At 35.9% G+C, this 144179-nt stretch overlaps 5 protein-coding genes across 15 annotated transcripts; 3 read left to right on the top strand and 2 right to left on the bottom strand.

Annotated features, from left to right (window-relative positions):
- Nucleotides 1-15447: 15447 nt before the first annotated feature.
- Nucleotides 15448-59354, bottom strand: LOC109106337 (KN motif and ankyrin repeat domain-containing protein 4-like). Of its 6 annotated transcripts, none has more exons than XM_042726002.1 (11): nucleotides 59091-59354; nucleotides 36508-36586; nucleotides 29704-29771; nucleotides 27051-29459; nucleotides 24599-24692; nucleotides 22188-22421; nucleotides 19689-19773; nucleotides 19378-19597; nucleotides 18754-18896; nucleotides 18431-18631; nucleotides 15448-16787 (listed from the first exon to the last, which is right to left on the bottom strand). In XM_042726002.1, exons 2-11 carry the CDS (start codon nucleotides 36552-36554, stop codon nucleotides 16674-16676), a joined length of 3615 nt encoding a protein of 1204 aa, XP_042581936.1. In that variant the 5' UTR covers nucleotides 36555-36586; nucleotides 59091-59354; the 3' UTR covers nucleotides 15448-16673. The 6 variants fall into 6 exon arrangements, with proteins under 6 accessions (XP_042581936.1, XP_042581935.1, XP_042581938.1 ...); XM_042726001.1 differs by lacking the exon at nucleotides 59091-59354 and adding an exon at nucleotides 37352-37980; XM_042726004.1 differs by lacking the exon at nucleotides 36508-36586 and having other exon boundaries at nucleotides 59091-59353.
- Nucleotides 59355-61792: 2438 nt separating this feature from the next.
- LOC109105643 (ubiquitin carboxyl-terminal hydrolase 1-like) lies at nucleotides 61793-70934 on the top strand. Its single transcript, XM_042725992.1, has 9 exons — nucleotides 61793-61946; nucleotides 62164-62348; nucleotides 62432-62558; nucleotides 62753-62851; nucleotides 63065-63231; nucleotides 63352-64007; nucleotides 64604-64771; nucleotides 64886-65087; nucleotides 69908-70934. The coding sequence occupies exons 2-9, from the start codon at nucleotides 62176-62178 to the stop codon at nucleotides 70665-70667; spliced, it is 2352 nt and encodes a 783-aa protein (XP_042581926.1). The 5' UTR covers nucleotides 61793-61946; nucleotides 62164-62175; the 3' UTR covers nucleotides 70668-70934.
- Nucleotides 70935-71433: 499 nt separating this feature from the next.
- LOC109092740 (dedicator of cytokinesis protein 7-like) lies at nucleotides 71434-118301 on the bottom strand. 6 transcript variants are annotated; one of them, XM_042725994.1, is made up of 51 exons: nucleotides 118147-118301; nucleotides 114996-115098; nucleotides 114654-114829; nucleotides 114280-114348; nucleotides 112978-113107; nucleotides 112626-112838; nucleotides 112450-112535; nucleotides 112299-112365; nucleotides 111736-111885; nucleotides 111219-111297; nucleotides 110954-111118; nucleotides 110605-110747; nucleotides 110343-110436; nucleotides 110088-110250; nucleotides 100540-100657; nucleotides 100342-100412; nucleotides 99963-100101; nucleotides 99063-99164; nucleotides 98597-98683; nucleotides 98278-98509; nucleotides 97399-97563; nucleotides 97102-97271; nucleotides 95707-95799; nucleotides 94850-94939; nucleotides 94330-94425; nucleotides 94084-94224; nucleotides 93230-93343; nucleotides 92980-93147; nucleotides 92710-92861; nucleotides 92144-92313; nucleotides 91869-92023; nucleotides 91424-91606; nucleotides 91038-91194; nucleotides 90801-90897; nucleotides 88734-88751; nucleotides 86324-86420; nucleotides 86098-86232; nucleotides 85806-85958; nucleotides 84879-85037; nucleotides 84702-84802; nucleotides 83791-83983; nucleotides 83561-83704; nucleotides 81942-82073; nucleotides 81104-81118; nucleotides 76440-76565; nucleotides 76246-76335; nucleotides 75911-76147; nucleotides 75305-75448; nucleotides 73193-73299; nucleotides 72705-72872; nucleotides 71434-72049 (listed from the first exon to the last, which is right to left on the bottom strand). In XM_042725994.1, exons 1-51 carry the CDS (start codon nucleotides 118182-118184, stop codon nucleotides 72007-72009), a joined length of 6438 nt encoding a protein of 2145 aa, XP_042581928.1. In that variant the 5' UTR covers nucleotides 118185-118301; the 3' UTR covers nucleotides 71434-72006. The 6 variants fall into 6 exon arrangements, with proteins under 6 accessions (XP_042581928.1, XP_042581931.1, XP_042581929.1 ...); XM_042725997.1 differs by having other exon boundaries at nucleotides 92722-92861; XM_042725995.1 differs by lacking the exon at nucleotides 88734-88751 and having other exon boundaries at nucleotides 91038-91173; nucleotides 92722-92861.
- Nucleotides 103828-106822, top strand: LOC109073118 (angiopoietin-related protein 3-like). The gene is made up of 7 exons (XM_019089290.2): nucleotides 103828-104469; nucleotides 104719-104829; nucleotides 105245-105359; nucleotides 105444-105557; nucleotides 105747-105842; nucleotides 106043-106315; nucleotides 106400-106822. Exons 1-7 carry the CDS (start codon nucleotides 103909-103911, stop codon nucleotides 106573-106575), a joined length of 1446 nt encoding a protein of 481 aa, XP_018944835.2. The 5' UTR covers nucleotides 103828-103908; the 3' UTR covers nucleotides 106576-106822.
- A 1497-nt stretch (nucleotides 118302-119798) lies between the features above and the next one.
- On the top strand, nucleotides 119799-127865 carry LOC109085276 (cysteine protease ATG4C-like). The gene is made up of 11 exons (XM_042725991.1): nucleotides 119799-119951; nucleotides 120298-120421; nucleotides 120557-120640; nucleotides 120823-121056; nucleotides 122675-123002; nucleotides 123093-123163; nucleotides 124215-124381; nucleotides 124515-124593; nucleotides 125224-125300; nucleotides 125802-125921; nucleotides 126258-127865. The coding sequence occupies exons 2-11, from the start codon at nucleotides 120310-120312 to the stop codon at nucleotides 126417-126419; spliced, it is 1434 nt and encodes a 477-aa protein (XP_042581925.1). The 5' UTR covers nucleotides 119799-119951; nucleotides 120298-120309; the 3' UTR covers nucleotides 126420-127865.
- Nucleotides 127866-144179: the final 16314 nt, after the last annotated feature.

Below are 144179 nucleotides of genomic sequence, written 5' to 3'. Positions count from 1 at the left end.
TTTGACCCATACAATGTATTTTTGGCTATTGCTACAAATATACCCATGCTACTTAAGACTGGCTTTGTGGTCCAGGGTCACATATTTACTTTAAAGGGACATCTTTTTAGCACAAACATTGAAACTATCAAAAATATATTTTTTGTGCTCAACAGAAGGAATTTTTAGGTTTGGAATAATATAAGGGTGAGTAAATAATGGCAGATTTGTCATTTTTAGGTAAACTATTCCTTTAAATGCAATATGAAATAACATACTATAGTTAAGATTTGGCTAGATGATGAAGATGGCTTCCTTTTGGAACAGACTTTGCATCGATAACGCACATAAGATGTCTTAAAGTGCTGCCTACCTAGCCAGCTCACTATACAGAGCACCTGATCATGTGTGTGAGCAGCTGAGAGAGAGAAAGAGAGGGGGATAGGAACATTACACAGATATTACCTACTCCTTAGCCTCTTGTCCCTTCGTCCCCTGACAGTCAGATCAACCTGATGTTTGACAGCCCACCAGAGATCACACTGCTCTAATAACAGCGTAATTAATCCTGATGCTCCAACACACACATCCCTGCCTACTATGTGACAGTCCACTTGAGATTACACAGCTTGAATAACAGAGTAATTAATTTTGACCCAAAACACACACACACTGAAGCATGCATGCATACATCCATGCAAAACACTTGCTTGCTGTTTGGCAGCCCACTTTAGATCCCACGGCTTCAATATCATAGTAATTAATCCATCGACCGGAGTCAGAGACACAGTGGGGTGATCAACTGGAATCAAAGATTGTCTTAACCTTTGACCCCCGCGCTTCAGACACCATCGACAGGGAGGTGGGTGTGCCTGCAGTCCGACCTTCCTCCTTCATTTCCCGCTCTCTTCATCTCTCTCCTGCTCTTGCTGCCTGTGACACTCTGATCAATTCCCCATCAAATCTTAATGCAGCGGTTTAACTCAAGTGTGGCATCTTAATTAGGGCGATAACTGCGCACTGTCAGGGTCATTGACTGCGCCTGCCGCCGACCAATGACTCTCATCGACAGGCTGCTAGCCCACAGAACGAGAGTGAGGGAGAGACAGGGCCAGGAATGATGAGACAAGGAGACACAAGAGACAAAGAAGTATAAAGCAGAGAGAGGGATGCAGGATCCAAGAGACAGGCTAAAGGACAGAAGAAAATTGTAGATATCTACAAGTTGGCAGTGCAACCAGAAAAAAAGATGGCTTTGTAGAGATAGAGATACAAGAACAAGATAGAATGATAAGCCAAGTTGTTCATTGCTGGATATTTTGAGCAAACATTATGCATTTACTGATCGTGTAAATCATATATGACTTTCTTTCTTCTAAGGAACACAAAAAAAGCTAATTTTGAAAAATGTACTGATTGCAATTATGATGAAAACAAAGGCCTTCAAACTTCTAAAAAGTGTGCAAAAGCACTACACTCGATGTACTAAACATCATAAAAGTTGTCATTGAATTTACTAAACATGTTTAAGGTAAGTGGTTGCAATCAATTTGTTTTAGCTACATTTAAATAAACAAATTTAGTTGACTAACTTTCAACTAAATTTGTTTATTAAAATGTAGCTGAAATAAATTGTTTGCAACAACTTACCTTAAAAAAATTTAGTATCATTTTTGTCAGTGTATGTTTTCATTATTTCCAAAGCCATATGAGAGCTTTGCATGAAGAACAGACTGAAATGTACACTACCATTCAAACAATCAGGGTCAGTAAGATTTTTTATATTTTTGAAAGTGTCTTATGCTCACCAATGATGTATTTATTTAATCAAAAATACAGAATAACATGATAAAAACAGTAAAATTGAGTTAAAATATTGTCACAATTTAAAATAAAGTTTTTCTAATTGAATATATTTTAAAATGTAAATTATTTTTCCTCCAATCTTTAATTTTTCAGCAGTTTTCAATATCACACTGTGATTTAATAGAAATCATTCAATATTTTGATTTGGTGGTCAATAAACACTTATTATGTTGAAAATATATATTCAAAATATTGAATTAGCAAAACATAATATATTTTCTTTATTAAATAATATATAGATATTTTGGGGAAAAGTGCTTATGTCATAATAGGAAAAAAAAAAACCATCATACCACTTCACAATGTACCTCAATAAAGTAACATAGCTGTTCTGGAACATAGTTTGATTATATGTGACAGTAATAATCATGAAACATCATGTTGTTTATGGTGCATATTAACTTTAACGGCCCATGAGCTCATCTTGTGGTTCGTGACATCAAATCCATAAAAATCATCTTTTTCCTTATGAAAACGAATAGACATCTGAATCGATATAATGAGATATGTCCACTGAAACATACAGGATGACAAAGCACATAAGTAAGCAAATAAGACAAGAATAAGGAACAAGTCTTAAGAAACCTCAGAGCATGTGATAAAGAGGACAAAGTGAAGCATTTGGTTTTGAGTCTATCTTGCTGTCCTCCCCAATGGATCAGGAGAAGAATTCTCTTTTTCACATCAAGCAGCAATTTGCTCACTGCTGGTTTATGTTAGCAAGCTGGCAGACAGAGAGAGAGAGAGTGAAGGATGGACAGAGAGCGAGAGTTCTCTTCTTTTTATGTGACAAATAAAGAAATCAATAAATCATTGCTGGCTTTGACAGGTGGTGGCAAGGCGGGCCATTTATCATTGAGTATTTATGAAGTTGTCGCCAGTACCCCCGCCCTCCTCCTCCCTCTGAAATATTTAAACATGTGCGAGTGTGGAGAGCCCTGGTCTACTGGGCTGCAGCGAGAGGAGCGATAGAGAGAGAGAGAGAGAGAGAGAGAGAGGGAGAGAGAGAGAGGTGTGTTGAACAGCCTGCAGCTTTTTCCTCCAGGGCTTCCTAACGCACATTACACACTTCACACACATGGGCCGCTGCTGTCTGAATGCCCCCTTGAGTAGTGCTGAGGTCTTTAAAGGGTGTGGAACGTACCGCTGTGATCCCTCGCTCTCTATTTGACCCCAGGGAGGAAGAGAAAAACCACATAGTCAAGAGTGTCAAGCTGAATTCCTGGAGGGATGTGTGTGAGTCTGGTCATTCCTCACTGAAGCCTCTCTCTGAGGCAGAGGGCTTCTGAAATTACTTTCTAAAAGAATTAAATCAATTAAAGTAGGGGGATTTCTTTTGGGGTGTGTGATATTTCAGGAAGGCCACATATACACATAGAATTTAGTTATTCACTGCGGTGACAACCACATTATACAACCTAATTAACCACCTGAAACTGAATTTACATTACATCCAAGGAGACCCAAATGAAAAAGTAGTTCTTACGATGTACCATGATGCCACTCTTTAGACACTGACAGCCTGGCTGAAGTATAACACTATAAAATCACAGAAACTTATGTCTTAACTTTGCAGAAATGTAATATGCATCTAGTGTGGAGAAAACTCACGTGTACTTCCAAAACAAATGCATTAAACTGTTGCCATCCATGATTTTTTGTTCACAACCACAAAATGTGAAAATATTGAAAATTTTATCAATATACCAACTATCACAATTTCCAGAATGACTTTTCAGTTTTCCATAACATATTGGATAGTTTAAAAGTTCGGCGTCGGTAAGATTTACATTTATTTGACCAAAAGGTTAACACTGTAATAATGTACAATATTCTTACAATTTAACTGTTTTCTATTTTAATATATTTTTCAAATCTAATTTATCCCATGATGAAAATGCTGAATTTCCAGAAGCCATTAATCCAGTCTTTAGTGTAACATGTCAGTGTAACATTATTATTATTATATTTTTCTTTTTATTTATGTATTTTTTCTTTCTTTTAAATAAATAAACTAACTCAAACTTTTGAATATATGTATAGTGATTCTAATTAGCTTTTGCTCTGTTTGCTTCCTATTAAACTAACTGTAATATATAGTTGAAGAGAATTTATTTACAACATAACATAACATACACTGTAAAAAATGACCGTGAAATTTACAGAAAAAACTATGTAAAATCCATACAGAAAAGTATTGTAAACCCCAAAAACATATTTTTTTTTTTGTTTAATTCACAGTGGAATTTTTGTAAACTATTAAACATAATATTTTGTTATATTTACAATAACAATATGTGATTGTAATCAAAATTATTTGTTAAAATTACAAATTATTGGTATCCAAAAACAGAGAAATACTGTAATACTCATAACAAAACAATTTTTGTTAATTTGACATGCAAATATTGTAAAAACTAAAGTTTTAGTCTGTTGTTTTTAAAAATACAAATAAAGTATGTGTATGTCACTTTACAAGTTTATGCTGTAGACTAATTTTAGCATGATTGATGAAACGATGCAAATTGAGGTAATACATTTTTTTTTCCACAAAAAAAAAAAATAAAAATAATTGTGAACCTGAGAGGTTGCCCATCTATATATATAAAAATATGGCTACAATTATAATAATATTGTTTTTATAATTTAGGCTATTTGTTTGTAGCATATTGTACACTGTAAAAATAAGTGTCATTTTAACTGTACAATTTTGTAAAAAACGCTACAAAAAAAAAGTGTTAATAGGTTAACAGTAAGTTCCTGTACTATATACAGGGAAAAACTGTAAAAGATCTAACCAGACATTTCATGTAATTTTACAGTAAAATGCTGTTAATTTACAGTTTTTAGAAATAAAAAAAAGAACAAATCAAGTATAATTTACAGTCAAAAACTGTAAACTGATATCCCAGAATTCCCTATGTGACGCCTCCACATTTGAAAGTATTTTGTTTAAAATAATCACGTTTTTTTTAATAGTTTTTTGTTAATCAGTTGTACATTTGGGGGCTTTGATGTTACATCTTCTGCTGTTTAATGAAAGTTTATTGAATTGTTTTAAGTATCGTGTGTCACCATGATGGTGTTTTGTGTTTGCATGAATGACTTTGTGCACCTTCTAATATAAACTTCTGCTTGTGGCGAAGCTACTTGTGATGAACTTCCATTCTTCATGTGGCTTTCTCTTTTACCACCTGCATTATTATGGTGGTTGTCAGTATGTTAAAGGTACAAAACAGATTTTAATAGCAGTGTGCGTTGTTTTTGAATTTACTGGTTTACATTCAAATTTTCTTGTTTGTAAATAACAGTTTTATACTGTAAAATTTACAGTTTTTTGGCCGTAATTTGTGTTTACAGTGTTTCTGTATTTTTTTACAAAAGTATTCTGGCCAACCACCAGCTGCCAAAATTATTTTGTAAAAACTACAGACTTTTTTTTACAGTGTACTGTAAAATTTACAGTTTTTGGCCGTAATTGTGTTTACAGTGTTTCTGTATTTTTTACAAAAGTATTCTGGCAACCACAGCTGCCAAAATTATTTTGTAAAAACTACAGACTTTTTTTTTACAGTGTACTGTAAAATTTACAGTTTTTGGCCGTAATTGTGTTTACAGTTTTTCTGTATTTTTTACAAAAGTATCCTGGCAACCACAGCTGCCAAAATTATTTTGTAAAAACTACAGACTTTTTTTTACAGTGTAACATAAAATAACATAACATTGGTTCATTACATAACATCAGTCTATTATCAGTATATATATATATATATACAGTATTACTATTAATATTTGTGTTAAATAGATTCCCTAGAGGTTAAGATTAATTAAGATTAGTTTAATTGGAAGTAAAAAATAAAAAAAAACAATCTTATGAAGTTTATGAATCTTACGATAAAAATAATCTCTACTGTGGCTGATAATACTAACACAGTGGTGCAGATATTGACCAACCAAGGAAATATGAAAACAGTCCACAACATAATATTCTTGAGGGAATGAAACAGGGGTTAAATGACCCACTATTAAGGATGAGGCTATCTATCAGGGTCGCTCGAAAACTGTGTAAATCAATGAGTACTCAAAAGGCAAACACTGAAAAGTGAGCTCAAATTATGAATTATGAATTATTGTCATGTGATGGTGCAGTATGGTTAGTTTGTCCAGTTAAACGCATTGAAATGATCTATATTTGGAACACTGGTAGTTTGGTGAGTTGAGTTGATCTTTCATTTAGATTCAGAAAATCGTGTATTAATTAGTTATAGTTAACAAATAAGAGGGTTATCGTGGGAAAATCCCTAACCATTCAGCTTAGCTGTAGCTAATTCTTAGTATGCTTGGTTTATTCTAATTGACTTAGATTGTTTATTCCAGCTTAGTGTTTTATTTTATTTTATTTTATTTTATTTTTTTTGCTGTTATTTTGCACTTAATTTGTTATTATGATAATGCCTTTGTCATGATGTCTTTTTAAATGGCTTCAATAGAAATTAATATACTGCTTGTTCTTCTAATTATCGTAATTTTGTAAGATTATTAAATGCATTTCAAATAGACTTTACATTCACCATCAAGATTTGTTCATATACAACAGTCAACATGTCAAACTTTCAGCATGCAGCTGCAGTGTTCCAGTAGTATGTCATATGAGGACTTGAGGGCATTTAGAAGCTTCAGATGTTGTGTAAAAGTGAAATAAATAAATAAATAAATAAATAAAAAGCAAAAGAGAAACAGAGTAAAAGAAGACAAAAACAGTGCAGCAATGAGATACAAATCACCCTGCTTTCTATAATATGTGAGCATATGGGAAACGTTAGCCGAGGGTCTCCAAAAAAGAGAAAGCCCTTAAAAGAGCAGAAGCAAAGAGTTCATGGGTGGTGCTGCAGGGCCCCTGGAATGAGCAAGGTGAAAGTGTGCTGAGCAGGATGGGTGGTGATAAAAGATCACATAGGAACAAAAAATAAATAAAAACAGAAGATGGTGTGAAAAACAAAGACATAAGAGAAACAGGAAAACAAATAGTTAAGAGGATGAAAAAGGAAGAGTGAGCGCTGGAGGCAATGCCGAGATTTAAACCCATTCTGTCTGAGGTTCCATCGGATAACGAGCTGACTAAGCAGAGCGCAAGAGAGAGAGAAGGAGAGAGAGCACTTGCTGTTGCAGATAGAAGAGTAAATGTATATTTGCTTGCATTAACATTCAGAGCATTTTATTTATTTATTTATTTATTTTAAATGTTCTCTTATTATCTCCACACTTTCTTCTTTCACCGAAGGGATCTACTGCATCCCTAATTTATCTTTCCTTTGTCTGGTGTTTTTCTGATTCCTCAAGTTGCTCATATCAGTTTCCCTGTCTTGTGTTCCCTTCTCTCAGTGCTGTTGGCCCCATGACCCCTTTTATTTCCGGGCCCTTATCTCTCTACTTCCATCCTGCCCCAGCTGCCAGCCCCTTGACTCTTTAAGTCCCACTCTCACTTTGTCTGTACTTACATAAATCATTTGGAAAACTGTAAAATAACATAGAAATTGAATAGGAAGATATCAATCAGTTCTACTGGGTTGACACTAGGGTCAGAAATGAATCAAGACTTGGGGCAAATACCACAGAGAGTGACTATATAGTCACGTTTTGTGTTATAAATGCACACTGTTTAAAAACACCCTCATAAAAAAGGAAAAAGCTTTTGAAAAGAAACTCATATTACCATCAATAAAAAAGCAACATTCATTTCTAACAATGATAGACGTGCTGCACAACAACACAACACTCAACATGTATTTATGTCTATATGTAGCTATGTCATGTATATTATGCTATGTATGTTTGTGTGTGTGCGTGTTTCATTTAAAACATGATCTGATGCCACAAAAACAGCTCACATGACAGAACGAGATTTTGTTATCAATTATCATGGCATAAACGGTTCAGTATTATGTGCTAATGAAGGACCAACAGTTAATGAAAGGAAAAGAAAAAAAAGCAGAATTGTTGCATATAGGCTTTTCTAACCTGTCAGTTCACCGTCAGGTAGGCTATTTTTTCTTTTTTCTTCTGAGAGACGCCACGCTATTTACGAGTAGGAGCCAGCAGCTGTCCCATCTGCATTATCACGAGCCACAGTGACGGTTGTCAGCGCTTACCGTACCGCGTGCGTCCTTGGCGCGAGGCCAGAGAGCATAGGCGGAGGGTGAACCAACTCCAGGGTAAGGCTAAAAGCAGCCAAATCTATTAAATACAAACATCATGTCTTTTTAGGCAAGAACCAGACATGGCTTTCATGTAGGATAATAAAATATGTTTAAGGGGACTGTATTTATATTTAACGTAATTACAATTTAATTAAAACATTAGAAATTGATAATTAGGCTATATAACGTTTCCTTTCCACGGTTACTCAAACGTCGAACAAATTACATAGCCTACAGAAAGTGACATTAATAGGTACTAACTTTGATCTATCTCGAGTTTAAGCACTCTTAAAAAACAAAACTGTCTGTCCTTATAATCACTCAAGCTGTCTACACTGCGAAATGAATCTCTTATTTACATTGTAAGTTACGTATATCTGCGTTTTGTTGTTTATGACGAGAGAATTTGCAAGAGTCCGGTTTTCCCTCAGCGAACGCGCACGCGCTTAACAAAGCTGATGAGTTTCAGCGTGGACTCATCTGAATGCATCTGATTGGCCATTGCATTCCTAAATACAACAGAATAGTGTGGGATTGGTTATATTGCCTAAAACTGTAAAAACGCCTAAACTGAAATACGGTGCAACATTAGAAGATCTTAACCTAATGCCGCAATCGACACTTTCTATTCATTTTTACTTTGCTAGCAAAAGACGCAATAGATTTAATTGTCTTGTCCAATTTAGTGGCATTTTTGCCATAAGACCCCGTGGCCCCAGCCTTACACACGCCTTGGGACAGGAGAAGTTAGATTTCTTGTCCTTGTTTTTTCCAATTTTTTGGGATATTTTCTATTTGTTGTTGTGTGTTGTTTTTGATGTCTTATTGTTTTGTGGAGTGATGTGCAACCCGAAAACGTTCAACAGTGTGGGTCCGCGTCCGCGTTTTTCAGTGTAAATGCGATTGGGTTAGTTTTGAGTAGCGATTGGACGGGTTTTGTTGTGCGAACCCTGGCAAAGCCTTGGGACAGGAGAAGACTCAACTCCTGAGACATACTGTATGTGAGAAGTTCTTTGAATGAACACACTGGAGTATTTCAAATTCACTTCTACTGCGTTTAATAGACTGCTTATTGTTTATTAAGTCTGACTATTTGATATGTAGCCTATAAAAGTCGCCTCTAAAAATTGCCATTGTGATCATAACTTCTAATAGTTGCTATTGTGTAGCCTACTATAAAACATAAAATGAACATACAATCTCGTTCAAACAATGTTTATAAGATGCTTTCATTATCTTTCTTTTCATTTTTTTTAGTCGTCTTAATTGTCTTGTCTTGTCTTGATGATAGTGGTTTTAATAACTTTCAACATTGACATTACAACTTTTGAACATTAGGCCTATACCTCTTAACCTTTTCATTTTTCACCATGATGGATTCCATGTCCTTATTTTTTGAAGGCTTGTAAAATAAAAGAGGGAATAATAAGATATAGGCTGCTTCAAAATTTCTGTTTAAAGAAAGAAAGAAAGGTGTTACCAAAAGATTTTTTTTTTCGCACTCTGTGCATTTGTGTATATTCTTGGCTGGTTATTACGTACGTGTTTTTGACTGTTCTGTTGGTTTTGTTTGGGAACAGCGCCCTCATCAGGCCAAGAGCTGGTAATGGAGACAGTCGCTGAAGCCTACATTTTAACAGCAGGACTTTTTGAAATAAAACACAAATGTGTATTGGTGTTTATGCAATATGCTTCAAATGATCTGTTAGATATTTAAAAAAAAAATATTTATTTTTTATTTTTGGTCATCCTGTTGCTGAAACCTTTCTGCTTCCTAGTCATCCTAACCTCTGAGCCCTGAAACATACACCACACACACACACACACACACACACACACACACACACACACACACACACACACACACCCACAACATATCTGTCGTCTCTGTTCGTCCTCAGATAGCCAGATGACCCAGTGTCTAAATATTCCCATCATGAATAAATGAGAGAGATGCACACACACAATTTAAATGCATCCTCACTATCAGGGGGAGGGAGACACTTGGTGTCTTGATTCCTTGACAGCCACATTCATGCACATTTTATGGGACTGCTGTGTGAAAACCTGGGATATCCTCTGTGAACTGATATAGTGAGCGTAGCTTTTTGTCTTTTCCCACCCCAAGACGGAATAAGTGAGGTTTGCTTGCTTCCTCTCATTTGCCAACACTAACCACAATGGTCCAGATACATCTCAGTCTGTTATTGGTGTCATATGCTGTTGATTATTTATTGATTCAAGCACATATATGGAAATTTTATCAATCTTCATCCTTTATAACTTTTTTGGAATCACTAAATTTATTGTGCATATGCCCATGATATCATGCCATGTTTTATGTATTTTATGTGAACCTATTTATGTATGTGTTTATAGTTGTGCTCATGAGACAGTTGTGTGTGCATGTGTGTGTGTGTGCACGTGCATGCGTGTGTGTGGACTGATGTTTTTTTTTTTTTTTTGTTGTTGGTGGGTTTTTTTTTTTTTTTTTTTTTTTGTATGTTTATTTGTTATTTATTTATTCTTCGGTCTGGACAGCATGACCTCTAAATTATGAAGTAGGCCCCATTCTTTCGCTCAGTGAAAAATAACATCTGTCCTGCAAATGGAGAGCTTAGTGTGTCTGTATAATTTATGGTAAAAGCCTCTAGAGTATGACATAAAATATATATTGAGAAGTCCTCAAACAAATAAAAATAAAGCAAGAGATTGGGGCATGAAAGAAATGAAAGAGCTAGAGAGGTTTGAGAAAGTTTTAAGTAAACTCCATGTTTCTTAGTACAAATGTGTTAATGAGAGTTTGTTCAATAAGACAAGATATATTATCCACATTTTTAGCAATTAAGCTTTTCCAAATATATGAAGCTATTGGTCAAGCTATTTCCAAAGTTGTGAAACCAGAACATAAAATACAATTTTGCATTATCTTTTAAAACCCGAAGGATCTATTTAGCTTAAAGGTGCTGAATGTAGGATTGACACAGAGTGGTTGAACTAGGTATTGCAATCCAAATTCAAAATATTGGAGAGGGTTTTTTCACCCGGCCCCTCCTCAGACTGGACACACATACAGGTTGCCAGATTGAGGACAAAAACAGGAACGAGCATACTTGATGATGAATTAAATGAGATACGCTGTTTTTTCCGCCAACTGGCAACCCGGGGTGCCGAAATACAACTGGGTAAACTGGCAGTAGGGTTTTTACAAACCAAAATAAAGATCGACATTCCAGCCCTTAACGCACATTTTTGAAGGAGAATAACTGACTGTAGCATTGTTTTTCAGATAAACAAGTATGTTAACTTAGAATGTTTCTTAAATATCCGCAAATATATTGTGGTATTTTTATGCTTTAGTAGAGTCAAAATCTTACATACAACACCTTTAAGTCTATTCCATCTACTGTATCTTTTATAGGTATACAGGTGCTGGTCATATAATTAGAATATCATCAAAAAGTTTATTTATTTCACTAATTCCATTCAAAAAGTGAAACTTGTATATTATATTCATTCATTACACACAGACTGATATATTTCAAATTTTTGTTTCTTTTAATTTTGATGATTATAACTGACAACTAAGGAAAATCCCAAATCAGTATCAGTATATACCCAAACAATAACATTTCATTATTTACTCGCCTTCACATTGTTTCACTTTTTCTGCTTCCTTGAAACACAATGAGAAATACTGAAGAATGAACTGGCATCTCTTTTCCATATTATGATTGATATGAGAGTTGGACTCTGCCATGGATCTTTTTCACAGACTGTGAAGTATTTTCCAGTTACTAACATTGGAAACCTATCATTATATATATATACTTACTGTTTATATATATTATATATATATATATATAATATATAATACTATGCTCACCAGATACCCAACTATGACAAACTGTGCTTTTGAGAACCTCATAAATGTGAAAAGTGTCTGTGATCTGTGTCTGTAATTTTTGTACCGCATACTCCGGCCATTTATCAACTGTTAAATCATGCATGACACAGCTTACGTTGATAGTCAAAACATTCTTAGACATGCAGTGTCCTTACACTTGTTGGTCATCAGTGTTTTCAAGAGGAAAAAAAGATGCTTGAATAATGCACTCATTTTTATGCAAAATTAATTACGTATATACATAATAAGATTCAAGAATACAGATTGTATGCATTTTCAAAGCATTTAAGAATACATAATAATAGCAATTATAATAATAATAATGATGATAATAATAATATTTGAAATTACAGGAACAAAGCAATAATAAAGACCATCAAAGGAAGTCTGAATTCTCTATTATTGATGGCCGGGTAACCTAAATTGCTAATGCAGTTGAACTTGGTGATGGATGAAGGTCCACAAAGATTTCTTGAGACACAACCCTTGAGTCTAGCATGTTCAAGGGAAGGAAAGAGTGTCTGAACTAGGAGTCCTGGATTACCTGTTGGAAATATTTGAAAGTTATTAATAAAGTTAATCTTTATATATGAATGTTTCCAAAAGGCAATTTTAATGAAATAATACACAATAATAATAAATTGAAAATTGAAATATAATAATGCACAAAATACAGATAATAATAATAAATTTATTTGCAGCTTTCAAACACAAAAATTGATACACATTAAAAAAGGGAAAGCATAAAAACAGAAACAAGATACAAAAAGTGTAAAATTAAATTAATTTCATGGTTATAAATAATGTGGAAGCAAAAATGGCCCGAGAACTGATCCTAGTGGAACATGATAGAGTATTTATTGTTTTCCTAATGTACGGTCAACTAGGCTTTGCAGAAAGATAACTTGCAAAGCAATTAAAACATTTACTAGAGGTCAGTAAGCTTAAATGATAAGTTGTTCACATAATTCACATATAATCTAACCATAAAACACAAAGCAGTTAAATAGGAAAATAGTAGTTTAAGACAATACACCTGTATCAATGCAGAGGTCCTGGACTCCCACACAGGACACTTTAGTATTACACTGTGTATCTGTGCTGCTGTTGCATGAGACACATTTTAATCCATTTGGGTCATTGTTGGGGTCTATAAAGTAAGTGTGTATGTATTAGTTATATATTTAATAAAATAAATATATATATGGCACATGATAAAAGTACATAATCATAAATCATAATGTGAATAAAGTCATTTTAAAAAATTACTCACCAGGCAGACTGGCATTGTTACAGTGATCAGTGGAGCAGCAGGAAACACTGACAGCTGCATTGACAAAACCTAAACCAATTGATGCAATGGCTGGTGAACTACTCGCCTTCTGCTCCAAACAATATGCTCTGGGCAAAGAGGTCCTTATGATACATGAAGTATTGACATCTGTTTCACACGCAAACACAAAGAAATGGCCTCACTAAACATAATGGATAGTTTAAGGTGTTTGAAATGATACAAAAAGATATAATATTACGTTGAAATAAACTGAAATGGGGGTAGCAATATAAAACTAACCTGAAGTGTTTCTATCAATCCTTAAAACAGCACAGACTTCACCAGTAGTAGCCATGAAAAATGGATTCCCACAGGCTGGACTCTTAAAACTATCACACTGCAGCATTTCAACTGTTCATTTCCAAAGATTTTAAAATCGTATTAATAAAATAGCATTTTAAAAAAAAAACAATTAAATGCTGTAGGGCATACATATATGAACATGTATTTGATTACATTATTAATTATCTTAAATATCTTATTTTGCATTACCTGAGTGAATGAATGAAGAGGTGAGGCAGAGTCCCAATATAATCCACATCATGAGAAAAAGGCAAAGTTTCACCAAGAAAAAGTATGGTAGCAGCCACAATGAGATTAACTGCATATACAGTATTGAAGCATACTGTAGGGTGAAAGGGCTGAAAGCATATCAAACAAAAAGTGGCGTAGTGTGTTTTAACTTATTTACATACCTCATAGTTTCTCTGTGCTGCATTATATTTCAAATATAATGTGGCATTGATCTTTTTTATATAAATGACTAATTTACATATGTACAAAGACCTTCTGTTGATACTTTTGACTTCCTGTAAACTGAGAATAACTCTCCAAAAATGTGTCAATAGATAAGCAAATTCATTAAAGGTTTCCGTGTCTCTCATAAAATCCCCCTGGAAATGTATGCTTCTAAAAATACACTACCATTCAAATGTTTGGGTCTGTAAGTTTTTAAATGTGAAATAAGCTCCATTTCTTTGATCAAAAATACAATACTACTGTGAAATATTACAATAATAATAATAATAATAATAATAATAATAATAACTGTTTTATATTTTAACATAAAGCAAAATTTTCAGTATCACTTAGTCTTTATGGTCACATGATCCTTCAGAAATCCTTCCAATATGCTTATTACGAAATATAAGATAGATAGATAGATAGATAGATAGATAGATAGATAGATAGATAGATAGATAGATAGATAGATAGTATAAATTAGATCGCTATTTACTCACAGATAAATTGGCTAATCTGTAAACACAGCAATCTAATTTATACTATATACACACTGTATTTCTGCAAATATGTTGGGGATTTATGCCAACTATAGATATTCTAACACTTTCTAGGACTTGCATGTGACATCTTACCCTTGATAAACTAAATTAGGAAAAAAAAAATTTAAACCACACAGAAAAGACAAATACAAAATGCATGTTTTTATTAAGTTAATATTTTATCCATGCATATACTTGTATATACTCAAAAATATAGAATTGGAAATAAATAGTCATTACATTTCAGGGTATTAATTCACAGCACCTCCCACAAGTATACATATATAGATTTATACTTTGTCCAGCTGAGTTATTGATTTGTCGTTAAACATATCTCTTCATCACATCTTTTGAAGTCTTTGTTTTAAGCAGGCACAATGTACAGATAATGCAACTACAGTCCAGTCCATTATTATGTGCTGCTTTATTCTGTCTGCAGGGGAACTTGAAAACACAACTTGTAGGATGAGAAGTTAATATTGCAGCAGGTTAGAGTATATGGTAAACTTTGACAGTGAATAAATTACAAAGGACAACTGATTGCTATAACAATTTGTCACTGACGTTATGAAATATTCCACACACCCTTTTGTCTTGGGTCAAGAGAACAATAGGACAGAAACAGATTTTAAACCATTCAGATAAATGGTATTTTAAGAATAATAATTAAAAGAATAGTTTAGCAAAAAATGAAAATTTGTTGAAAATGTACTTATCCTCAGGCCATCCAAGATGTAGAATAATTTGTTTCTTAATCAGAACAGATTTTGATAAATGTAGCATTACATAATTACCAAAGGATCTTCTGCAGTGAATGGGTGCCGTTAGAATGAGAGTCCAAACAGCTGATAAAAAACATCACAATAATTCATGAGTGATCTGCATGACTTCAGTCCATCAATTAACGTCTTGTGAAGTGAAAACCTGCATGAAACAAATCCATCAAGGCATTTAAACTTTAAAACATTGCTTTTGGCCAAAATACAAGTCCATAATCCACAATAATGCTTCCTCAAGTGGAAAAAGTTCATTGTATGTTGTCCTATGACATCAAAATCCACCAACATATTAGTTTAGAACTGTTTTGCACTGTTGTTGCTTGTAAACAATGTGCATATTTCTCTCCTGATTCAGATGAAACTTTTTCACTAATTTGAAGCTAAAAAATGAATGATGGATTTGTTTATTACAAACACGCATCTTTGCACAACAGTTAATTGATGGTCTGGAGTCATGTGGATTACTTGTGCATTTTTGTGATGCTTTTATCAGCTGTTTGGACTCTCATTCTGACGGCAACCATTCATTGCAGGTGAGGTGGGCAAGTGATGCAATGCTGAATTTCTGCAAATCAGTTACAATGAAGAAACAAACTAATCTACATCTTGGATGGCCTGAAGGTGAGCAGATTTTTAGCAAATTTTCATTTTTGGTTAAACTATCCCTTTAAAATAATTAAAACAAGTTTCTACTGCAAATCAGCATTCAAGTTTCTTTTTTCTGTTTTCTTTTTCAGTGCTTGGCTTGTTGTTTGGGATTAAAGATTGGAGACGTACTGGCAACACAATTGTGTGACTGTAAAACTCCATTCCCTGCTCCACCTGCAAAGGCAAGGAATGGTTTGGTTCTGGGCCTGACCCAAAAACCCTCATATAGGAAGACACATCAGGTTATAAGACAGGCCTTGGATACATCCCGGGGGAAATATTACAGAAAAGTGCAATAAAAAATAAATATAGTGAGTATCTGATCACTTCTTTTATAACATTCGTAGATTACTCTTGGCCACCTCACAAAAATATAGTCACATTACCTGAAAATAGAAGGCCAAAACATGTAACAATGCACCATGCCTGCTAAATAGCTACAGTAGCTGTGCTTCAGGGCAAATGGAGACCTTCTGGGAAGCTTAGGGAAGCCTAACCTCCATGGCGTCTTTGATTGGTGTACGGAAGTACATTTTTCATTGGCCATTTCTCAAACAGAGAATCTGTGAATTACTGGTAAGTGCTGTCTCTCTATTGGTGACTGCTGGCCTGGTCAGCGAGTCAGGTCGAGGCAGTAGAATCTGGCAGAACCAGTTGGACATGAAGACAAGGCCTTTGAACTCAGAGCAGAGCTGTAGGATCTGTGTCCGTGGCTGGATCAGCGCGAGCTTTCAGAAGTTCAACAATGTCTGAATGGGAAGCTTTCATGGCTACCGACAGAGCTGTGTGTCCATCCTATTAGTGACAGAGGGAAAGAAATTAAATGTAAATGTTGCTGAAAGGCATGTTTGTGGTTTATGATGGTGACAGCATGTCTCGCAACCTGCCCACGCTGGGATCTCCCTAATTTGTGTAGATCCTATTGCGATTGGTTGAATTGGACACACAGAGTTTGGTGTGAACATCAAAAAAGTAAGTATCCTTTTTCTTCTCTTATTATGCACACTTATAGTTCTTTGTAACCCTATAAGAACAGACCTGGGATTAATATTTGGGTCACAGTCCAGCTGAGAACCACTGCATGAAATGCACTCAGTTTGTTTAAATGATTAAAGATGCATTATTATGGCTTCACCAGCCTGTGGGACGGATTAAACCATCAGATTCTGAGAAACTGGCATAACTGGCAAAATCACTCATTCTTTTTTCAAAAGGAAACAATATTGGGAATTAAGTATTACTACATTAAATGTAAGTATTAAATAGTCAATATTCAGATATTTTTGCAAATTAAGCAAAACGCATATGAATATCAGTAATTAAATATACACTGTTGTTCAAACGTTTGGGGTCAGTAAGATTATTCGTTTTTATGATTTTTAAACTTTTATTCAGCAAGGGCACACTAAATTGCCAAGAAACAAGGGTCAAAATAAAAGATTTCTATTTCAAATTAATGCCTTTCTTTGAACTTTTTATTTAATCCTGAAAAAAAATGTATCATGGTTTCCACAAAAATATTAAGCAGCACATCTGTTTTTAACATTGATAATAATAAGTAATATTTCTTGAGCACCGAATCAGCAAAATAAAATGATTTCTGAAGGATTGTGTGACACTAAAGACTGGAGTAACGGCTGTTAAAAAGCCAGTTCTGCCATCATAGGAAAAAATCAATTACATTTTAAAATATTAAAATAGAAAACAGTTATTTTAAATAGTAATATTTTTAAATCAAATAAATGGATAAATGTAGAATTTTGAGTATAAGAGACTTTCAAAACACATAAAAATAATAATAATAATGATAATAAAAACATTACTGAACCCAAACTTTTGACAGGTAGTGTATATTTTTATTAGAAAATATATTTTAACATACATGTAGTTATGTTAAAATATTTTTGCTAATAATAATAATAAAAAAACTAACAAATATTTCTAAATAATAATAAAAGCTAGACCAATGAATAGTAAATAACTAAGTAAATAACTATTTTAAAAATCTGAAGTAACTACTTTTTACCACTGGGTGGCAGTGTTGCATTTCCTTGAAATAAAGTAAGCACTCAACTCAGGGCTTGCCAGCTTCATGTGGCTCTTTTGTGAAAGCACTTAGGCTCATAGTCTCACGTTTTCACCAGAATTGCTCTTTAACATATTTCCAAATGTGTAGAGAATTGTAGAGACGTGTCACACACTATCAAAATCACCTACACTTTAAAACATTTCTACCTACATCAATTAAAAAAAAAAAAAAAGTTACCATGACTTACTGATCACATAATTTTTACAATGTATTTTTCTAAAATGCATATGAAAAAGCAGAGCAGTAGGCCCGTCCAATTTCTAGAGTGGGAGTAAAAATGCAAAATTCCTATTTTCAAGAATAGTATGGGAATGAAGTGGGGGTTTTTTTTATGTCGTGTATCTCTCACCTTATCTGTGAGTGATATGTCACACTCTGGTCTGTCCAGCAGTATTTTGGCTATCTCAGTATGGCCGTGCTCACAGGCACACATCAGAGCAGTGGATCCATCCTGGTCCTGTATGTTCACATTAGCACCACAGTCCAGAAGAACCTGGACCATCATCGTCCGGCCATGACTAACGGCAAGCATCAGTGCTGTCTGCCCTGACTAGTGTGGAGTAATAAAAAAAATCTTAGTTGTCTGGCATAACAAATGTAGGTAGGCCTACACGAGTAACAAAATTGTGTGTTTTTGCAGTACAGGATATTGTGCTGTCTTGCTGTGTGTACCTGGCTGGCTCGAGCATTGATTGTGCCCATTCTCAATAGCTGCTGAGCCACCTCCATGTCCTCAGGGCTCTCTGCCGCAGTAAGAGCTGCCAACATTATAGCAGTGTAGCCGGCCTTGTTCTGGTGATCCACCTCACACAGTCCTAACGAATATAAAATTAAAGAGACCTTTGGTATATCAGAGAGTTTGAAGTGAAAGCAAGTGAGAAACAGAAGATGAGAATTAAACATCATCTGTTTCCATTCTATAACATAAATATACTGATACACACACAAAATACAAGAGTGGAAACTGCTAATATAAATGTAAAAATAATATAAAATTGCTTTAAATGTAAAAACTTTAATAAGACAACAGACTGATATATCCAAACCAATTAATCAGCAATTTTTTGGACATTTTGGGATTATATTATCATGCCTGTTTAGCAGATGAACAGTAATGACATCTATCTTATATTTCATAATAGTAAGATTTCATTGTATTATTTAATTAAATTAAACAAATGCTGCCATGCAGCTGTCTAGATGGCATCTTGCTATCGAAAAACCCATATTGCCTGACTCCTACTTTAAATACTAATTAAAATGCTGATATTTCTTAGGTTCATCTTGGTCTCTCACCTGTGTCTAGTAACAGCTTGACCACAGAGAAGTTGGAATGGGATACACTGTAGTGCAGTGCCATGTTTCCATTACCATCAGCCAGGTTTACTATATAGCGCAGCAGAGTTGGAGTGTGGTAGCCCACCTCCCTCAGGTACAGCGTGACCGTCTCTGTCTGAGAGTCCTTCTGACTGGACACGCGAAACCACTCCTGATATAACACCATCAGAACCTGCCTCTGAGATTCAACAGTCAAGAGTTAGCTCACTGAAGTACTTTAAAATGACATCTATATTAAGGTGCATTTATTTTCAACATTAACTGCTTACCATGTCTTTATTTGGGGAAGCAACCTCAGCCATTCGATCTTTCAGGAAATGACAAGCAGCCATGAAGTTCTTATCAACTAACTCACTGCAATGACACAGAATTAGCTGTAATTTAAATCACAGGGACACATCAAACTCATAAATAAAAAGACAGGACATAGTGTCTTTTCTGCAGCCTAAAAAAACTGTTTACAAAAAGAGACAATGAAAAGCTAACCAAAAAAAAAAAGAGATATTAAAAATCATGCATCAGTCTTTCAACTTCAGATGAATTATGTAAAATCACTGTCAATACAGATTGGCTGCAGACCTGAGCCTCAAAAGAATATCTGTATTTGATACATATGAAATAGAATGCAGTTTGGTCTTTTGAATCTTGGTAACATTACTTGAGAATGACTCAATTTGGCATCTCAAGCAAATTGTAACCAATATTTAAATGGCACAAACATCTTCATTTGAATGACACAAACATCTTCATGTACTTCTGGCACATGCAAATTCTGGAAAAGTTCTGTTGCTTGAGTATGAATCGTGTTTTTCATTTTACATTATTCAGTATGTGTGTTTTTAGACCCTTGCATGTGTACTGGTGGGCCTAAGATTTTAAACTAATTTTGAAACATATTCCTTTGATGTCAACGCTGAATTTTCAGCAGCCTTTACATTAGTGTTCAGTGTCACATGATCATTCAGAAATCATTCTGATATGCTGTTTGCTGCTCAAGAAACATTTCTCAAGATAAAGTTGTACATTATTTTTGTGTGAATTGTGATACATATTTTAGATATTATTTTCTGAATAAAAAGTTAAAAAGAACAGCATGTACTTGAATTAGAAATCCTTTGTAACAAAAGAAAGAAAGAAAAAAAGAAAGAAAGAAAGAAAGAAAGAAAGAACTAGTTGCAGAAGAAGAAGAATATGGTTTATTAATATTAACTTAGAACTAAATCATGATATAAATGTATCTTTGTGTCTGCTGTATGAGAGTGCATGCAGATGAATTTTCAACATCATCAGCCATTTGTTTGTCTTCCAACTTTAATAAAACATCAGAAAAATTGAAAAACTTATAATTACACCATTCCCCTACCCCAAAATTATGAATATTATAATAAAAAAGTTTTTTACATAATCATAGAAGAAGACCCCAGTATCTGGTTTTCCCATACGGCCATGTAGCTTTACATTTCACATTTTTGCAATTAGCAGACACTTTTATCCAAAGCGACTTACAGTGCATTCAGGCTATACATTATATTTACCAGTAGCTTGAAAGGGATACTCCACTCCAAAATGAAAATTTTGTCATTAACCACTTACCCGCATGTCGTTCCAAACCCATAAATGCTACGATCGTCTTTGGAACACAATTTAAGATATTTTGGATGAAAACCGGGAGGCCTGTGACTGTCCCATAGACTGCCAAGTAAATATCAGTTTCAAGGTCAATAAAAAGTATGAAAGTCATCGTCAGAATACTCCATCTGCCATCAGAAGTGCAATCTGGGTTATATGAAGCAACAGGAGCAGTTTTTGTAAGTGAAGAAAACAAAAATAACGACTTTATTCAATAATTCCTTTGTCAAGGGTCTCCTCTGTGTATGCCCTTCTGTGTCATCCGCGCCAAAAGGATGCGCTGTTTTATTTCAAATCAAAGCTAAATACATGTAGAAACAGCGCATCCTTGTGGCGCATATGACATAGAAGAGCATACACAGCATATGGTGATATGGAGAGACACAGAGGAGACCGTTGACAAAGGAATTATTGAAAAAGGTTGTTATTTTTGTTTTCTTCACTTACAAAAGTGTTCCCGTCGCTTCATATAACCCAGATTGCACGTCTGATGGCAGATGGAGTATTCTGACGATGACTTTCATACCTTTTATGGACCTGGACACTGTTATTTACTTGGCAGTCTATGGGACAGTCTCAAGCCTCCAGGTTTTCATCCAAAATATCTTAAATTGTGTTCAGAAGATGAAGGAAGCTTTTACGGGTTTGGAACAACATGGGGGTAAGTGATTAATGACAAAATTTTCATTTTGGGGTGGAGTGTCCCTTTAAAAGTTTCAGCCTTTTATTGTGAAGCAGTCCTTTGAGTGGACCAGTGACTGGGCATATTAAACTTGTCACTCAGCACTTGTACTTTCCTGCCAGATGATGGACAGAACAAAAGGCAGGATTGTGTCTGATTCATAACAGAGGCTCCTGCTTTGGGAAACAAGCATGAAGGGTCACTGCACACTTTAATGTGTTAAGCGAACTCATATTATGAACTAATGAGCTTTTCACACCAGGTTGAAAAGGTAAAGGGGACTAGCACAAAATAAAAGTCCTGGGGATCTTCCTTACTCTTTGAAGGTTTGTCCATGATAGAGATGCTATTGAATCTAGAACATAATATAACTCATCAACTTAAGTAATTGTCAATTTTTCATTTATGATATAGGTAATTAGAAAAACATCTTTTTTGAGTAGGATCTCCATCTCACCTGCCAGGCTGCTCCTCCTGGGGACTCATGGCAGACTGAGCAGCATCAGGCTCCTTAGAGCCCTCTGCCACCTCCGCTTGAACCCCATCACCTTGCTCCCCAGCAGCAGCAGCCTCCTCCTGGGCCGTTCCACTCTCCTCTCCCTGCTCCAACTCAGGCTCAGAACTATCCACCTCCTCAACCTCGTCCTGATCCTCCTCCCCACTGGAGTCCTCACTGGAGGTGGTCTCATAGCTGGGCACAGAGATAACTTGAGTCAAGGGGGTTCTTTTAATAGCATCCCATTTTGCATTAGAAAAACTTTTCTATGATCAGGATTTTATGTCAAACCTGTTTAGTTCTGACAAATTTTATTTTATATTATTTTATTTTATTTTATTTTATTTTATATTATTTTATACCAGAACATTTTAAAACTATTTGGTTTACTTTAATAAGATAAAAGGGTCTTTTAAACTATATTCTGTGTAGTCCTTACTGCTAATGGCAAACAAATGTAATTTGTTGGTTGTGAATGGACATGTAAAATTCTTGTGTTTATACAAGTTGTTCAAATGAGAGGGTCCTCTGTGGGGTCTGAGGGGTTCTTATGTGTTGAGTCTGTCTGAATAATGCCGCTCTTCATGGATGTTTTCAGAGGAATGGCATTCCCACAATTCCTCAGGGACATGGGTGAATGAAGGCCTATAGATGTAGGTCAGGTGATTATACATTTATTTGGGTGGTGAGTATGAGGGCCTCTTTTGAGTACTTCAGATCAGAGACATGGAGGTCATGTGTTGGTTGAGTGTCATGCCCTTCTGCTATCATCTTATTAATCAAAATTTCCAAATGTGATTAGTCTAATAGCTTTTCATATGGCTTATAAATAAGAGAATTGGACAGAAAATGAACATGCTGGGCAGCCAAAGGTGGCGATTCAGTGTTTGATACTGCTATTTGTGCTTGGCTGACAGCGCTAAATAACAGAATGAAATTATATTATGGTGGTTTGGGTCAAAACTGTGTGTAAATTCTGAAATCACCAGCTGTCACTGAACAACAGCAGTGCAGGGCCTCTCTCAGGATAATCACAGTCTATCAGACATAGACGCAAACCAAATCTGCCAACACTCCCACACAGTCTGAGTCTTTTCAAATAATATTTCAAAACAGCAGTATAAATAAAAGGTCATACATGAATGTCACTTGATATTATTCACAACATAGATATTCCAGCATGTTTTGACATACTGATAAGATAAGGTCCTAACTTGTGTTTTGTTAACCAGTCATGCGTATTAATTAAATCTGAACTTTTCTGCTCAAGGAACCAGCACAATGCAGTACAACAAAACTCCAGAAATCTCTGATATGAGTAACTTAAACACCAGCAATTCATTGTACAGCACTACTGCAAGCAAAAAATATATTTACAAAATATTTTTTATGAAAATGTATTTTCTACCAATACATTTTGGCCATTTAAAATAAATAAATAAATAAATGCTTTTTTTTTTTTAAATGCAAAGCATTTAAATGTATTTTGCCTTCCATATATTTCAACCCAAGAAAATATATTCACATATGTAACATTTGAAGATTTTTTTTGTGTGTGTCCATAACACATATGAATACAAGTTTGAAAAGAAATAAGTAATGAATAAAGCAAACGTAGGCTCTCTGTAAGATTGGAAATTTATTTTCTTGCAGCTGAAAAAATATTTTGGTATAATGGAAGTTAAAAGTAAATATAAAAAAAATAATAATAAAAAAATAAACAAATAGATAATACGCGCAATGAAATTAGAGAACTCCAAATTTATGTGCTAAAGAAATAGATCAGTTTAGCTTATTTTAGTGATTCCTTTCTGATCAGGCAGGCCAGCTGTTTGCCCAACTCTATCAGGACATTTATCTTATTGTTGAAGGCTGGTCAAATACAGCTGAGACAGAACCATCTCTGCTGGCAAGCTAAACAAATCATTGACCGGCGCACACAGCAACAGGCAGACAGACAGCGACACAGCAAGAGAGAGAGAGGGACAGAGAGAGGACTTTGTTCTTCGTGTCATCTCACTAGGCCTCACTCATCATGCAACAGCTCTCGCAGAAAACAATACTGACACCTCATGGCCCATTTCTTACAGAGCACTGTGATGAAGGATGAAACAGATTAAGGGATGCAAAGAGCCATGCCGGACATCTGATGTCATGGATGTTGATGAAATAAGCTCATCATTCAAAGCTTCAAATGAAAACACTAGCAATTGTGATTCTGGGGGAATTAGTAAATGTAAGGCATGACCTTCATTTATGTCCCCCATTAGACTTTTAGGAGGTTTACACAGATGGAAGGTGATTTTATGAAAAGCAGTACCATCCATATAAACTAATTTTCTGCATGCAGATAAATAAGCCAAAAAACTTACCCTCCATTTACACCAACAAACTTCAAGTTCTTCTTCGCTCCCCTGTTGCCCTGTTTGTCAGGACTATCGTTCTTCTTCATGATGGATTTGAGGCCTGATATGGGGGAGATGGTCAGATATGTGAAAATATAAGCCAAGTTTTCACATGTTCATCATCCCTAGCACAAACTTAAAGGGATACTCCACCCCAAAATGAAAATTTTAAATTTTCCAGAAAAGTATGAAAAGCATCGTCAGAATATTCCATCTGCCATCAGTGGTTCAACCATAACGCCATTTTGGCGAATCGGAGCTGTCAGCCGTGACACTACATGTGCTGTTTTCTTTCTAATCAAGGCGTAAGTATACGTAGAAAACTTATCCTTGTGTCGCGGCAGCCACAGAAAAGCATACGCTGCCTGCGTACAGCTCAGATTCGTCAAAATGGTGCTACACTGATGTGGAATGACACAGAGGATACAAATTGTTGAATAAAGTCTTTATTTTTGTTTATTCGCGTACAAAAAGAATTCTCGTCGCTTCATAACTTTATTGTTGAACCACTGATGGCAGATGGAATATTCTGACAATGCTTTTCATACTTTCCTGGACCTTGACACTGTTATTTATTTTGCAGTCTATGGGACAGTCACAAGCCTCCCTGTTTTCAACCAAAATATCTTAAATTGTGTTCCGAAGACGAACAAAGCTTTTATGGGTTTGGAACGACATGGGGGTAAGTGATTAATGACAAAATTTTCATTTTGGGGTGGAGTATCCCTTTAACTCTATGCATAACGCAATCCATTTGTCCAAATTGAAAATAAAGAAGTCTAAGAGATATTACTTTTGAATGTTTTGAAATGCCTTTACCAGAAGTAATGTAAACAACAAATAGCTGAACCATGCACTTGCTGTGCTCCACAGAGTGGGTAAGTCAGATGTACTCATTCATAATGTAGCACACCAAACTGTCAAAACAACTGTTAGAGTCACGGAGTTACTTATATTTTAAAAGAAATAAAAAGAGACCACCATTCTCACCTATACTACAAGAAATTCTCATCAGTCTTGTGATCGTAAAAGAGATGGAATAGTACAAAGCATTTCCAGAGATTTGTTCCCTAGTGTTTGTCTGAGATTGTTGAAGAGAACAGAGGTGTGTAACAACCAAAGGAGCCAATGGATGTAATTACAACGAAACACAAGACATCAAAGAGTTGAAAAGCTTCTGGGAACTACAAAAAAAGCTCAAAAAGTCCCATGAGACGGTGTGCATTCCCCAGGACACAACAAGATAAGTCTGGATCAAAATTAGCCTCAATTTAGTAAAACAGGTTGCTTTTAAGTGACCATAGTACAATATTCAGTGTAACTGCTAAAGAACATAATTAGAACAAAAGAGTATAATTAACTGTGGCTGCACAAATAACAATGGATGCCACTATTTATGAGACCGCATCATTTTGCAAGAACTGTAATATGAGCCAGATGCTTTTAAACTGTCAACACACATCTCCTAAATTATCTTGGCATACAGTAAGCAACTTCAATATGAATGTGCAATGCCACTGTGTCCCTGCATTGCAACAGACGGGTTTCTGTGCCACACATGCATACATAATCAGGCAAAAATATGCATATTTGAACTTATTATTTCAAGTTGACTTTAACATGTATTTTAGCTCTTTAGATTGTCATCTCTAGCTCCCAAAACCTTCACTTCACACTCAACAAGGCCTATTTCACATATATGGTAAGCAGAGTTTATTCAGATGTATGGGTCAACTTCTTATGTAGAAAAGATTAAACTGGAATGTTTGCTAGTTATCAATGGACAACATGATGTCAATAGTATTTGTAAGTACTTGAATGTAAAGTGTATTAACTGGGTAACACTTTAGTATAGGGACCGATTCTCACTACTAACTAGTTGCTTATTAGCATGTCTATTATTAACATATTGCCTGTTTATTAGTACTTATAAAGCACATATTCTGCATGACCATATTCTACATCCCTAATCCTACCCAATAGCTGAATTTAACAAAAACTTACCTTACTAACTATTAATTAATAAACAGCAAATTAGGAGTTTATGAGGAAAAAGTCATAGTTAATGATCTGTTAATAGCAAGAATTGGACCTTAAAATAAAGTGTGACCATGATGGTATAGTATTTGCTTTTTGTATGATTGGACAGACACTGAAACATACAATATCAATCTATTGACAGTATCTAGAATGTAAATCTTTTAACTTTAGAACCATGGTTATGAATCCTTGAGGTTTGCAGAATAAATTCATATGGTTCATAGATACTGATTTTTGTTTTTTCTTAGTGTTGTAACATGGTTGACACTTGACACCTAAATAGCATTGCTTACAAACTGCACATGCAAGCTTTGTGAAACAGGCCTACAAGAAGTATCTAATACAGCACATGACTATATGGAATGAGACCTTATCTTACCTGATTGTCGTGCAGCCCCTCCTTTCTGAACAGGCGAGTAAAAGGCAGACAGGGCACTGAGGGACCCTCTCAGGTGGCTTTGAATTGAGCTTATTTTGGAAGAATGAGCTTTCTGAGAGCTCTCTCCTTTCGCATCTTGGCCCCCACTTCCCAGGCTGGCCCACTGCTCATTAAGAAGGCCCTGTATACGATTAACAACCTGACCAATTGCAGCAGGAGAAGCTGTGGCTTCAGATGCCCTTTGAGACTGAAGCTGGGGTTCCTGTCCTTGTGTTTCTCTTGGTTCCTGCTGTGTTTGCAAACCCAAAGTTCTTCCTTCTGGTGTTTTGTCTGTTACTGTGCTTTCAACAACCGGACTCTCCTTAGATTCAGTCTCTTGGACTGTGGGCTTAGGGACTTCATTTTCAATGCCCATAGTCTCAACCATGGCACTTTCTACCATGACATATTCTTCAGTGTCACTCTCTGCAACAATGATTTCACTGACTTTGGTATCTATAATCTGACTTGAAACACTATCTTTGATATCACCCTCTTGTTCTTTGTCAGATTCTGTCTTCTCCAGCATTTCAGAGACCTGTTTACCACTGTTAACTTCCAGATTATCCTGGCCTTCAGTCTCAATTGCCTGGTCAAACATGACAATCTCCACCCCTACAATTTTCTCTGCTGTAGTGACTTGTGCTAATACTTCAATGTCTCGAGCTTCTACTATATTCGTCTGAGTGCTCGAGCATTTAAAGTCTGTTTCTTTGGGACCCTCAGCTGGTTGAGGTTCTGTTGCGATTCCTTTATCCGCTACACATTTGCTGTCTGTAGTGACTGATGCATCACATGTGACAACTGGTTCAGATAGCGGCTCTGTCTCGATAGGACCTTGAACTTTCTGCTCCTTCACTTGATCGGTCAGTTCCTGTATTCTCTGATCCTTTCGATGATTCTCATCCATCTGCTCTCTCAGTAAGGCATTTGTCTTTTCCAGTTCACAACTGGCCTTGCTTAGACTCTCTTCCAAAGTTTTCACTTTTGCTTCCAGCTCCAGGTTAGTGAGAAGTTTCTGTTCAGCAGGTTGGGCTATTGTAATTTCTGCAGTTGTAATAACACTCTGTCCCTCAACAGTCGCAGTGTCTTCTTGAGTGGATGTACATTCAGATGCAGCAACGGATTCCTCTGATTCTGAAATCCCTCGTGACTGCGTTGACTGTTTATCTTCTAACAACATCTCTGATGCTCTATCCTGCTTTTCTGCTTGCTCTGAAAGACTCTTTGATGATTCTTCTTGAAGTATAGACTCCTGCAAAAGACCCTCTGCTTCATCTGGATCAGTTGGAGTTTCTGCTTTGTCTATGAGTATTACTGGGACAGACACTGGAGCTGGCACTTGTTCCTTCTCTGACTCTGTATCAGTTACTTTTTCAGACTCCTGCTCTACTATAACCTGCACCACAATATTTTGTTTCTGTTGTTCTGTGGTTTTGTTGGACTGTACTGCTTGAACAATTTCAGGATCAGCTGCAGTATCCGTGTAAATGGAAGGAGCATCTTTCTTTTTACTTACAGCTGGAGGAACAGCACTGTCTTGCTCACCAATTTGAGGAACCTCACTCTTTTGCTCTGATTTGTGTTCTTGAATTCTTTGAAGCAGTTCTTCCCTCTCAGTTCTAAGAGAGCATATTTGAGCCCTCAACTCAGGGATGGTCCTGACTTGCTCTTCTAACTCCCGCACCCTTTTCAGTGCAGCTGTGATCTGTTGATGCAAGCTGGCCCTGTCCTGGGGAACACTGCCTCTCCTGTCACCTCCATCCGCTGGTCGAAAAAGCCTCTCAGCTGAGCCATTCTGCGATTGGGAACTCTGCTCTTCAGTTGAATCTGAACCTTTCCTACGTGGAACATTTATAGGCATGCTGGAGGCTCTTAAAAGATGAGGCCTAACATTAAGGCCCACAGGCTGTTCGTTCTCAGATGAGGGCTGTACTCTAGTCTCTTCTGCAGCCTTTGGTGAGGGGAGGTAAGCACTCCCAGGCATCTTTGACTGACTGGCAGGGGAGCTTCCACTGGTGCTACTGCTACCACTAGTGGCATCACTGGCTCGGAACTCAAAAAGCTGCTGGACTTCAGTAACACGTGACTTGGGTTTGGACCCTAAAGTGGAAGTATTGGCCCATGTGTCTTTGGCTAGAGGTCGAGCGCCATGCCCAGGAAGGCTAAAGTTGCGTGGCAGTGTGCTGTACTTTGGGCCCCTGTTCTTGCGTTGGATGTGCACCCTCTTGATTGTGTTCCCTTTCTCTATGTCATCCACATACTTCAGGAAGTCCAGATCCAGGTGAAACCCATAGGGGGTCTCTACAGAATATGGCAGCTGTTTACGCTGTACTCCACTATCTGTGGCCTTGGAAGGAAAGCCATTTGCTGAAATACAAGGTACATATTACACATTTTGCATTCTCTCATTGTAATTCCAATTCAAGCAGTCATTGTATTATTGAACATATGGAGCATAATTAGTCAAGACAACAAAACAGTTGATGATGTTATCACTGGAATTTGGAAGCAAACATTTTTTTGCTGTCAACCCTTGTAAGAAGACAAGTAGAAGGAATATATTTACACATTTATAAACTGGTAATGACAACAAACAATCTGCCGCTCTTACCACTTTTCTTGTCCATTATTTCTGTTTTTGCAGTATCATGGGTGGAATCTGTTGTAAACACTGGAAACCTGTAGAAAGATCAAATGTACAGATCTAACATTATTTTTTATTAATCAACTAATGTATCAGTGACAAACATAATTATTTGTCAGCTCCTGCACAAATTATAATATTTACTTTCTGTGCAACATGACTTTAGATTATTTGTTTGTGCCATTTTACACCACACCACTATTAAAACCACAGTAATTCATTCTGTTAAATTTACTCCAGATGGCTCACAGTTTATGTGGGGTTGATTTAGGCAATGGAAAACAATTTTACCATTTTAGATTTAGGATTCTTCAGGGGCTTACGTAAGGCCACTGATCAAAATACATCATGTTAATAAAAACTGAATACACCCTCAGGCTTCAGGTCTGCAGATCTACTTGCCGAATGTTCCCACTGTACAATCTTGAAGTCATCTTAACTTATATAAATGTGGCAAGAAAACATACTGAAGGCAATAGACAATCTCGCTTGACTATAAGAAAGCTAACTGCTGCCTTTGATTTAGCGTGGGAGCAAATACATTTTAGCAGTCACTAAAGATCACTTAATTTTTTGTTATTCTGAAACAACACCATACTGTAGGTTGACCTTTGAGCTTTTTAACAATGATATCATATATTGTGTATAATTACTGTGCCATTTGTAAATGAATAGTATTCAATAGAACCCTTTAGATGTAATTATATAGTAAAAAAAAATATATATATTCATGAAATGTGAACCTTCTGGTGAAGATGGTCCTTTTCAAACCTTTTGCTTTAATCGAACTGTAGTCAAACCCTTCAGGGCATGTTTGCAGATCTTAACTATGTACTGAACTTAAGGGAGAAAGATTACTCAAAGATGTGTCATCTGGCTCTCATTTCAATGTTGTAATCTGAGCCAAAGGCATGGAATTTGGACAGTTTGAAAAAGGATATTCTTCATGGTTGCTATTCGATGATGTTTCATGAAATCTGGATCATTGGCTGGCTGCTAGATATCCAGATCTGGACAAACTGGCAGGGAAAAAACTTTGACTACTTGGAGCTAAATTTATAACAACATTTTCACTATGCACCATCAAGAACAGAGTCTTCTGATGAAGTTGTTTGTACCTGTTGGAGATATGTATTTTAGGAAGTACAAGCAAGGATAGAAATATGTCTCGGTTGCTTTTTAGAAATGGGCTTTGAGCCATGGTTTGGTTGAAAAGTCAAGCGGTAAACATTCTGAAGCCAAGTGGTATAACAGAGTGCCAACACAGCATTTGGTGATCAGACCATCAATCAGCTAGCTCCCATGATTTCTGTTCACAGCACATTTACTTTAGAAAATAATGTTTTAAAATTGATGCTACCGTGAAAGAGAAACAGAGTGGTGTAACATAGGAGTTATAGCTCTAGGGATACAATCAGAAGGTTGCTGGTTTGGTCACCAAAAAAACCAAACCATGAGCAATCACTGTTGTGGCCTTGAGCAAGACATTTAAACCCAGGCTGATCCAGGGGGCTGACCTTTTAGTAAGTGTACTGTAAAGTCTGTTTGGATATGAATGCCATCTAAATCAATGGATCTCAACTGGTTTTACTTCAGAACAAAGGTTTTGTATTGGACATCAAGAGAACAATTAGAGAAAAGTCGTAGAAAAGTAAAAAAAAAAAAATACAGAAATGTTGTAAACTAAGTTCTTGGCATAGGATTCTTCATGGTTTTTGAGGATGATGGTGTGCCATATGACATGCCCATGCTGGCATCTGCCTAATCTGACAAATAAATTTGGATACAGAAATTGAAATACTGAGTTTGACTTGACATCTATTAAAAAAATCATTCTCAGATGTCATAATGCTGTGTTAAAGTGTTGTTTTTAGAATTGTAATTAATGAAATATTGATCATCTTAATTAGACTCCTTAGTGTACAACCAGCCTGCATTTATCCTCAGGTTTCAAGGTAAAACCCCATAATAGTGTAAGTCTAAGCTTGACTGACAGCTGAATCCCCAGAATCCGACACACTGCAGCAAGCATGGAAAATGTACAGCTTCTTAAATCCTCCTGGAGAAGAAAGGAACAAGGCAGGGATGGCAGGGGATAAGGGGCATCCCCAACCTAAGAAATGTTTAATGTGATTCAAATACACTGGCTGTAGTTGTGTCTTAATTAGCCAGAGCTGGAATGCAGCTTGTAATTGCTGAGTAAAGTGAGGCCTAGCCACTTGTCAATTATCCACATGGAACCGAAGAACACAACACTGCCTATTTAATTAGATACTGAAAAAGAGAGAGAGAGTGAAGTTAAGAAGCAAGTGGGAGAGAGAGAGAGAAAAGAAGATGGCAAATCATGGCCACTGGAGAGAAATTATTTTAATAAGAAGACTTTCATGCAATCCTCTATTGGCCTCATTTGCAGGAATATGTTTTAACTTATCAGTGGTGATTTAGTTAGGCTATTTTAGTGAGTACATCTCAAGACTTCATGTTTCTAGTTTGTTTCAAGATCGCCTTTCTTTTGAAAGATAGTTTGTTATGAACCAAATGTTTAGAATCAACTGTTTCCATTGCACCCTGAAAAATCATTAAATTTGATTGCAATTCTGCATGCATTATAAATTTAATCGGTTGACCTTTGTATCCTGCTTTAGCTCACGGATAACCCAACGGACTATGTACTGGTGAGCTATAAAGGAAAGTCACTGTTTATTTAGCTATTCACAGCAGATTTAATTCAATATAACTAATCAAATTGCAGTGAAGGAGCGGAAGTGAGGGAAAGAAATCAATCTCATTTGCTGTCTTTGTAACAGTTTAGGGGCAAAATGCACACAAACGTGCACACACACACAAACCACCTCAACCCTAAAAGCTCAGCATCTAGTGCTAATTAGGAGTGCTGAAGCCTTGAAAAGAAATCGAACCAAACAGAGCCAAAGGCAGCAGAAACTGCTTGAACAGCCAACAAAATTACATCTTTGGGCATTCTCAAGGCATGCCAGCTGGACAAGCAGGGAACGATTGTTAATATTCCACATACCTGTTATTCATGATCCTCAACATAACCCTGAGATTTCAGGTCTGAGAACGCACAGATTCAATATTTTCACACTAAAACTGATGAAAACTTAAGGAATTTAAGACATAAGCAACACTTTTTTCTTAACAGGCATTTTGACCAAGATGGTTTTTTGATCGTTACAGGCACAGCTGCATTGTGAGATGCTGGCAATCTTCACAAAACATGTGCGCAAATATACACATGAGCATCTGAAAGCAGATAGCAGAGCCCCACATATAATATGCTGGAGGAAAAAATATATAGTGGCCACTAATTAAAAATTAAATCCCACGGCTTTTTAATTTGTTTTATTAACAATTTATTACAACTTATCGACAATTTAACTAAAATGAGAATGCATTAATAAAATATGCCAATGAATAAATAAGTTGTGGGAACTAATACTTAATTTGTGGCCACAATATCTCTTTTTTCTGCTTGCCGTGCAGGGCTTCACAGCATAGCATGCAGGAATCAAATTATTAAGTCTGTATAGTATTTTTGACATATCTATTACTTTAATATAATTGCATTTTCTACAGTTAGTTCCAGTACTCAAATTTGATTGGTTGAATAGTGCCAACAAAACTAAGACTTTTCGAGGTTTTTGTTTGCACATTCCACACAGACTGTCAAGCTACAGGTTATGCCAGTAGGTGGCAACAAGTCACTTGCTGTAAATAAATGCCTACTTCCATACAATACCGAAAGTAAAAAACAGTACACCAAACGAATAGTAAGTCTATTCGAAAAATGAAAGTTTGATAAATGTACCTGGATGGCCTACTACTTTATGCTTTATGTTGATGTTCATGTCTTTCTTTCTTCAGTCGCACAGAAATTAAATTTTTTGAGGAAAACATTCAAGGATTTTTTGGACTTTAATGAAGGCCCCACAGATTTAAGGACCAAACTGCAGCTTCAATGCAGATTCAAAGTGCTGTACACAATCCCAGTTGAGGAATATAGCAAAAAATAGCTAAATGATATAAAAAAAAAAAAAAAAAAACATCCTAATAATTTCTAGACTTTTTAACTACAAACTCTCTTGCAATAGCACTGCGATGTGCATGCGTGATTTCACACATTTTGTAATCACGTTGGAAAGGACACATGCGGTTATTTCTTCGTCTGTGTACAGTACTTCAGTTCAAAAAGGTAGGGTAGGGCGAAAAACTCCTCTCATTTTCTTCAACTTCAAAATCATCTGACGTTGTTTTACCTTGTGTGTGTGTGTGTGTGTGTGTGTGTGTGTGTGTGTAATATATATATATATATACATATATATAATGTGCTCTGATTTCCTCTCTAATGGTCACAATCATCTCCCACACTTTTCTTTCCCAGAAGCTCAACTCTGCTGCAAGCTTTTCTGCTCCCATCTAATGACAATAAACAGATAGTGAGTGGGCTGTCTGACAGGAAGCAAAAGCTTGCTGCACTTCCCCTCCATCATTGAAGGTTTAGATCTACACAAATGGCTCTGCAAAGCTTCATGCATTTGGAGGAGGCAGAGAACACACAACATCTGTCCTACTGAGATGAGAGGAGGCCCGGAGAGAACAGTGCTGGAATGAAGGTTAGACCACCAGTGAGAAAATGTGTCTGTATTACTGTCTTATTCAATATAAACTTACCAATGATGAGCGGCATAGACACTCTCATACATATGGAAACGGATGCTAATATTTAAATTATGGATGTCAATCAATTCAAAATGTATTTGAATGAATTACCTGATATGCTATTAAAACTAATTGAATTCATCACAACTGTTGAAAAATCTACTGTGTGTACGAGTCAGGAGGTATGATCAAATGATTTTAATTTTCAGTGTACTATTTTTATACTGTACAGCTGATATGAAATTACATATGCATTCCAGTACCATTTTCTATATTATATTATATTATATTATATTATATTATATTATATTATATTATATTATATTATATTATATTATATTATATTTACCGATTCTCACTATTAACTAGTTGCTTATTAACATGCATATTACTTGCATAATGGCTGTTTATTAGTACTTATAAAGCACATATTAATGTTTTATTCTGCAGGACCAAATTTTAGATGCCTCAATCCTACCCATACCAACTTAACAACTACCTTATTAACTATTAATAAGCAGCAAATTATGAGTTTATTGAGGCAAGCCATAATTAATATTTAGTTAATAGTGAGTCCCCAAACTAGTGTGTGACTATATTATATTATATTATATTATATTATATTATATTATATTATATTATATTATATTATATTATATTATATTATATTATATTTTGTTGACTATTATTATAAAAATAAGACATGATGTAATCATTTATATTATATATTTATATTATTTATATTTATTTACAATATATTATTACTTGTACCAATTAACATGTTAACCTGACTATTTTAATAACGAATGCATATTGACAAAGATGCACACATTTAAATTATTAATTCCAGTTTCAAAAGATAGAAATAATGGCCTTAGTTTATCTTTTGACCATAATAGTATTTGGTTGGGTGAATGAGTGAAAGCAAATAACAGGAAGAGAATGTGCGAGAGGAGGGAAAGACAGCTTTCATTATGGATTTGAAGAAAATGTCTATAAATTATTCAGTCATACCCTGTTTGTAATGCTACAAGCAGACGAGTCCGAGATTCTCATTACTACAGGATTACAGAGAGAGAGAAATACACGAAGCTGAGAGGAAGAAACAGAGACAGAAAATGTCTAACAATTCAGAAATGCAATGCATTTTAAAGGTGTTTTCTCAGAGGTGCACACAGAGAACGCTGGAGTGAAGGGGGAAGGGATGGACGGATACAGGGAGATGACAGAGAGCGGCTGGTGGTGACAGAGAGGAGGGGTGTTATTGAGCTCCAGCAAGTGACAGCCAGCTCTGTCTGTATGGATCATTCACATCCCACGGGATCCACAACAGCAGACACATACATACAGCCAGATTCCAACAGAGATAAAACCGATGCCCCATACTGATAATCATTTACAAATGCCAAACATGTTCTTAGCTGTAAGAGTCCAACACATGGTGAGAGCCAGGCTAATCCACATTTTATACAAATATTAATCACCCAGTGGCTCACCTGTTTTTGCAGTCGCTTTCAAAATGCACACATACACACACACACACACATCAAAACAAATGCACAATACTCTCATTAGATCCTGCCTTCCTTCCATCTTCCAGGAGGCAACAGAAAAACAGCCCTACTTCAGTGCATCAGGAAGCTTTCCTCACTATGTACTCAAAGAATTACATTAAGCAAGGTCTTATGCACACATTCACACACACAAACAAATAATGGAGAGGAGATGAGCTGGCTATATTCCTGAGAGGAAAAAGGAGCTCGGCAGTTATTCCTGCACTGCAGTAATAGCAGCAACAGAGCCATTTAAAAACCCAGCGACACAGTCCATGTACACATGTATGGCACAGATTCATACATGCACGAGAAAAGACATAGAGCGCTATGACGGGCTGAGATTCTCACCTGCACTAACGTGCTACATGCCTCCTAGAGCGTATGAGAGTGTATGCATCATCGTGAGAGATGGGAAACGATAGAGGGACAGAAAAAAGGAAAAAAAGAGAGATAGGGAGAGGGAGAGGGAGAGGGAGAAACAGAGACAGCCCCAGAGTGACAAAGAGAGAGAGGGGAGGAAAGGAATTCCTCTTACCTAGCATGTGCCATGAATGCTGTTCCCCTCCCGTCTACCAAAAACATGCAACCCTCCCTTCCTTTCTTTGAATTTCAACCTGATAAAGCAAAAGGGGGGAAAGGGGGAAGATGGATTTCATTGCATTGTGAAAAAGGGATAGAGAAAAACATGACAAAAAAAAAATTATCTGAAAAGATTAATTAAGAAGTATCTTATGTTCACAAATGCTGCATTTATTTGATAAAAAATAATTTTGAAATAAATGTTTTCTATTCTAATATACAGTATTTTAAAGTGTAAATTATTCCTGAATTTTCAGCAGCCACTATTCCAATCTTTAGTGTCATGTGTTCATTATAGAAATCATTCTATTATGCTGAATTAGTTCTCAAGTAACATTTGTTATTATTAACAATGTTGAAAACATCTGTGCTGCTTTATATTTTTGTGGAAACCAAGATATATATTTTTACATTTATAAAAAAAAAAAAAAAAAAAAGGATTACTGACCCCAAACTTTATTAATGACAGAATTTTCATTTTTGGGTGAACTAACCCTTTAATGTATGCTTAAGTATTTAATTTGCCAACAGGATATTAATAATAACCTTAATTTAAGATATATCATCTGCGTATTAAAATGGTGACTTAAACATATCTTGTTAAAGATTTTCAAATATTTACTGGAAAACAAGACAAAGGAAAGCAAGATGTACTAATAAAGAAAATGAGTTTTACAGTACATAGATACTGGAAAGCCAATTTATTTGGCTACTGTGAGATATTGGTCCTAAAGGAAAAGAAAAATGCATCAGAAAAAGCAGCAAAGATGTGTAAGAAAGTGAGAAAACAGTCCTCATACTCTTTTGAATGCTCAGTCCACTGCTGCAGTAACTCCCCGTGCCCTCCTTTTGACTCAGACCATCTGATAATTGAACTGACGACGACTGGAGCCTCCGATGAAATGACCCGTGTTGAGGAGGTCTCTTACTTTCTCACCCTCTTACTCTTGTGTAATTTTTTCCCCTTACGCTCTCTCTCCCCTTCAAAAACCCTTTCTCCCTCAATAACTTCCTAATAACACTCTGGTCTGAAAAAAGTTTTTTTTTTTTTATTGCTGAACTTAATGTTCCTTCCTCTCTCCCTGTGGCCCCAGGAATATATCAGAATTGTGGGGGGGATCCCACCACGAGCAGTGTAATCATTAGTACTGGGTGGAGGTTAACCATTAACAATGCTACACCAGATCTCCACCACAACTTATCTTCTCACAACACTTGTGCCTCAGCCAGTGCAGCTGCTCAACTGTTGAGGTACATGCTACATTAGCATTCAGGGCTCAACAAAAATCATTGTGGGTTTAAAGAAATACTTCACTTTAACATGAAAATTCTAGCATCATTTACTCGATTTTTATTTATTTATTTATTTACTTTCAAAGAATAGGCTAGCCACTCTTTTCAATTAGTAATTAAATTTAATGAAAATGTAATGAAACCTGAGACTCCTATATATCTATCTATATATATAAGCCATATGATAGTTTTGGGTGGGAGCAGACTGAAATTCAAGTTGTTATTCACTGCAAAATTATGACATCTGACCTAGTTCTCTTTAGTATGAGAGTTCTAGAGATAAGTAGCAATGTCAAGTACTTGAATGAAACATTTATTTGAGTCAGATGTTTTGGTTCTCAAAAATGGTAGTTGAATCATTTACAAATATGACTGATTTGGTTCTCGGCTTCATCTTGCAGACACAATGATCCAGTTGCAACAGTTAAGAGCTCACAGGAAGGAAAGATTTTCAACAATTAAAGAAATAATTCACCACCAAAATGAAAATGTTGTCATGATTTACTCACCCTCATCATTTTTGTCCAGACACTTAAAGTTTAGCTATTAAAAAAGTACATAAATAAAGCTTGAAAATTATTATTATCTACACTTCAATCTATGGACAAATATCATAAGAGAATATTAAAAATAACAAAACTTTTATTGGTCTGGAATAAAACAAAGGCGAGTAAAGGATGACAGAATTTTTTTTTATTTTTGCATGAATAATCCAGCCCGATCTCACGGCAATTCGTACATATTTTACGAGGTGGCTAATTGGTACGAATTCGTACGGCCACACTCGTACAAATTCATAAGTTTTTTGCCAAATCGTACGTATTTTACGAGTTGCACATTCGTATGAATTTGTACGAATGACCTACAACCTAACCCCGCCCCTAAACTTAACCGTCACTGGGGTCTAGAAGCCAAATCGTATGAAATCGTACGAGTGAGGTCGTACGAATTGGTACGAATTAGCCACCTCGTAAAATATGTACGAATTGGCGTGAGATAGCGTTGGAATAAAACAAAGGCTAGTATTTTGTTTTGGAATTTTTTTTTTTTTTTGTATTATGAACCACTATATATATATATATAAAGCATTTTAACTATTTCTAAGGGAACAATTCCTGTAAGCACCAGAAGGCCACTTCTAATGCTGTCGAAGAAAAAGAAGCATATGAACTTATTTTAAAATAACAATCAACAGTTAATTAACCAAAAATATTGTTATTACTGAATTGTACTTTTTGATATTTGGAGATTTTAACATGCCATTTATTTATTTATTTATTTGGACTATTGCTTTGCTGCCTCATGATGATGCCATTTCCATTATGTGAAAAATGAAACAGAAAAAAAGAGAGAAATTATTACACTAACAGGACATACAAAATGAATAATATGTACAAGTCCATCTTAATGTTTTATATTGCACAATTAAGTCACTAGCACGCCGAATACCATGATTTTACCATTGCAAATGTCAAAAAACAACAACAACAACAAACACAAAAACATGGTACTTATTTGTATGTGCCTGAGATGATCCCACAGATAAGCCAGCTTGTATTCTTGTCACAGATTCTGCTATGAAGTATTCCTTTTGGCTTTTTCATTTGGAGCAAACAAATTGAAGTGGCCCCTTAAGGAGGAAGCTATTCATCCCTGCAACATGCTTGAGAGGTCTGTCTAATCACAGATTATAACCATATTTCACCTGGGTCCAGAGTGAGTCATCGGCCAGTGTCAGAGCCAAGATTAAATGTAGACTTGAAGAGAGGAGGAGGTGAAGTGTGCTCAGTGTATCTAGTGTACATTGTCAGTGAAATGCACCCTCTAGCCATAAAGTGCTCTTCCTACTTCAGTTGACAGTGGTCTTGCAGACACTAATAAAAGCGAGCATTCAAACGTGCATACAAAACACTCACCCACGTATTCTCACTCTCTCTGATGGATCTCTGAGACAGACAAACTCACGTTCATGCTTCCACACACACACAAAAATTGATTTTTAGATCTACTGAGATGCCATCTCTGGCTTTTATTCTGTATTGTGAGTTTCAGCTGCTTTTAAGCAGTTTAATAAAAGTCTGAATCTTTGCTCCTGCTGTTTGTTTGACTGTCTCTTGGCTGTATTAGAGGAAAACGTGTTTAAACACACTCCGATCCCCTACATTTTACACGCTAGCTGGCTCTCGGTCAAATGCACACAAACATGCACACACTCATTAGCGCGGTTGTTGGCTGTGGGTCTAAAGGAAAGGAGAGCGAGAGTGAGCATATAAGCAATCTATATCAGTACTGTTCATAAAATAGGTCACATAAATACACCACGCCAAAACACAGCCATCTTTATCAGCCATAAAATCCGACAACTTTACACAGCACAAGGCTGTGTACACACACTTGAGAAACTTATGGCCCTATCTATTATTTCAAGGTCCGGTAAACCTGCAGGATATCATATCGGCCCTAACATATGTCAGACTCACATATTTGCACATTTTTTACATCATATTTTTCTATGTATAACAGTCTCAGACAGCATGCTCATGGACTGCCCAGAGGCTGTTTATTCACTGAATTATGGCTGTGAAATACTCTGGACTTACTTCCTTTAGTCAGGCAGAAATTATGATCACAATCACTGGATTTTTTTTTTTTTTTTAGTGTTTAATTATTTTATTTTTATTTTTATTTTTAATGATGCTCTGCTATTTTAGTATAATTTGTTTTGAAACAATTGTCAGTAAGAAATTGAAAGAAATGGCAAGCAACACGTTAAATTAAACATGAAATTTTGAAGTAGAAAGAGTAAAATAGTATTCTGATAATCTTTTGAAAAATCATTATTTAGAGTGTATTTCAATCGTATGGTCTGGACTAAAGAAGACATTTTGAAGAATGTTTCAATAACAAATGTTAAATGGGGTCCAAAACAACATCGACCCCTACTGACTTTAATTGTATGTACTGAAAAACATTGAGAAAATTTTATTATATCTTCTTTTGTGTTGTTCAGAACAAAGAAGGCTTTGGATTAACATGAGGGTCAGTAAATGATGACAAAACTGTCAATTTTTGGTGAACTAAGCCATTAACACTGCATAGTAGCTGTTATCTCACTATATTTAGTTCCTTTAAATATTGTATGAAAAAAAAATAATGATCTATCAATATCCAGTATAAAGTGGTGAAATCAGAGACATACTTTAAGAGCCAAAATGGAGGCAAAACCTTCACCTCTTGTGCAAATAATACTAATAAAATGCAACAGTAAGCAACAAACGGATAGCGATCTAAGCCAAGACAAACCATTTTCTCTAGGAGAAACGCCAGCCTCCTGCAAAGAAAACTGATCCAGGCTGCACATGGTCCCTGTAAAAACATAAGTTCAATAAACACTATGTAAACTGTTCTAACAATTACAGCAGTCCTGAAGCTTTTCAGTACCATATACAGTATATAAAAATACTTCTGGTCTGATAAGATTTCATCGAACTAGAATGCTTGTTCTTATTTTCCCAGTATTTATTATCATTAATAACCAGACTTTTCAGGCAGATATTTTCAAATTACAGAGTAAATTTAGAGGTACACTTTGTTGCAGTTTAGCCATGACTATAAGTCCAGTGCATTTTTTGCAACTCTTATTAGTGGCTGAAAACATTATGAAATTGGTCTTTTTTCTTTATAATTGAACATTCAAGGAGTGGGGGATTTTCTGGCTCAGCCCCAGTACTAAAATGTAAGATGTACTTTAAGACTGAGGGTGGGCCGGACGGTGAGTGGCATGTCATTTCCATTGGGTGGGGTGCCAACCTCACGATTATTTTAGCTGATAATTTCCATTTAGACTACATTTTATGAGGAAATTGTAATCTACCATAGTGTAGTGGTTTTATCAACACATAATTAAAATGGTTTAGATAAATTAAGTAACTTTCTGTAGAAACTAAAAATGTGTTAACTACAGTGACAACACACTGAGCCGTGAAAGCCCTCCGCTGGCTTTAACCACAATCCTGTATCAAATTCTGTTCTCTCCTTAAGGCTTCACTGCACATTGGCATCTGTGTCATGTGGCTCTCTCAAGGCATGAGAGGAACTGATGTTAATGCTCACACAATGTGAAGTGAGCTATGTGAGCATCGTTGTAGATTAGATTACAAATTATATGGCATTACTCATCATCTGCTGTAAACCTCAAAACACCCCTTGGGTAGAGTGAGGGTGACCAAACTCTTTAACAGAGCAAATGCTTCCAGATCAAAAATAGTATCAAATGTGTTTCTATTTACTGAGGCTCTGGGATATGGCAGGATTGGAAGTAATTCAATTACCTTTTATGAAACAACAAATATGCCACAGTGTTTCAATGTTTTTTAAAATATTTCATATATCAAAGTCATAAAGGGGGCAAACTGCTTACAAGCCATTAGGAAATGGTGGAACTCAGCTAACAAGGAACGTTCATTCAAATTTCTGAACAAATGTTCATATCTTCCAGTAACATTTATAGAATATTTCAAAGTTCAAAGGTATCTCCTCTTTAACTCTTTCCCGGCCAGAGCTTTTTTAATTTTTTTTAGTTGCCATCTTTTTCAGCATTTTCATAAAACTTTCATGGCCCCCAGAATATTTTGTTTTATAAATATCTGACTATGCAGTATGTCAAAAGAAAAACATTTTTAACACAAAGCTGAGAAATACATATTTTTTTCAAAGACAATATCCAGATCAGATTCAGAATGGTGATCAAATCATAGATGGATTCGATCGCTTCCAAAGCTTGCACAGTCCTATAGCACTTCCTGAGTCGACAAATCATTTGGTAACAGTAAATATTTGATGATTGTGTTATTTTACATATGCATCTGCTTACATATGTGATTTCTTGTTTCTAATTCTTCACCGTGTTTTGATCCAGAAATTCAGTACTCTTTCAGAAGTTTGTAATATAGGGCATCCTACAGTATAACAGTGAAAACACAGAAAGCCAGAAGATTCCATCAATGAAGGGGAAACTTTGTCTCATAAATGATGGAAAATTTTGTCAATGGCAGGGAAAGAGTTAAAGAAAAGTATCAAAATGTTAGCACAAAATTAATTTACAAAAATCATTTACAAAAATTATTTAAACATCATTTAGGACAGTTTTTCATTTTAGTTGGATGTCTGTCTAAAGTGTTTTACTTACTTGTCTCAGATGGTTCAGAGAACATTCAAAAGTGATGTTTCCATAATGTTTGCAAAATGATCAAATGATAAAATCAAACATTCACACATATTTTGCATGATAAAATGTGAAACACATGATAAATAAAAACAATACTTGTTCTAAAATCAGTTCAAAATATCAAACATGTTTGATATCCTCCAATTGGATTAAATCACAGTCTGAAGCTAAAAAATTGGAGTCTGTGACTATCATACACTACACGATTTTCTATGAAATCTGTCAGCTCAAATCTGCAGACTGGGTCTGATGTTGGGCAACTATTGACTTATTCAAACTGTAAATCAAAGGAAAAGTCATGTATTGTATTTCAGCCTTAAAAAACATATTTTGGTTTGCTGGGATGCCCCTTAAACGAGAGCTATAACAATATCAAGATGGTCAAGGGAGGAAAAAAGGAACCCTATAGCACATGACTAACACAGACTAAAACAAAACAGAAAATAAAAGGCAGGCAGATATGAACTAGAAAAACCATGAACAACTCACACAGAGTAAGCGAGCTATTGAGAGAGGAGAGAAACAGACATTGCTTCTGGTGAAATGGATTAAGATGGAGAGAGAATGTCAGCTAAAAGATGTTTAATTTTTAGGTAATATCTCAGATGAAGAGGGGAGCAAGCAAAAAGGTAAAAGTATGCTTGTGGGAATGGCTGGAGCTGAGGGAGGTGTGGAGGGCAGAGTGTGTGATAAAGTAAGCTTTGAACGGGTTTCCTGGGGAAGAGTGCCGTGTGAGAAAGACTGATAAGAACCTCAAACTGTTTGTGTTCAAACTGCCATATCTGGACCAGACCAGAATACAGACTAATGGATCCGTCTGAGAAAGAGAGAGAGACCACAACAATAAAACTGTGTGGTCCTGTTAAAAGAATCTCTCATACATTTAGTCATAAGTAATTGGCACGGAAAAGAGGCAGGGCAGTTACATAGAAATGTGGGTTGGTTATGATTTATGAAAAAAACTATTCCACTGCTCTGCATGATACTTCACTAAAGGCAAAAGAAGTCAAATGAATTGTTTTACACATGTTGGTTGTTTATGATTTTTGATTTAATGTTTCTCAGTGAAATTTTACAGACAAAATCCAGTCAATCTGCACAGCTGGAGAGGTTCACATGAAGGTGAAAAAGTTCATTGCATAGTTTTTGCTCATGGTTAAGACCAAATGAATTTGTAATGTTGACCAACAGAAAAGTTGCTTGGTTTGAAAGTGACTTCTGTGTGACCTTTGCTTCATGTATACAAATTGACAATAGACTTTTTTCGGGGGCAGTTGAAGGTAAACTTCAAGGCACATAGTTGGATGGGTTAATTGCAGAGGTCATACATGTCCTTCACGTCACCTCAGAATCACAAATATTTTATTAATATTTTTTTTTTTTTGCCTAATGTGACCATATCTTAAGACGCAGGTTTTTGCACAAATGTTGTGCAATTGTTTATACAATTCACCACTGTGTTTGACTGAAGAAGAGAGAAGGCAAAAGAGAAAGATAGAAAGAAAACAGGCTCTTTCATAACCTCCTAAATGGACAGGCTCTGTTTTGTGTGTACAAGGCACATTCTGGAACACTACAGATTTGCTGCTGGGGGCTGTTTGTGCTCTGCTGCTGAGGATGTGGCCAAATTGCTCCCATATATCAATAATCATGAGTTTCCCAGCCAGGCATGTGTGGGGGGCTCTCAGCACAAAGCCTCAGAATATGTTTAGTGGATTAACCCTATTTTTACTCACTTCTTTCTGTTTCTCAATAGTTTTTTACATGTATGGTTTATTTTTCTTTTGCTGAAGATTATTACCGTACATTTGAATTAAAACCTAAATAAAACATAGCCGGTGTAACAGAAATATCAAATTCCAATTAAAATGTTTCAGGAAAAAAGCAGTAAAATTGCAGTATTTGCAGTTATTCGTGGCATAGTTTTTTATTGTTTATTTATTTATTTATTTGTGATAAATGAGTAAATGTGCATGGCTTTAGTTAATAAAGACTGAGCACAAATGGGTTCCACTTTCTTTAGTGTGAATGTGATTTACAATACAGATATCCATTTCAAAACAATATCTGCCAAATCATTCTTTTAATAATACCCTGGAGCAAAAAAAAAAAAAAGTGTAAAGGAGTCTAGCAAAACAAAACCGTCCCAGACAGATATTGACTTATCTGTCCTTTGGGAATTCCTTTTGTTTATGCTATGCTTTTTCATTGGGAAAAAAGCACTGAATGAATTAATCTGGAAAAGGTAACAAAATATTGTGTTAAGAGCATAGCTATTTAATGGATCCCACATGGGTAAACAAAAATGTGCTTTTATTGCATTTATTTATTCAGACAAGAAAGATATACAGGCTGATGGGTTGCAGATTGCTCAGCATAAACAGAAACCATCTAGTCCTCTAATCATGTCTTAGAAAGACAGAAAAACAAATAGACAGAATGATGAGAGATCAAGAGCAATCCTGACAATGTATTCGAAAAACAAATTTAAAAACATATGACCAGATAAAAGTTTCTTGTCTTACAGAATGGATGGGCAGCAGCAGTCTATGCAGAACATACTTTACATTCATGCTATGTCTGTCCTCCATTGATTTTCATTTTTGTCATGAAGGTGAGAACAGGGACAATTTAAAGTATGGAAACTTGTTTTCATTCTAAATTTATATCTCACAATTCTGTCTTCTTTTTTTTCATAATTGCGACATATTAAGTCAGAATTACGAGATTTAAACTCATAATTGTGAGACAAAAAAAAAAGTATTGCAGGACATTAACTTGCTATTCTGAGAAAAAAGAGCTGTGAGATTTCTGACTCGTAATTAAGAAAAGTCAGAATTGTGAGGTAAAAAAAGTAAAGATAAAAAGTAGCAATTACCTTTTTTTATTTTTTATTCCATGGTAGAGACCAAAAAATGCGAGATGTAAACTCACGGTTCTGAGATATTTTGAAAAATGTTGTTAACCAACTTTCATGACACAATTCTTTCTTTCTTTCTTTCTTTCTTTCTTTCTTTCTTTCTTTCTTTCTTTTCTTTTTTTTCCCGCTTCTTCCCTTTCTTTTCTTTTATTTTCTTTTTTCTTTTCTTTCTTTTTCTTTCTTTAGTAGAATACTAAAGTAGAATACATGGAGCTATGCATATCTTGAACCCTGATATTTTAAGGAATAGAATACACTCCTGCATATTTTTTTTTTTAAATTTTGTGAGTTTTACTTAAATTGTATGGAAGCAAGTAGAAAGCACACTCTGTTTGGCCACCTGCTGTATATATATATATATATATATATATATATATATATATATATATATATATATATATATATATATATATATATATATATATATATATATATATATATATATATATATATATAATAACTTAATTCTTCATGTTCATGTATTTATTTATAAACATAGAATAAGCTGGATAATGAATAGTCAGTGGTCATTATTGTTAAGTAAACATTATAATGCAATACTGACTGTATACAGTGTTATTCCTCATATCAAAATATGGCAGGCAGATTTGTATTAGTCTACGAGATACCATGGAGAGATGCCGCACACAGGGGTGAGGGTGGGATAATGAACGTGTGTGAGAAATGGCACTGTCACTCTGCTGAGATAAAGATGCTCTCAGGTAATGTGACCTGATGTCAACAGATGAAGAGAGGTGTATGTGTGTGAGGGCAAACTCATATGTTGTTTGGCCCATTTTTCCATCCCTCTGCTTGATTTACTTCTTGACATTATACTGCTGTTTTCCAGCCCATTCCACAATAACTTACTGTCACTCTTTCCCAAGATATGTTTCCCTGTGCTTTATCTGCTCCTCTCAAACCCTTACAGTCTGTCCATTACATTCACAGTGGGAATACTAACTGAAATAACATAGCTAAAGGGACAGTTCGCTGAAGGATGAAAATTCTGCCATCTTTTACTCACATGCATACTGTAGATAAGGGATAGTTCACCCCTAAAAAGGATATTATAAGAAATGCCTTAGTGCTGATTTTGTTTTAGTTAGTTATAATTTCAAGTAAATAGGCTGTATGAATCCCAAACCTTGAAATATGGCATATTTACATACATAAATCTAAAGTTAGGGTCAGAAAGATTTTTTTTTATACTTTTTATTCAGCAAGTGTGCATTAAATTCATTGAATTGATATATTTCAAATAAATGATGTTCTTTTGAACTTTCTATCCATCAAAGAATCCTAAAGAAAAGAATTTTATTTCATTAAAAAAAATATATATATTAAGCACAATAATAAGAAATGTTTCGTGAGCACAAAAACAGCATAGAATAATTTCTAAAGGATTGCATGACACTGAAGACTGGAGTAATGGCTGCTAAAAATTCAGCTTTGCTATGAGAGAAATTAATTAAATTTTTATAATATTTAAAAAAGAAAGCAGTTATTTTACATTGTAATAATATTTCATAATATAACTGCTTTTACTGTATTTTTGATCAAATAAATGCAGGGTGGAAAGCAAGAAGAGACATTTTCAAAAACATTAAAAAAAATCTTACCAACCCTAAAATGAAACCGTAAAGGGTATACACAAATTTGTTAATACATACAAATGGAAATCAATGGTTAAATATTAGTAACACATGCACATTCTTTTAAACTCTGATAGCTAGCGACAGTCTGCTGCTCATGTGATGTGGTGAAAGAAATGTGAGTAGAGAATGGCCCCTGAACTGCTGTCATTGCATCATCCTACCTTTCACCAATAGAAACATGAACGTATACATACACACTCACAGAGAGACAGACAGAGAGAGAGAGAGAGACAAACAAGCAGCTGCAAACAAGCAAGAATGCTCATATAGAAATGCGATGACAGACATGCAAAGCCCAGGTCCGCTAGTTCTCATTGTACCAACATGTACTGTATCTCTAAGCCCTGGGCACTAAGAAAAAGGCCACAAAAGTACAACACAAATATACAAACATACAGACTTTTGCAAAAATGCTGACAGATAGGGTTGCACACGCTCATAAAAAAATAAATATTTATGACAGAAATGTCATATTGTATTTTTGAAATGCTTCATTCAGCACTTTGATGGCAGTTTTGAAAAATACAGCTGTCCAAAAGTATGCCTACAGGAGGCAAAACAATGATTCGGTTAAAAGCTTTCCATATATGCTCTGCTCTGTAAAGGCTGTTTCATCGATTGAGAACTTTTTATATGACTAACTACTTGCTACTTTTCAGACTTGCAAATTTGCTGTCAACAGAATCAATCTCAAAACGCTGCATGCTCTCTTGTGAGCTTCTCGCAATTATGAGAGAGAAAGAGTGAAAGAGAAAGTGAATTGATTTTCCCCTCTTTGCAAGTGGGAGTCATTTATCTAGTTTTGGTAGCTCTTGGTTGTCAGCGGGCATTTGCACTGCTAGTGGTGCAGTACATAAAGGATTAAAGTGTCTGATAAAAGCTTACACATGAATTCTACGAATAGATATTTAAACTACAGTATGTACCAGATATATAGTCTACAGGGTGTTATAACACAACTAATTAAATTCCTAACAAAACATGTATTAGATGTGAATGTTTTAATGCTTAAAATGGAAGCTTGTGTTGCTCAGATTAGATACAGTAGTGGGGGTGGTTATAAAGCAAACACAGCTTTTTACCTTCTAGCACTGTGGGAAATAAGAACCTGGTTACATTTCAGTGGGCAGTACACAATACCTCTCGGGGGACCTAAAATGTTTTAATGGCAAGAGCTCCAGCCTGATGTTTTCTTCTTTTGCATGGAGATTTTCTAATAAACCAAAAAAGTTTTTCTTGCCTACAGAGGTTGGTTCAAGTTTTCAAATTAATTAATGCATAAAGCGCCTCCAACATTTTTTTAGCGAAAAATTGCTCACAAGTTCTTGGGAAAGTGTACATGGCTATATTAATATGCTTCTAGACACATTTTAATGTTACTTCTTTAAAAATGAGGCTTGGAATTTCTACAAATTTCTACAAAGCTGGAACCGTAACGTTCCTTCTTTGACCCACAGCTCACAGGCTTTGGCTTCGTCCTCTTCCAGCAGACAAGCAGCATTGTGTTGTTCTTTGATCTGCCTACTCTTTTTTCCCCCCATCTTGGCTATCCTCATTTTTCCAAAGGCTGGAAGCTTCCAGAAGGGAATCTCTCAGATCAGAGGCATGAGAATGTTTAAGAAGTAACAGCTTAGAAAAACAGATCAAGTTTTTAAAGGAATCTTCTCCCACACCTGGCACCATTTCACTTACAACTTGAACTTGAAGTGCTCTCTGTTATCAGTAAATGGCATGTGCGGTATATCTGGAAATGTGATAACATACTTGCTGGAAAAGAGTCTGGATAATTCCCGCATTGGACATGTCTGAGGAAAATACTTGATCCGTCCTCTCATAACTCCTGAGGATAGAAAAAAAGAAAGCAGGAGGAAGAAGGAAAAAAAGAAAAGGCCATATGAAATGCAAAACTTCTCCAGCTTAAGAGGAAATAACACAGTACAGAGTTCCCAAGGTCACATTCATGTAGTGCATGTAGGTCTCGAAGGAACTGTGGGCAAGGCTCCTATTCCATTTCCGCTGATGGTGAAACATCTGATCATTACATCTCCAAAGGGGACAAAATAAGAACCACTGAAGACAATCTAAGCCAACACTGAACTGTGGTATATAAGACTATAAGGATACAGCTGCACAGCAGATTTATGTAAAAAATGCATATGCAATCAACATACAAGCACTCTGCGAAATCTAAAAATAATAAAATCATTTCCAAATGTCCCAGAAAATATATTTGAAAACACAGAAAAACAAACAAAACAATGACTGAGATCTAGTTAGGGTCTTCCAACAGTGATTATATACTAAAAAAAAGTGACAAAACATAAAATCATGAAATATTTTAACACTTAAGGAGAACTGTGGTTCAGATTATTCTTGCAATATAAAATCTTTAGGGGAACTTTTTTTTTTCTTTTTTTTCAAATGAAGATGTGCTATTCTTTCTCAGCCACAGAGGAAAGCCTAGATGTTCACATGCTGTGAACTATACATTTTTCATGTACTGGCATTGTCAGCAATTTTCTAGTTGACACTGTTTTAACCAGCGGGTTCTAGCCATGGGAAGCTGCTTGTTTCTAATTTCACAATTACACTGTGCTTAAAATAGAAACTATCATCATGTTCCTAAACTGTAGGCGTAACACTGCCCTTTTTCTGAACTTAAGAAGAAATTTAAGAGTCATAAGGAGGTCAGAGGTCTGAAGTGTATATATTTTATGGTAGGCCTACTGAATTTACCTTAGCTTGTGGACAGTGAATGATCAGAACACTGAGGATAAGAGCATTCTAAAACATCTAAACATTAATAAATTAACAAGATGGCTTACTGATTTAGCAATAATATTTAATAATTATTGATCAGTTTTTCCGGCTAATGCACAAACAAAGAGGAGATGGGCATTTGGCTCTCTTTTTTTCAATGAATGGCTGCCCTTTTATTATTTTTACAATTTCTTCCTTTAATTTCTTATTCTCATACTCTCTATAAACATAACTATCAACAAATGAATTCTATAATTAGCATAGAACACAAAAGTGGTTGGGAAATTATTCTGTCTATCTGTTCTCACACACAGGCATAAATGCATCCGCTGTTTGTGGTCTGGGGTTCAATTAGCGGTCATCTGCAATAGGAAGCATCTGGTACACTGAGGATCTTCCATATTGAAAAGTCTGATACCTTTTTAAAAGGCCAAAGCAGAGCTAGAGCCAATGCAGCACGTTGCTTCTATATCTTTTCTTCATCACTCTGTCTTTAACTCGCTCTCAAATCCAGTGATGCCATCTTATTCTTATCAGAGCTGCTCTCTGAAGCAATTTCAGTTCCCTACTTGTGTCGCTATCTGTTTTCCTACTGTTCTTTCCTTCTGTGTCAAATCCATTCTGAATCTCAAACCATCTCAAGCTGCTGTTCTAGATAGCACAGGTTGAATGAAGGCTTTATTTCAGACAGGAAAGATTTGTTATCTAAATTCACGCAAACGGGTGGTTGGAACAGCAAGAGAAAAGCAGTCAAAAGCAGGTGGCCACATACTTTCTCTGTGGTGGTTACCAAAGCTCTAAATGAAAAGAAAAAAAAAAAATAAACAGATTTGTTGCCCTAAATTATAGCTTGAATTCCTTTTCTACAAGGTTTTTCTGTTAGATCATGAGACAGGGCACGTATTGTATTTAGGATGTGGCTGAAGCATAAAAACATCTTCTTCCTTTAGGACCAAAAGTATTTTGCAATGTAGACTTCCCACTTGCTTTCTAGAGTTCTGACCAGAAATAACAAGAAAAAAATGTGGTGCTTTTCCTGCTGGATCCTGCTGGAGGACACTGGACGCTGTTATTACTTCAACTAATGGCACTCGGAAACATTTATCATGGTTCAAACTTAAATTTTAGACTTGATATGGCCGGTTATTTTGTATACTTTTGCTCTACTGACAAAAAGTGATCCAAAAAAGCCATCTGTTGCACATTGTCAAACAACACACAGACTGACAGCACTTACTGTATTGTTAAATTAAAATTGAAAACATACAACTGTTCCTTATAACCCAAACATAAAACACAAAAGCACAGTATTCTAAATCTTAAAAGAATCTTATAGAGGAATTTTCATATACAGAATGGATTTTTGAACAATGTTAATGCTGTTTTAGATAGCTAAATTACGGAGCCCCGCACATGGCATGCAGGACAAAATAGTAGGCTAAATCGTGCGCACGATTTACTAATTCGTTCCCTCAGTGTACTAAAACGTGCACATGATTACTATTGCATTCCCTTGATTTACTATTTTGTTCACTTGATTTATAAATTGTGTGCACGATTTACTAATTCTTTCCCTCGATGTGCTAAATCATGCACACGATTTAGCAAATCGAGGGAACGCAACGCAATAGTAATCATGTGCACGTTTTAGTACATTGAGGTAAAAAATTAGTAAATCGCGTGCACGATTTATTTATTTTTTCTTGCATGTCATGTGCGGGGCTCCGTACAAAATCAAGCTGGAAATGAAACAATGCTTTTGGAAGATAATGATTCAAGGGATAGTTCACCCAAACATGAACATTCTGTCATTAATTACTCATTCATTAATATTTATGTAATATTAATGTAGAGTGATATTTTTCTTTTTTTGGGTGAACTATCCCTTTAATAGATGTGAGAACAATAACATGATCAGTGGTGGAAGTGTTGGTTGCATCTGCACAGCTGTAAATGTGTATGACCGTCCCTTAGGATTAGTGTCTAATCAGTTTCAGTGCAGCTTTCCTCTGCATTAATCTAGCAGGATGAGACCACTCTCAGTCAAGCGTTCTGCTTTGCAGAGCAATTAACGTCTCTTCATCACAGCACTATCAATGCTAAATATCATGCAGTAGAAACACTGAGGTTTTTCAAACATTGCTCAGTGGGTGATGTCAGTCATTAAACGGCTATAGTGATATGAGGTACTGTATATAATGTCAACAGAAATATAGAAAGGCGATGCTACACAGTAAGAAAAGATTTTATAGAAAAATAAAACTGTTCTTATTTTGTCTCCTCCACTGCACATCTGTCGCCAAGGAAATATCTTGCTTCTGCTCTCAGTGCTGGGTTAAAAAAGCATACTAGAACAGCCACCATGGTCTTTGAGTCATAGAGAAGGTTTTCTCAAATTAAAATAAATGCTTTTGCTGCCTTTAATTGCTTTTATTGCATGAAATATGTAGGCCTACTTCAGGTATGAAATATTTCAAGCCAGCTTTGGAAGTTACCCAAGGGTGCAATAATAATTAAAAATGGTGAAAGGCTGGGGATGTGTCTGCTATGGTAAATTAGAGAGAATAAGAACAGGATATGGAGGGCATGCTTTAAGACATTTTGACCAACTTCAAAGATGATCGTGCCAAGTTTTCTCAGCAATATTTAAATCTTGCCAATAGCTTATATGCTGGGAATCAGATATCATCAAACAAGCTATTAGCTGTATACCATGGATTATACAATGCATGTTAAAGGCAGATAAATTGATTTTATGGTTACTAAGCCTAAGATTACATTTCAGTGCAGCCAGGAGCAAACTCTAATTATGTTAAATAGTAAATCCATCTAGTTTTCAATTAATCATTCAAATTATAATTTTTTTTATTGATACTTCACATGAACATTTTAGGGCTTATCCTAATTTGACTTAATTCTAACAACTAAATCACTGTAAAATAAATAAATATACAATTAAATGTACCGCAAAATACAAAAAATAAATAAATAAAATACTGTGACAATGTTTCCAGTATTATGATATTGGTGCCATTTATGACCACATATATTTTTATATGAAAGCATATAATATAATGAAATCTATTTGAACTAAAATGTGTCACACAGAGAATGCTGAGAATGTTTTTTTTTTTTTTGTGAGAATTTTTTCATGTTTTTCATGGTAAATTGTTTCGTTTTTACTTCCAAAAAAACATAAATATAACAGTATTTTGCAGTAAATTTGCATATAATGCAATGCTGAAACATTAACTGTTTTTACTGTATGGTAAGGTGACTTAGAGTGTTAATTAACCAATTAACTGGTTTGTACAATAAGATTTTTACAGACTTTTTTCTGTAAATATTACAAAAATTCCTTACAGTGTAAATCTAGACCAAAAATGGTGTAAAAGTTTGAAAAAGTCTGAAAAAAACTACTGAAAAAGTAAACTAATCTGCGCCTCCAAAGAACAAAACTTTTAATATCTTGTAAATATTTGATGAAAAGCCAAAAACATAACAGATTTTTGTTCTTTAAGATTTAAATACAGACTTGTGAATATTATATGAAAAGTCTAAGCTGTCAACAGCAGTTTTTTGTGCAAATATCATAAATTCAAGCAGCAGGTGTAGACATCAAAGACGAACTAAATAAGAAACAGCTGTAACACACAACATAGCAACACAGCAACAGATGCTCATCGTTCATATTAATGTTCAACATCTCATGACTGACAAATCTACTAGTTGGCAAGTGGCAAATCGTTTTTAGTGATTTAAGCTTTAAACATCTGACAAAACGAAAGCTTATAGCATCAGAAACAAAGCTTTCATTTTGTAGCCAGCATACCAGCATTTTACCAGGTTACGCTATATATTCTCATAACAAAGACATATACAGAGAAGCTTGATGCCAGACAGGGCATTAATAAAAAAGGATTACTTAAAAACATATTTATATATGACCTACATCTCTGACACTACTACACCCCCAGCTGTCTGGATACATTATTGGAGTCCACAGAGAAATAGTACAGAGCTGTTTCAACACACAACATCAGAATGTGCATACTATCTCAGTGTCTGTAACAAGGTTCTTCAATGTATTCTTTCTCTGTTTCTCTGCACTTCTGCTGACTGCTGCCTCAGCTCTCTCCTGGAGGCTGCTGATGTCACTGCACATCTAAGAGTGCAAGAAAGACAATAGACAAACCCCCGTCCTCTGAAGATTTCACAGTACGTGACAGATCATATCTATAATGACCTCTGTATCCAGCCCAAGCTGTGCAGAGGTGAACGTGAATGAAGGTGAGTGTAAAAAAAAATTATTTTAAAAAGATGATTTGATTTCTCACCTCATGCAGCACTAATTGCATCTTTCTAGTCCAGAGAGTAAATCTTCATGACTACCTACATAAATGTCACTGTTGTCATGGAATAATAATGAAATATGTAGGAAGACTTTGTTTTGAAGGTTGCGCAAGTGTCTTTTTATCACTTAAAACAGGAAAGAATTCAGACAAAAACAGGCAGAAGCAGACACAAACAGAAATTATTGCCTAAAGAGGTCAGAAGGTTTTAACTCCTCCATTCAGCATTTGTGTGGACCTCTTTTCCAAGCTTCTTTATGGGTGAAATACATCTGCAGCTTCTCTAAGCCTGAAGAAAAGAGGATTGGGGGAAAATACAACATGCATTTGCTTTTCTGTGACTTAGTATGCAAAAAGGATGAGATGTCTAAATATTCTGTATTCATTAGCAGTATGTATCATACAGAAGGAAAACAATACCCAGATGACAATGCATCTGCTGAGATTCTGAAGTGTGCAACCAGCAGGCAATCTGCTATCCCATGAGGCAACAGAAGCTGCAGTGCTGTCAAATTTGAAAAATTGAAATAAATAAATGGTGGTATGGGAATTTGGATGAAACTTGAATACCCATGTGGCTTTCACTGGTCCAGGAGACAGTGTGAAGACATTATGTGCCTGGATGGATCCCATCAAATTGAACGGAACATTTGTTCAAAAGATCAACCACAAGAACACGCTTAAAAAACAGCATTTGTCTTTGAACATTTGCATGCACATACACAAGCCAGCACACAAACGCATGCCAGTGGAACTGATTTGCTGATACTACGCTGATATAGAGCAAACTTATTTACATTCCTAACTCACTATGCAACCCACTTGCGCTGCTTTCAATGATAAACAGTTGGAAAAAATAGGATGAAATATCATAGCTTAACATACTGTCCATTTCAACATAATGGCCATCTCAGTCTAGTTTACACTACTGCACTAAAAGGTTGGTGTCTGTATGACTTTTAGTGAAAGATGTCTGAGGCTGCATTTATTTGTAAAAAATTAAAAAAAAAATATGAATTTTGTAAAAAGTGTTATTTTGTAATTTGGAATGTAAATGTAAAATGTAATTACTGTGATGGCAAAGCTGGATTTTCTGCAGTCATTACTCCAGTCGTCAATGTCACATGATCCTTCAGAAGTCCTTCAAATATGCTGATATGGTTCTCAAGTAACATTTCTTGTTATTATCTCAGTTGAAAACATTTTGTATAAAAGTGATACTTTTTTTCAGGATTTTTGGATAAATAGAAAGTTCAAAAGAATAGTTTGAAATGTGTTTGGAATAGACATAGTCTTAACAAAGTGAATAATAAATGAATTAATAATGAGTTGAAAATGAAATTAAGTATACATTTATTCAGAAAGAATCTTACTGACAAGCACTTCAATATTTGAAAATCTTGTTCTCTTCCATGCAATGAATGTATGGTGAACAAGGGCTGTCAAAATCAAAACAAAGTGTTATAGAAATAGTCTAAAAAGTCCTCCAAAGTCATATGATATTTTTAATAGAAGACTGAAAATCATAATTCTTTGAAAATCTTGACATGAAATTCTTGCTTTACAGCTGTGGTCACCATTCACTTTTGTTGTAAATTTAAAAAAAGGTTCTTTATTTGCATTTGCTTCCATAAAGAACCTATAACATTCATGGAACATTTTCATTAGACAAAGCGTCCCGGTAGACTATTGAAATATTCTTCACACTAAAGAAAAAACGTTCTTTGGGGAACCCGAAATGTTCTTTTATATCAGAGAAAAGAGAAAGTCATGTGGCCACCTCAGTCTACTCAGTCACATCCAGTGGACCCTCAGGGATTTCCTCACATGAAGGCACAATAACATTCAAAATCCAGTCAACCTTTGTGGTTCTGATACAAATCTAAGTTGTTATTTATGAGAACATGAGATCCATGAAAAGCCAATATACAACTACAATTCTTTTATCAGATGATTTTCCTTTGAGTACCTATCAAAGAAATCCTTCAAGTGTCCACTTGATCGCATACTATGTTTTTTCTTTGATGCACATATGAGGGATACATCTGAAGGGCAGGAGCAGCTCGCAAATTATATCAGCCATTGTTTCCATCTCCGTTCTGTTAGAAATGTCCTTCAGCAGAAAACAATGGACAAGGAATCGCCCCCACAGAGCCTCACATGTGAACCCCCAAGAGACCACGCTATGCCAAATTCCATAACCTCCACAACATGCCCACAACTTCAGACATCCAAAAACCTAAGAAACGTACAATACAACCATTTTAGTCTAACAGCAATAGTCAAGAGACTTAAAACATATCTGGTAGATTTAAAGAACCCCTATACATCTCTCTAGGCATTGTTTCCACTAAGGGCCTGTTTCAGAGCTCTACCAGGTCATGGAATTACAGTCACTGGTGCAAGAAGCCCACATGACTGATCACAAGAGCAAAAACATGGCCATTTATTTCTGTAGTAAATGTCTCCTGGGTTTACTAGATGTTACTTTAACAGCCCACGGATGAGCATAATCAAATAAATAAATAAACATAAATATAATATATAAATAATATAAAACTCTATAACTAAATGCAACCAATGAATACATAATTTGGCCTTCATCACAATAAAAGTTATGACAAAAACCTGTCGCAAAATCACATAGTAAGGCTCACCAGAGTGATGGTAAACTTGCGCACTCTTTAGGGAGTCAGAGCTCCTGGGTGGCCCTTAGGTCCCATGTTTAATGTACCTCTGCATTCCTGAGAACATCAAACAGCCTGTAGGCTCCTAGGGAGGCATTACATGTGCAAAGGCAGTGAGCCAATTACACAAAGACTTGCAAGGGGGTTGATAATTTCATCTAGTGGAATTTTTAGGTCAGGTCAACTATGAAAATGTAAAGTCAATTTTGTAAGGCAGCATGCAATCGGTGGAGGTTCTCAACAGCTAAATAAATAAGTTTTTTTGTGACATGCACTGGTAATTTATGTTATCTTTTATATTTCCCAATAATACTGAAAATATATTAAACATATTGCTTTTATTTATTTACATTTTATTTTACTTTAAATAATCTTAATTGTATTTTATTTTTTAAATATTATTATTTAATTGTGTCTCTTTTAGGATATTCTTTTCTCTTTTAGGATAATATTTCTATAAATACATTTATTTAATGTTGTTGTATGAATAATAACAAGCAAACACACTTTGTTAAAGCATACAAGTAATCAGACAACTCATTCTCATATAAATGACACCAGCTCAGAAGCACCTGCAGGTCCTTGAATTGTTTGATTTACTTACTTTTTTTCTAATATGAAATAAATATAACAATTTGTTCTGTGTAGTATATTGCATGCTTGTTTCAATGAAAAGATTTTAGATACCCAAACCATTTGTTTTGAAGGCGACAAGCCTTAATTAGGGGGATTTGACACCCCCCTCCCCCAAAATATGCTTTATAATCTGCACAGTGTGAGAAGGAATTGAGTGTCTGTAATGAGATCATATTTTTTGCCAGGTGAATATAATAATATTTGGACTCTCCAATGCATATCTGTTTTGTTTAGAAAATGCATTGCTTAATAAAGCAGGCTAACCTTGTTATGTGCAAATATATGCACAGTGACCAACCCATAGCATCTGCATCCAAAATCTTCTATCTCTGTTGCGTTTGAAACTAGCAAGAAAGCGCGCTCTGCACGCGAATCAAACAGGAACCTTTCTTCATGGCAGCTAGGATCTCGCCTTGGGCATCGCGGGATATCAGAGAGATCTCAACCAGCTGAGCTCAACGTCTCTAGGTCGCTGCAAATGAGCTAGTCACCATCGCGAAATAACCGAGCAGCACTGCAGACGAGCGCGCAGCGCACTGCTGCACTGCACTACGGCACGGTTAAACACATCGCTCCCTGCTCGCGTGTCTCGCATCTCTGCCAGACTGACACACTGCTCGGCATAACGACAACCCAGCGGGGAGGTAAACTGAAACAGCACAGCCAAGCACATGATTTGTGCTATGAGACACGGGCTGCCCACCTAGACAGCATTTAGCGGTCTATGATGGCCAGAAATGCTGTCTGGGTGGCAAACATTGCTACTATAAAAAACAATCAAGGTCTGCAATGAAGGATGGAGTTAAAATCTATAATACTGAATTACTACTAGAAGAACAGCACATTAGAAGAACTGCCTCAAATGCTCAACAAGAAATGAAAAGGTCGGTTTTGAGGGATGGTGGGTGGGATCTATAGAGGTGTGCTGCATTTTCCAAAGGTAAACAAGAGAAAAGTTGAATAATGGAGCTGACAGACATGGAATGTATTATCTCACATCACTTACCTCAGTCTCTGGGGGGGCCCTATTTTTTCCTAAGCACTGCAGAGGTGATGAAGCAGACCTTCAAGGAAATCCAGCACAGTGAGGAAGCCGCAACCAGCTGCAACGGCAGTAGAGGCACTCCTCACTCCCCTACACACACACAAACACACACACACTCTCAGCCTCAGAGGCTGCAATACTGTTGTTATTGAGGTTTGTGGAAGGGGATGGCAGAAGGCGCTCATAACAAGCACTATACTGTGAGCCTGAACACACCCCCTCCTGCAGAGCTCATCCAATGGCAGTCAGAGGTTCAGACACACACACACACACACACACACACACACACACACACACACACACACACACGAAAAAATAAATGATAATAAAATAACTATGAAACACACACACACACACAAGCTTACATATTTTCCATTAAAATGCTTTAAAAGGATTAAAGTAGTACAGCTGACATAATGATCAAACTGGTGTTTAACCACTTTGCCTATATGTATGCTGCTTGAGCTCTGCCCCAAGAGCTGACAGATGATGTGTGTGTGATCCAGCTGGTGTGTATTGTGTGTCACTGACACTGAGGTAGGTTTAGTATGGTAAAGTAATTAAACAAAAAAAAAAAAAAAACAGCACAGCTCAGCTGGGGCTGAAAAGAGTGCAGGACATGCCTCTCATTCTTTGAGCACGCTGGTCTATTTCTCCACATTTCCAGACCTAAAAGCTTCTTCCCAGGGTTGTTTTTCCTCCGACAGTGACTGCGTTCTTGAAGGATTCATGGTTAACACTGTAGGGGAATGAAAAGAGGTGCATTACCTCAGGTTTCTACCTACATTCAGATATAACTATAGTAATACAAGAGTTTATATTTGGCTTATGGGGAGACCAGTCTTGTCATAATCTAGTGAATATTTAGTGCACAATGCATACATGTTTTGAGATAGTTTCTGTTTGTAAATTTAAATAGATTAAACACAAATAAATGGTAAAGACATAAAAGGTAACATACAAAAAGGTCAAACCATTGTTTTGGCCGAACAAATAATATAAATAGTATAATGTTTTTTTAATTATTATTATTAAAATACTACTATATAGCATTGTAATAATTATAGTCATAATTATAAATGAATCCATGCCATTTAATTTTATGCACAAAAATACAAGATGTTAAACACATGTGACTACTTGGCTCAACTGCATATATTCTTGTCCTAAAAACACAGTTCAACCACAATTGACATGAATGCATTGTGTGGTTACTGATATAAAGCCAACTAGCCTCAGTCTCCTCTATATAAAAGGTGCATTCACACACACAAAAGAAAATAATTTTCTAAGTAAGCGGATACAAATGATCAGCAGATGCATATGATTTGAGTGATTTGAGATCAGCCTCCTCGAGCACATCTGCAGATTAGATGCCTCTGTATAATATGTACATGGGCAGGTGAAATAATATTCCACTGCAGTGACAGCTGTGTCCAGCTGTGTAATCTGCTACACTCCCTACAGCAATATTCTACACAGCCTTTGTTATGCATACAGTAGTACGACCTCTTACATTAAACTTAAATGTAAATGTTACACTCTCCAAATTATTTCATATAAATTTTAAAATGCAATCTTAATATTGAAAAAAAAAAAGTTGATTGGAAAAAAAAAATCTGAGTATTATTTGTAAATATGTAGGCTATATTACACGGAACTGGGCCTATCTTGAATATGAGAGAAAGAAATAAATGAATATAGATAAGGGGTGTCCAAACTTGGTCTGGAGGGCCACTGTCCTGCAGAGTTTAACTTCTACTTGCCTCAGTACACCTCCCTGGAAGTTTCTAGTTTGATTAGCTGATTCAGGTATGTTTAAATGGGGTTGGAGCTGAACTCTGCAGAACAGTGGCCCTCCAGGAGCAGGACTAAACACCCTCGATGTTGATGGTTGGTGATTGAATGTCCCATTGCTCATGCACTGTTCTCGATGTCCATCTACTGGCGAAAGGTAAGAAATACTTTTTTGTACATTTAATAATAATAATAATAATAATAATAATAATAAAAACACCTATATAAAAAAAGTATTTTTTTATATTTATTATTTTCGTATTATTTTAGAATAAAAAAGCAAGCTGGAATTGTTATTTTTTATGTTTTGGCTAAGAGTTATATTGCAGTCTCTTGCACTAGTGTTTGTAAATGTGACAATCACAAATAACTGCGTCCTAAACAACATAAAATTACTCGTTCTCGTCCTGCGTCATTTTAAGCCATCAATATTTTGAGATAAATTTAAAGACAGTTTTAAAGACATGCCGTTATGACGTTTCGAAAAAGAAAACGCACTTTAAAATATTTTAACAAAAGAATCTATTTATTTATAAGAAATTGACCATCTACGCTTCCACTTGTAGCGTCGTCCAGACAGTTTACTGTAAAGCTCCTTATTTAACACTGATCCAGATTCAGCCTTCTATTCTATTCACAAACCCAAACCGTCAGGCGGTTACAATCGACAATCACATTACTGATCTCAGATCGGTTTAAAATGGCAGTCGTAGTCGTCCAAACTTATGCCTGCAAAAATATATTTACTTTTATTCCTGGTTTAAAAAACAACAACAAATTTTCGTAAACAAAAATACGTATTTAATCATACAATTCGCGGCAGTGCTCCTTCTTTAATTTCACACAGTTTATTCGACCGACTCCTTTTGTTCAGGCATTAGCGGAGGGGTCTCAGTCGTGGAAAAAGCGCCAAGTTCTACAGGAGACGCGGTTGTCAAGTTTGTGTATATTCAAAACGAAACCGCGTACTTGGGATTGTATTTTGCAAAAATGTTACGCGTGCATAATAAGATTCCTTAGGTAAGACCATTAAACGTAGTTCTATTTTTTTTTTTACGTAACTCTAAAGTAACGTTACTGTTGCTGAAAATGAACGTGCATGTTGTGTGGGCTGGGCAGCTAAAGTTTAGCCACACTGCTAAGGCTTTCCCGCGGTTCGTGGCTGATCGTGAATGTTTTGATTGAGTTTGTTTCGTTTTTTTGACATTTGCTTTGGTTTCTCTTTCGTCTTCTGTAGTGAATAGTTAAAATGCCTGGACTGCTTAATGAAGGTGGAGTGGTGGCTGCAGTAGTTGGCAGTCCTGTTAAGAAGAGCAAACTCTCTCTAAAGTTCTTCCAGAAGAAGGACACCAAACGAGCCCTGGACTTCTCAGAGGCCCCGGCAGAAGACAACGACACTGCAGAACCAGAAGAGACTACTAAGTATGGGATGATGTTATTAGGCTATTTATTACAGATTGTGTTAGAAAATATCATATTAACTTTCCTAATTGTTCTCTCTTAAGTCATGACCAGGTTGTGCCAATGCCTTGCCCTTCATCTCCTCTCACTTGTGAGAAGCATGAGAGCCTGGTCCCCTTCGTTGGGCTTAATAATTTGGGGAACACTTGCTATCTGAACAGCATCCTTCAGGTATACTGTTCAGCTTACCCAATAATCATGTATTATTCATGACACTCAGGCAGGACACCACAGGTGAATAGGTTGAAATTGTAGCTACTATATAAAATCATAATGAATTAATCACTGTATGTATGTATGTAGATTACATTACAGTAGTTTGGATCCCACTTATCAAAACGTTTTACCCTTCTTACAAATTTTAGGTCTTATATTACTGTCCTGGTTTTAAAGAGGCCATCAAATCGTTGTGTCTGTTGGCTAAGCTGAAAGACAAACAGCAAGAAGATGGTGCCAAAAATGAGGTTGGTAAATTTAATATTTTAAAAAGTGTTTTCCTTTGCCTTGATTATGCTCATCATAAGTATATCTCAGTACTAATAGCTTCAATGTAGGGAAAAAGTCATTCTGGAATTTAGCTTCTAATTGAATACATGTAGAGAATAGTTAGTCACGTCAAAATTGTTGCCTTTACTATAATTGATTGTATTAAACATGGCATGTTTTTATGTTATCAGGGGGACACTGGTGAGGACACCCTACCTGTTTCCATGGAGCTGCTGGGTAGTTTCCACAGCATCATCTCTTCTGTGGAACAGTTGCAATCCAGCTTTCTGCTTAACCCAGAAAAATACAGCGATGGAGAGCTTGCCACACCACCTCGCAAGCTGCTTAACACGCTCAGGTAATGCTGTGGGCCAGAGCATCATTCAGTATCATTGAAAATAAATTTTAACCTCAGAGTTTTTCTCACTGTTGCCTTGGCTTTAATGAGTTTCCAAACAAACCTGTTTCTCCATTGCAGGCAGCTTAATCCAATGTATGAGGGTTACTTGCAGCATGATGCACAGGAGGTGCTGCAGTGCATCCTTGCTAACATCCAAGAGGCCTGTGACAATATTAAAAAAGAGCAAACAGACAACCAGAAGGACAGCACACTGAGCAATGGAATGGGTGAGTCTAACCACGAGGATGATGGTAGCTCTAATGGCCAGTTGAGTGGAAAGAGGAAGAGCGACACAGAAGCAGGCAATGCTAAGAAAAGGGCAAAATCTCAAAGCAAATCAAAGAAAAATGAGGAAAACGTGCCTATGACCCGCTCAAAACGAAAGTCCTCCAGCGGCATAACCACAGAGAGTTCTGACCAGAGGAATGGAACTGAGGAAAAAGAGCAAGAGAAGGACAGAGGGAGCACTATAGAGGAGGAGAAGAATGACAGTCCCCCAAAAGAGGAAGGCAAGAGGACAAGGAGAGGGAAGCTGGGCTGGTTGAAGCCATCTGGGAAGCAGCCTAGCATCTTCTCAAAGTTCCGCAGCATGGGACGAATTACTTCACATGTAGGTGGGAGAGGGGAGACCAAGGAGAAATCAGATTGCAGTGTCCAAGAGAAGCAGGAGAAGGATACCTCAGAGAATGAGAGTAGAACTCAAGAAGTTAAACAGAGTCTGGAAAAGAATAAAGGTAAGTATTTTACACAAAGTTGTGACCGAATCTCCAGCCATTTATTATTATTGTTTAAATAATGCAGTTATTCTACAGTTAAACATTTGAAAATAAATACTATATTATTTTATGTAATATTTGTACATACAAGATGTGTACTATTAATTGGCAAAACTGATTTTATGTATATTTTGGAATTGAGATCGTAAATTATGGGAAATGAGGAAAATAAATAGTAAAGAGGTATAAACTGAGAAATTATAACAAGGAATTTTTTGAAGAGCTGCAATGAAACATCTATCTTTTATTTATTGATTTATTTTTAAATTAACTTTATTTTTTAATTATTTATCATGGCCACGAACTGAGAATTTGTTCCCACAACCTAATTAATTCCCTCGGTTTATTATATTGCAGCCAAATTGATGTAATTAAAAACGATGGAACAAATTAGTACACCGTTGCCACAATTTGAGACCACAATATATATATATATACATATATAGTGGTACACACACATAGTGTGTATACTCCCCCATGTCATGTGCTGGGCTTTGTAAATTTAGGTTCCATAACTTGTATAACTTAAGAATTTGTCTGTATTTTGTAATCAGAGCAATCAGGCCTGGATGTGCTGAAGTGGATGTTCCAGGGTCAGCTGGTGCTGCGGACACGCTGCCTGGAATGTGAGTGTTTCACAGAGCGGAGAGAGGACTTTCAAGACATCAGCGTACCTGTGCAAGAAAAGGACAACAGCTCCTCTGACTCTGACAATTCTCAGAGTGAGTACATTGACAGTGTTGAATCCATCTCTGTTTTTGACTGTCAGTCGACACTCTCGGATGATGGTTAGATTATTTGTTTATTAACTGTATATTCTGTATCCTCTTTTTCAGTTTCTCCAGATCCCAAGCCTGAGCTGAAAACTCTAAAATGGGCCATATCTCAATTTGCATCTGTGGAGCGGATTATGGGTGAAGATAAATATTTCTGTGAGACCTGTCATCACTACACAGAAGCTGAAAGAAGTCTTCTGTTTGATAAAACACCAGAAGTCATCACAATCCACCTGAAATGCTTTGCTGCCAATGGCTCTGAGTATGTATCCTCTGCAGATTTTTAATGCTTAGTTCTAGAGCTGCACGATTCTGGATAGATTGAGAATCACAAATATTTTTTTTATTTTTTTCCCTCAAATAGAGATCATGATTCTGAACTTAACAAAATAATGTGTAATTTACTAAAGGCTGTTACAATATTAATTGCTGCAGTCTATTTAGGTGTGTTTTCAATTACTTTATATATATATATATATATATATATATATATATATATATATATATATATATATATATATATATATATATATATATATATATATATACATATATATATATATAAATATTAATGCTGGGCAACGTTAACATTGTTAAAGTAGTGTATTGCGCACTTTTCATTTAAAAGTACTGCTATATGAACAAAAGTGCAATAACATTTGGTTTACAAAAAAAAAAATTTCTGTGTATTTCTGGTTGCGCTGCCTGTGTCTTTGAGAGACTTCAAAACAAATGACCATAACAGTACACATAAAGAAACTCAGAAGAAACTAACTGAGGTAAAAATTCTAAATGTGTTGTTTATTTCTAACATGATATCGTTCAGTAAATAACCAACTAGGGAGCTATTTTGCTGAATATTCTCATGATTGCACGTTACATTGATTTTAGTTCAATAAACAAGTAATGTAGTTAGTCAAGTAGTTAAGTTACTTACATTTTAGACAACCTATTTACTGTTTTGTTCTGTTTCAGCAACGAAAATAATTCCAAACAAGGATCACAACAGAAGTATCGCAACACTCGGCGGTGTTTTGTTACTGAATGATTCAGCGTTTTGAACGAATCAGTTGAATGAATGACTCAATGACTCACTCCTTAAGTGACTTACCGCCACCTACTGGTTGCTTAATATGTTGAAAAGTATGTATTTTCCCCTAAACAAAAGCTGATAGAACACTGATGAAAATATTGTTTCAGAATAATTGTTTACACTACCAAAAAACTTGGTGCTGTGGTTGTTTTTTGTGGATATTTTTTGTGGAATGTTGTCTGCTGATATGAAAAGCTCACTGTATATCCTAGTAATAAATATCATTTATGACAGCTATTAAATATTACATATGTAGGCTATGTAATATAATGTGTATTTCCAATTACAGGTTTAGGCCTTAAATTTCATATAAGGTGGTAAAAAGTCTTAAATTTCAATTGTTCATATCTGTAGAAACCCTGTATAAATAGCCTATATATATATATATATATATATATATATAAAAACCTGGTACATTTCAAAATTTACCTGGAGTGCTTTCTCAACCTTTCCTCTCCTCTTATCATAAAAACAGCCCCGCACACAACATGCAAGGAAAAAATAGCCGTTCACATCGCTTCTTTTGCACCCTCAAGTTTTGTAATTTCAAATGTAGATGTGTGGCAAGCACACGCACTGCAAACTTCTGCGCCGCATTACGGCTCTGACAAGGTTTTGTATCGTCATCCATGCCATAGATGCAGATTTATGTCTCTGCCGGTCGGTGCCTACTGCATAAAGCACACTTGCAATACCTGAGAGTGAGGGAGAGCATCCAGTTTTATTGACATAAATCTGGATGCTCCGGCGCCGTTCTCTTACTCATATAGTGAGGGAACTCCACCAGCGATCCGAGCGGAGAGGTTAGGCTACTCATAGACTGAATATGCGCTTTCCAGTAATAACGTGATCTGTGCCTATGGTCCACACTGATAGGTGTTCCGGGGCAGTTTTTTAGTTCTCATCTCCATAAACATATAAACGAACGATCCAACGGAATGGCCAGAGGTGTCATTTCCTGACATTTTTTGTTACCTAATTGAGCAAGACACGGCTTACTACAAGTCTATACGAGAACAAGACGGCTTGTGAAAGTAAACCCTTTTTGTTTTGCTTAATTTTAATAAAGTGATAAAGACTTGAGTAAAAGCCTGTCGTACTTTTTTATTGATATATTAAAAAGATTTTTAACATTGACAATACAGGTAACATAAAGGTCCATCGTTATTCGGTGTGTGCTACAGCTCTCTAATCATTTTCACAAATACAAGCCATAAAATAAAAAGATAACATGAAAATGTTTATAAAATACCAATACCTATAATTAAACCATGGTAAAAAGATGTTTTGCTTCACTAACCATAGTTTAACTATGGTATTTGTAGTAAAACTGTGGTCATAGGCTACAATTGGTAATAAAGTTGGGGGACAGGACTAATGATAGATCATTGCAGGGTAAGTAGTTTAGCCTATCTGTGCTACCCGCTTAGTCCTACCTCCGGTAGTCCGTCTGTTTATCAGTCATATACATCTTCAGATCAGGTTTTTTTAACTTATTAGAGGTACAGAATGACACGCTGCAACTTTTTGGCACTGCACCAAGCAAAAATTAAACAAAATCATCACAAAAAGTAAAGATCAAGCGCCTAACAAGGTCTCTGCATGTTAATTCGAATGGTTTGTTTTCCCCCATGGCATAAATGGTTATGACGTTTTTGTGGGCGTTCCCAGCTATGTCAAACAAGTCTATGTCCCTAAAATTCAAGATATGGGGAAAAAATGCCCGTTTGAGTTTGTCTCATATTTACATCATATAGTTAAGCAATATCACACGAGCAATAGGCTAAGTGCAATATCACATGAGTGCAAATGTGATACTGATCGTATACAACAGTTTAGTAAGTAAGTGTCTGTTTTGCCAACGAAAATATAAAGACAAAGCAGAACTGTTCGTCTCCGAGCAACACACAGCGGCATTTCATTTCGTAATGCATGTTTTTAATGAATTGGGTGAACCATTTGGCGATTTGAACCACTGGCTATAGGCGCGTTGGACTTGAAACGGCACAGCACAGACCGATCAGTGTATGACATCAAAGTACCACAAGAGCAATTCAAAAGCATAAGGAGCCGTCTGCCCTGTATAGCTCTTGCGGTACTTTGATGTCACACACCGATCGGTCTGATGGTGATGATTCGCTTCAAGTCGAACAAGCCTTATGATTCAATTGACCATTCATAAAGATCCATTTACTTCACTCCTAATTGAATCAGCCATTTGAACGAATCAAATTAATGAATAAATGACTTAAAGGGGTCATATGATGTTGCTAAAAAAGAACATTATTTTGTGTATTTGGTGTAATTAAATGTTTGTGGTTTTAAAGGTTAAAGAAAATAACATTTATTTTCCACACTGTATGTTATTGTTTCTCCTCTATGCCCCGCCTTCTGAAACGTGTTTTTTTTTTTTTACAAAGCTCATCGTTCTGAAAAGCGAGTTGTGCTCTGATTGGCCAGCTATCCAGTGCGTTGTGATTGGCCAAATGCCTCAAGCGTGTGACGGAATGTTACGCCCCTTGCCATACTGTGATGCATGTCACAGTCAGAACACCCGCGAGACAAGACAAAAACAATAAAACCCATTACAAACCATTTGTTGCATCCAGTGGGGACATAATTATGGATTATAATGACTTATACTATGTTTTTACGTGTTGCGTTGCATCGTGCCGCTTAAACATAAAACCATGTCTGCATTTGTGATTGGAGAAACGACAAACAATAAGCACTGCTCTACACCAGCAGTTCTCAATTCCAGTCCCAGTGCCCCCAGCTCTGCATATTTTGCACGTCTCACTTTAACACACCTGATTCAGATAATCAGCTCGTTAAAAATGAACTGTGCATGAACTGTGTTCCCATTGACATGGTCCCTACACAGTGTTCATTGCTCCCTACTCCCTGAGCAGGGGAAATCTGTTGAAGGTTTTACTCTTGAACCTCACTTACCAGTAATAATAATAATAATAATAATAATAATAATAAATTAAAGGTATAGTTCACCCACCCAAAAATCATTTACTCACCCTCATGGTCCAAAAGAGTATATAATAAATTTTATCAAACAAAATATGTCTTGATGAAGCTACTTTTTTGTTATGTCTCTTTGATCCTTTCTACCAACAGTGACTTTAAATGATCTTTTGGGAGTAATTCCTCAACCAAATTTGATGTGCGATTAATTAATCGCCACATCATGTAATTAATTAGATTACAAATTTTAATCGCTTATCAGCCCTAATATATTTATGTATGATATAAATGATACAGCTATATATATGTAAATACATGCGAGTAAATATATATATATATATATATATATATATATATATATATATATATATAAATATATATATATATAGTGTGTGTGCGCGCGTGTAAAACACTTGAATGTACAATGAATCTCTTGAATGAACAATTCAGTGACAAACACATTTGTCACTTGTTGCCACCTAGTGGCAAAACAATGTAATTGATAATGATTTGTTCGATTTTGATCGCTATCATAGACATCGATGTTTATATCTGAACTATAAACTTTCATTCCATTATTTCTGTGATAATATGAATGACTGTAAGACAGAAATAATATTTTGTGATTGAAAAGTTTGTGAAGCTGTTTCTTACCTAAACATGCATGCTCTTTGTGTCAGTGGGAGCATGAACACAGATTTAAATTTTCTGGCAAGGCTTTTTCAAAGATTTAATAGACAAATCATCCTTTAGAAATGAGATCGCTTGGGTGTTTGAATCGAGAGCACAATCTTTTAACAATTAATCGTGCAGCTCTACTTAGTTTCTATCTTTCAACTATGGAAGCCCTGAAGGGCACAGTAAATTGCCCACGAGTCTGTTTCCATTGTTTATTACAGCAGAAATAAGGGTAAAAATGTTTAGGATTTAGCAACTTGAGACAAAATATTTTATTCAGTCTTGAAGTTCACAATGTGCATTAAGAAGTTGGTATAATCTTCCTCAATCTTTAGGATGGACCCTTATGCTGGCCTTTCCAAGGTGAATACTCCTCTGCAGACCCCTCTCAAGCTTTCCCTGCATGAGTGGTGCGCTCAGCCTGATTCTCCAGATCGGAGCCATCACTATGAGCTCTTCGCCGTGGTCATGCATAGCGGAGTAACCATCAGCAGCGGTCACTACACCACTTGCATCCGCATGATGGATCTCCATCGCACCACACTCAGGCTTCAGTCTCAGGATGAAGATCAAGACCGAGACAGAGAGGATGACACCAAACAGAAGAAAGAGGAGGTACCTCAAACAGAGTACGATGACGGTGAGGTGTCTTTCAGCTTGCCTGGCAGGGGGCAAAATGTGGCCAGAGTAAGCACGACAATAAGCATGTCCAGCAAATCAGTAAGCAAGAGGTCCTCCGAGGGTGTTGGGCTTTTAGGAGGACAGAGAAGCATCACCAGTTATGAGCTCAGCAACAGCAATCAAACCAATCCAGAGAAGGTTTCCGGCTCGGCCAGTCGTGCCGCTGGTTCTTTGCTTCAGAACACAGTGAAGAAAGAGACAGAGGAAGAGGGAGTTGATGCTATGGACGACGGGACCCAGGTGAGTTTTGACGTCGCTCTGCGAAACCTTTTGGACTTTGAGGGAAAGTGGATGCTGTTTGATGACTCCGAAGTGAGACTCTTTGAAGAAGAAGACTTTCTCAGAGCCTGTTCCCCCGAGACATGCTCCACCTCTACACCTTACCTGCTCTTCTACAAGAGAGTCTCTCAGTAAAAACAGCCAATTACGAAGGTTTACTGGTAAGACGTGGACTATGAAAGTACGTTTGCAGGCAACTGGAAAAGCAAGTGAGGATGTGTTAATAGTCGATATGTACGTTTGTGTAACAAGTGTCAGTGAAAAGCCGATGTGGATCTTTTAAGGCCATGACATTTGTTGCCACTTTTTTGTCTTACTGTATCTGTACTCTATCTTCTTGTTCAATGAGTCCATGTCATCTGCTTTTCAGTGACCCTCATGCAAACACACCTTGGCACTTAATGCAGTGCATGTGACAGTTTTCCTATACTTTCAAACATTCCATAGAAGCTCTATTGAATAGCACAAAAGGATTTGATTTTCTATGCACTGAATTTTTTTTTTTTTTTGAAAGATCAATTCTTGCTTGTTTGGGTTTGGTCTCGGTTCACATTTTTTATGTCCGTTTTGGAGGCTATTATTAATAGCTTAAAAACCCAAAGCAGATTTCACATTCATTTCTTCATTTTTTTTATTTGATGCTAGAAAGCACAAGCAATGTGTTTTGTGCCCCACTGCAGACTATTTGCACACAGAGAATCAAATTTAGGTGGGCAACCTCGAAAGTAAAGAGTGTATAATTTGTTTATAAATGACCACAGGGATAAAGTGACCTATTTTTCTAGGTTTATCAGCCATACCTCAGTCCAGTCTAAGAAGCTTTTTTTTCCCATATTGTGAGCAGGCCCTGCTAGTACACCAAGATCTCTATGAGCAATAAATAAACCAATTCACGAGAATCTCTTACATTCTGTTGTATATTTGAGGAGGCAGGGAAAATGTTAATATTTTTCTATTACCTGGTTATGTAGATTCTTATTTGCCACATTAAAATACCAACATATAAAAATAAGTCTTTTGGTGCAGTTTCTTTAACAACACACTGGAATGGCTATTAGAGTATTTATTTAGTAAAATATTTAAAGTAAACAAAAGGCACATAAAACTACATAATGCTGAAAAAAAATCATCACCTTTTTTGCTTTTTCTGTAAGGATTAAATAAACTCCGTACCGTAGTTGTACCGTAACTATTAAAAATGCACTAGGATGAAGTAAAAAAAGAAAAAATTAAATTTAAAAAAAAGTGCACATGGTAAGAGAATACAGGTTTTGACACATTGTATGCTAAATTCATCATCAGTTCTTATGATCATGTAACAGGCCATTGTGTAAACTAATACAAAATTGGGATGATGAACCAACGTCTTAACACTTATCTCTTTTTACTTTATGGCAGAAACACTGATATTGTTAGGAGGATTGATATATACAAATAAATAAAATTGCATTTGTTCTTTTTATTTCTTCAATCTTCACACGTCTAGCTTGCGAAGGCTCATTCTGCTAAAAGAGTCTCTGAAAGAAAAGGAAAAAGAAAAACTTTCATGTTATAAAAGGAGTAAAAAGAAATATTCTGGAGGAAACAAAACTTTAATGGTCTGCAAACTATTTTAAAAATATGCTCGCCAACAACTTGACTACCTTCTCAAGCTGTCCTTTTGCTGCTTGTTAAAATGGAAAAAAAAAGAAATGAAGTACATTTAAAACACCCACACCTTTTTGGACAATTATGTAACACATTATCCATGTGTCATCCGTTATGAGTAACTAACTAATCATGCATTGCTGTTGCCGAACTTCACTAAATAGACCAGGCTATGAAGGACCATTTCCTGACTGTAGTAGGTCTCAATTCGATTTGATTCAATGATGTTATTTCTATGCATTATGACATATTTGTGGTGCAATTTAAATCCCAATTTTGCTTTCATATAAAACAAACTGAGCAATTGTTGTGTACTTTACAGTGAACCATTTGACTTAATGTATTAATAAAATATTAATGGCTCTTTGATTAAAACATTAAGGCTTAAAGGGGAAACTCCCACCATTATTCATTCATTTAAATGTAGTTTTGGAAACCAAGCTGCTGCAGTAAGCTGGTTTATCAGGCACTAGGTGATGTATACAGGACATTCTTAATAGCTTTTGACAGTTTTAATTGTCTGACCTGTGTGAGTTCACCTGTAATACAGGTTTGTAGAGTTGTGGGATCTTCCTGTTAATGAGAGGTTGCAGAGCTTCTTTCAGTCTGTGGTAGTTCCTCTCCAGCTCTCTCTGATACTCTTTCTGGTCTGGACCAATCAGACTTTTATTTTTGCGAAGGGCATCTTCACATCTAGGGGAGTTATTGAAGGTTGCAGGGTTAAATTAAAGTCTGTTCACCCTAAGGCCATTTGGTAATGTTATGAGGCATTTACCATGCAGGTATTTCAAAGTTCTAATTGTATTACTTACCACTATATAAGTACCATTTAACTGTTAAAATAATGTGTCATGCAACCACACAAAAGCAGTAACATTTACATGGACTGCAATAGCTCAATTCTTTTTGGGATAGTAGTTTACAAATAAATGTGATGTAAGAAGTCATGGTTAGTAGCTGGACTACTGGAGTCCATGTTAACTAATGTAGTGTGAGAGCATCTGGAATCAAACCTCTTGGTGAAGTCTTTGAAGCACAGTCGCAGTTTATTATGGTGCCTGTAGAGTTTAGGGTCACTTGGAATCTCAGACAGAAACACCTGGGCCACCTCAAGAGGGCCCTATAGAGAAATACAATACATATAGGTTAGAATCATTCAAATGATTTACTCATTTCACCAATGACACAAAAATGTTTGTATATATATTTATATACAAACGTGTGTGTGTCTGTATTGTCTGTGATCTCGTAATTGTTGTTTTCACTATATATATATATATATATATATATATGTGTGTGTGTGTGTGTGTGTGTGTGTGTGTGTGTGTGTGTGTGTGTGTGTGTGTGTTTGCTGTTGTTGTTTCTTTGCCCAAAGTATTTAAGTAACTACATTTGCTAAATAATGGGAACTACGACATGGCAATGAAATATATTACACATTCTGGAGGCTAAATTTCCAGATGTTATATGTACCGTTACTGTGTCATCAAGTTGCTCAAATTAATCCAGAAGATAACAACAGTGATATTGCATATGTACAGTGGGGAAAATATTTACTTGATCCCCTGCTGATTTTGTAAGTTTGCCCACTTACAAAGAAATGAAGGGTCTGTAATTTTATGGTAGGTAGGTTTATTTTAACAGATGGAGACAGAACACCAACCAAAAAATCCAGAAAAAACTCATTATATAAAGGTTAGAAATTAATTTGCATTTCAGTGAGTGAAAAGTTTTTGATCCTCTACCAACCAGCAAGAATTCTGGCTCCCACAGATCAGTTATGTGCTCATGTGGAACATAGATTAGTCCTTTAACTTTAAGAAGTTACTCCTAATGTCAGCTCGTCAGGTGTATAAGACACCTGTCCACACAATCTGTATCTTCCATTCCAACCTCTCCCACCACCATGAGCAAGACCAAAGAGCTGTCAAAGGATGTCAGAGACGAGATTGTAGATCTGCACAAGGCTGAGATGGGCTACAAGACCATCAGCAAGAAGTTTGGTGAGAAGACAACTGTTGGTGCGATTATTCGTAATGGAAGAAATCTAAAACATCCATCAATCGGCCTCGGTCTGGAGCTCCGTGTAAGATCTCTCCTCATGGGGTAAGGATAATCATGAGAAAGATAAGGGATCAGCCCAGAACTACACGGGAGGAGCTTGTTAATGATCTTAAGGCAGTTGGGGCCACAGTCACCAAGCAAAACATTGGTAACACACTACACAGCAAAAGTCTGAAATCCTGCAGCGCCCGCGAGGTCCCCTGCTCAAGAAGGCACATGTACAGGCCCGTTTAAAGTTTGCCAAAGAAAATCTAAATGATTCAGAGAAGTCTTGGGAGAAAGTGCTTTGGTCAGATGATTAGGGATTAACTCGACTCGCTGTGTTTGGAGGGAGAGAAATGCTGACTATGACCCCAAGAACACCATCCCTACAGTCAAGCATGGAGGTGGAAACATTATGCTTTGGGGCTGTTTTTCTGCTAAGGGTACAGGACGACTTCACCTCAGTGAGGGGCAAATGGGGCCATGTACTGTAAAATCTTGGACGAGAACCTCCTTCTCTCAGCCAGAACACTGAAGATGGGTGATGGATGGGTCATCTAGCATGACAATGACCCAAAACATACCGCCAAGGCAACAAAGGAGTGGCTCAAGAAGAAGCACATTAAGGTCATGGAGTGGCTTAGCCAGTCTCCAGACCTCAATCCTATAGAAAATCTGTGGAAGGAGCTGAAACGTTGAGTTGGCAAACTTAAGGATTTAGAAAGAATCTGTAAAGAGGAGTGGATCAAAATTCCTCCTGAGATGTGTGCAAACCTGGTGATCAACTACAAAAAACGTCTTACCTCTGTGCTTGCCAACAAGGGTTTCTGCACCAAGTACTAAGTCATATTTTGTTTGGGGATCAAATACTTATTTCACTCACTGAAATGCAAATCAATTTCTAACCTTTATATAATGTGTTTTTTTCTGAATTTTTTGGTTGGTATTCTGTCTCCAACCTACCATAAAAATTACAGACCCTTCATTTCTTTCCAAGTGGGCAAACTTACAAAATCAGCAGGGGATCAAATAAATATTTTCCCCACTTTATTATTAAGTGAATAGGTTCAACTAGTCACCTGGTTAACAGTGGTGCCAACAGACCCCTGCAGAACCATCTGTAACATTTTGGCATCAGATGGGTCTTGATGAGTGGCAAAAGCCAGCTCCTGTGTCTTCTTCTGCATGTCCTCAATGGCTACTTCAATAGGCATGGAAATTATCTGAAAGGCAAATAGTAATATATTAATATCTTCTCTTCCCTTGCATTCAGTGTTATTGTTAACTAAAACCAAAACTATTAATAAATGTTTTTGTTAACTGGAAGCTGAAGTCAAATAATATATATTTGCTGAAGTACTGATATATTATATATTTATATAATCTAAATGACTAATTACTAAAATTTAAATAAAAAATAGAGCTAAACAGAAATATAAAAAATAAAAATGACAAAAGCACATACAATTACTACAACTTTAAAAAGAAAAGAAAACAAACAAAAAATTACTACATAACTAGTACTAAAATGACACTGAGCATTAATATGGTAAACCATTGTATTAAATGAACAAGTACTACACTCATATTCCATTAGCTATTTAAATGATCTTGATACTATTCATGTAATTTTCATCTAGCATGAAAAACTATATAAGCTTTCACAATGCATGTGTGTGAGCTACCTCCTCTTTATGGATGATGTTGATGCGGGTCTTGATGTAGGGGAAAGCGTGGGAGGTAGTGAGAATGGTCTTTCGTTTAAACTGTTCGTGCAGGTCACCATGAGCTCTTCCGTCGAGTGTGAACGGCGTGCAGTAGACGAAGCGGCGCAGGTTGTAGTTCTTATCGAAGTACGTGATGCGGTCCTTCATTTCATAAGTGTCAAAATATGGTTCAACGTACGTGATCTGAATGAAGGCCTGTATTGGAAAGCAATGTTATTTTCAATGCAAAGTATTGTTAATTGTTTTTAAAACGGAGCACAAATTTTGCACCATAATTCAGTATTTCAACACACCTTATTTGGGTCCAGTTTACACTTGTCAACTGGATTGGAATCTTTAATAACTTCCACTTGTTCCTCGCCAAACCTTTCACCATAGAAACTCTGGAATTAAGACAAAATTAACAAATTAAGAGAGTTATGTATGTGTACTACAAAAAAAAAAAATGCTTATCTAATAAAACGTGAAAATGCGAATGGTTTTGTACCTCAAGCCGATGTGAGATTTCTGCCAGCTTGGTGATGGCTGGCTCTTTGTAGACAAACTCCTGCTCATCCAGGTCACCAAATTTAGAACCATAAAATCCAACTCTGAAATAGGTGCCAAACATCCGCTTTCCATTCTGAAACAAACAAATGTGTTAATTACTAATGTGCTGTTAATTAAAGATTCCATTTAAAAACACCAGATAACACAGAAACATAAATCCTGTTGGTACTCATTTAACATATGTCATGGGTTACTCATAAAGAAAGGTAAAGTGCAACGAGGCAAACACAACATTTCCTCATGGCTGCAAGTTATCAAGTGCAGCAGCAATGTAAACATTGTCTGGTACATGTTTACATAACCTGCATTCAACACTGGCAATAGTGATGAAATTATATAACTGTGTAATACAGCAAAATACAGACACTACTAATACAGTACCATTATTATAATACTAACATTTACCATTTGAGGATATTTGACACAACCTCTAAAAAAAAAAAAAAAAGAAAAGAGGAGCAAAAACTTTGATTCATTTATTATTATTATTCCAAATTTCTATATAGTTTCTCGATGTTACACTACCATTCAAAAGTCTGGGGTCAGTAAGAAATTAATACTTTAGAAATGTATAATAAATGTTGTTCTGTAAAAAAATTCCACAAGCATCTTAACTGTTTTCCACATTGATTTGATACTAATAAGAAATGTTTCTTGAGCAGCAAATCAGCATATTAAAATGATTTTTGAAAGACCATGTGACACTGAAGACTGGAGTAATGGCTGTTGAACGTAAAGTATATTTTAAAGGGGTCATGACATGAGAAATCAAATTTGCCTTGATCTTTTGGCATATAAGAGGTCTTTGTATTATTAAAACATCCTGCAAGTTTCATAGCTTAAAACGTCCTCTGTATTATAAACAAAGCATTTATTGAATCAAGCTCCAAAAACGGCTCATCATCCGGGCAGAAACATTTGCATAAACACTGCCTCCAGAGCAAGGCGTCGATGACCTCTTCTCATCATAAGCCCCGCCTACTGGGGTTCAGTCGTTTAACACTTGATTACGCTGAATGCAAGTATCGGGTGTGTCAGAAGCAAATAGAAATTACAATCACTGCCGCTATCTTGTCTACACTGGATACAGTATACAGATGCACGTTTGCTTTCTGACATGGTCCACGTGTTTGAGTCTGTCGTCAGCAGGACAAATGGAGTGAAAGAACGTTCGCTTTAATCCATTTGGTTTAAACAGCTTGTTCGTGTCTTTGTACAGATATCAAAAGGTTTCTAGCGTAACAAACAATTGGATAGTTTATTTTTAATGGCATCCCTGATCGTGTCTGAGGATTTTATTTTGTAAACGAGGCACAGTGTGATGGAGAGTTTGTTGAAAGATGAAGCAGAACTAGAGTGGACTTCAGCTGCATCACAAACTGTGATTTCATGATGCTTTGTCTGGAAATTATTATTATTATTTTTTTTTTATGTTGTCAAAACACTCACATGCAATAGCGAGGGGGCACTGATACAGTTTCCTATGCAAATGACTTTAGCCAATCATAACAGTCCCTGATTCCAGGCCAGCCTTAAAGGACCCGCCTCTTAAAACAATTTAGAGGGAGGTTCAGAATGAGGGTTTAAAATAATAATTTTTTCCACACTTTTTTTATTAACATTATAAGTAAACCTTAAGGAACATATTAGAATAAACTAAAATAAAAATCCATGTCATGACCCCATTAAAATAGAAAATGGTCATCTTAAATTGTAATATATATATAAAACTGTATTTTTGATTGATTTAATGCAGGCTTGCTGAGCTTATTTCAGAACCATAACTTTTTATAATGGTATATTAGCATTATTAATAGCAATTTTTTAAAAAGAAGAAGAAGAAGAAGAAATTAAGCATCTCCACATAAGACACAAAATCTGAATAAAGTTTGAGTTTGAGCCAAGCTTGAGGACAGTGGTGCAAGAAGCGGTTCTGAGCAAAGTGGGGACTTTCGCTGTAAACTGTATTAGCATAGGATGACATAACAGGAAGAAGACCAATGACAACCTGATGTCCTTAAAGAGGGAGTTAACAGCTGTACTCCAAATAAGAGACAATGAACGGAACATAGGTAGCAAGCTCCTCGTGAAAAAGTAAACGTGCTGCTGTAGCCTAATACAGAACGGTAAACTGAAACTCTTATGTCAATAGAAATAGAATGTCAGATAGAATTAGTATGTGCTGGAGTAACAGGGTATGCCATAGAAACACAGTAAGGAAAAAGAGTGGTGGGTATATATGTACAGAGCCGGGAACATGTCTGAGTGCACAGGAAGTGAAGTATTTATCAGATGCAGATAAAGGCTGAACCAAAGCAGACCAACCATACAGCCCAAATTTAAATGTTAATAATGCTAACAGTGTCTAACAAGAGATGAAATATTTTCCATAATAATTCTCGTAATTTATGCCGTATATAACATCTATCATAAGTGAAGTAACACATTAAGTGTGTATATATATATATATATATATATATATATATATATATATATATATATATATATATATATATATATATATATATATAATATAGCTGTTCAAAATGGGTGTAAACAAATTATCAATAAGCCTAAATGAAACACTAGATAAATAGAGCATTAGAGTTAAGTAAGCATATTCAAGTGAGTCAAAACATTGTGTAAATAAATAGTAAGGAATAAATGATGGAAGTTCCAGTTCTGCGGAAATGTGTTGAGTTTTCTGCTGAGTTCAGATTGTGTGGGCCTGGATACCAGGTGTCTGAGATGGTTCAGCCTCTCTGGTTCATTGCAAATTTTTTTTTTTTTTTTTTTTTTTCAATCATAAATGTTACGGAAATAAACCCTCGGACTATGAACTTACCACAAGACACAATAATTAAAGTGGGAAGAGGAGGGGTCAGCAACCAGGGAAATAAAAAAGGAGAGAACAGAACATTTTAATCAGGAAACCAGGAAACTATTTGAAAGACTAACAAAACACGTACACAGAAAACAAACAAACAGCAATACTACCATGAATCAATATTTCAAGAAAAAAAAAAAAAAAAACACAAAAAGACTAAAACTCAAAAATAAGCATGCAATGAAGAAGCAGCAGGCAGAGAAAAGTGCATTAAGGGTCTTTATTAAACGGACATTTGAGAGACGGTGTAATGCTGCTAGAAGTGTCAAATATGAAGGTTTTGTTGAGTCGTTGCCATGCAATAAATCAAAGTGAGATTAATACTAGTATACAAACAAATTGGTGTAAATGAGAACTCAGGGATCGATTTAGTTTGCAATGAAATAAACTAATATAAAGAGAAGGTCAGTTGGACATCAATTTGAATGTAAATGTTTTGAAACGACGCTCACCATGATATCCCTTTAGAGTGATAAAAAAGCATAATTTACCAAAAAATAAAAAAAAAATCTGCTTTGTCTCCAATAAAGCTATTGGCCCTTACTCAATCATCAGCTGATTTTTTAAATAGATACTATAATTAATAATTCTGTCATTGGTTACTCACACTCATGTTATTCCAAACCTGTATGATGTTCTTTCTTCCATGGAACACCAAAAAATTATATTTGAAAACTATCCTAGTTGCTGTACTATCCAAGTCATTCATTTGAAGTTGTTAATTATAGAAACAAAATTTATTGCAAAATATTCCCATACATACACAGTATATTTAATTATTTTGAGAGCATAGGGAGGGATGACTCATATGCTTTGTTGTGGGTTTTTTTTTTTTTTTTTAACCAGAAATTCAGCTGTTAAAAAAATGCTGAAATAGTGTGAACTAATGACTTTAACAAAAGCATATGCCATCTATTAGCAACCTCTGAGCTCACAGTAATTCATGATTAAACATCAATTCTCCTATGGAGAAAATCACTGGGACTATACTTCCAAAACACGACTGTTGCACTCTATAATGAAAATAAATGAGGTCTGTTGCTGTCAAAAAACAAAACAAGATAAAGTGTAATAAAAGCCATAAGTGTCAAACTGTTATTTTGAGGCTGATCTTTGCAATGACTTGATCCAGTTCACAATGTCCATGACTTGTTTACGAACTAAACTGACTCAGTGATCCAGTCAAATATATTTTAAATATTTTCTTATATGTTGCATAGAACAAAGAAAGTCCTACACATTTGGAATGACATGAGGCTGAGTAAAATATGTTTAGACTTTCATTTTTGGGCAAACCAGTCCTTCAAGGTTATCCACATGTCTCACATAAATCGAACCCTGTTCTTTTTAGACATGATAAGAAGACAAAGATGGCAGTAAACGGATGAGGGAGTGAAATGACGCATTCATGAATAAATCTGTCATTAGTGTCACAGTGGCTCCCATGCATGGCCTGTCAAAAATGACAATGTTAACATTGTTTTCCTCAAGAAAGAGAAGGGAGAGAGAGAGGAAGATGAGAGGAGGAAGAGGGATGCTGCTGCCCACACACCACTGACAGCAGTCCCACAGAAAGAGAGATGGACGGATGGACGAAGAAATGAAAACGTCCATTAAAAAGGTTAATGGGTCAAATTCACAGCAAAGAGAGTCATGATAAATGCCCACAGCTTGCACGTATGGGCCAAGCATTAACCATGAAGTTGAGCACCTACCTCCCAGCCTGTGCTCTGTATAACAGAGAGAATACAGCACAAATCAACATACACAGGTCACAATCACCCCTTCACTGACTGTAAAGCATTATGAGAAACACTGGTTTCTGAAAACCCATACACTACTGTTCAAAAGTTTGGGGGCAGTAAGATTTTTTTTAAATGAATGATTTTTTTTTTTTTTTTCCTCTGTTCAATTTCTGGAAAATAAATAAATACTAATATAAAATAAATACTCTCCATGCAAGACTACTCATCCCTGTATATACTGCATGCAATAATATGAAATAGCTATATTTTACAACTTTGAAAAGAAAGTCACTCAATTTCAGGAATCAATAATATCAATAACATTAATGCTGCAAAACTAGTTGCTCAATGCTATGCATGAGCAAGATTTAAGGCCCGTTCACATCAAGGACTATAAGTATAAAGTTTTAATAATCAGTCTAATCCAAAGAGAATAGTGGAATCCACACCACAACTAAAATGATAACGTGACAGAGGATCAATATTGTTGGAATCACTTTTATAACAAATTTTGGCTGGTTTTCTAGCTGATGAATGATAAAACATTGATAAAAATGTTAATAAAATGATACTTGCATTTCTATACTAAAAAAACATTCAAACATGCAGTCTTGATGATGCAAAGACTCTTTCATGTGTCACACATAAATCACGTCGATGTGTATACACAAGCAAAACGTTGCCAAGTTAGACTTGTGGTAGGTTGTTGCTTTGTCCTACTAGGGCAGTAATACAAAGCATAAAGAGGCTAAACAGAGCATTTATTTTAGGTTAGATTAATAACTACACCTTTAATATAAGCATTTACCTGGTGTACAATTTTGCCAAAGGCTTCCTGAAGTTTACCATGAATAGTGGCTAATTTCTTGGCATCCCTGCTGGCCTCGTGAATAGGGATGAGCACCTTGTAGACTTCGTTCACTGCTTCGTACATACCAGCCTGGAGACAAAGATAAGAATGGTTCATGACCGGTATAAAACAATATGATGTAATGGCGAGCGTGATTTCACCAAGTACAACATGTTCCTGGATCAACATCGTTGTTGATCCTGGAACAACATTCCATTCAACCAATCAGAATTGAGATATAACTTTTCAGGAAATATCTGTTTTAGGCTTACAATCAGAGTTAGGTGCTTCTATACCCTTGTTAACCAGCTGTCATTCCCACTGATTTTAGGAATAAATTATGGGTAGGGATTATTAAGTCTATATTTTTGGACAATAATGTTGATCCAGGATCATCAAAAGATGTTGATCCAGGAACATGTCTTACTTGGCAAAATCATGGCGACCATGATGTAATACAGTTGACTGCATGACTGCAAGCCAGTTTCCTGAAATTAATATTTTTATTTTGCACAATACTGTATATACTCAATGAGAATTTAAATGAATAAATAAATAAATATTTAGTAAAACAAAAAAAAAAGGATTTATTATATACTACCAAAATGCAAATAAGCTACTAAACGCTGCTATAACAAGCTAAATATTATTATACATAGCAATCAAATAAACTGAATGAACAGTTCAACCATTCAGTGCTAAAAATGTACTCATCCTCCAAGATGTAGAGGAGTTTGTTTCTTAATTGGAGTAAATTTGGAGAAATTTAGCATCACTTGCTCACCAATGGATCCTCTACAGTGAATGGGTGCCATCAGAATGAGAATCCAAACAACTGATAAAAACATCACAATAATCCACCAGTGATCGACACGACCTCAGTCCATCAGTTAATAACTTAAAAAGTAAAAAAATAAATAAAAAAAAACATGTCTGTAAGAGACAAATCCATCATTAAGGCATCTTAACTTTAAACTCTTGCTTCTGGCCAAAATATGAGTCCATAATCCATAATAACACTTCCTCCAGTGAAAAAGTCTATCCCCCGTGGTCCTCTCACATCAAAAATCCACCAACATATTTGTTTGTTTAGAACTGTTCTGGACTGTTTTTACTTGTAAATGCAGTTTGAACTGTGCACATTTCTCTCTTGACAACTTTGCTTTCAGTGGAGAAAGCAATATTATGGATAGAGGACTCATATTTTTGAAGCAACGGTTTAAAGTGTAAAAGGTCTTAATGAATTTGTTTAATACAAACTGATTTTCACTTCACAAAATTATTTGATGGACTGCCGATTAGCCGTGTCAATAACTCATTGATTATTGTGAGGTTTTTTAATCAGCTTTCTGAACTCTCATTCTGACGGCACCCATTCACTGCAGAGGATCTATTGGTGAGCAAGCGATGCTAAATTGTTTCAAATCAGTTGCGAAGAAGAAACAAACTCATCCACATCTTGGATAGCCTGAAGTGGAGTACTTTTTTGGCCGAACTATTCCTTTAAAACAAACAGAACGCAGCCAAGTCATAGTAATAAAGTAGAGGTCTTTTAAACCACATAGTAAATAACACACCATAGAAAAGGATGCTGCAGCCTGTTCCAGCAACCCAACTAAGCCTGCCTCAGTGAAGTACTTCCCAGAGCAGATGCCCTCCTCGTCTGGTGACACCACGTCATCTGACACAGCAGATTCTTCCAGCACATTAGAGGAAATGTTCTGCAGTAAGAAAGATCTCATGAATATATTATAATTAAAAAGTAAATGACCGACAAGTTATCTGTGTCACAGGATGCGGCAGGAACCTGAAAGGTGACACAGCCCACAGGCAGGTACTTGCGGTCCTCCAGCATGCTGAGGTACTCGGCCACCAGGGCGGCGCTGTGTACCAAGCATTGAGCTGCCTCTGCATGATTATTCCTCTCTGAGTGCTTCCCAGCCATATTCTGCAGCCAGGTCAGTCGTAGATCCGGGGATGTCTGGTAACCCTTAGCAATCCTACATAACAGAAAGGACACATTTGTCTATCCAGTAAAATATCAAGTAAAAATAGTAATATTGTGGAATAACAATTGAAATAATTGTTCTATTTAATATGTTCAAATAAAATGTGTTCATGCAAAGCTGAATTTTCTCCATTAATCCAGCTTCCACATGATCATTCTAATATGCTAATTTGGTGGACAAGAAACATGTCTATTCATTATTATCAATGTTGAAAACAAGTTGTACTGCTTAATATTTTTGTTGAAAGCACAATATATTCCCTTGATAAAAAAAAAAAATTCAGGAGAAAAGCATTTATTTGAAATAGAAATATTTTGTAACATTATAAATATCTTTAATGTTACTTGTGAACAATTCATTTTTTTTGTGTCCTCCAATAAAGTATTAATATCTTTAAAAAAATACTGACGCTAAACTTTGGAATTTTAGTGTATATTATATAATATAGTTATAATATATTGTATATATTATAAAAGTATATTGTGGTTTTTTTTAAAAAAGAAAAGAAAAAAAAAGTCACTACAAAAACAGTTGGTAGTTATTAATAAACAATATATTTTAGCATAAATAGAGTGTATGTCAAATGTACAACATTTTAATGGGTTTAAAAATATCTACTTTATATTCTAGTTTAATTTCATGTCAGTTAATAGTGTATTGAATAATACAACAATGTGATGTGATGCATTCCGAAATCTAAAAACAGTACCTGTACATCAGATCAATTAGCATCTCTGGATCTTCTTGATGTTCCTTCATTTTTACAGTGTCCGAAAGAATCATGTGCAGGTTAAACACCAGATCTTGAACCTGAAACCAGAGTCAAAATCAGTGTTTTGTGACCAGAACTAGCAAATAGAGGGTGGAAAAGATTTATGAGCCTCACCTGGTCAGGAAAGGTGGTTTCTCTGAGCTCTAGGTCCTCCTCTGCATATGTGAGGATGGTCTTGAGCGAACGCCGCAGAAACTCCTCATTGAAGTTCTGGGACGTACCCACCAGAGACGAAAGAGACATGGTCACCTGCATTTTCACTCGTGCAAAGTTCTGCAGGAAAGAAAACAAACAAACACACAATAAAGCTCTTCACATATAAACAGAGACTAAATACTGTTTAAAAAAATTGAAGTAATAAACATATGGTATATATACAATATAGTTTATACATATATAATAGTTAACTTAATATACATAACTACACATAATCTATTTATAAATAACAAATATATATGTACTCATACATAATATTTTATAAATATACACTACTGTTCAAAAATGTGGGTTCAGAAGTTTTTGTTTGGAACGGAATTATTACTTTTTTTCCAGCAGGGATGCATTAAATCTATTAAAAGTGACAGTATAGCCATTTATGATATTACAAAAGATTAATATTTCAAGGTAAATGCTGCTCTTTTGAACTCTGTTATTGGTTTTTTTTTATTATTATTAAAGAATCTTGCATAAATGGTTTTCAAAAAATATCACGCAACACACTGTAAATTATTAATTAATTAAATTGATTAATCATTAATGAAACTGACCACCATTCTTGATCATCTGAAGGATCATGTGACACTAAAGACTGGAGTAATGGCTGCTGAAATTTCTGCTTTCCCATCACAAGAATCAATTATATTTTAAAATATATTATAATATAAATCAGTGTACACCTTTCAATGGTGTTGTATTAAGTAATATAATAGAAAATGAAATGAAAAATGCCATATTTGCTTATATGTGGCACAGAACTGAGGGGCACAAACAATCTACTATTATTTATGCTGATTATGAGAGAGTGTGTTTAATCTTTCTCACATTTCCAATCTCAAAGTTCTGTCTCATGAGGAGGTAGAGGGAGGCGCTGGCATGGGCTCTGATGGTGCTGATGCTACTGCTACAATTCCTCAGGAGCCGCAGGCACAGGTCAGCACACTGCTCGGTCTCCTCCTCAAACAGCAGCTCTGGAAACTAAATGCACATTAAGACTTAGACACTTTCACAAGAGATCATACACTATTTCATGTAAAGACAGCAATCACCAAGCAAAATTGGTCGATACAAACTTAATAGAAAATTCTACTCTTTGACCTGATCAGCGTTCACTCACCTTTGACACGAGAGCTCTCTGTGTAGCGAAGCAGTGTTGCAAATATAGGGCACTTTGATTACATGCCATGCTGTGTAGCAGGACTTTCAGAACCCCTCCCAGAATGCTTTCTTTGGACTCTGTCACTGACACGGTCTACATGGCACATAGAGGAACCATCATAGTTATAATAAATGTCTTCTGTGTTAAAATATTGAGAGTTATTGATAGCAGTTGAGATCATTACCTGAACTATTATTTCTAGTGTATCCAATATGATGAGATTAGCTTCAGTTGCCAGGTTGCCATCAATAATTGCTTCATGCTCCAGCTCAGCCCTGGTCCTGACAAACAACGAGGTAATGAATGTTTAGAGTGGTGCAATATAGCAGGTACAACAGCAAGTGGATCCTAGAACGCCACAGCAATCTCCACACAAGCATTCAAGTGAGTGTATACAGAAGAAGGGTGTCCTCTGCATACAGAGCAAATATTTTGATTCATTTCTGCATAGTTTAGTAAGTTTTTGACCTAGCCTTTGTTGTAAAATCTGTATAATGTTAACCCAAACTTTGACTTACATAGACTTGTTCTTTATGCTTTGAAAATAAATAACAAACAATAAATTAACTCTAATCTATATTATTACAGACTTTAATTTTTTTTATATGGACAATGTTTACACTTATTATTATTATCAATGATAATAATAAATGCACTAAACATCTACAACTAAACATAAATACTAATCTGTAAAGTACAGACCAGATTTTTGTACCTATGGACTAATAATAAATGTTTAAATATTAAAACAAAATATTTAATTAAAACTACATAAATATTATAAAAACATGTTTTTTTTTCATCTATAAATACATTTTAGTTTTAATCTGAATACATTAATATTTAAATATTTAATGCACTGAATATTTAAATATTTTTTAAAAATCTCAATATTAAAAAAAAATTAAGTTCTATAACCTGATCTTGATAGGTTTGAGTTAGGCTTAATCATTTTAAAGAGGATTAACGATTCACATGAACTGTAGATGTGCAAGCATATCCTAGGGAGCTTACAAACCTAACTAAGAAGGGTTCCTGGCTTCTTTCATTGTGCAGTGGAATTCCCTTAAACCTGTATGGTACATGATTCATTCAAAAAAGGCCACACACAAACAACTGTATCATAACCCTTTATAGGGAAGGAGAGAGCCCTGTCACAGACTTGGCTGATCATTGTTAGAAGCAGAGAGGATGGTCTGTTGTTAAAAGGTTTTTGAAAATGTAGTAATACTGTATTGTTAAACTGCAACTCTGCACCTGGAGGTTCACTGTGTGCATACATTGTGCAATCCGTGATTAGGCTTTACTCATCAAGATACTCTATTTTTTTTACAAGCTAAATGCTAAATTAAACTTAAGCATTTAGTACAGTAATTTATTACATTTAGACCCCACAGGTAAACCGTAAAATGATTTTTTTCTGCTGCTTTACTTTAAATGCAATTTAATACTGAAAATCAGTTAGCACACAGGGGCTCCAGGAGCTAGAGTGGCATTTTAAAAGGGCCCATGTTAATATGAATGGGTGGGCCACTGAATAGGATTTGTTTCAAAAAGAGTTGAATGTACGGAAGCACCCACACTGCCAGACACTTGTCCTTCTGAAAAAAGGAGCCAAGTGATTACAGAAGGTTATTCAATGGCATCAAACAATAAACATCGGCAAAATGTTTCAATATAACTGAATGAATTAAGACCAGTGGTTCTCAACTGAGGGGCCACCACTAAACAGCAGCAAAAGGGGTACAGAAGATTCACTAAAGGATGAGATTTTTACTCCAATATTAAATACGAATACTACATTTCAAAATGACAAACAAAAGCTTTCACTATAACTCATAACCTAGGCAATTCTTTGCAGAAAAAATGTGACACCAAAAATAAATCTCATCAAAACAAAATACCCATAATCTCATTCACTGTGTTGTGTTACACACTTCTAAACTAAATGGTTTCATACAGGCATTTTTTTTTTTCATACAAGCTAATTAAAACACAAGCAACCAAAATGTTCTTTTAATAAGTTAATAAATGCTTAAAACATTTATTTATTATTATTTGATTATTTTTATTGTATTAGGATTAGGATCACGGAGGAATAAAGGTTGAGAACCACTGAACTCATTAAGGACAACTGCCACCATGTTAATTCTCCAAATTAAATCATTATTAGATACAGAATGTTCTTCAAAATGTAAGTTAAAGAGAGCAATATGACTATATAACTATACAATATACTTCTCGTAGCTCATTAACTTGACAGTGAATATTAAAGTAACTAAATTAAATTGTAAAAATTTTGAAATCATTCACTGCTAAATCTTGGACCGGAGAGGCTGGTTAAAGAGCCATGTTGCACTCTTGTTATAATCAAACTGGTTATAACAGAATCACATCATCCAAGCTGCATCCTACTCCATCTCCCAAAATAAATAATCAGATTCTGGTCAGTGGTCATTAATAACTGCATCCAGACCAATCCAAGCACCAGTAGAGGAGAGCAGAACCAAAGCAAGAGGGAGGGGGGCTTTAAATTCAGGTCTGAAGCAAAGCAGCGGTCATTGAAAGCAAAATACACTTCAGCTGTACAATACCTGACTGATCTCTGGCCCCTAAACACACAGTACATGAAAGAACATGGTCAAATAAAGGGGTTATTTGAGGTCAAATGGTTAATGGTTGTTTCTGTATAATTATGAAGAAATGTGGGTCATACTATTAAGAATGGGATAAAATTAATAGTTTTACGGGAGGAAAGCAAGCAGTTATCTTAATTTAACCATACATAACACATAGATAATACAAAAAAAATAAAACATAAATCTTTAAGGCAGACTAATTACTAAATTAAAAGAAAACATAATTGAAACTAAAAAAATAAAACTAAAAAATAAAGATAAGAATATTTTTTTTTATTATTTAAATTAATACCAGTTTTGCATTTTATTATTTAAACTTAATAATTATTATTACTTTTTTCTTTTCTTTTTTTCCCACTCGTACTACTAGACTAGCTACTGACGACCACATTACAAAGTTTGTACTTTTATCAGGTAGGTTACATTATCAGGGTTTGTACAGAAACTGCAAAATGAAATTCCAGGACTTTTCAAGCACTGTTTTTTTTTTGTTTTCAAGGACTAAAATCAGAGATCACAATCTCATTATTATCTTTCAAATTCTAATAAATAAACTAATAAAACAAAATGGTACAAATAAAGTTCAGCACATGCAAAGCATGCAATGGCTGTGGCAACCTGAAAGAATACTATGGCAAAGTTATCGCTTTCCTTATTTAAAGTGATTTTTTTTTTTAATGAATATATAATATATTCATCATACACCTGGAAAGTTATGAGCTACATCACGCTCATAGACACTAGGGGTGTGACAATACACTTAGCTCACGAGATGAGACAAAATATAGATACTTTTTTTACTAGAACGAGACAGTATTTTAATACTATTTTTAAGAAATGTTCAATGACAAAATATTTGTCTTTTAATCACAAAAAGCAAAACAATGTAGTTGTATTTTGAAACATTTAGCTAATCTAGAGCCCTAACTAATGATAATCTTGGTAATCAAGTAATACTGATTATTTTAACAACGGAGTAATCTGATATTTTTTAGTAATAAAAATAGACCTAACTAAGTTAAAAACAGGCTTTATATTGACTACACTTATATATACTAACGATGAGACAATAATAACTGGTTCAAATAAAGTATCAAAACCAAGTAATCACATGTAATTTACATTAACAACACTTTTAAAAAACAACGTAACGGCCTGGTGATGTTTCATTTTTCTGCGTGATTTAACAATGTTTAAATCCATGTAATTTTAATATTTCGCCACATTCCAACTCAGAGCAAGGGTTTGAACTTTATTTTCATATAGCGATGTACAACAAATCACATAATAGAAATATGTTGATGTATTCTCCTGTGTTTGCATAGTTATATAAACAATTTACGATAATGCACACTGTTTTCCCAAATGAACCTTAAGCAGCCCAAAATCACAGCATATGCAGAGGAAGAGTTTGTGGACCAAGCTGCTGAGATGAAGATGCTCCAAGCTCGTACATGATAACAGTGCAACACAAAGTACGTCAGACTTTATACGCTTTCTCAAATGAAACCTAAACAAACAGCACATGTAATAAAAGACCGAACAATATGATGCAAGCACTATCGAAGGTTTTACCACAAAATCAACTTTTTACTGATCTCGTGAGACCGCTTTTCACCTCCAGGAGTAATATTGCGAGATCTCGTGTGCAGCTTAAAGAAAAGAGAAACGGCTCTGTATTTATATCAGACGCGATGCATGGTTAATTTTGCGAGAAAATATTATTTTTATCGAAAACAAAAATTTATACTAATTTCATATATACTGCCTTTCAAACATTTAAGTACTTTTCAAGTACCTTTTCATAAATATGGCAGTTCTCAACGGTTTTCCAGGACTTAAATTTGAAAAAGTCAAATTAAAGTACTTCAAGCACTTTAAGCACCATGTACGAACACTGCATAACTGAAATGGAAGTCACAGTTCACCTACTTTAATTTGGCTCAGGAACACACTAAACAAAAAGAAACAAAAAGAATAAATAAATAAATCAATTAATAAATAAATTAAATAAAATCATACTTGTCCATCTTTTCGCTAGTCTGACGCCAGTGGGTCATGTCTTTTCTCCAGCGCAGGTTTTCTTGACTGCCAAAAGCACTGCCTGATGGACTTCTCTCTGTGGAGTACAAAAGAAGAGAAAGGGCAACATCAAGTTATGTCAACCAAGTTAAGTTCAACAGAATATTGTTCATATACATATAATTTATGTATGTATGTATGTGTGTGTGTGTGTGTGTGTATATTTTTTAAACTAACCAAGCTGCCCCTTGCTCCGTCGCACCATCTCCTGTCTGGCTCCAATACTGCCTAGGATGGCTTCTTCCAACTTGGCCTTCATGTCTTTGGATTTCTTAAAGGTTAGACTGTTCATACGTTCAAATGCTTTTTTGCCCTGCATGAACAAAAAATGGGCCTTTTTTTGTATGAGATGGATGGATAGAAACACACAAACATTAATTAATTTCACTTGGTTTGTGAAAGAACATAATAGAGCAGACTAGGTGCATTTCTTTAGAGATGAACAGAAACGGAAACAGACGTGAAGGAGATATATTGCTACTGAGAGATCCATAAGTGTGGTGGAGACACATCTGATTAATACCTTTGGTATTAGCTCCCTCAACTATGAAGCTTATTCAAACCTTGTATTCAAAGCAGGAGACACAGAGGTAGAGCAGGTCCAACAGGCGATTGAGCTGCGAGACAGACAGGTCAGTGAACCATTTCTGAAGCACCATCTCATCGGCATTCTTCAGCACCCACAGCAGACAGATTAGCAGACTACGACTGGACTCAGCTGAGAACGAGCCATGCTGACGGGTGGCCTGGAGAACAAGATGTATAGATTTTAGAGAAGGATTGATATTCTCCTTTTCAGACATTGCATGATGTAGCTTTCTTGTTGTATAACACTGCTTTGGTCTAATTTATTTTCATTCAAAAGAATTCAATCCATGGCATTTTAAGTTTTTTGAAAATAAAAAGTATGTGCACAAAAAAATGGCTTTACTTTAAATGCGAAGGGTGTCATTTCTGTCATTCACACACACACACACACACTGAAACCAGTAAGTGAGGGCACAATACCTGTGGATTGAGCAGAAAACTACTAGGCCGTGACATCTGTGGCACAGAGGTCCCTGCAATTGCCATTGCAACAGTCTGGCTAATCATACTGTTGCCCTCAGCTTCCTGCTCCTCGGTACCTGGACCACCAGGACGCCCCCACTGATTATGGGATTCTACGATTGTAAAAGTAAGGTAAAAAAGACTAAAGAAAAACAGCAACATGGGTGGATGTTCTTATTACATGGCATATTTACAATACAACATGTGCAGGATACAAAAATCTATGAACATACCGGTGAAATCATGGAGCTGGGGAAGGGTTTCCATCACAATGCCTATGAGAGGTAGGTAGAGCAGTGCAACTCTAGCTTTGACCTCAGGGTCAGCATAACGTGGGTCCGAGTCATGACTGGACAGCATATTATGAACCACGCTGATGACCTTCTTATGAAGACCAAACATCCTATAGCAAGAGTAAAATGACATATTTGATAGATGAAATAAATAATTAAAATACTTAATTTAAATTATGAATTACATAATAATTAAATATGTAAAAAAAAATAATAATATACATAATTGTAAATATAATTATTGTGCTCATTTGTTAGCATCTGCTAAAAGACTAAATAATTGTTTATTATAGTTAATGATTATTATTGTTTTTAAAAAGTATAATATAATATACACACACACACATACATAGAGAGAGAGAGAGAGAGAGAGAGAGAGAGATAGATAGATAGATAGATAGATAGATAGATAGATAGATAGACACACTTTTTTAAAATATATTAAAATAGCAAAAGTTTTAAAACTGTAGTTCTTGAAGAGTTAAGAATGGAAATAGGGCACACACCAGGGTACTGACCCATCAGCCTCAGGGTCGAGTATTACAGCCAGCTCTGTCAGAACCAGACCAGCGAGGTAATGCTGCTCCCTGAAGGGCACAGACAGCTCAAACATGTTGGCAATCTTTTGGTCCTGCACATGGGTAGAGAATCCAGAACTCTGGTCGAAGATAATGAGAAAGAAAAACAAAAAAACGTTAGGAAGGTTTTCACATTTTGGTCAATTTTGGTGTAATTTAGAGTTTATTACAGTTAACTTTCTCAGTTAGTGTTCATACCTGAGACGTGGCAGAGGAGACTGAAGGAGAGGGGGAGGCTGGGGGTGTAAGTAGACTGAAGGGCAGGTTTAGAGTGACATAGTGTTCATGGCTACAGACGATCCTCAGGAAGTCTAGTCTCAGAGACTCTAGAGTGGGGTTCTGTAGTGCATAGAGCTTAGTGGACACCTGGAAATAGAAGGAATAGAAGGTAATCAGAAAAGACAATGTATAAAATACATAGCATGTTTGGAGCTGAATTGCAAGGTACCTGTTTCCAGTAGGTTTTGATGAGAGAGAAGACAAAGCCTCTATCCATGACTGACAGGAGATCATTGAGGAAAAAAGCTAAGCTGGTGTTGAGCCTTTCCACCAACTCAAGATCCTAAAAAGACAAAAAAGTAAAGACAAACATGAAACAGCAAACTCGGCACTTCAAAAGCTTAAAATAAATAGAATAAACAAACATCCTGGAAATCATGTTTTTTTTCTTGACTGATCATCTGCAAGAATTAACCATCGAACTTTAAATTATACTTAAATGACATGTTCACCATTATCATATCAATATCATATGTAGCATGCACTGAAATATATAAAGCAAATTAATAATATTATAAATTCTATAATTATACATACATTTATTTATGCAAAAGAAATCTTTTGCAAAAATATCGGTCTTTACTATCACTTTTTATTGATTTAACATATCTTTGCTGAATAAAAGCATACATACCTTTCCAAAAAAAAAAAAAAAAAGGTACTGACCTCAATCTTTTGAACGGTAGTGTATATTGTTACAAAATACAATAAAGTTATATTCTGAATAAATGCTGTTATTTTTAACTTTTTATTTCACAAAGAATCCTGGAAAAGGCATCATAGGTTCCAAAAAAAATTAAAAATAATTAATCCGCACAACCTTTTCCAACACTGACAATAAATCAGCATATAAGAATGATTTCTGAAGGATCATGTAACACTAGCTATGTTTCCATCCAAAGATGCAAATTTAACTTATGGGCAAAACTGGAATATGTTGTACATATGATATTTGTAATATAATAATGATATTATTATTTAAAACAAAATAAAAGTTATTTCATGTTGTTGCCGTGTCCTCACCTTTTGGAAACGTGAGACGATGTCACCTGCAATGGTGCTAACCAGAGCGGTGATGTCATCCATGAAGCGCTCAGGGAAGCGGTTCTTCCTAGGGGACTGCAGGCGGTCAGTAAAGTATAAGTGGTGAATGATGCTCTTAACCTGAAAAGAGAAAAAACATTCTTTTTTTCCCCCCACAATAACAGATGCTACACTTCTGATCATAAAGGAGGAAGCATGGGGATAAATGATTGTGGTAGTTCTTACCATAAGCTCAAAGAAGAACCAGGCCTGTTGCAGGGCTCCCTCCCTCACGCTGCCACTGCTGACCACCCACTGCAGGGCAAGCTCCTCATGAAAAAGCTGAGAACAGGAAGGAACCATCAAAGAAGCATTCAAATACACTGCATATAGGTCAGTATATCTTAGTTCTACTATGGGGTATGAAACGGTCCTTTGACATAAGGTCCACTGTGCTGCTGCAAGAGTGGGGAGGATTCATTATTCTACAGATCCAACATTAAACACAGATAAACATCCCATTCGAACACAGTACCCGTTACCGGGGCAAGACCAACAGGGTGCTCCATACCACAGGTGACAAATCATTCCCTCTTCAAACAGTATTCAGGTGCATTCATAGTAAAGAGGTGCCAGCATCCACAAGAACATGACAACCACAGCAACAAAACAACATCAACAACAACATCCAGTCATTCCAAGACAGACAGGCGCAGGTGAGGCGAGGAGGGGGTCGGCTCCTGCCCTCCGGGAATTGGGTCTCTACCTTTTTGGTCGGCAAGCGTCCTGTTAATGTTTGCAAGAAACTGGCGCTCTCAGTGTGCGATGACATGCGATTGCCACTGCGCTCCATGGCCTACGGGTGGGGATGAATGGAAGGGTGACAAAAGATTAGTGTGGAGGACAAGAGTATGTGGTGCCATTCACTACCAATACCTACACACAGACACACACACCCTCAGCCCACACGCACAAAACACAATACAGAATGAGACTGCACAACCTGTTATATTGTAATAGATAAATAAGTAATTAAAAAAATGCAATTACTTTTACATTAAACATTTAGTTTCCATCAGACAAATAGCTATTCCGAGGGATATAGTCTACACAGTAAGGAGACTGAAGAGATTTTAAAAAGTGTTTTGGTGTGCGGCTGAATAAATTAAATAAAATTAAATAAATAAAAAGTCTGCATGTAATGTTTTAATGAATAAGGCTATTACAGGCACTGAGTAATGAGAAAAGAAAATTATTAGTCTTAACCAGGTGCCGGTTATTAAAAATAAACAAACAAACAGACAAACAAAACATTCACACACACGCATACATGTACATGCAGCATATAATAACATGCCAAGCAGAGAGAAAATGGAAATTGGTTAGTTATGCCCATGCAATGCTTTTTAGAGTGAAATGGTGAATAAAAAAATGAGGTGGCTTTGGAAATGACTGTTTAAGAAGAGTGAAAAAATTGAAAAAAGAAAAAAAAAAAAGGAAAATGGAAGCAGAAGAGGAGTGTGCCATGGAGTTATCATATATTGCTGTTTTAGTGCTACTGGGAACGACTGTGTGAAGTTGGGGATTCTGCTTTGTATTTGGGGTTTGGATAGTCAGAATGACCTGCTTAGCATCGGATGATGAGCCAGGGCTGGTCCCCCAGGGGGCGCTTTTGCACCCCATTGTATGCACCCAGGAGTTGGAGCGATCTAAGCCCTGCAAGCCAAGGGTGGCATCAAAAGGATCACGGGCAGACGCAAGCAAGCCAGGGAACAGTGAAAGGTCAAAAGTTACAGGTCAATGAGATCAAGTGAGCAAGTTAGTTTATATTATTTCATATCTTTGAACAGCAACAGGTTAGAGTATCAAGTTAGCACAGAGTTAGCACAGAGAACGCACAATGTGAAATCAGGCTGATTCATTTATTGCAATGGGGGAAAAGGGATCACTGGTTAGCACCAATAAATTCATAAGTATACCTCAAATAAAACATCTTTAAACATCTTCAGACCATTTGGTACATTATGAAAGTCATGACCGCTACATCATGTACACTACCTTTCAAAAGTTTGGAGTAAATTAATACTTTTATTCAACAGAGATGCAATAAATTTATCAAAAGTGTCAGTAAGGAATGATTTTTACATTGTCAAACAAAATCAGCATATCAGAATAATTTCTGAAGGATCATGTGACATTGATGAATTGAGTAACGAATACTGCAAGTTCAGCTTTGCCATCACATGAATAAAGTATTTTTTTTAAATATATTTAACTAGAAAACAGTTATTTTTAAATTAATAATATTTCACAATATTATTTTATGTATTTCTGGTCAAATAAATGCAGACTTGGAAAGCAGAAGATACTTTTTTCAAAAGCATAAATCTTACTAACCCCAAACATTTCTAGTAGTGTATGAAGTGATTTTTTCTGAAATCATCATGAGAACATTCAACAGATTTGCAATGTAATTTGGAGCAGTTTAAAAAAAGAAAGAAAAAAAAACTGCTTAACTTATTAAATGTAGATTTGCTAAACATATGATTTGCATAATTCCTTGTATGAACTGGGTGCAACAATTCAACAAATAACTGAGCTATCAGCTATACATTCAAAGGCAAATTGTTGAATGGATTATACCCAATGGTCTCAACCACACATTCATTCATTGTGTTATAGTTCATTTTTGTTTTTCCTTTTGCAAGATTGCGTAACATGGGTTAAGTACATAAAATGTTCCAGCTAAAGTTCATCTTGCTGGTGAGCTTTAGGTTGATCTGTAACATTGATAGTTGCTGATGATCAGCGAAATAAGTAATCTACTGCAGAAAGTCAATGACCTATAAATGCACTCATAATAATGAATACAATTACTCACATCCAGCTGGAGCAATCAGAGCATGTCTTAACAGAACTAATAAAATACATTATGATGTGTATATAAACGATGATGCATCTATAATATTATTAGAAATAAATTATAACCAACAGAGCTGCTGAAATGTGTCTACCTACCTTGCTGCCAATGATGGACCGTACTTCATCATCTGGGGAAGTTGGAGTGCCGGAGATGTCTGGGTTGCTGTTGCTGAGGCTACGAGAGCGGTTGAGGTTGAGGCTTGCAGGTCTAACAGCAGAACGAGCCATGGTGGCATAATGCACTGAACAGCCCAATCCTCCTGGGCCTATTACGCAGAACAGAATACATCAAAACTGAAATACATCTGATTGACAACTAACTAAACCAATCATCAACTCTCCAAAAGCCACAGATTGAGAGACACAAATCAAAGGATCAAGGTGAAACCTGACCTGGAGAGGGGGAGTTGGGGTCCATGTTGGGCAGGCGGAAGACATAGTGGATATATGAGGAGAGAAGGCTGTTTCTCCCATGCATATCTTGACTAGTGTCCAAGTACTTATGTAGACGATTCACTATGGATGCCATCACTTCAAAAGAAGCCTGACCGAGATTCACTACAGTAAAGAGAAAATAAAACACAAGATCTTTAAGAAACAACAGCCAAAGTCAGGAGACTTACAACTTTTTATGCAGTTCTCACAATCAAACTATATACTATTTTTATTTAATAAAAAGTTGCACTTAATATGGAAGAAAAATGACTGAAAAGAGGTAAAAATTACAAATACAACATTCAACAACTTATAATTTTCCTAGCACATTTTGACCATTTAAAAGACCAATTTAGAAAGTTATACAACCAATTGCTGATCTGACTCACAAACAAATCTTTCAGTCTGATATGTGAGCTGGTTAAACTGGTTGAAAAAAAACTGATTTAAAGACTGATTTGTTTGTGAATCTGTGGTTTGGAGTAAATGTTAATTTTGATTTGTCATCGAACTACCATTTTAATATTCGATAAGTTAAACTGAATCCATGCAAAAATGAAAATTCTGTCGTCATTTATTTACCCCCATATTGTTCCAAAACTGTATGCATTTCTTTCTTCTGTGAATCGCAAAACAAATTTTAAAGAATGTTGGGAACCAAACATCAGAGCCCAAACTATTTTCAAACTATTTTTCTCTGTTCCACAGAAGAACACCATTCAGTCATTCAGTTCTTGAAGAAACATGAGCAAATGATGACAATTTTAATTTCTGGTTGAACTGTCTCTTTAAAGTAAAACTTTTCTGAGATTATGTAGGTTGGAGGACAGAGGGTACCTATCTGGCCGGCAATGACAGGTGGCCGCACCATCAGCAACACCAGTTTGTCCAGCAGTAGGTGGAGAAAGCGCACCACAGGCTCCAGCTGAGAGGAATTTAGAGCTGCTATACTAGACTTTAGCTCAGCCTCCAGATTATTCTCCATAATGCGCATGTCTCCTATCCTCACAGGGAACATGTGCTCATCCAGCGCATGCACCAGTGCAAAGAACTTATCTAAAAACTGGTCCTGGGCAGAGGAAAGAAACACATCAGAGAATGCATTTGCTTGAAGTGGGCTATTAATCAGTACTTTGACAATTTAACTACTAATTACCTGTGTGTGGATGGTAGATGCAGCCACAACCTCTACATTAAACACCCCTCTGTGGTTATCCACCCATTTCATCCCAGGAAGGGGAACCTACACACAAATGCATGAATGAACTTGCAGTATAATTTCTTTGTATTATTACACACTGTTACACTAAAATACTCTCAAACACACTTCCTTCAAATCATAAGTCCCACTGTAGTGTTACAGCATTACTAACAACACAGGTATCATAAATCAAAAACATTTAAAAATATCAGAACTTGGTCTGTATAAAAAGGGTAATGATAAGAAAAAAAATTCAAGGTTCAAAAAGTTATTTATCTGACAACATCAATGACCAATTTGGAAAGTCTTTTAACAATTGTTTTATATAAATGAGGGATACATGATACTAGATACTAAAAAAGGCCATTCAAAGAAACTATCATATTTAACTTTGTGTGCTGTGTGCCAGAAATGGACTTACATCAGGAGAGAGGACAGAGTAAGACTGAGGCGGTTTCTCCAGAGATACTGGAAGGCAGAAGTGACCTGTTCTCAAGCGTCCATTTTGCAGCATGGGAATCCACTGAGGAAAAATAAGAGAAATACCATTTACTATAGGTATGCCCCCTAAGGCATTAAAGCCATGATTCAGGGGCCAGTTGCATAAACACCACTCTACTATGTTAACATTAAACAAAACTATGTTAAGACTCTTAAGTGGTAATAACTTACTTTTCAGATTCAAATTAGAGCAATCTACATTTTTATGCATCTGATTTTAAAATTATGAATTATAAATGTATGAATAGTCTTGCAGAAAAAATGAGATAACTAACATTTAAGACTAGTCTAAACAGTCTAAACAACCAGCAACGATATCAAAACTATTCTCAATGTATCTTAATTTCCATCTTTGTTATTGAAAGGTGACGTGTTGCCAAAATGTGTGTACAGATTTATAGAAGTGTTCTCTATTAGCATGTGTGAAAATTAGAAAATTAAATCTTTGTGTTCATGTACACTATCATTCAAAAGTTTATGCTCACTAAGGCTGCATATATTGAATCAAAAAATAGGGTAAAACTGTAATAATGTGAAAATTAACATTTTTATTTCTATTTTAATACGTTTTAAAATGTAATTTATTTGTGATGGCTACACTGAATTTTCAGCAACCATTACTGCTGAACACGTGAATCTTCAGGATTCAATGAATATGCTGATAGTGCTCAAAAACACTTGTGGTTGTGCTGGGTAATATTTTTGTGATTTCTTTAATGAAAACAAAGTTCAAAATAAAAGCATTCATTTGAAACATAAATTAATGCTTCCTTGCTGAGTGAACGTTTTTTTAATTGTGTGTGTGTGGAAAGCGATGTACCGTGTATCCAACAGGCGTCTCCAGCGGAGTGTTCTGTTTCTGTTGACAGCTGACATGATAGAAAGTAAAAAGGATGTGGTGATGGTCGGTCAGCGAGGCTGGTAGCTTGATTTTAACTTCATCAAGGAAATCTGGTGATCTGAGGAAACAACATTTGATATACAGAAAAAAATAAATAAGCAGAAAAAAAAAAACTATTTAAAATGTCAGTGTCTATAATCCATCTCTTATACAAAAGCAAACAAAAACTTGACCAACAGTTGTTTCAAATTCATATAAAACTGACCCTGCCGCTCCATCTACTGATGTATGATCTCATGTTAAAGACTTCTGGGTGAAGTCATAATTTTTTGATGTATGATATTATGTTAAAGCTCACCGATTATGATAGACTACAGCAGTGTATGCCTCCTTTGAATACTCTGCACAACTGGATTTTCCAAAGATTACCTAAGAGACCAAGGAGTGAAGAACTGTAAGCATATTATGCCATTTCCCTAAGTCAAGAGAGTGCTTCTCTATGACATGTTTGGTCATATGAAAACTGTAAATTGATATGCATTCTGTCAAAACTTACAGGCATAGCATTACTAGGATCTTCCCCATTCATGAACTGTACTTTCACTGTAATGTTACGGGCTGAGCCTTGACGGTTAGCAAAGTTCAGGCTCTGTGGGTTCACATACAGCAGGTTCCTACACACACAGGTAGACAGAGAAAGAGAAATTGTTTTAACATCAAAAGTTTGATGCTCTTATTCAATAAAACAACATTGGAATCTAATTTTATTTTTTAAATATATTAAGAAGTTCCAGTAAGTTAACTTTAGAAATGTTTTTCTGTTGTCACAGATCGTTCCTTAAAGGGGTAGTTCACTAATAAATGAAAATTCTGTCATTAAATACTCACCCTCATGTCGTTCCAAACCTGTAAGACCTTCGTTTATCTCCGGAACACAAATTAAGATATTTGTTATGCATTACGAGAGCTCTCTGACCCTCCCATATAGACAGCAAGGATCCTTACACGATCAAGGCTCAGAAACGTACCAAGGAGATCGTTAAAATAATTCATGTGACATCAGTAGTTTAACTGTAATATTATAAAGCTAAGAGAATACTTTTTGTGCACAAAGAAAACAAAAATAACAACTTTATTCAACAATTTGTACGCAGATACATTGTTTACATTCAGATCAAAGCATTAACAGCGTAAACAGCGTATTCACGTATATGGTGCTGCTGACACAGAACAGCATATGATGTTTACGTATATGATACTCTCCAAAATGGAGCAAGAGTGACGTGGAGGAGACAAATTGTTGAATAAGTCATTATTTTTGTTTTCTTCGCACACAAAATTATTCATGTAGCTTCATAAAGTTATGCTTTAACCACTAATGCCACATGGAATATTTTAACGATCTCCTTGCTATGTTTCTGAGCCTTGATCATATAAGGATCCTTGCTGTCTATGATGAAGATGAACGAAGGTCTTAGGGGTTTGGAACGACATGAGGGTGCGTATTAATGACAGAATTTTCATTTTTGATGAACTATCCCTTTAACTGAAATAAAAATATTTAAAAATTAAATAGAAATGTGTCCATGAAATAAAAACTAAAATGAAATCAATAGTCCCTTCTAAAAAATTACATGAAACAACTAATCAATTTAAGAATAGCATTAAAAAAAAAAAAAAAAAAAAAAAACTTGTAATTTACACCAAGTTTTACACTTCAAAATCAATTTCTGGTCGCATGTGAAAATGTCTTTTTTAACATTAATCCCCATTGATCTTTTCATTGCATAGATTTTTGTTGCACAGCTGTTTCCGTTACAGTAGCTGCAGGAACGGACAGAAATACTGCAGTGACGTGGAACGCACTCTCCCGGGAGACCACACAGACTGCAAAGGTCACAGACTTTCCAAGGAGCACAAATCTCTCATGCACTCTCAATACAACCTCCTCTCTAATGTGGTGCAAAAACTACTTTTATTTCATACTATGATCTTTTGTTCAAGTTGAAAAGGGAAAAAATGAGTAAGGGAGACTTTTACATTGTACATTCAATCATCAACAGTTTGTTATTCCATGAAAATATTTTAAATGTTTCAATATTAGTTGCAGCTGAACACACATACACACACACACAAAGAGAGATTAAATAAATTAAAAACGTGGAGCGATTCCAGTTAAGTTCTATTTAGTTCAGAAAACCCATCAAATAATAACGTGTTAATCATTTTCTATTTGGTGCAGGGTGTAAGAAGGGACAGTGCAGACCTCCCATACCACTGACACAAAAGCTTCTACACCCTGAATGGCCCTTGGGTAGACAATGAGAGTCTGGTTGTGTTTGCTGTGTCCACAAATGTGGATTGAGGCCAAACTGTGCGCACCTGTCTGAACAGGAGCAGTTAGTCTGAGTGTGCAGCAGGGCAATGATAATACATCACTGCAGCAGCACAGCACACATAAAACAAGTTAGCTGGCAAGCAAAAAAAAAAAAAAAAAAAAAAATTCCACTTTTACTGAACAGCTTTCCAAGATAGTTTCAAACAGACACACATTATATTACACATATTTGGACTTGAATTAGATAATGAGCATGTAAATATGGTCAACCATTCAAACTGCATTATGTATTCAGAATTGTACTAACAGATAACAATGTGCTAAATGCTTGATATCAGCTGAATGTCGCAATGTTAAATATAATTTTATCTCATATACAAAACTAAATCTGTCTGCAAAAGTGTTAAAGAGTGGACATTGTTCCACAATTAAAAGATTAAACAATCAAATAGTTCAAAAATAACAGGTTCAATAGTTTAACAGTAAGTTCCATATTAAGTGGGTTTGCAAACATTTGGCCATGACGCATCCCCATTACAAGCTGCTAAGTTTAAACATTTAAATCACAGCACATGTGAGCAAAGAAAACTAAGGCTAAAACATTAACTGAACATTCTTGTTGCAAATTCTTACAATTAAAACTCTTCACTAATGTAACATGTCCTAAATGGCTGACATAGATGAGATTTTGTTGAAATATGTGTGTGTCTATGAATACAGGTGTCACGAAGTTGCATTATACCTGTATCGTTTATTGAAAACTGAAAGCCTAGTAATTTTTTGTAAAAATGAGAATTTAATATATATTAAAAAAAAATCAAACAAACAAACAAAAATCTAGTATGTAAGAAAACAAAGAAAGTTAATTCTTCCTAAACTACTGGCCCAACCAGGCCAACAGAAAGGGAAAAAAGTTAACAAAAAATTTAATAAACAAATAAATAAATACTAATCTCCTGCTGAAGCCTGAAGGGAGATTAATATGAAGTAGCAGTAAATAAAAACCCTGTACATATCAGTGCAAATGGCACAAACTCCCCCAACTTCAGTCATCGCTCATTTCTATTACCACCTAAGCTGAACCGTCCTGAGATTCAGTGACAATTCTGCTTGTACATGCAGACCCTCTCAGTGGCACCTGAGAGTGATGCTTCGCTGATTCAGGAGACCATTAAATCAAAGCCAGAACCATAAATTGCATACTTTTATTATTAATTCCCCTGCAGTGGTACATGCACAGTGCACCAAGTGGCCATGTTGATGATTTGATCGATCGGCAGGATGATTCATCAGCATTGTTCATCTTTGCTTATCAAAGGCAACCAGGGGCCAGGTTATGGATGTGTGTGTGTGTGTGTGTGTAACTGTAAACTGTCTGCACCAAGTAAACTTTCCAGATTGGGAGGAGGACGCTCAAGCTCAGTCAGCTTAATAATTACCAAATGGTCCCTCCCCCTCTCCATGTAGCAGTATATATTTTGAGGAATCTCTTCTGCTTTTGGTGTTGTTCTCAGAGTAGGAGATGAGAGGAGTAGTGAGAAACGCAGGCTAAAAGAGACGAGTACAAAGACTTTGGGACTTTGGGACATGGAACGGACTGACGCAGTGAACAAATCTGCCTTCAAACCACCTGACATGATGTTGATTTTCCTGCTTTTTTGGCTAAGCTTGTCAACAACAAGCGGGGCTCCCAATCTTAAGAAAGTACCCACAGAGGCACCTCTTCTTGTCACCGCACCGCCAACTGAGACTAGATCCCGCTTTGCCATGTTAGATGACGTACGACTCCTTGCTAACGGTCTTCTCCAGCTCGGCCAGAGCCTCAGAGAGTTTGTGCACAAGACCAAGTCTCAGATCAACGACATCTTCCAGAAGCTCAACATTTTTGATCGCTCCTTCTACCAGCTCTCAGTGGTCACCAGTGAAATCAAAGAGGAAGAGGAGAAGTTGAAGGAGACGACCGTATTTTTGAAGGCCAATAATGAGGAGATCAGAAACTTGTCACTGGAGATCAACTCCAAAATCAACAACATCCTCCAAGAGCGAAGCCAGTTGCACAGCAAGGTTGGTGGGCTGGAGGAGAAGCTGAAGGGCTTGTCTCAGAGCATGTTGCCTCTGGAGCAACTTCACGAGATTGCTGCTTTGAAGGTGAGTAGAGTAAGGTCAATTCTGAACTTTTATTGAAAATGGAAACCATTCAATCTCACATTATAACTACAGGGCTTCACAATACTGATTTTAAAATGAATGGCTAAAACTGCATGTAAATCACACTTGATGGCAAGAGCAAAAACTAAATCAATGCATATCAATAAAACAGATTATATATCTGTACAGGCATCCATTCCAGTTGAATCCAGTTATGCATTTACTGCATTAACAACTTGTCTATTGCAGGATGTGATTGAAACACAAGAAAGGACCATTACAGATCTGCTTAAATCTGTTAAAGAGCAACACGAACAGCTCAGTTACCAGAAGACCAAAATTAAGAGTCTTGAGGATAAGGTATCCATTCTTGTTTCTATAATATTAATGTTATTTTCATTATAAATTAAGGATTACGTATTTTGAATTTATCATTCAAAGCATTTTTATTTAAAAGAGTCCCCACATCTTTGACAAATGAATTTACATTTAAGGCACACATACAATAGAGATTGCAATAAGAACAATTTCCAGCCAACAAAATATTTTGTATATATTTAATACATTATAAAATGTATTTTCTGTTTTAAGAATTTGATTTTATTATATTGTAATAAACAGATTAAAACTATCTTTTTAATAAATTATATTTTAATAACGTCAATGTCAAGTAATAAGAAATTCTATTGAATATTGATTGAATTTAAAATAATTCTTAGTTTAACTCTCATGGATTTTTTTACATTTACTGAGAATAAGTATTCTTTTATTTCAGATGAACTATGACTCTTTTCAAGACACAGTGGAAAAACCTTTGGATTTAAATCCAGAAACACTTGATCCTTTTCGTTACTTAATGAACTCCACCAATGGAACTGCAGAAATAAATGGTAATAACAGCACAAAATCAATAAGTAATTTAAACTGCTGCTTTAATAAATCCGAAATCATCAACTGTGTGTTCTGCTGCTTAGACTTTCCAATGGACTGCAGTGATGTGTTCAAAAGAGGGCAAAGGACCAGTGGCATTTACCCAATCAAACCTAATCAATCTGAGCCATTCTATGTTTACTGTGAGATAAGTACTGGTAAGAGACCAATAATGTGCATCTAATCATCAGACTTCCTACTGACATCATTTACAAAAACTACAAGACAAGACAAAAGGCACAAGGAAATTACTTTCTTAACTAAGATGGATGTGCTGTTATCACTGTTCTTATCCAACTCAATACAAGATTCTCTTTTTGCAGTTTACATTTACTCTTTATTTTTAGATGATGCAGCCACAGTCATTCAGAGGAGGGAGGATGGTTCTGTTGATTTTGACCAGTCATGGGAAAAATACGAATATGGATTTGGCAAACTGGAAAGTAAGTATGTGCTTTTGTGTCATGTCAGATGCTTCCTTCTCTATCACCGCAACTGTGCTTTTCTCAGTTCACACAGACGTAAAAAAAAAAAAGAAAAGAAAAGAAACAGGTTTGATTATCTATAAACAGCTTATGCTTTTGTTTTACAATGCATCTTCAACTGTTGACGAATTAAGTGGAAAAATATCTTTGTATTACAGAAGAGTTCTGGCTTGGCTTGGCGAAGATTTATTCCATTGCTCAACAAGGACAATACATTTTACACATTGAACTGGAAGACTGGAAGAAGGAAAAGAGATTCATAGAGTACACATTCACCATGGAAGGTCCTGCATCTGATTACGCCCTTCACGTGGCACCTCTGTCTGGAGATCTGCCTGATGCCATGAGCAACCACACGGGCATGAAGTTCTCAACCAAGGAAAGAGACAACGATAATCATGACGAGTCAAACTGCGCACGCAACTACACAGGTATCACATGGTCAAAATTAATATTTAACATCCCTCAATATACAACTAAACATCCCTTGAATATTAACTGTTTGCTGGTTTCAGGAGGTTGGTGGTTTGATGCATGTGGGGACACCAACTTAAATGGGAGATACGTCTGGATGAGGTCAAGGACTCGGCACCAGCGCAGGAAAGGAATCTACTGGAACCCAGCCAAAGGAAGCTCCTATACCCTCAAATCCACAAAGATCACCATCAGACCATCAACCCAGTTTCAATAATCCCTGAACCTATACTCTCCATTGGGTAATTCAGAATCAATCAGAGGGGTCACATTGGCAGCAGACACTGGCCAACAAAGCTTTTCCGTTTCTCTGAAGACAGCAGAAACTAAATGATGCAACTGCAACAGGTTATTGACTCCGGTTGAGGGTAAAAACCAAGTCAAAGGGGTATTGCAACATGCATGTGTTAGTTCGAAATATTCATAGGTCATCAACTTACAGTTTGCTGATCAAGAAAAGTTGTTAAAAAAAAAACGAATATTGAACAGGTTAAAATGGCATAAATCACACGGCGGATCACACCTCTGGAACAGGATTTGATGCATGTTATTATCAAGAGTCTACAAGAATCAACAATAAGTTTGTAGACAATATGGATAATATTATAGAACTACATTGCTCTCAACTATAGATCTTCTAAATGTCATTTCACATACAGTATGTTAACTTGAAGTTTTTAAATATTTAAGCAATTTACACAAATGTGAAACAGTAAAAAACCAATGGGTAACACTTTGTAATATCCATTAAATCGTGACTACAATGCTTATGAACACACAACTATAATATAATATATTAAATCATATATAATATTATATTATATATTCATATTTGTAATATTGAAAATTATTACAAAGTGTTACCAAGAAATGTGCTGTTATAGTTGAAGTTGGATCTTTTGCTTGCCTCTTTCTGTTACGGAGTAATACTGACTCCTGGTTATGCTTTGTACATACTCAGCTGTACTGTATATATTTTGTTTACACAATGTTTCTCATTGGTAGTTAGGTGCATTATATTTATAGCAACACATTTAGACAATAAGGCAACTTAAACTATACTTGGACTAACATGGCAAACCTTTTTTTTTTTTTTTTTTTTAAAGTGGCAATATTGTAAATTTCACTTAATAATTAAAACTATATCTTCTCAACAAAGAAAACATTATATGAACAACTTCACTGCAGGCTCATATAACTGAAATAAACCAGTTTCCGGACAGTTTAGACTACTGTTAGTTCATGGGGGAGGAAAAAAATAATTTAACTGATAATAAATAAATAATCCAGCAGGAGGATCGAGCTTAACCTGTGTGGGAAATCAACCCTTTATAATTAACATTAATATGACCTGCATGTGCAACAGACATGACAAGTGTGATAAATCTAGAACATGCATGTTTGTCTGCAGTAAATCATGTCCCAATCTGCCAAGTCAGCACCATCTAAATCAAGGCTGACTATGCGGTGTGTGCGGAGGAAGATAACAAAGTTGGCACAGGCTGAGAGCGGACAAACATGCCCTCTGAATGAAAGGTTATGTCAACTTGCAGAGCATAGGCATCTTTGTCTGGTCAACCTTGACTAAATTAGTAAGCTTAAATAGCAGTGAGGCCGTCTGTTCACACAGAGAGTGCTCTGGTTACTTAGCAATAAAAAAAAGTGAGACAAGGCATTTCTTAAAAATAATATACTGTATACTTCTTTGTGTTGGAGTATGAGGCCAATTTATATGATCTAGACCAGTGGTTCTGAGAAAACACTTGCCTGAAATACCTCATTTGTAACCCTGCCATTATTTTAGTGATTTAGCAATGTCACCATGATACACATTTTCATAATCCCTGGCTATTGGCTGCTTTGGTCTGCCCTCAAACAGTAGGGTAAGTGATTTCGCTATGTCAAGGAGATGCTATTTTTTCACTTCAAGGGCAACAAAAAAAAAACATTATGTGGACTTCCAATAATTACACCATAGTTACACAGATGTATAATACTGTTTACAGCTGCTCACAAAGCTTTGGGAGTTGAAACCCAATTATGGTAAGGGGAGTTATATTTGAGACACATGCTGCAAACGGTTTAACAACCACAATCGTTTCTTCTTTTTCTGTAGAGCTAGGCAAGTTTTCCTCATCATCTGCCCCAATCATAAGTGGAGTACCTCAGAGCTCTATTCTGGGGCCACTAATTTTTAACTTATATATGCGTCCTCTGGGGGATATTTTTAGGAAGCACAATAATTATTTTCATTTATATGCTGATGATACACAGTTGTACCTGCCGCTAAAAGCTGGTGATTCCATTCAACCTTTGTTGGAATGTATCTCAGAAATCTTTCTCCAACTCAATGAGAACAAATCAGAAATTATTGTTTTTGGTCCCCCAAAAATGAGGACGGATATCATTAAGGAGCTGGGCAATCATTTTAACCTGGAATGTTATTAACTGAGAATTAGTCTTATCCAAACAAATCAATTGTGGGTCATTTCCAAACTTAAATCGTTTTTGTCTTTTCAAGATTTGGAGAAGGTTATTCATGCTTTTACTACCTCTCGTTTAGATTACTGTAATTCACTGTACTTGGGTCTTCCTCAGCCATCACTTTCACGCCTCCAGTTGGTACAAAATGCAGCTGCAAGGCTGTTGACTGGGGCAAAGAAATATGACCATGTCACGCCAAATTTAGCTTTGCTTCACTAGCTTCTGGTCCATTTTAGAGTTGAGTTTAAGATTCTGTTGTTTGTTTTTAATGCTCTTAACCATCAAGCTCCATCTTATCTTAAAGATCTTCTTATCCCTTTGTCATCCACCAGACTTTTAAGATCCGCTGATAGGGCTCTTTTTTGTCCCTCATTCCCATTTGAAAACAAAGGGTGACAGAGCTTTTTTTGTCACTGCCGCCCTTCTGTGGAACCAATTGCCTTTGGACATTCGCCGTGCACCTTCCATTACCATTTTTAAATCGAGGTTGAAAACGTCTCTTCAGCATTTTAATCTCACTTTATTGTTGTTTCATTGTCTGTTTTGTTTGTTTCTTTTTAATTTTTTTCTCTTTTAAATTTATTTTATATTGTTCAGCACTTGAATGTGCACTATAAATAAAATTTACTTTACACAACAGACTGTACCAGATGACCAATTAAGAGCTGACTGGACTCTTCAGAAAGGCAGGCTTTACAAAATCAGGAATCAAAGTGTTTTTTTTTGGTTTTTTTTTTACTTTAAATCATGTGAAATCATTCTAGTAGACCCTAGAAGTTACAAAACTAGAAATGTACATAGATTAAGCTTAGAAAACAAAACTAGGGCTATCTGCTTGTAAGGTCTGACGTCACACATCACATTTACCAGGTCCTAGCTCTATTTCAAATCCCAAAAGAAACAACATATGGTGCTAATATACATTAGAGATGTGCTGTACTACTACTGAATACCATGATCCTTACCTTTATTCTCCTTATCAAAATCTTCTTCTTTTCTAAATCTTTAAAATATTGGTTTCTAGGACACTGTGAGTCCAGAAACTTTAGTGTACACCATGTGTCTTTAAAAGTTATCTTAAATGTGTGCTATAAATAAAAAGTGCTACACATCAAAATCTTCATTTCAAGTCTCACATGAATAGGGTAATTTTAGCGAATAGGGTAACTTATTGAATATTATTGTGGACAATGGGTGGGTGTTGGAGTCAAAAAGGTTGAAAATTATTGATCTTGACATTTATACCTGTAAGTGGTGTTGGGCACATAAATGTCCCTGGCAGGGAATTCCAGGATCTCTTTTGTTGGCCGCACTCGACTATCTGGGTAAGGCTTCACTTGGAGCAGATCAGGTGTCAGGCAATAGTGAGGATTCTCGGGGGCTGGTGAGATGTCAATCTTCAGCTGGGCTGAGGGTATTTAGTAAATCAGTTACATAACTCACTACATTAATGTTAATATGGCCAAAATCTATTGAATAAACATGCTAAAAGAGCTCTACCTGTAATGGGCCTCAGTCTACGCAGCACAGAGGATGGCCGTCTCATGTCAGCTAGGAACTTGTAGAGATCTTCATCACTTAGTCGATCTCCTTCCTAATGTGATATATTAATAAAACATAAAAATTATTCTAATGTCAAAAGCAGGAGTATTTATTAGCTTTAGCGGTCTGACCTATGCAACGACCGTTGACTGAAGGACAGTCAACTTTCAATGAACATGATCAATACTAGGATGTTTTGTTTTTTGAATAACAGCGTGACCTGTTTGAAGAAGTTGGTGACCGTCAGGGTAGCTGGTCTGAAGCTGGTCAAACTGCATGATTCATCTCCGCTGGTGGTTCTCTCCAGCGAACGACGTCCCACAATACTAGAGTTCCTCCGTTCAGACCAAGAGCCTTTCCGTTCTGTGTAATAGTGCAAAATCAAGTAGTTAAAACTTCAGTACTATGAGATCAGATCAAATGCTGTGGTATGGCATTAACAGCCAAAATGAAATATGGGACTAGTATTACTTCATCACTCATTCAAATATTGTTTGGAAAAATTATTTCAAACTAAGTACAAGTACAGGATAAACATGCACAACCATCTGTATCATTTAAAGACTCACCTGACAGCCCCGTCTCCAGCTCTGTGTCTCTCTCTAGGCTGCCGGCACTGTTCACTATATTCATGAGGTGTATGGCCGTCCAGGCAAAGGGCATCCGATAACGCCCTAGTCGCTGACAGAACTGTTCAGACTGACTGCGCAGCTTCTCAAGCTTTTCCTTATTCTGTAGTACCGGAGAAGAGAATATTATAAAAGTAAGTATGCTTGGTTGGATTGATTTAGGTGGTGGTTGGTGATGTATGTATATGTTGTTATTGGTTTATTTTTTTGGCATCTGACTCTTTAAAGACCATGTAAGGCTCTGCACACTCTCCAATGTCTCCCTGCTGAAGCACCTTCTCAAGCTGAAAGCAAACTCAAAACACTCAAATTAAGCAATAAACGAACATCAATGCTAACTTAAAATCAATGCAATGATCATCAAACATGCAACTACAAAAAAAACTGTACACTAAATAAATACATTAATGCCATACCGACTTGAAAACATCAATGCATGAAATAATCTTTTTTTTTAATACATAATTATAAAATATAATATATATAGTTTATATTATCCAGTCTTCAGATTCACACGAGCCTTCAGAATACATTTTAATATGTTGATTTGACGCTCAAGAAATATTTCTTTTTGTTGAACTTAAACTGTTTTTTTATATATATATTTGTGATACATGATACATTTTCAGGATTCATTAATAAAGTTCAAAAGAACAAAATACATATTCTGCTCATGAATAGGGCTCTGAATGTTAAGAATGATGCTGAATGATGTAACCAACCTTGATAACAAGGAAGACGTCTTGTGAAGGGTAGGTGATTGAAAAGACAGCAGAGCGGGCCAGGGTGGAGATAGCAGCAGATGGGATGTGCGGTCGAAGCATGGCCTTTGTTTGCTCAGAGTTCAAATCGAAGTAAAAGTTCTCTGATATCTGAGGATGAAGACAGGAGAATGTTAGGATGTCAGAGGAAGTGCTAAGGAACAAATAAAATCAGGTGACTACTACCCTCTAGTGTTGAAATCAGTTGGCAACATCATGTGACATTTCCTTTACACATAAATGTAACTTGTATTTGAATGTATCTTATGGAAACCCATTGGGTTAAAAAAAATCTAAATTTAATCCCATCACAATTGGTTTTATAAATGCAATTTTAAAAGACACAAAAAAAAGAAAAGAAAGAAAACTATCTTCTGATTTGCACATTTGATGTAATCCATTGTGTATATTTTTATGCCACCATAATTCACTTTAACAGTGAATTAATTGATATTTATTATTTTATATTCTTACATAACTTTTCACTTGTACATCACGCAGGGAATTTTGTTTGAACAGCTTACCCTTTTCTTTTCTTTGATATCATACAAGGCCAAACTTGCAAATATTGGCTCAATTTCTATCTCAAACCTTAAAAGGAAGAAGAGAATCATATCAGTAACGTTGTAATCATTAGCGTTGCATTTCAGTCCACAAAAGCTGTTCCCCACTTACTTCAAGGACAAGCACTTGACAAGAAGCCTTTGACCAAAATGTTCTTTTGGAACATCAGGCACACAGTGACGCTCAATGGGTTCATCCTACATAAAAAAAGATTAAATCAAGTGTTTTGGCAATCCATATCTTTAGACACAATATTGGAAATATTGAAACAAAATGTCATGCTCTACCTCATCCAAAGCAGGATGCAGTGCGAAGAGCTCTCGATGGCGGTTTGACTTGCGCTGGTCCTCATTGTGGTGGTCGATTTCTTCGTTGGGCACTCGATCCAGAAGGTGAGGCAGCAGAGCATCAGGCTGAGAGTTCTTCAGGTCAAATATACTGCAAGCCCAGCTGCCACGTGGAGTGTCATCAATCGACATGGACCTTCGCTTCAGATCATCCTGTGACATGTAAAAGTCAGTGTTTATATTCAGTGAATTCAAAAAGAAACTCAAAGGGATATTGTGCAATTATTCTTCTGGGCTTAAGAAGAAAAAAAAAACTTTACATAACATGCAACAGTAGCAAAGACAGGTTTACCTGATCATCTTGATAGCTGCTGTGATCTGGCAACTCGTCAGACTCAAAAACCTGCTTGGGTAAACCTCTCTGCCTCTCCTTCTGCTTATCCAAAGTGTTGGGATTAAATGCGGTGCCCAACTTGTGGTACCTGTGCATCCAAAATACTTAATTACCTGTGTGCTAATCAGTATACAAAAAGAGACCTAATAAAATGTATTGATTAAATGTTACATCCAAATATCCCCTCATGTATATGCAATGATAAAATATCATTTAAGATTTTTTTATAAATAAATAATAATTGACATGAAAAGCATTTCTATGACATAATTAGGGGTTCAAAAAATAAAAAGGTAAGCCTAAATTATTTTCTTTTTCTTTTTTAGAATTAAGAAACTTATCCCTTTAACAATAGCAAAATAAATGAATGAAAATAAATAAATAAAAATTGACATGGAAAGCATTTTTATGACATAATTAGACATTTAAAAAATAATGCCTTTTTTCTTTTTGAATTAAGAGACTTCTGTTTAATCATAGCAACAAAAAAAAGTGAACACATGTGTTAAGTAATATAAGTATTATGTGAAACTATCACTTTTTTATATTTTATCAGTAAAGAAAAAAATCTGTATTTTATGTAATGAGTATTTTACATAGCAATGTTAAAATTCAGTTCAGTGGTGCTTGGTCACTAATGGATAAAATTACACAAATTCAGTTCACAATTATATGTGAAAATTTGCAGGCTTAAGCTAAACTTTCAACCTTAATGACAGTAATTACTTCACTTCCATTTACTTTTCTCGCAATGACTGGGTAAACATAATCAGTATATGTTTGGATTACTATACATGTTTACAGTAACAACTATTATATGAACTCGCTCAAGATAAGACTTTGGGATTATCAATTAAGAATCACCAAGGAAACTTATTCACAGTAACTTATGAAGGCCCTATAAATATCTAGGAAGCTGCTTGAGTTTGTCTCCTGAGCAGAGCTAAAACCCCCAGCGAAAAGTATCATAAAAGCAGCATGTTGAAGAAAGACTGTAGGCAAAATGCACTTGAATTCCTCTTTGTCATTCATGAGCAGGCCCACACAAAATTTTTGCCTGCGGAAATCCACAGACAGTGTTACAGATACTTCCGCAGGATTGGAACATCTGTTAATCACAAAGAGGCACTAAGAACATAACACTTTCAGCTCCACTTAACACATTTTCCATATTTGAAACCATGCATCAGAACCCCATGTATCAGGAGAAAAGGGCTGTATAAATTCTAAATAGAGAACAGATGTAGTGAAGCATCATACTTGCGGTTAACGATGGCCCAGTCCTCAGTGTAAGACCGGGTGCAGTCTCTAACGTGTGAATCATTCTCACTGGAAAATTATTTAAGAGGAGTAAAATATGTTAAAGCAGTATGCCTGCGTACCATAAGAATAAATAAATGACAGCTGTCATATTTATGTGCAAACAAATATACAAATTCATTTATATGTAAAAAAGGCTTTTAGGCCTATACGACTACTGAGATAATCACAGCATAGAATTAAAAACTGTTCACACAGACAATCTAATTTAGTTTTGTTCAGCAATATCTCTTGAACTATGTACATGCTGGTTTGCAGAGACATACTAATGTATGCCTCAGTTCTTCGAAACAATCCACCCTGAACACACTCACCCCTCCTCGGGCACAGCCTGGCCAAGAGTTCGGCACTCTCTTGGCGTGTAAAGCACTTCAATGTCATCTGGAGGAAACTCGATCAGATCTCTCAGAGGTCCTGACTCTATAAGGGGAGGGTGCGTGATCAAATACTCTTCAAAATCCACTGGCTCTATAGCCTCTGTCAGAGGAATCTGTAGGGAGAAATCCAAAGGGGAACAGAAAGAGAATGTGACCGTTGCTGCTATATTCCAAGAAAGACAGTATCATGATGAAGGGATAGTGGTAAATACTCTTTGAAGTGTCAGACTCTTAGATTTAAGATAGAAAAGTATATTCTCTTTAAAATATAGTACTTACAGCATTGCTAATTGCATTTCCACCCACACTGAGGTTTTTGAGAAGTTGAGGTGAGCCTCCGTACTGACCAGCAATCTGCTTCCTGACCTCAGCCGCTACAGTCCTGGAGAACAAGACAGCATAGGATGCCATTATAATAGAAAACAGATAAGAATCCCATGATCTCACTCTATGAACGAAATACTCAATTACTATAAACACTAATGTTCAAACGTTTGAGATCACTACTTTTTTTTTTTTATAAGTGAATACTTTCACTCAAAAAGGATGCATTAAATTGGTCAAAAGTGACAGTAAAGTCATTATATCACATTACAACATTTTTATTTCAAATAATTACTTTTCTTTTAAACTCGTCGTCAAAGAATTCTGAAAAAAATGCATCACGTTTTTTTAAAAAGAATAAAAATGAATATTAAGCAGCACAACTTTTTTCAACATTGATATTAAGAAGAAAGTTTCTTGAGCACCATATCAGCATATTAGAATTGAGGATCATGTGACACTATGGACAGGAGTAATAATAACTGCTGCAAATTCTGCCAAATTACATTTTAAAATATATTAAAATAGAAAACAACTGTTTGCTGTATTTGAATCAAATATTAAATATATGCTGCCTTTCAAAAACATTATGAACAAAATCATACCAAGCCCAAACTTCTGAACGGTAAACAGCTGAATGCAATGACAACATGGATGCATATAATATTGTTGTCACATGAAGTCAGTGCCATTAAATCATCATGTAGAAAATAATATGGTTATTATTTTGCATACTTTGTATGTAAAAAAATATTTACAAACATGAGCCAACAAATCAGTCAAGAAAGACTTGATTGTTTATATTATTTCCAGATTTTTCATCCCACTGAAAATGGCTTGATAACAGTACAGTACAGCAATACACATCCAGATATTCCAAGCATTCAGAAAACTCCAATCATATCGTATACAGTATACAAACTGCTTACTGCTAAAATGGTACAAGAAGTATGCTATTCCAAATATAGCCAAAGTCTTATGATCTTTTTCTTGGCCCAGGCTTTTGTAAATAACAACAATCTGTGACACATCAAACTAATATAGAGCATACTGAGCTCACAAAAATTATGCACTGGAAAAATGTGCCAACTATTTTCTATATTTTTCATTCATTCAGCAGTTTTAGTTCATGGTTTTGGAAAATATTCTATCTTGTATTTAATCTAATCCAAAATATAAATTGAGATGACCATACACAAATCACACTTGAAAGTACAGGCAAAAAATAAAAATAAAAATACCACCAAGGTTTAAATAAAATAAATGTGTCTGGTTTACAGTAATTTACCAATTTAAAATGTACAGTTTTATCAGAATATCTTTGTTGTAGTATAGTAGTGCACAGGTCAGTCTCTCTTCTAATACATGTAGAATGACGTACACTGAAACAAAAATCTGCCCCCTGTGCCCTTGTTGGTTCTGGAGGGACCTTTATTTAGGCTGGACATTCCTGAAGAGGGAACAGATGATTAGCCCACGCGGATGTGTTGTTTACCAAGGCTCCGGCTAACACCATGACTTTCAGTGCATATTTCACACATCTCTGAAACGGCTTGCTTTTAAGTAAACAGAGCCATGAGAAACAGCTTATGTGACTTTCCAGAGAAGCTTCAGATTTCATCTGAATATCTAATTAGCAATTCATTCACTAAAAAGAGGGGAACTTCAAGATTTTTAGAGCTTTCAGTTTTGCTTTGTGTAAAATATAATTAGATAGACACTGACTTTTCTGGGGCTTTTTGGATTCTATATTATGGGTAATACCTACTGTATACTGTCTTATGAATAAAACAAAACACATAGCTATTTTCTTTGATCATATCAATAAACACTTTTTTTTTTTTTTTTTTTTGGATAAGTTACAAGTAACGATTGGAATCATGGCCCCAGGTGCCATGAAGTCTATACTGAGCTGATCTAATCATCCTATTACACGTCACTGAGAAGACAACAGCATTTTCAAGCATCGGGGAAACAGCAAGACTGTGGAAACCACCAGGGATCCTAAAAGGTCACTTCCTTTTTTTAAATCCTTAAACGGTCTAATCTCTAACTTAACATCACAAAGGAATTCTCGACAGAAAAGATATGTTTTTGAGCCAATGATGAGACTTAATTATAGTCTACTGTGATAACCTAGGGCCCCTGCTCCACAAATTGTGGGCCACTAGCCAAAATCTGAACGGATCTAAACATTAATCACACGGTGTCATTACAGGGAAAAGTATCTGCTTGAAATTTAATCATACACTGTATTACAAGCCATTCTGGATCTCAGTCTGAAATAGTCTTAAAGGCTTTAAAATAGCTGCATGACTACAACAGCAATGCAAACAATCAATATCATGCAAGAAATCCTGAACCCTTCTCAGTTAATGGTGTTCTCCATAATACACCAGAAATGATTAGGCATAATTATTACTCATGATCTCCAGGCTTAAGGTCATTGTTTACATTTTTTTTTCAGTTTCGTTATTTACTTCTGAGTTTAACATCATCGTCTTGTAATCAAAGCCGTTGTGCACTAACCATATACTATATGACTGTATATTGACTACTACACTAATGTATACCATATGCTTGCATACTGACAGTTTAACAATTCATGATCAACCCGATGTGTCAGTATGTCAAGCCATCGTCTCACAAACAATAAACCCTGCATTTCATTGATTCCCCCTCGTCTGCATCGTTAAATCCCTAGATGGGTTTAACAAAAGGCGCATTTATGGATTATAGACCCATGGATAAAGTCTGATTTTAATGCACAGAAGCACAAAGGCGTCATACTGCTGTCTTGCAGCTTAGGGTGGGTCACTCGGGCATCTCTATGGATGTGCTTCAAAACCTAGTAAGGTATCTACCTAGACGGCATTCCAAACGCGCCTATTAGACCAAAACGTGTAGTCTGGGTAGGCAGCTCACTAGGATTTGAGACACAGCCTATAAACTCAGCGTCTGCTCCAGCTAACTCAATGCCTAGGCCTTATTTGGGAAAGACTGGCACGCTCGCCAGCTGCATCAGGCAGCAGACAAAGAATGGTCGCAGGCCGCTGGGAGAATATATTTAAACGAAATAGCTTGGAAGTGCGTTAGATATCCTTACCTGCTGATTTTCTGGGCAAATGCGCGGCGCTCAGCCATGACTGTAGCCGCTGAGTGCTCGAGTAACTCCAGCGCTCCAGCCGCGATATTCCTTCCCCTCCCGTACCCGTATTTTCACAAGCCCCGCCTCCTGAAGCCTAGATTAAGTCTGTGATTGGACAGTTGAGAAGTCACTCATAAAGCCGTAGTAACCATAATAAACAGAGAGAAAGCCGGGGGCGGGACTTGTCGGAATACGGCTGGGGAAAATAACCAGGGGGCAAGGAAGTCGACCGTAAGTTGAAGTCGGCCGCGTGCCGCCATCTTGTAGCAGAACTTCACTTGCGTTAGCATCCCATTGACTCCCATTCACTTTTGCGTCACTTTGACAGCGAATAACTTTACATCTGAGGCGTTTAAAGACTCCATTTGTCCATTATTTATTTCTAAAGATACACGACAATGTATAAAGGGCTCCATTACCTTCTATGTTACATTATGGCCCCGTAGAAACAGTTTTTGTAAAAAATAGGCTAACGATTGCGTCATAACCACTCGACTCTCTGTCGCACAGTAGAGAAATTACCGTACAGACAGGAGGAGAAGCTCGCAGGCAATCGGGGAGACGTCAAGAGATATGGCGTACTGGCGTTACATCTTTAAAATACTATACAAAATAATTAATCAGAATACTTACTCCTGCTCACTCAGGCCAAAGAACTCCCCGCTCGAGCTCGCCGTCTCTGCAAGATTAACGATGGCAGTTTGCACGCACAGCTACTAGAAGGTTTACATCTGTCAGACAGGTTGCTGACGTCATCAAGCTTAGTTTGAGTCTGCGCGTCAGAAACGGAAGTTCTAAAAATCGCTAAAAACGGGCTTCACTTGTCTCAATTGAGTTCCAATGGGGTCGCTGTGTCCATTTCTTTTACTGTCTATGAAAATAACGCGCTCCAGACGCACAAGAGAGGTGAGAACGTACCGTAAAGCCGGAAAAATAAACGCACACCATCTTTCGGTCTTTTGGGATCGTGGGTTGGAGTCTTCCCAGTGATTCATATCCTGTGCGTACAATAGAGGGCTCTTTTACAGGAAGCTATCTGTGTAGGGAAAAGTGTGAAATGCATCCGTTAACACTTCCACCAGTCGTGTAATCTGTAGACAATGACAGCTTTATTGGTGTATAAACACATCGGGTTTGTAATAGTGGTTGTTCCATTTTGACTCTTCTGATCATAAATAATATAATGATATTTCGTAAAAAGCAAAATAATGCTTATAATGTGCAGAAAACCTTAAGTAATAGACAAATTTCACAAAACCGGTTCAAAAAACAATGTCAAACCACTGTCAAACTCATAAAAGACAAATAACAAACGTCTTACAAATAAAGACACACTGTAAATATTATTTCTTGCTACTTAATTGTATGACAGTTTTATCAGTATGCTGATTAAGTTGGTCTTAATAAATGTTATTTTATTATAACATAAAAAAAACTTTCCAGCCGAGAGATGAAATTGATTTTAAAAGTATATATATAATTTATTATTATTATTATTATTATTATTATTATTATTATTATTATTAAAAAAAATTGTACAGTTCTTTAGAAAGAATAATTCAAAAGAACCGTTTAGTGGAAATGAGTCAGACCGGAGCCGTAGAGAGATGGCTCTGAGTCAGATGTCCTATCACTATCGTGACAGCGCCAGACGGGAGAATATCTGAAATACCGCGAGATCGAACGAGATGGCCGCTTCCTCAAAATGTAAACAGAAGTGAGTAGATGCACAGTGAGATAAGTATAACAAGACATGCGAGCAGGTATGTTTTAAAGTTTATATTTAATTGTTTAATTGCTTATTTTACAAAGCATTCGCCACTTGTTTGCATTTACGCTTATTGTTGGCAGTTTTGTAAACTGAACAAGTTTGCTGATTAATTAGCATGCTAAGTTAGTCAGCCATTAACAGTTATCTTGAGATGCATTTCTGTTAATGTTATGTTAAAATTCTTGCCAGTGATTTGATGGTTATTTCATATGCAACGTTATCGCATTAATGCTTGTGGTGGAAATGTCATCTAAGCATTAAAGAAAGTAAAATCAATGGCATGTTTCCAAGTACGATGGAAGTTAACTTGTTTTGGCCGTACTGAAAACTTTTCACAGAAACTCCATCGTATGTGTTGTGATGGGTTCTGCTCCGTGGCTGTTCAAATGGAGACTAAAGGGACCGACGAGGTGGAGAAACTGAAGTCCAAGGTTATGTCAGCATGGCACAATGTGAAATATAGTACGTAACGAGAGATCTTACATGTCACTAGGATGTTAACGTGTTAATTTCCGGTTCATCTGACAGTCTTTCACATGTCACAAAATTGACATACCTGTACACGTGACTAATCATGAAGTGTTTTTAACCCTTCAGGTTGGGCTCTTAAGTCAAAAACTGCCTTCAGCCGTAATTCTCCTGTTTTCTTGTTGGGGAAATGCTACCACTTCAAGGCTGTGGGTAAGATGATTTACACAGAACGTTTAAACCGATTTGATAATCTGTCAAATCGCTTCACAAAGTTTTATTTGTGTATATTAAATTTATGTTTAATATTTAATATATCTTGCATTTTAAAATAAAATTTACCCACTAATATTCTAGGTGTATAATGGAATGTTTATGCTAACTGTTGTCCTCAGATGATGAAAGCCCTACTGAGAGTTGCACTGCCGAGGCATTAGATGACGATATTGTAACAGGTAATGTTGATGGATTTCGCAAGGACTTCACCTCACGAGTTTGGCTGACCTATCGAGAAGAGTTTCCTGCTCTTCCTGGCTCCACCATCACCTCAGACTGTGGGTGGGGTTGTACACTCCGGGCAGGGCAGATGATCTTGGCCCAGGCTCTCTTGCTTCACATCTTGGGTAGAGGTGAGATCGGGTCATATGTGTATAATGTATGTATTTCTATGTGACATTGAAAATGTATTCACCGGCAGGCCTTCCTAAACATAGATAAGTTAGTTTCATCATTAGAACAGATTTAGAGAAATTTAGCATTACGTTACTTGCTCACCAGAGAATAGGTGCTGTCAGAAAGTGTCCAAACAACAGATAAAAGCATGATTCCAGTCCATTATTAACATCTTGTGAAGTGAAAAGCTGTGTGTTTGTAAGAAACATCCATCATTATGACATTTAGAGTCCTTAATGACCATCCTTAAAGTCCATCCTATGTTTTCTTCTCACCAAAATATTTGTTTAGAACTGTTCGCATGTTATCCATGCTTGATCTGTGCATATACTTCTCTCCTAATTCAGACGAAACTACTTTTTTACTGGAGAAAGCAATATTATGGATAGAGGACTCAAATTTTAGTTAAAATGTCTTAATGATGAATTTATTATTGTTACAAACATACAGCTTTTTGCTTAACAAGGTGTTTGATTGGATGGACTAGAGTCATGTGGATTACTTCATTTTTCACATTTTTATTTTTGGCCAAACAATTTGTTTAAACAGTAGAATTTAAAAAAAAAAAAGAATATAACAGTTTTCATATGAAAACAGTCAATGTGAGAGCTGCAAAAACCATTCTGAGGTGTTTGTTGCTTAAATCTAAGAAGCCGAAGTTTTCATCTCCTCATTTGCATACTGAAATTGTGTATTAATTTTTCATTTCAGAGGTTGGGTATTTCAGTGTCAGAGGTTGTCACTCTCTAATGAATGAGTTCTCATATGATTGACGGAGGGCAGTTTTGTGTAATATGGTGAACAGGCCACGACATTTGCCAGTTTAATACCTTCATTCAAAAAACAACATTGAAGCGTCATCCAGAGCCCACGTCTATAATGAAATATGTCATTATAGAAATATCTGTCTATAAAGAGGCTAATGGCTAATAAAATATACTTATTAGCCAATTACAGGCCTTGACAAGTAGCAAGGTCATTGCCTTATGGCCCCACAGCCAGGTCCGGCACCTTTATGACCCTCAGCACTTGTACTTACACCATTTCAGACACCCACTCTGTTTGTGAGGATAAAATGTAATAAAAGTGAAATACTGACTAAGCTGAGTATCGTAATTGGACTTTTGTTCTTAAAGCACAAGCCCCACTGTCTATTTAAAAGTCAAATTTAAATATGTCTGTCACTCTGAAATCTAGGACAAACTTTTAGGACTTCTGAAAGACTTCTGCTCCATTGTTTCTTACTGCATTGTTTCTTAATAGATATCATTTGTAAGGTAATTATGAAAATAAAGATTATAATTACACTACTGGTCAAAAGTGTGGAATCATTTACGTTGGTGATGTTTTTGAAAGACAGGAATTATGCTGACTATGGCTCCATTTATTTGATGAAGAATATACTAAAAACAGTAATATTATGAAGTATTATTAGAATTGAAAATATAACGCTTTTCATTTTAAAATATAATTTATTCATGTGATGGCAGAGCTGAATTTTCAGCAGCCATTTCTCCAGTCTTCAGTGTCACATGATCCTTTAAATACACTTTTTAAAACATTCTCTATCACCAGACTGGACCTGGTCAGAAGCACTGACCTTAGAGCCTCTGGACACAGAGACATGGACCAGCAGTGCAGCACGAAGACTGGTGTCCACATTAGAGGCCTCCATTCAGGGGGAAAGAGCGCAGGTCACCCAGCCTATCTGTGCTGCTGCTCAAGGAGGGGCTGAGGAGGCTGACTCGTACCTGCAAGAGGCATATCACCGGACCATTGTGTCCTGGTTTGGGGACGCACCCTCAACACAGCTGGGCATCCACAGACTAGTGCAGCTAGGAATGGCATCTGGAAAACGAGCAGGAGATTGGTACGGCCCAGCAGTGGTGGCACACATACTCCGGTAAAAAGTGCATTATTTTATGTTACTCATTCCTCATTATGATGATTGTCAAATATCTCTCTTACCCTGTCACTCTTCTCTTTCCCTCAGAAAAGCTGTTGATGAAGCAGTAGATGCAAGGCTGAAAGGGATAAGCGTTTATGTTGCACAGGACTGCACCGGTATGAAAAATCTAAATCTAAAATCTTTCACGGAACAACAACAGAAGGGCAAATATGATTAACAGAAGACTTCCAAAATTTACTAAAATTGAAACTAATTTGTATTTGAAAGCAATTTTGTGCTTCTTTAGAGATTCTATATACAGTATAAATTATCTTCTCTATATATGATTGTTAAATTTAGTCAACAAATCTGAAACAAAAATGTACATTTAATATAAGCTTCATAAAAAATTACATTAAGCATATTTTTGGACAATACTGTATTGTTTATAAAAAATGTATGTCTGTGGAGGAGGGACAAAAAAAATACAAAAAAAAAAAATATATATATACACACACACACATACACACACACATTGGCGTTCAAAAGTTTGGGATCGGTAAGACTTGTAATGTTTTTTAAAGAAGTCTCTTCTGCTCAAAACATAAAAAATCATTCTGATCCCAAACTTTTGAACGGTAGTGTGTGTGTGTGTCTGTATATATATATTTAATAAATGCTGTTCTTTTGAACATCATGATTTATCCTGAGGTCCTGCAAAAAAAAATGTATCATGGTTTTCAGAAAAATTATTGAGCAGCGCAACCATTTTCAACTGTAAAATAAAATAAAATAAAAGGCTTCTTGTACACCAAATCAACACTTTGGATTTATGGCTGCTGAAATTCAGCTTTGCCATCACAGGAGTAAATTACATTTTAAAATATATTAAAATATAAGATGTTACAATATGACCATTTTCATTATATTTTTAATCAAATAAACCATAAGACATTTCTTACATAAACATTTAAAAAAATCTTACCTACCCTAAACTTTTGAATAAAAGTATAATATACTTTTTTTTTTAAAATCCCAATTGGAACAAACTTACCCAAACGTAATATTCCATAATATAAGATAACTAACAAACATCATACAATTGTAGATTAATCATGTACTGACACAAGTACACTTAAATTTAGTAACAGCTGTATTTGTCCCACTCACCAGAGAGAGGGACAGACAAAGGACCTGTTTTTGACCTCTGTTATTGACTGTCTTCAGTGTACAGTGCTGATGTTATCGATAGCCATTCAGGGCAGACGGGCAGCCACAGTGATCCTCAGGGACTCAATTCTGGAGCTGCCCCTGATAGTAGAGCTGTCATCCTCCTCATTCCTGTGAGACTCGGCGGAGAGAAAATCAACCCAGAATACTTGAGCTTTGTCAAGGTGAGGCTTTGGAAACCACCCTTCTACAACTACAAATTAGATTATACAATGACAAAGAGAAAAATATTTGTTAAAGATCTGGCTATCGATTTCAGTACTGTGATCTTAACAACTCTCTTTTTCTTTTCACTAGAGCATATTAAGCTTAGAGTACTGTATCGGCATCATCGGCGGGAAGCCTAAACAGGCCTACTATTTTGTTGGATTTCAAGGTTAGTCTTTCATGGGAGACTAAGTAAATGAATGCATGCAAAGAGAAGGCCAGCGGCCATCAGAGAAGCTTATTTTATTTTTCCCGAACCCATCAAAAATGCTTCGCCATTCATCATGCGAGGGTACCTGAAATAGCGGGCTTTTTCCATTTACATAAGCAGCTTGCATAGATTTCAGAGCTACCCAGAGTAGCCCACTCTCCATCACCTTCAGTAGCCAGTGGAAACCTTCAGTTGTACATGTAGGTAGTCAATATTTACCCATTTACATTTTAGCAATTTGAAATACACTCCTGAATGACAAGCAATACATTCTCCCTGCCAGCTTCAGCCTGCCGTCTCCATTCATCCTATGCAAATGATCTAATATAATTGCATGTTTGTAAAAGTAATTTCTCTACACCAAAATTAAATGACAGCCCGCTTTGCGGCATAAAGAATGTGCTTGTATAACCAGATTCGATTACGCAGCGTGTTTAGGAAAGACCAAAAAAATTCTCACGTTTGATTGTTTGAAGCGCTGCGGAGGTGGGTGACTTTGAGCTGCTCTGCATAGAAATTGGGCAAGGATATGCATTATAATAATCACTGTGTTTTTTGAATAACTTGTCTTTTGTTTTGTCCTTGCAGATGACAGCTTGATTTACATGGATCCTCATTACTGTCAGTCTTTTGTGGATGTCAGCACAAGCGATTTCCCTCTGCAGGTAATGTGGAATTACAAAAAGCTGACCGCCGCACAGTGATGTGAATTTAATAGTTTTTGTACTTAAGGGGATGAATCTGAAAGTAGACCTCCACACTCAATTACCGAACACAAGAGATTTACACATTGTTCTGTACTTTGTATCAGCTCCAGCATATTTTATATAGCTCCAACGATTTTATATTTCAGCATCATAACTTATTTTTACGCTTTTGTGTGCTGTAGAAAGTGGCCTGGCGAAAGACAGAAATATTGGGCCATACTTTTAGCTCAGCTGTCTAAGCCTTTAAGATCTCAGGCAGAATTTAACATTTGTCAAAAAATGTGTCAGAAAGGAAAATCTTTCATTTCTGCAATCTGGTTGTTTCGCGTGAACATGCACACATCGTTGGAGACAGATATTATGGACAAAAATGTCTAATACTTTAGTTGTGCATTTCTCATAAACAGAAATAAATGGCTTATTTTGACTCATTTTAAAGGATTTTTTTCTTCTTTAAAGTCTTTTCATTGCCCATCACCAAAGAAAATGCCTTTCAGTAAAATGGATCCAAGCTGTACGATTGGATTCTACTCAAAAAATGTCGAACACTATGAAAGGATTAGCAACGAGCTGTCAAAGGTGGGTAAATCTTTTAAACACCTTTCAGTTTTGATGAAAAATGCCACATTAACTTTAATTTTAAAATGACAAAAAACTGTCCAAAAAAACCTAACAGGAAACTATTACCATTGTAAGCTGGAAAAAGGCTGTTATTTAAATGTCTGTCAGCAGGTGGCAGCATTTAACTACGTAATTGGAAACTGTCCGACTGTCATGTGTCCAGCATAGACTACTGTGAGGGGAAAATGTTGTATAGTTTTGTCCTTCTGTATTATAAGTGAGAATCTGCCATATCTACCTTTGAATTAAAAAAAAATTCTAAAGGTTGATTAACTGTGTTTATTAATGTGACAGATATTGCAGCCTTCATTGAAAGAGAAGTACCCTGCATTCACCTTTATGAAGGGACACAGGAAGGATTATGAACTTTCGGTTGCTGTAGAAAAGCGAGAATGGCCTTTCATCAGGGACACAAGGAAAGCAGGGACAACTTCGGGAGACTTTGTCCTGCTCTGATTCTTCAAGCCAGTAACCCAAAACCAAGTGATACACCACAAATCAAGACTGGATCAGTCTGTATTTACACTGTGGGTCTAAACTATATGACGTTCATGTCATTTCAGAAAAAGCCCATTTTAAAAAAGACCAAAAGCAGTGCATGCATAGCTTCACAGAGTTGACCGTTTCACGGAATCAATTCTGATATCAACACATCTGTTTGTGCATGAAAGCAAAGTTTGATACAGAGATTGCTTCATGCATATGGTCCTGACCACCATCCACATTCGATTTGATTTCAGTTATATTTACAACCTAAACCTGCAAACATTTCAGTGTGCTCGTATAAATCCAATGGACATGTGTAGCCAATACATGTATTTTAATTTTTTTAAACAAAAAAGTTATCGTGAAATCATGTTTAATTTCTCTGGGTACATGTAGTTAATTTTTTCTTAAACACCTATATAGTCTACTTTTGGAAATTTATACATGATGTAGTGATTTAGCTCCACAGAACTTAATATTTTATTGTGACATGTTTTATGTTGTTAAATGGGAGGATAATGTGCCTTCACAAGCGAGTAGAAAACACTGTATCACATATATCTAAATACAGAGCCTAAATAACTCTTAAATGATTTTTAAAAAGCCCTTTCTGCCACCAGCTTTATAAGAAATATTAAACCATAGCTCATTGATATACACATAACCTGTGCTTAATATAAGATTAAGTACAGTAATGTTAACAACAAACATATTGGTATAATGCCAATATGTGAAAGGATCAGTCCTTCCTTGGTAGCTCAGCGTGTCATTTTTAAAGGTGTAATAGAAAACATAAACAAGTATGAATCGAGGAGTAATTTATTATTAAATTATGCCTTATTTATATAACTTCAGGTTTTTTCTTGGTGATATAATTTTAACAAAATTGTCAACATGATGATATTGTACTGCCATATCAATTGTTGTGATTAACTTTCTTTTTTGTTAGAAACACCTATGAAACCAAAGCCTTCTGCAATGAACAGACCTGTAACACTAGCTCTAAAGCTGATGTTACATGGGACAACTTGTATGATCAGTGTTCGTTGGGCACTTTCCCACTGAGAATGGGTAACAAAGTTCTATCTGGATACTTTAGATCAGTCATGGGCCATGTGCCTCACCTCAACATTAACCAAAGTTGCTCAGCAACATTGCTTCAAAAAGTTGCTCCGTGTATCATCATCAGCCTAACACAGTGTTCACATATTGTGTTTAACCAGCGTAAGTGTGTTTTCTGTTGTTTGTGCAAACCTATTAATTCCACCATTTCTCTATTTGAAGGGTTTTGTAATTCACCACAGTGTGTTGTAATACCATACCTTAATTGCCAAAATCATTTGCACAGTGAACATTTCAGTTTTATAATTGCTAATTTCAGAATTGTACAATAAATCTAATATGGTTAAAAAAAAAGTGTTTCTACTCATTTGTCTGTATATGATTTCTTTTAAGTTCTTCCTCTTACATTCCTTACTGTACAGCAAATTTGTTATTGACCTATTTTCAATCTATTAACTCATCTTCCTCTAGAAACACTGCAAATGAAAATGACTCGCACTTGTTAACTCCTTTTCATAACCCATTCAGGCAAACGGAACGAATCTGTATCTGCTGATTATGTCATTTTCCGCGGGAAAGAAAATATCCTTTTGTTGGACTCAATGTTGCCATGGTTAATTCCTCTGTTTCTGTTCCGTTTGAGCAATGCTTGTGCTATTTTCATGTTAAATACAAATTCTTATATTAATAAGGTCATGGCCTTCAATTATAGGGTCTGCTTGGGGGAACAAGTTACCCTTCTGTGGGACCAAACAGAATAAGTCACTGCTTGTCTCACCACGGCATGTCGTGAAGACAGAAGCAGCGGAGCACAATAACCCCATCGTCTCATAGTGTTTTCCAGTGTCTGTGATCAGTAAATTCATACTGGGCTGTATTTAGGAAACAAGGCATGGAGGAGAGAGAGGGAAAAAGGAAGTTTGGGACATTAAGGGTGAGGCAACGTGCCAACCTTTCTGTCAGTGTTACATGAAAGGGCATTTGTGCTGGGAGGCTTGGTTGCTTTGAGGAGACTTTGTGTTCTAGCTGTCTTTATGATGCTGCCTGTATGAATATTTGATTAATGAGTCATGCTCTCCGGGGGGGAACACTGTATCCCAGCAGCGGTTACGGCACCATACCAGACCTCGTCGCTCTGTTATAGCACTGCTGCCAATAGAGGCATTGATTCCGGCAGATGCCTTAAAATCTAATCTGCTCCGGCGAGTGAATTCCACAGATGAAAGAAGCGGAATTCTGTGAGAGGATTCGTTCTGCGGGCAATTTGGATTGAATAAAGTTTTCTCTCTTCTCTCTCTTTTTGATTTGCATTTTGACAAGATAGGATATGACATAAGGTTTTTGCTGCAGGCTGTAATGGAGAAAGCGCAGCCATCCATGCTGAATGGACTATCAACAATCAGTTCTATTTTTTTTATTAATTGATTTGTTTGTCTTCGGAAAAATGTTTAATTTTTTTTGGGTGAAAGATTTTTTGTCTTTGGATGTCAATTTGACTGCCAAGTAAATAACTGTGTCAAGGTCCATAAAAGGTATGAAAGTCGTCATCAGAATACTCCATCTGCCATCAGACGTGCAATCTAGGTTATATGAAGCAAAGGGAACACTTTTTGTACGTGAAGAAAACAAAAATAACGACTTTATTCAACAATTCCTTTGTCAACAGTCTCCTCTGTGTCTCTCCATATCATCAAATGCTGTGTATGCTCTTCTGTATCATTCGTGCCACAAGGATGTGCTGTTTTCTTTCAAATCAAAAACAGCACATCCTTGTTGCGCAGATGGTATGTCTTTAAGTAGAGGAGTGTGTTTGGCGTGAGCTCAGGTGGCAGCAGGGTTCTGCGTCTTCCACCAGGTGCTCTGCTGTTTGATTTATTCCCCTTCAAGAATTTTTGAATGCTGTGAATTTTCAAACAAGTACATGAAATTTCATCCTGATATTATGGCATTGTGGTTAAATATATCTGCTCATATGTACTACTGTGTCTGTCTGTCTGTCTATATATGTGCACAGTTCCTTCAAAACATAGTTTTCCAGGACTAAGCTGATTTCTTAAAGGTATAGTTCAACTGAAAATTAAAATTCTGTAATTTACTCAACCTCATGTTGTTCCATCTGTATGACTTTTTTTTTTTACGTTTCAAGTGTGTGTTTGTTCACACAGTAAATGTTAATGACTTTCATCTAGTATGAAAAAAACAACAACAAAAAAAAAATATGTGAACTGTTCTTGCAGCAAATTTTAAAGCTGGAGTTTAACTTAATTTTTGTAATATTATGAAGCTATGAGAAAACTTTTTGTGCACAAAGAAAACAAAAAATAAAGTCAATTTATTCTCTTTCATGTCAGAATTTGAGGCATTTTCAGGAGTGTACCACAACACATTTTAATGATGTCCTTACTACCTTTCTGGGCCTTGAGCATGTCAGTTGGGTTATCGTCTATGCAGGGTCAAAAAGAACTCGCATTTCATCAAAAATATCTTCATTTGTGTTCTGAAGATGAACGAAAGTCTCACGGGTTTGGAACGACATGACGGTGAGTAATTAATGAGAGAATTTCATTTTGGGGTGAACTATCCCTTTAAGCAGAGTTTATTAAATTATTAAAAAAATAAAGAAAGAAATATATTACTATAGTAACAATATTATTGGACTGTAAATTAAAAAAAAAATAATTAATAATGATATTATTATAATAATAATGAAAATAATAATACTTTTATATTGCATTAATTTAATAACTATTTGTGACCCTGCAGCACAAAAACAGTCATAAGTAGCACGGGTATATTTGTAGCAAGAGCCAACAATACATTGTATGGTTCAAAATTATAGATTTTTCTTTTATGTCAAAAATTATTAGGATATTAGGTAAAGATCATGTTCCATGAAAATATTTTGTAAATGTCCTACTGTAAATATATCAAAACTTCATTTTTTCATATGTAATAAGCATTACTAAGAACTTAATTTGGACAATTTAGATTTTTTTGCACCTTCAGATTCCAGATTTTCAAACAATCGAAAGCTTATTTATTAAGCTTTTAGATTATGTATAGACCTCAATTAAAAAAAAAAATTGACTCTTATGACTTACGGTTTTGTGGTCCAGGGTCACATTTTACAAAACAGCAGTAAAATGACAACACTAATATAACTATCTTGTATGTATGGACAAAACCACTGAGATATTTTTCAAAATATAATCTTCTATGTTTTTCAGAAGACAGGCGAGAAAGTCATACAGGTTTGCAATGACAGACTTTTTTTTATTTTAGTGAACTATCCTTTTAAATTACATTTTTTTTTTTTTTGCTTTTGCTTTTTCCTACCACTATACCATTTCCCACCACTGAGCACCCAAGCCTCCCCTGAGGTGGGCCTTAAACCAGCCACAACCCCGTTCCCCCTCCGCCGTGACAACACGAGGTGCCCGGAGTTAACATTTGGATAACAGATGTGTGTGCCTGTTTTCATACGCCTTTCAGGTGACAGGACATCACAGGGGCTGTTTCTTGCATCTCTTGGGCTATACGGAGCAAACACTTGTTTTCTCATTCCCCTCTCCTCTCAGGCATGGCCGACCCCCTGTCATGATTTACTAACCAAATCCATCCAGAGCTGGTGGGAGCAAAGGCTTGAAAGCAAGGGATATTGCCTGTTGTTGGGCCTGTCGAGTCAGCTATGTGTGCTCCACAGTTGAGATGGAGGCTTTGGAGGGGGTTGTATCACTAATGCACACACAGACATTCATTCCAATGAGGGGAGACACTTTACACCACAGAGAGGCACAACATCTATCTTACAGACACGCTTTTGTCATCCTGTGTTTCTTTGCAGTCATAAAAAACATATCCAAGGTGTACTGTCTGTGCATTTTAGTCAGAGTTAGCACTAAAATTCTTTTCCCAGGCGTACAGATGAAATCATGTTGCTTGTCTCATTACTTCAGGCTCCATAAGGAAACAAGACACTGTAAAACTCTGCTATTAATTAATGGGGATATGACAGTAATTGCAACAGTGAATAAACTTAATCAGTGGCTCCCCTAAAAAGTCCACTTGATGTCACAATGAAACCTCTGCAATAAAGGAAAACTGGAGAGAGATAATGTTATATTGTTCTTTAAGCCTATAAATTTAAAGCACTACAGATGACTGTAAACATAAACATGAACAAGTGTAAAGTTTATATACAGAGCTGTAAATACTCAATCACTTTCAATGTGTATATCAGTGTGTAGCACCTATAAAGCAGTGATTCTCAACTAGGAGCCCAGGGCCCACTATAGGGCCTCAAGAATACATAAAATTACCAAAAATAAGAAAAAACAAACATTGAAATAAGCTAAAATAATGAAATATCAAAATATTCCCTATTTTAATTCATCCCCTTACCAACTTTTTTTTTTTTTTTTTTTTTTTTTTTTTGATTCTTTGAAGAATCAGGGTTCCTACTAACTAGAAAAACCTTGATGTAAGAGCTAATGAACAGTAATTATCAACTAGGGGCCCGGCAACCACTAGGGGGCCTCGAGATTACATAAACATGTAAAAATAGGACAAAACAAACACTAAAATAAGCTAAAACATTGAAATATCAGGATATTCCTTATTTTAAATAACCCCTTAACAACCTTTTTTGATTTTATGAAGAAACAGGGTTCCTACTGTCTAGAAAAACCTGGATATATGAGCTAAAGAACAGTAATTATCAACTAGGGGCCCGGGGCCCACCAGGGGGCCTCAAAATTACATAAAAATGTAAAAAGAGGACAAAACAAACACTAAAATTAGATAAAACAACGAAATATCAGGATATTCCTCATTTTCCTCATAACCGTTGGCACGGAAGCAACTATTAACCTTTGTTTACATCTTATATAAAATGGCAATTAATGAATTTTCTTAATTTAGTATAATTAATTAAAATTATAATTCTTTATAATGAAGTAACCATTTTAATCAACATCAAATAAACACTGTTCCAAATGTTGTTCCAAATAAACATTGTTCCAAATTCCAAATTGTTATTGTTGCAAATTCTAGGGAAATCTGAAATGCAGATATTCAGTGTGCGGAGTTTATACAACATTTAAATAAACAAGAAGTTGATATTGAGGACCTTACATTTTTGAAACAATATTTTCAGTTTCAGTTCTATTCCCCCAACCCCCCCAGTTTGCAGTTTGATTTTTCTGAATGAAGCAATGATTGCAATTAATTATTCAACGATTTGTGATGCACAAAAAAAGATGCCCCCTACTGCCATAACAATGTAACCTGCAGAAAAGGATCACTGAAAAATCTGCACCACTAGACTGTAAGCTTTTGGATTAAATATCAGCATTCTTGTAAGATTGCTCAGCCAATCAAATCCAAGGACCAGAAGGAACTGTGGCAGGCTGTATATTGTGAACATAGTCCAATGATTGAACGCAATATAACAGCCTTGAGTGTCTTATTGTTTAATTAAAATATGAATGACCACATTACAACAATGAAACATAAACAAAATTTTTATATCTGAATGTAAATACAAAATGGGCACACTATGTTAGATACAAAATACCCTTTACTTATTCACGAAGGGGACTAAAATAGCATCCTACAACGAAAAGGAAAAAAGCCAAAAAACATTTATCTATTAATGATCCATTAGTCTGTGCTGCTGAAATATTGGCCTTCTCAACACATATACCTATATACTAAAAAAGGCCATTTAAAATGATTCAGTGGCCCTGTGTGGGGGCATTAATTTTCTGTACTAAAAATATATTTTTAAAGCAGGTCTCCGTCCTTACTTTTTCTTGTGTGCGATGCATAATGGATTTCCATCTAATCCATTATGGCTGTGGCTCCTTGCCTCACCAAGGTTTTGTCTTCTTTAAATGAAGTTTTAATAAAGCACGACCGAGGGTGTCCAAGGTCAATTATAATCTGCCTTTCCCCAGGTACAGATACTTGTGCTTAGTTAAGCATAATATCTGTCAGTCATAGACCAGTAATCCATAAAGTCTGAGGAGGCAAGCGAAGGCTGAAGCGATCTAACAGATATGTTTTTGCGTGTCAACAGTGCATGCATACTAGTGTGTGTTTGTGTGTGTCGACTATTTTTTCGTTGACTGGCATGTAAGGTTAACATTTCCTGTTAACATGTGGACAAAGAGGCTCACATCATCCCCATCATTTACAGTGTGTGTCAGTTTAAGGGAATATATCTCTATGCATCATGAATAGCTTGAAGTTGAGAGTCAAGACAGAAAATATAGGCGGAAGATATTAATTCAATATTGTGGCAGAGAGAATGTATGCGATCCTCTCTTTGAGAAATATTAAATTTAGAATTACTTCAGTATTTACCTATTTCCTTTTACCTATAAAACTAGGCTTTATTAGCTTTAGATTCCTGTAATACTACACTAGCCTGATGACAACCTAAGATCTTTGGCTGGTTTTAGCTGGTCTTCCAAGCTGGTCATAGCTAGTTTGCAGGCGTGTTTTAGCTGGTCATGCTAATCATTTATTCATAATAAAGAATAAATAAATGTTCGTAAAGCAACTGAACACTGAAAACAAACCATTTTCATAAATTTTGCACCAGATTTGGGGCAAATGTATTGATTACATTTATGAGGTTTATTAGCTTTAGGCTTCTAAATACTAACTACTACCCTTACGAAAATTAATCATGGTTTTATTATAGTAAAAGTGTAGTAACGATGTTTTTTGGCCAATTGATTGTATAACCACACTTTTATGGTTAATGTAGAAAAACCATGGTTAATTTTTTATTTTTTTTTTTGTAATAAAATTATTGTTAATTTTCATAAGGGTATATTAAAGCTATTCATTAGGTTAAACCTTGCTATAGTGGCAACTGAACAGTGAAAACAAACTGTTTTCTTTAATTAAGCATCAGATTTTTGCAAATCCATTAGTTGATCGATTATGTTAAAGCAAAAGTTGCCTCAATGGCATTTGAACATTGAAAATAATCTGATTTCTCTAATTAGGCATCAGTTTTTTTTTTTTTATTAATTAATGGATTAAAATAAATGAATTAATTAAAATAAATAATCTTTACTAGCTCTAGCCTCCTTAATACTATAGGCTAAAGGTAAAGACTAAGGTTAAAGCGAAAGTTGATATAATAATTTGAGATCATTTGATTATTTTTTTTTCTCCATTAGGCACTTGATTTTCAGCAAATTTATAATTATTAGCTTTATTAGCTTTAACCACCTAAATACTATCTAGTTCAAATAATTCAAATAAGCATGTTAAAGGTAATGATACAGGTATATATTATGTGCAATAATCTTATCCTTTAGGACCTTCATCCTCACCAGAAATCCCCTCTCTCTCCCAGCTATGTACAGATGGGTCTTTGACAGGTCTACAGCTGTTCTCCTAATTGTTCATTAAGTGTTCTATTGATTCCCTGATTCGCGGTACATGTGTGTTTCAGACTGGCTCTGGTCTGAAGAGGCAGACCCGCACATCCACCTCCTGAGATGACAGAACCGGCTCAAGCCGAAAATGCAAGCTGTCACATTCGATCCAGCCTGTTCCCCTCTGAGGATGTGTCCAGGATTGCCTCTGATCACCTGCTAGCTTTTTATTAGCTAAACTTTTAGCATCAATCAGTTAAAGTGGGGGCAGTAGCATGAAACAATATTTAATTCCTTGTTAGGCCGGCCCGTGCCTCAGATTGCACCTGGCTGTTGGGAGAGGCTTTACGTGAGTGTTATCAGTGCAGGGAATCAGTTGCGATTACATGGAGTTTATGCGTTCAGGGAGGGTTAAAGCAAGATGGCGTACATCTTGAGAGAGAGAGAGAAAAAAATAGCTCTTGCTCATCCCCACCGTCGACTCGAGGCAATTTTTAAAGAGATAAGATCACCTCCAATTGTGGATTGTGGCAGTCAAGCCAGTCTCTCCTCGGGCTGATCCAGATTTAATCTCCAGACAGAGCAGATCAGAAACACGGACGCCTTCACAGGCTGACCATAAATCTCCTGCCTAACAAATAGACCCTGATAAAACTGTAAAAGTTATTTAAATTCTCCCAATGGACAGATTTATCCATCTTGGTGCTCTCGGCATGCCGTGCTCAGTCAATGCTCGGCGCAGCCTCTTTGACAAAGTCATCCTTTCCTATTTCATCTTTGCTGATAAAAGAACAGGTGAACAAGATTAAAAACAGACACACACTCTGGGAAGAAAGGAGATGTATTTCTCTTATGAAGCTGAGAGAAAGACATGGGACATAACAGTGCGTCATTTTCTCCTCAATGGGTTTGTAAGAGATAGCAATTGCAAATGTGGTCAAGAATAGAAATGAAAAATGCCCTGAACAGACAGGAAGCGTTTACGTCTCAGTCTACAATTTGGCTTTAAGATTGGATGTACTTGGACTAAGTCAGTTAGTGACTTAGTGGTCTGTGTGTATCTGTATGTGTGGACAGGACTCTAATGCCACTGAGGGACTGATAATGTTCTCTGTAAAACATAATCACTCACCCCTGCCTCCTCTTTAGCTAAGTCTACAGGACCCCAATCAATACTGCACAGCCTGGTGACTTATCATCTTGTTCCGTGTGACATAACCACACCTGTTTTGTAATAATGGATTACCAGTGGGATGGTGGTAATCCAGTGGTTAAGGAACTGGGATCATAACACAAACGTGACTAGTTTGATCTAGTGATGAGACAAAGTGTTTAAGAAAATTGATCCTAAAATTTATACTAAATAAAAATACGAAATATGGATTTATCTTTTCCACCCAAAATGATTATTATTAACTATTAATAAAATGTATTCATGTTATTAGAGAGGGCTAGTTCAGTTTAAGGATAGTTCACCCAAAAATTAATATTATGTTAATATTTATTCACCCTCATGTTGTTCCAAACTGTGTCACTTACTTACTTCCATAAAACACAAAAGGAGATATTTAGAAGAATGTCTAAGCTGGTTTTTCCATATAATGATAGTGAAAAGGAAGTTCACCGTTCTACTTAGTAATTATTAATATTTTGAATTAAGTGTAGCCTTCATTTTTATGTTTGCAGATTTCATTTTAATTTTAGTTTAAGTTTGAGTAATTTTGTTGTTTAGTTTTGGTATACATTTTTTTGTGATTAAAAATATTTATTTAATTTATTTTATTTTTAAATGTGGTAACTTTAGTACTTCAGTTTTATTTGAGTTAGTTGTCAAGGCATTTCTAAATTCCATTCAAGTTTTTTTTTAAGTTTATCTAATATTTTATTTCAATTGACAAAAAAAATAAAAAAAATAAAAAAATAAATCAGTTTTTAAACATTAGTTAACAATAACATATTCACTTTCATTTCAGCATGAGCAAATTGCAGAATTTTTAATTTGAGGTGAACTATTCCTTTAAGAAAGCTAACACTAGTTTTGCTTATCATATAAATAATGAGAACAGTATAGGCCTAAAGATTGTTGTTTGCCTCACAGGAAGTACAGCCAAAACGATTTAGGCCTGTGCATTATCATTTGTGTGCTTTTCCTCTTCGTAACTTTGGTCAGTGCAGCAGAGTTTTATTTTCTCTCAGTGCTGAAGGCCGTGACCTTTAGGTTGCTAAATGCAGCACCCTAAGCTGACCACACACTCACACACTCACACACACCTACAGAATGATAGGTGGTCATGAACCATTGCTCTATGGCCTTGCTTGCCTTTGCAGTTTTGTGGCAATACTTACAAGGCCTTTTGATTCTTAACTCTTCCTTGCCAGCTCTGTTATAAACTGCTCCACAAATTACAAAGAAAAGAAAAATGAAAGGTTGGCACATTTTTTTCAATGTTATCCTTACATTTCCACATGGGCTGACTTTTGTTCTGTTTTCTTCAAGTAAGTACAGTAATATTATGATAGTGTGTAAACAGGTTACTCATATTTGTTTCAGAAAATATTATATTATATTATATTATATTATATTATATTATATTATATTATATTATATTATATTATATTATATATGATATAAGTATATTATATTACAGAGTTCACAGTAATTACAGCAATATTAGGATATAGTATGTATAAAAGTCACCCTTATTTAACCAGATACTATTACCTATTTATCAACCAGATACTATTATCTAAATGCTTATTAATAAGAAATTCAATGAACAATTACATTAAGCCATGCTAAACATTCCACAAATGTCCTAAAAATAAAATAAAAATCATTGTATTTTAGTGATTTATTAGTTTTTATTTTTTTTTTTTATATTATGTTATATTATATTATATTATATTATATTATATTATATTATATTATATTATATTATATTATATGTTATATTTAATATGACTTAAGTATATAATAATACCGAGTACAGTAACCCTGTGCAGTGTCCAAGTTGCACAAATGACAATTATTAACAACAGGAAAAAAATAAATATAAAATGATATTGTTTCTGAGCAAGAAAAATCTAAGCGCTTTCCATGACATGTGAAACCCGCTATTATACATATAGATGTCATGGTCCAGTGGAACGTAATCATCATTGCAAACCATCTAAAAAATTCACATTCAGCTCTGAGGTCCAATGAGGTGGAAGTGTTGCCCCGTTAGCCTTTTTATCAAGACTAACAACATGATGAGCTCGTTCCACTCTCTCTGTCCTTACTTTCCTCTGTCGCCCTCTCAGTACATTCAGCATCCCCAGGCTAACCCGGGCTGTAGTTAAGGAAATACTCACATTTCCACCCAGCGCTCGCACCCACCCACGCACACACACACAAACACAAGCGCTCTAATGCTGAGTGCTTGGGCTGATTGGGGCTGATCTTAAAGAGAGCACTCCAAGCCACTGTTTACCAACATTTCAGTTTCTATGGCTCATCTATCAGAGACTGGAATAAAAGAGCGGTCAGAGGGGTGTTGGACTTGTCTTTAACCTTGATGATGTTTCCAGTGAGGCCGTATAATGGGCCTCTAATTGCTTTCACAGAGAGGGGGACGTGTTGACATTTCCTTTTGTGCTGGCAAGAGGCTGATGCTCCACCATTATGCTAATCCAACCATTATATATCCAAGGCTATTTATGGGCCTGACACAAGTGATGTTGCAGGTAAAGGGCTGTGAAATGGTCTGTAAACAGAAGGAATTGATTCCTGGGCTCTGGCGATGGTCACAGCCTCTGAGCAGAGAAAGACTTGCCATCTTCACAGTCGTCCGAGCCCTAAAATTGCCACAGACGGCTTCAGCAGGCCTGTCTGTTGCCTGGCATAAAAACAGGAAATGTGAGAGCAGATTGGCTGACTGTGTGTAGAAAACAGACTGCATTCAAAATAGACTGATAGGCGCTTAAACCCCGTGCATGCATAAAATGAGACCTCTGTGTTTAGGAACTTCAATTCTAGTTTTAATAATTTTAGATTAATTAAAGGAAAGAAAAAGGTGTCGTTTATGTTGATGTAATAGTGTGCTTTCGCGCCATTGCGGAGTATATTGAAATTATTTAATTAAATTTCATTTTTATGGCCAGCTTGTAACAAACCCTGTGAATTCCAAATTCATTTAGCCCAGTTTCTGTTCACTGCCCAGAGAAGATTGTAAAACCTCCTCATTGTTGATAGAAGAACTGTACAGAATTACACTGTCTGCTAACCTCCACCAATATTTCTGCAGATGTTCATTTCTGAAAGTATTTTTATATTTTTTTACATATCATATTATAGTCATTATAATCTTGCCTTTTTATTTATTTATATTTTTTCTGAATGAGAACAATGGTATATCTGATACATCTAAACAATATAACAAAAAAAAACAAAAAACATTTTGAATCTGTGACTCCAACAGCTACAATAAAATTGTGGTATTATTTATATATTATATTAATATTATATTATTTAATTTTAGGTGACATACCTTACCAGTAAATAAATAAATAAATAAATAAATAATCAGAATCATTAATATTTGTAAATGTTTTTGAAAGAAGTATTTTATGCTCACTAAGGCTGTATTTATTTGATCAAAATACATTAAAACACTAATATTGTGAAAAATTATTACAAAATTATCACACAGTTTTCTATATATTTAATATATTTCTATATATATTTCTATATATTATTTAATTAATAATATTTTAAAATGTAATTTATTCTTGTGATGGAAAAGATTAATTTTCAGCAGTCACATGACCTAATTTCAAAATTTTATGCTTAATTATTATCAGTTACTATTGTTGAGCAATTATTATTATTATTATTATTATTATTATTTTTTTTTTTTTTTTTTTATTTTTTATTAAAAATTGTTTATGATGCTTAATTAAAAAAAAAAAACTTATCCCAAATTAGGTAGTGTATCATGGTTTTGAATATATATATATATATATATATATATATTAAGCACCAATGATACAATGGTAATAAGAATAAATTTTCATAATCATGTGACACTGCATGTACACATAATTATGCATAGTATGTATATTATGTGTCTTATATTTGGTAAAAAAAAAAAAAAAGACTTTGATATTTGAAAAGCGATATTTGAAAGACTGACAGCACACCCAAATGGAATCCAGCACCTTATTCAACATAACTGTCAAAAGCAGGGTGTCTGCCTTAATTACCTCAATCTATATGTGCTAAAATAATAAATCTGCTGGATTAATCTAGCCAAAGCTCCAGCATTTCCCTGGTAAGATAGAATTTTAATAAGAACTACAAGGCTAATAAAAGATAGCGCTGTCATAATCAATCAGCCAGACCAGTGTCAGCCTCGCACACTCGCACACACACTCACACACACACACACACACACACACACACACACACACACACACACTGCAGGTAGAACCTGGCTTCACACTGAGGGCAATGAAAATGAACATTATAGTACAAATTGTTTAATTTCTTATAACTATTACAAAGAAAAGAATTTACCATATAACATATTGCCTTAAACTATATTAAAATAAAAAAATTAAACCAAAAATCTCACACACAGTTAAAAGGAATGAAATTACAATGCAGTATAACAAATAGTCTATTTTCTATGTGCATCATTCTTGATACCTCCTCAGGTAGAGTCTAGTGCATTTCCACACCGAGATTAACTTCTGAGACCAGCGGCAAACCTGCATTCTCACTCTATTCAGCGTCGGCCCCAAAGGGACACAAGACAGATTTGCATCTCTGGTGGTGTCCTCTGCTGATACCTGCTGTTAATGCATTATTGTGAAGAGGATGATCTCTCAACAGCACTTCCTAGCAAATATAGGCCCACACACCCAATATGAATGTACATAAATATCACAAAATCAAAATCTTCCGTGCTAAACAGAGAAATAAGAGTAAGATCCAAGATGTAAAACCAGCAAGGCTGTGCATTTGTTTACCGCTAGAGAAGTACACGTGAGGTCACGGACAGAGGTCACCGCAGGTACATGGACTCCCCTTTCCCTCGTCCCCTACATGACTGACCCGGTCTTGCTGATTATCTATTATCTTGTTATTGGACATAAATTTTACAAGCTGTTGAGAGTGTGGCAAAATCAATACCTTTTAAATGATGTTTATGTGTGATTAACTGTTAATATCCTCACAAATTATTTAATATAATAAGGTCATTTGTCTTTCACATGGGCTCGGTACCTGGCAAAGAATAATAGAATAATAAATGAGGACACTAGTAAAGAGGAGATTTTCAGATGCTTTCCCCAGCTAGTTTTATCACCCATATCCTCTTTACAGCCACAAAGCAGCACTATGGTTATTTTATGCAAGTAATAAAATTAGCCTGAGATGGAATTAGCAGACTCGGGGCTCTTTATAGGTCAAGCCGGTGGTTTATGAGCCTGTGACTCCCTCACACTATTGTCAAGAGGCTAGTTAGAGGGGTCTTTAAGCATGATTTAATATGTCCATGCCTTGGAAAATAGTTAAATAGCTAATTAAATGGAGGAGTTCATTTACATATTAATTGACCTTCCAGTAATATTTATATTGATACCTATATGAGGAGCCCTTGTCTTCATTGCCTTTCATCATAGTTAGTCTGAGCAAATATGGTGTAACTTTTTTTGTTTAAACTCAAGTTGCTCTTTATCGGTGTTGGAAGCTCGCGCCAAGGCGCTCCACGCAGCTGGTGAGGGGCTTGTGTGGCCCTGCCGCCTTTTGTTGTTAGATAATGGGACGGTGCCATAAACAGCCTTGTGAAAGGGTCTCAAGGGTCCTCCAGAGGAGAGCAGCATAGGGAACGAAATGAATGAATGGACACTGGCAGAGGGTGGGGACACGCTGAGAGGGTTTTCTGGAACACTGCCTGTGTCAAAGCTACTCTTAATTATAACACTGATCGCTAATCAGCCTCTATGTTGAACAGTCCCCTGAGGCATATCATTACCTCGGCTTGTCAAGAGAAGGCATAACATTTTAGCTGCGCTTATACGCCAAGGTTATCTACTGCCCTCGGCGCTCCAATTTCGTTGTTTGTTGCTTTAAATTACGAAAATAATGGAAGTGTCTCTTCGGGTTGACTGAGCTTGCGTCAAACTTTCGTTTTTCCAGGAATATCAAGTCTTGAATTGAAGTAGTGTCATCGGCGGCTGTTGCGCCATGAATGTTAATGTGTTGTGCTAACAATGTCTTGACAGTTCTGATTGATACATTGTTTGTGTCTAACTCCTTATATTGTGCGATTTGGTGACTGTGTTCTGGGGGTGTATCATTAGTCACCGCTTGTCCCTCTTTTGTGTCCACTGTTCTATTCAGACAATACACTATAAGGATTAGCATGCTGGCCATATTGGACAATGGACAGACTGAATGGATCTCTAAAGCCTATGTAAACTGCAAATGTGGTGACAAATGGAGCCGAAAACTTGGGGTGTCTCGATATTTTAGCTGAGATGATAATGGTTCTGACCTTACAGAAAAACAATTGTGCTTATTTTGCCTTTCAAGTAAACATGAATTCAAAATGTATGCTATATAATTTACACTTAATTCATGTTACGTTGTAAAGTATGCTATTCCAAATAAAATAACACTGGGCTTCATAATATCTAATCAAAATCTAGTAATTTACTTTTCCTCTGAAATGACTTGTCACACTGGCTACTGAATAATGTCTAAAAATAGCCAAATAACTACTTGAATTGCATTGCGTTCACAATCATTCACATTCAGCGAGTCTCCAATCTGTTTAATCTCTATTTTTTTAAAGATCGATTCATATAAAATCATCATTATATAATCTCAAACAAATCTCAATACATTTTTCATACTGCACATTATAAGGCTGTGATGCCTAAATACACATGAACTTTTTTCTAGACAAAAAAGTATAAAATTTTAACATTTTAATACTGGCCATAACATGAAAACAATTATCAATTTACTGGTATCAGACAAAATTATCAGTGCAGAATATCAGTGCCAACCTGATAAAATCAAGTCCTGCACAATTTTTGTTGAATATCCTGTGTCACAGAAATATGTCATAATACAGACTAAAATTAGTTGACTATTCAAACTGATTAGGACAGTCAAGATAAAAAAGTAAAGGGACAACAAATGACATGCTGGTTGTGTCTGGTTCCCACCTGGATCCCCAAGAGTTCTTTATTTTTGTCCTTGAAACTGTACTTAGATTCAGTGTGTACGGGGAATGGTCTATATTCTGGATCTTAATGACCCTTAATGAAAGTGTGGGAGACTAAACCGATGTTACAACTCCTCTTTCATTAGATCCCACTCCTGCTGGTCTTGAGAAATGTCTGATTCTGAGCCAGCTGTTTCACACTAGACATGAGGCTCAGCATTTATGAAAGACACCTGTATATCTTTATACATAAGCACAAGAAAACATCAGAATCACGTTTAGATTAATAAAATCATTTTGTTCCGCAGTACAAAAACTGAACGTTAGTCCAGTCTTTTAATTCAGTTTGGCGAGCCAAAGTGTAAAGTGCACTTGACGGATGTACAGCCGTTTGACAAGACAGCAATTGCTGCAGCAGGGCTTAGAAATAAATTCAGCGGAGCTACTGGGCTTCAGTCCAGCCTTTAGCCCATGGCAGGTTTGTTATTGCTATAGTGCAGGCTCTTAGCGGCGAGGATGCTAACAGTAGCTATATGGAAGTCAGAGGTTCTGGCTAGGGCAGAGGGAGGGGCGGATGGGGGCTTGCTGAATGTGTCAGCTGCACAGGAACAATAATCGCAGGCCTGGTCACCGGACCGAGCATCCAGCCTTTTTCACTGAATAACTCTATAAAATGGACACCTGCCACGGCGGCCACATGTATCACTGGGGGCCCCTGTGAACGCAAGCCTGCACAAACGGCCGCGAGTCACGGCTAGTTGCCCGCTGATATATCAGATGTGAGCTTCCCTGGTGCAGGGTTCAGCACCCCAGCCAAATGTTGGAGTTATTTGTTCTTGTCATTAAACTAAACTTTATTGTGACCCTCTCAGGCTGTTATTGCACTGGTAGCACTTCTTCTGGGCCGGACTTTATCATTCCCACCGTCTATGAATCTCCCAGGTTTTGCCACTGCACTTCAGTGAGCAATAATTCCTAGGCGCCCTCACACACTGGAAGGGCAGGAGCGAGTCAGAGCAAAAGGGACACAACAGATATGACAAGACGCTTTC

The sequence above is a fragment of the Cyprinus carpio genome, chromosome B6 (assembly GCF_018340385.1).
Source record: "Cyprinus carpio isolate SPL01 chromosome B6, ASM1834038v1, whole genome shotgun sequence".
NCBI classification, from domain to species: Eukaryota; Metazoa; Chordata; class Actinopteri; order Cypriniformes; family Cyprinidae; genus Cyprinus; species Cyprinus carpio.
This window is presented reverse-complemented; position numbering and strand designations above follow the sequence as displayed.

What these genes read in the sequence shown, in the direction of transcription:
- LOC109073118 (XM_019089290.2), top strand. Translation starts at nt 103,909, where the DNA reads ATGGAACGGACTGACGCAGTGAACAAATCTGCCTTCAAACCACCTGAC. An exon ending in TTACTGTGAGATAAGTACTG is followed by an intron (nt 105,558 to 105,746) that starts GTAAGAGACCAA and finishes CTTTATTTTTAG; the next exon opens with ATGATGCAGCCACAGTCATT. An exon ending in TGGATTTGGCAAACTGGAAA is followed by an intron (nt 105,843 to 106,042) that starts GTAAGTATGTGC and finishes TTTGTATTACAG; the next exon opens with AAGAGTTCTGGCTTGGCTTG.
- LOC109106337 (XM_042726000.1), bottom strand. Translation starts at nt 49,484, where the DNA reads ATGAGAGGACGGATCAAGTATTTTCCTCAGACATGTCCAATGCGGGAA. An exon ending in AGGGGCTGCACGACAATCAG is followed by an intron (nt 24,693 to 27,050) that starts GTAAGATAAGGT and finishes CCCCCATATCAG; the next exon opens with GCCTCAAATCCATCATGAAG. An exon ending in CAGGAGGAGCAGCCTGGCAG is followed by an intron (nt 19,774 to 22,187) that starts GTGAGATGGAGA and finishes GTGTCATTGCAG; the next exon opens with TGAGTTAGTTGATAAGAACT.
- LOC109092740 (XM_042725994.1), bottom strand. Translation starts at nt 118,184, where the DNA reads ATGGCTGAGCGCCGCGCATTTGCCCAGAAAATCAGCAG. An exon ending in ACTCTGTCCTCTCTCCTGAT is followed by an intron (nt 98,684 to 99,062) that starts GTAAGTCCATTT and finishes ATTTGTGTGTAG; the next exon opens with GTTCCCCTTCCTGGGATGAA. An exon ending in AGAACTTTGAGATTGGAAAT is followed by an intron (nt 85,038 to 85,805) that starts GTGAGAAAGATT and finishes TCTTTCCTGCAG; the next exon opens with AACTTTGCACGAGTGAAAAT.
- LOC109085276 (XM_042725991.1), top strand. Translation starts at nt 120,310, where the DNA reads ATGTGTTGTGATGGGTTCTGCTCCGTGGCTGTTCAAATGGAGACTAAA. An exon ending in ATGGCACAATGTGAAATATA is followed by an intron (nt 120,422 to 120,556) that starts GTACGTAACGAG and finishes TTAACCCTTCAG; the next exon opens with GTTGGGCTCTTAAGTCAAAA. An exon ending in GTGGTGGCACACATACTCCG is followed by an intron (nt 123,003 to 123,092) that starts GTAAAAAGTGCA and finishes TCTTTCCCTCAG; the next exon opens with AAAAGCTGTTGATGAAGCAG.
- LOC109105643 (XM_042725992.1), top strand. Translation starts at nt 62,176, where the DNA reads ATGCCTGGACTGCTTAATGAAGGTGGAGTGGTGGCTGCAGTAGTTGGC. An exon ending in AAGCTGCTTAACACGCTCAG is followed by an intron (nt 63,232 to 63,351) that starts GTAATGCTGTGG and finishes TCTCCATTGCAG; the next exon opens with GCAGCTTAATCCAATGTATG. An exon ending in TGACTCTGACAATTCTCAGA is followed by an intron (nt 64,772 to 64,885) that starts GTGAGTACATTG and finishes CCTCTTTTTCAG; the next exon opens with TTTCTCCAGATCCCAAGCCT.